A 122,681-nucleotide genomic window follows, 5' to 3' on the forward strand; every position below is an offset into this window, starting at 1 on the left:
AACTTGAGAAGATTCCAGTCCTGAAAGGTAACCAAGAGGTAAGCCAAGAAAAGTGACTGACTTAATACAAGCAGTTGAAAAGGCCTTAATTGACCTCACAGAGCTTGGAAATGCTGGAGCTATTAGAAACCCCCTGGTCACTTAGTCCACTGAGAGTAAACTCCCTGATGCTTTAAAGAGAGACTGGTTGGTCTTCTTGGTCAATCCTGCAAATGGGGTTACTCCAGACAATCATTTCGACAGTCTACTCAAGTTTCTGAAAACACAAGAGGAAATACTGGAGAGACCAGAGCAGCTTGGAGTAAATGACAAACAGGACAGGACCGAAAAGAAATTGGAAAGGAAACAGGCCTTCACTCGCACTACAAGGAAAAACCAAGGGTGTATTGTCTGCGGAGATACAAAGCATAAAGAGAAAGTGTTCTTTTGCAGACAGTTCAAAGCCATGAGAGTATCAGAGAAGCTTGATGTTTTAAAGAAGTTAGGAGCATGCACAAGGTGTTTAAGACGTCATGATGAGGATGATGGATGTATCAATACCTACCTGTGTAGGAATAAAGACTGTAAAAAAGGAAGCTCCTCAGATCATCATTACTTCCTCTGTCCAAAAGGAGAATCCAGGAGGAATGATATGGATAAAAACAGGAGAAAATCCAAGTTTACAGAGGAACAAGAGAGATTTGTCGCTGAGCTTTCTCCAGAAATGGCAGAAAAATGCAGAAGAGCATTCTCAAATTTGGCTGCATCCACAAACAACTCCAGAAGTGAAATCCCTGGGCTTATGGAGGTTTATGGACTAAAAGAACCCCCTGTTATCCTGATGTTGTTGGAGGTCACTGCTAATGCAGGCCAAAGAATTGGAACTCTAATTGATTTGGCTTCAGACACTAACTATATTACTCACGACGCTGCCAGCAGGTTAAATCTCGAAGGTGAGAAGATAACATTAATTGTCCATGGAGTTGGAGGAATGGCAATAAAAGTCAAAACAAAAAGGTACTTTTTAAAAGTGAGAGTTAAAACTACAGCAGGAACAGAAAAAGCACACCAGCTCATCTGCTATGGTCTCAATGAGATCGCAAAAGTGCACAGAGTTATCCAGCCACAACAGCTAAAGACGTTCTTCCCAGAAATTGACTTGGAGGATTTAAAAAGACCAGACACTGTTGAACTGCTCATCAGCCACAGAGAAGGCCAACTCACCCCACAAAGAATCAAGGTAGTGGGAAACCTTGTGTTATGGGACAGCCCTCTTGGGAAAACTGAAGGGAGGAGCTCACCCTGATCTCTGTGAAGAAGTGATGTAGCAGCACAAAGGTCAAAAACACACTTTGCTTACTCCATGCAAACAGCTGCGGTGAGATATGAAGAAGTCAGCCCTGAAAGTAAAAGTGCAGTCGCGAAAGGAGAATTCTTTGATTGGTGGAAATGGGAGAGCATAGGAGCAGCCTGTGAACCGAAGTGTGGTGAATGTCGCTGTGGCAATTGTCAGCCTGGATGAAAAGGAGATGACATTAATGGAGGAGAAAGAACTTGAGATTATAAACAAGACCTAACCTATGTAAAAGCTGATGCCCACAATAATGCTCCACATTGGGATACAAAATATCCATGGGTTGCAGACCCTGTCTCTCTTCCCAATAACAGATGTGGCGTGGAAGCCACTTTTCTGAGAACAGAAAGGCAGCTAAACAAAGAGCCTGACTGGAAGATGGCCTACACAGCTCAAGTGCATGAAATGGTGCAGAGAGGAGCAGCAAAGAAACTCACGGAGGAAATGCTGGACAGCTGGAGCGGACCAGTGTGGTATGTAAGCCACTTAGTAGCACCAAATCCCCACTCTGTAACCACTCCTGTGCGTCTCGTTTGGAACAGTAGCCAAAAATGTAAAGGCTTAAGCATGAACGACCTTTTGTTGAAGGGGCCTGACGTCCTGAATCCAATCCGTGCAGTTTTACTGAGGTTCAGAAGAGGTGTGTATGCTGCATTGGGAGACATAAAAAAAAAAAAGTATAATTCTGTGTGGCTTGAAGACCAAGAAATGCATGTCCACAGATTTCTTTGGAGGGACAGTGAGTATGCTATAACCCGAGTGAATATTGGAGACCGACCAGCAGGATGCATAGCCCAATTAGCAATGCGTGAAATAGCAGAGCTCCCAATGTTTGCTCACTTGGAAGAGGAGCGGAGAATTCTGGAAAAGGATAGCTACGTTGACGACATTTTGACCTCTGACAATGACCCAAGAAGGTTGGAAAAGAATGAAAGTAAAGTTGAGGAGATTTTGCAGGCTGGAGGATTCTTTCTGAAACCACGGGTTCTATCAGGCCAAAGTGGGAGACAGGAGGATCGTCCAGAAATACCTTTTCTGTCACCTGAGAAGAAGGTTCTGATACTCCCTAACCAGATGAGAGAGGAGGATAATAAGGCCTTGGGAGTTGGATATTTGGTAAAGGAAGATAAACTATATGTGATGACCTCAATCAACTTCTCAAAAAGAAGAAAGAAAATGCAAATAGGCCAAGATTTGTGTGAAGAGAATGCGAAAGAAAACACCCCAAATCCCCTCACTAGAAGAAAGCTCCTCAGCTAGGTAGCCGGCCTCTATGATCCTATTGGCCTAGTCACACCCACCAAGCAGAAAGGAGCCATTCTTGTCAGGAGAGCTTTTCAAGAAGCTAGAAGTGAAGGGAAATTGGGTGACACTTGGGATCAACCGCTTTCTGATGGTCTGAGAGAGGAAGCAGTCCAACAGGAGTATGTGCGCCTTGGCCGGATTACGTTCCACAGAAGCCTGACCCTACCTGGGTGGATTGGAAAACCTCTAGGAATTACCTTTTCTGATGGAAGTGACAAAAGTTATGGTGCTATAGTGTACTTCAGATGGGAGCCAGAGCAAGGAGTCCAGGTAAGACTTGTAGAATCCAAAGTAAAACTTACCCCACTAGACCAAAAAGGAGACCCAGTCAAAGCTGAAATATGTGGAGCAGTCTTTGCAGCTCGACTAAGAAAATACATTGAAAAGCACAGCAGGATGGAAATTCATGGATTGTACCACCTACTGGACAGCCAAACTGTGCTGGGAGCAATTCAACGTGACAGTTATGGGTACCAGACATTTTTTGAAAACAGAGTTGGGGAAATTCAAAAGACTAGACCTGTCACAGATTGGAGGTGGATACCAGGAGACCTCAACATAGCAGATAGTATTACAAGAGGAGCGGCTCCTGAGGACCTTCAAGAAGAATCAGAGTGGCAAAATGGACCTAAATTTCTCTACAACCTGTTGAAGAGTGGCCAGTAAAATCTGCCAAAGAGATTGGCTACACTTTCTTTAGCACGTAATGCAAACTCCAGAGAAAATCATTTTCAGCAGTGATGACCAGAGCTCAATCCAAGCAAGTAAAAGATGGGGAGGAAGCCAACAAAGAGGATTCCCTAAAAGACACGGATGCATTCAAAGACAAAATCAGTCAAGTTCAAAGGCTTACAGGTAATTTGATTGCTAAACAACTAATTCAAGACAAAAGATACAGTTGCCTGGTTAAATTAATCAGAGTTCTTGCATGGGTTAGAAGAGCTGTTGTAAAATGGAAACTTATACTGGAGAGCTGGGATCTGCGTAGAGGTAAAGTGAAAGTAAAACTCTCAAAGGAAGAAGCTAAACAAGAAGCACGGAGCGTGCTGCACATATCAGTGTGCATCCCACGTCTGAATGCATAGAGGATATATGAGTGAGAATGTACCAAAACACTTTGTCAGCCAAGCAGCCTCCAAGAGGATCAAACAGGAGTCTCCCGTAGGTTCAGGCAGGACTGCTTAATAGTGCACCTCAGCTTGACATGCTCAGGTGTGCTGCATCTGAAATTGGGTGGGCTCCACCCAGTAGTTACCTCAGAAAGGTAGACACCAGCAATAAGAAAACAAGGCCAGCCCAGTGGCCCTCTCAGTTGTTTTTCATTATTCCAACATTTTTTCAGTTTGCATTTTATTATGTGTATTGTGTGTTTTTGTAAAGCATTTTTAACACTGATTTTTGTGATGTAAAAACAAACCTGATTACTGTAATTCATATTTTGAGCTGTCTCATGAGTAAGGTTAACTTACCTCTGGGGCTGATCTGGCTGCTAAATCAAACTAACCATGACTGGATTCATGAAGTGTAGATAATTTACAGCTAGCTGGTTGACCTTAGCCTGTTTGCTTGAAAACATTATTGCAGGCAAAAAGCCGTCTGAGTGGATGCTTTGGGTATCCAAACTGGAGGGACTAGCAGCCTGTCGCCAAAAAACTCTACAATCTGTCCCCAAACTTTTAGCTTAATGTATGAAGATAATGGAGTTTGACAGGAATAACATTGTATTTTTGCCACAACAAGATGATTCCCAAAACTTGGGATATCTCAGCATGGTGTCCAGTGCCTTCTTAAAAAAATGAGGAAACTGGACAAGTGGAGGAGGAACGAGGAAGTGTCAGGGCTAAAAAACAGTATCTGAAAGTCCTACTTTTAAGAAATAGAACAAATTCCAGCAAAGGCACAGCAAACCTTGCATTTTATCAAATTATTTTTAAGCCTAGCATTTGCTTATTTTCTTCCACTTTTTAACTGACTGAACACAAACTGGAACACATGAAAACACACTGTTTTGCTGCCTATCTTTTGATTCTTTTAAATATGCTGACAGCCGCCTGCCGCCTGTTGCGCTCTATATGGACATCTTTACCTTTCTGCACTCATTCATGGCTGAAGAACTGTAAAATATTATTACTATGGATGAATCTTTGGTTCCACATATTTTAACAATGTTCCCAGGGGACAGTACACATCTTCAAACTTCTCTGTAACATTTAAAAAAAACTATCAGCATAATATCATGCAAAGAGCTGTTGGCTGGCTGAAGGAGGCGGCACATCGGACAGGCTCCGCTGGCAGGCTCCGATGTGTCATTCCAGATTTTGCCACTGGAAAATCAAATTTTGGAACAAAAGAACAGCAAAAACTTTAAAATCAGGTTGGGAGTTACTTTATGCACATAGAGGCTTTGCTCAAGCCAAGTAGTAGGCTATAAAAATAAATACATTTACTTGAATATTGAACTAAAATAATGATTTAAATTTTATGGCTCTTTCCCACTTCCTCAGACTGAAATGGTGCACTCATTAGTACTTGTATGACAGCTTCAGTTCCTGCTTTTCAGTTGAACTTTTCTTAATTTCCTTTCTGTGAATTTTAAACAAAGTTTCTCCAATTGTGATTTTTTTTTTTTTTGATGATTATAAAGGTTGAAGTGTTCTGCTGTATGCTGAGAAATTCTGCTTCCTCAGTGATTTTCTCTTCAATGCATCAAAGAGACAAAAAGAGGATATTTTCCTGATCTCTTTGTTTCCACTTTTTAGAGATGCACTCTTCTTAGTAGTAATAGGTAGGTGGCCCTGCACCCCCACCCCCTGTATACCTGGTGGCCCTTGGTTTTTCTATAAAAACCACAAAACTCCCGAATGGATTCAAAATATCAGACTGTGCTCAAACTATGCAGCCCTCATGAACAGCCCTACATCAACTATTCTCCTCTGCTGAAGGCAAAAACAGAATTTCATGGTTATCATAACCTTCTGCATAAGCTTAGTGAGACGAGCAGTACAATGTTTTTCCATGTTAAAGAATGGAGTGTCGGCAGGGTGATCAGCTGACATGGAGTTTTTGTTTGTTTGGAATCATTGTTACAAACCTGACTATTTAGAATATGGCTTATATGCTACAGTTTTTGAGGTGGGCGACTGAATGTATCCTGACCTTAGTAGTATAAAGGTGGTGTGTCAGCAGGAGTAATGTAATGCTAATTTGATGTAAAAGCTTAAAAGAATGTCTTCCATGAATTAAGCAGGCTTGAATATCATAGTAATCATTTCACATATTTCCAGGTCAGTCTGCTGATGCTCTTGCTGATTTTGTAGGGTTCCTAAAAGCAAACGTCTTTGCCTCATTGTGGTAATGTTAACAGAAGTTATGTCTTACTTTACTAATTTTTAGCTTTCCATTTCAAAGTCTCATTGGTGCAGTGCTTTTGTATTGAACTTTAAGAAACTGCCAGATCAATTTCCTTAGTGAGTTAGACCTTAGCTACATAGTTTTCACTGATGACGTAGTCGGTGCTCGGTGTTTGACAAACAGGTATCTTGCGACTTCACCTCAGCAATCTTCAGCGCCACCTTGTTGCCGCACCACCGAGATGTCACCGAATCCAACACGCTTGCTGAGTGACCGGGAGGAGTAGCGAGAGTCGAAAGTGGATATTATGTTTATCAGGGATGTGCGCGACTACTCGAATAATTGTCGTTATTGTCACTAATCAGTACTAGTTAGCCTAATTGTTAAGATTTTAAATGCTCCCCGGTGCCATAACTGTTTGTCCTAAACGTTACGCAGTTGTCTGCCACCACACGGAGCTGCAGCCCTGACATAGTTATAGAAAAATGTCATAACTCTGTTAATCTTGGGCTTTATTAGGTCTAATATTGTTAGTTATTTTTTAATGTAACCTGAAGTGTACCTCCCAAGAAACAGTCATTCCATACATTTCCGACTTCTTCCCCCAAATTTGTACAAAGAAGCAAAAACCTTGAGGGACAAATGTGTTTGCACCTTAAAAACTGACCACAGCAAAGAGTAAGAGCCAGGAGGTGAAAAAGTCCCAGCATTTAATGTTTCTGTCGCCGACACCGCATGCAAGGCACCGGGACACGACCGAAAGGTAATTAGCACATGCAATGCACCTGCGCAGGCAGAAACGCGGCAACAACATCGCTCACTTACGTAGGTTACGTCATAGCGCTACAAAGACCCAGCGCTGAAGTCTGAATCAGGCGTTTTTGGACATTTGCTTTTCCGTTTTGAAAACGGATACTGAAAAACAAATAACCAATCTGTTTTTTGCTTTCAAAACGGATATTAAAAATGAAAAATGGATCGTTTTTTTATTTTCATTTCATACTCCATATCCATGTAATGTAAAACGAATTATATATATTTCCCCTTTGAAATCAAAACATAAATTCACAAAGAACAGGAAACAGAAAAACGGGCCTTCCTTTGGAACAGGTTGGAACATGAACTGGTGAGTGTTCATCTTTAAAAGAAATGCTGTGTATTCTTAATGCACTCATTCATACTGACGTTTCATTTGTTAACATCTCAGTAAATCACTGGTCTTTAGCAGTTTTCATCCTGTAAACTTGTGTTTTATGTCTTCCATTTTTCTTTTACTGCACTTATAACTTGTTTATAAAACATCTTGTCTTGTAACCAGGGCTGTGAATAAAGCTCCAATGAAGGTGAAGACACTATTGCCTCTGGATTTACTCAACAACTAAAAACCCTCATGGAGCTTTGAAAGGAGGCAGCTGAGTTATGATCATATTGGCACACCCTGTGCTGGCATTTCATTTTCATTGACACATACAAGAGGAGTCTGAGGAAATGGTTTGTGTGCTCTGAAAAAAAACCCACCCCTAATAATAAATAATAAAATCAAATTCGTTCTGGGATTTTACCATCAAAACCCCTCCTGTGCTTTTTTTTTTTTTTTTTTTTTAAATCATACCCTTCTTGGAGTGACCAGATTGTCACAGGGCTACAAACTCAAACTTTTGAGTGAAAACTTTAATAATTACGTGGTTCTCAGCTGAAAGATCTTTGCAATAAAAATGATTAGTGCTGGATTTTTCTTCAATTTGTTCTTCAGGCTTGGTTTCCTGGCATGCTACAAACTACAAACACCGAATCCAACATTTTAGATTTGATAAAAACACGTGCACTCACTGTAGGCCTGAAATCCTGCTTCCAAAAGGTGAGGATGTTGTATAAGCTGCAAATAAAATTTGCAAATTAGTTGAAAATACTACCAAGACAACATATCTGATGTTGAAAATGAGTGGTTGCTTTTGTTTGTTTTTTTGTTTTCTGTTTTTTGTTTTTTTGTTTGTTTTTTTTTTTTTTGGGGGGGGGGGGGGGGGGTGGGGGGGCAGCTTTTTTAGGCAGTTTATTCAACTATTCAAGTAGCAGCCAGGTCCAAAAGAACCCATTTTGAATGTGATGGTCACAAAAAGTCTCAGAAAAAGTTAGGATGGGGGCAACAAAAAGCTGGAAAACTGGTCCTAAAAAGAAACAGTTGGAGGAACATTTTGCACCTAATTAGGTTAATTGCAACAGGTCAGTAACGTGATTGGTTGTATAAAAAAAAAAAAAAAAAAAGAGCATTTGAAAGGGACCATCCAGCTTGTTATCAGCGCTCAGTTCAAAAGCCTGCATCTCTGATGGTATGGAACAGCTTGAACATCTGGAAAGGCACCATCAATGAAAGGTATATACAGGTTTTAGAGCAGCATATGTGCCCATCGTGATGACGTCTGTTTCAGGGAAGACCCTGCATATTTCATCAAGACAAAGATATACCACATACTGCATCATCTTTATGGCAGCATGGCTTTGTAGGAGAAGAGCCTTAGTGCTGAACTGGCCTGCTTGCAGTTCAGACTTTTCACTAACTGAAAACATTTGGATCATCATGAAATAAAAAAATACACCTGGACTGTCGAGCAGCTAGAGTCCCATCAGCCAAGAAAGGGAAAACATTCCTCTCCCAAAAATTCGGCAGCTGCTCACAGATGTTTACGGACTGTTGTTAAAAGAGGGGATGCTACACATCTGTAAACATAATTTGTTCCCATTTCTTTAGTTGAATCGACACCAACCAGGTGATTCCCAAAGAGCTATTAGCTGATACAAAATTTTATAAAAGCTCCGGAGGTTTACTTTGATACTCCTATCTGTGAAAATCACTCCTTTGCACCAGGTCTCAGTGACGCCGTTTTTCGGACATGGAGAATGAAGGGCATTGGTGTGATTGGCGACCTATACGTTGGTGGAACCTTTGCATCCTTTGCGGAGTTATGTTCTGAGTATAATCTAGTTTTTTCCGTTATCTGCAGGTTCGGGACTATGTTAGGAAAAATGTATCGGATTTTGGAACTCTAACGAGACATGAAACCCTGGAGGAAATAAATAAATTTGATCCTGTCAATCGGGGGGCAGTGTCATACTTTTATAAGATCTTTAATAGTATACGTGTAGACACATCCAGGATAAAGAGGGCATGGGAGGATGAGTTGGGGCAACAGCTATCCGATGAACTGTGGGAGGAGGCTTTGAAAAGTATACAGGACTGTTCAGTCAGTGTCAGACACAATCTCATACAGTTCAAAACATAGACTCAATTATTCAAGGGAGAAGCCGAGCACTTTCTTTACTAGCGTGTCTCCAATTTGTAATTGTTGTCAGGCTGCTATTGGTAACTTGACACACTCCTTATGGTCATGTGCTCAGCTTCACGCATTTTGGAAGAAAATTTTTCTTTTTTTTTCGACAGCTTTTGGAAAGAAATGGGACCCAGAACCACTTATTGCCATCATCGGGGTCTCCAGTGCTATGCGACCAGCCACTAAAAATGAGAAAATGGCTGTTTTGTTTGGTACGGTGATTGCTAAAAGGTTGATTTTGAGATTTTGGAAAATGGACTCTGTGCCCACATTTGATCTGTGGTTGGGGGAACTAGCAAATACTCTGCATCTGGAAAGACTGAGATAATACAATGAAGATAAAGTCAATGTGCTTGAGAAAATGTGGGACCCTGTACTAAAATTCCTTCAATGAAAAACTGTTAGTGACAGACCCGCCACTGCTTACTATCTTGTATATCAATTTGTGATGTATTGACCATGTTGTCTTGACTGTGTAAGAGTTTTATGATGTGCCGATTTGTGTGGGTAAGGGCTGGGCGGGAATTTGATTTGTTATGTTAATTTATGTATGTCAATTTGGAAACATTTAATAAATAAAATAATCTTTAAAAAAAAAAAAAAAAAAAAAAAGAGCTATTAGCTGAAAGCACATCTCAGCATGGTGTGAAGTGTCTTTAAAGACTCATCATCTGTTGTGTTCATCTTTAAAACAAATGCAGTGTATTCCAAATGCTTATGCATGCACTCACATTCATTTGTCTCAAGTGAAGAGGCGCTACAGTTTATTTTTTACATGTTTTATTTTATTTTTTTTATTTGACCAAGCTTGTAATTTGTTCACAAAACATCTTGTTTTGTAACCAGATGTGCGACTAAAGCTACACGACGAAGGTGAAGATACTGCTGCCTCTGGATTTACTCACCAACAAACAAGTGTGGCTCTTGGAAAGGAGACAGCTGTCATGGTTATACTGTCACAACTTTTCATTTTCTACAAATACAAGAAGAGTCTTTCACATCTTTCACAGAATTGTGTTTTTGTTGTGGTTTATTTGTTTTTGTGTTTCCATCTCAAAAACAATTATTCAGACCTAGTTGTATTATTCAGGCTCGCACGAGGCTTAAAGCTCTCACACTCACCTATTGTAAGATTATAAAAGTACATCAACTTTAAAAAAAAAAAAAAAAAAAACATTGTGCTTGTTTGTGACAAATTGCACACAAATCATATACTGCAGCAGTTTACATTTACAATACTTTTTACAATACTAACCAGAGTTAATTCTTAGAAGTCTGAAGCAGCAAATGCCAAAATAAATCACGATTTGTCTGTTAAAACATGTCATTATTAAAAATTACTGACCATGCAAATAAAAACCGATATGAAACCATAAACACCTGATAGGAAACTTCAGTAACACCAAAAGTTCAAAGTTGCCAAGACTCAACATTGTTGAAGTAATGCTAAAATAAAACTTAATACAAAAATGTCTTTTTTTAAGTTTTAGTTAAATTGACTGCTTTCTTCTTGCATCTAAATTGGTGAAGGATCGGTGTGACGGGCAGATTTCCAGAGCAAAAAGTTAATCACGTGGATTTTTTTGTCTGAAGTTTAGATTTTACAGCAGTCTGTAAGTTCCCTCCATGTTGAAATACAAACACTGCAGAGGGGACTTTTGCTCTCCCTACACTTTCTGTGCCAAGTCTGTTGAACTGTGCCTTTAAGATTCTGTTGGCTGAGCAGCATCAGTGAGTGTGATCAGAGTTGGAGATGTTCTGTACAGAGGAAGATGAATCGAGTCCGAGCAGCGTTCCTAGATAGGACTGCTCTCGATGGTCCAGCATGTGATCCTGCCTCACAGGGTGGACAATGTTGCCTGGTTGGGGGGTGAGGGTGTACTTCTCTAAGAAGGCCATGTCTGTAGCCTGATAGCCAGAGTTCTGCTGCTGTCCTTGAGTCTGCATGCTAATGACGCTGTGAGTCTGCGAGGAGTGAGATGGGGGTCTGTGAGCAGTCAGGTCACCCTGCGCTCCTCCTGTCATCTGGACAGGAACTAAAGTGACGGGTACGCACACATTTGCACCAGCAGGGCTGCTCTGGTGGCTCGACTTCGGTTCGGTGTGGTATGTCTTTGAAGTTTCCTCAAAAGTAACTGAGACTATTTTGTTCTCGCCGAGCGTGCCGAGAGGCTGCTCGTTAAAGCGGGCGCTGTGCACGTGGTCGACATGGTACTTGAGCTTGTCTTTTCTTTTAAAGGTGGCGCTGCAGTGGGGACAGTTAAAAGGACGGACGTCTGAGTGAATCACCATGTGCTTTGTTAAAGTCTTCTTGATCCGAAATGTCTGATGACACTCAGGACATCTGTGCGGTTTCTCACCTGTTACACAGAAAGACAGATATTCACGTCTACTGCACTTTTGCTTTTAGTAATAATCATTTTCTGTTTTGATGTCCCCTGCACCACAACACTGTTTATAGAAGTTTCTTTTGTCATCACTTTCCCAAACCAAAAACAAACAGTGGTCGTGTTATAGTTTCCGCATTAAGGAATCTGCTAGGATCATGATGGAGTGACTTAAAATTCCACATCAGACGCTGAGCGTGGAGCTCCGTGCAGATGTACCTGCCAGTTTTTTGATACCGCACAGACACGTTGACGGGATTTGGAGCAGGATTCAGGGGAGAATGACAAGAATGTCTGCAGCCGTCTGTGTCTGCATCCACAGCTCAGTATAATCTCCACTTGAGAAGTTACTCGTGTTTAAAGGATTGAGTTTAAAAAAAAAAAATTAGCCTAAAAACACTTTCAAGGATCCATTTAAAAAAAAAAAAAAAAGTATTCTAACTACTTCTTTTCTGATTTCTGTGCTTCCTTACCTGAGTGAGTCCTGAAGTGCATTTCTAGACTTGACTTCCCTTTAAATTCTTTCTTGCAGACCTCACACTGATGTACAGCAGTTTTATACCTGAGAGGAAAAAAAATCACCATTAACACTGAAGAAGAAAAAAAAAAAAAAAAAACACTTGCCAAACTCTCTGGCTAAACTGGAAAGGCAATGTAGAGAAAACCTGTTGGCAGTAACACCACCACTATTCCCACACTAGTACTACACTAGAGAACAAGCCTGTGGTTTGAGTAACATACTTCTGCCAAACTTTCTCCCCCAAATGAACACTTCTGTAGTGGACTGTCAGGTGATCGTGGCGCCTGAAGCACTTGCCACATTCCTCACACTGGTGTGCTTTCTCACCTGTAATAGAAATGGGCAAAATTAAATATTAATATTGATTTTTCACTGTACTGTGTGATTGTGTGGAGACAAAAATCAAACATTTTTATGCTCACCAGAGTGTATTTTCTGATGTTTGGTCAGGTGATCGTGGCGTATGAAGGTTTTCCCACATACATCACACTCATAGCGCTTGTCATCATGGTGGACTCTCAGGTGAAGCCTGTCCAAGAAACAGTTTGCTCATTATAGACAAATCTATCTATGACAAAACCATTTTAATAGAGTTTAAAACTTTTGCAAATCAACAGCGGCCTCACTGGACCCACCTGTAGGAGCTGCCGTGACGGAAACTTTGGCCACAAATACTACAGAGGTGAGGTTTCTCTCCACTGTGGATCCTCAAGTGCTCCTTCAAGGTTGTCCTGTGACGAGAAAACTCAGACATGTTTATGTGTGACTGGGAATGTCAAAATTAAAGGTCCATTTTTTGATAATAACTAATAATTACTGCATTACATTGAGACACTCCTACATAGAAAATGTGAGAAACTCATTAACAGCCCACAGGCAGATGTACCTTTCCCTTACTGATTTCCCACAAACAAAGCAGGTCCATTTTCTTTTGCCTCCATGGGTGCACTCGATGTGCCTCTTTCTGTTACCAGTGTCATTAAACTGACGACCACAGATCTCACATGGAAAGGGACCTGAAAATGAAACAGGATGAAAGTTCTCATTATGTGATGTACAGTACACCATTGCTACATTAATATTGTTACAAAACTATGTACAGTACTGTGGAAAGGTCTTGGGCTTCAGCCAATCCCAGCTGTCATAGGGCTGTCGCAGGCCTAACATATACAGACAACCAGTCACGATCACATTCACACCTGCAGTCAATTTAGAATCACTAATCTAACCCCCTTACATGTCTTGTTTGGACTGTGGAAAGAAGTCAGTGCACCTGAAGATAACCCACACTGACACAGGGAGAATCTCCACACAGAAAGGCCCCAGCTTGGATTTGAACTCAGTGCCTTCTTGCCATGAAGTGACCGTGCTAAGCACTGCACTACCAACTTAGTAAAGAACCAATTTTGCATTGTATCTTTAGGCACTTTGTTACTAGCAGCCACAAAAACATATATTGTTCCAATTTCTTTTGTTGAATGTACACACAATGCCAAAGATAACAGTGTTTGCAGGCATAAAAATAATATTTTTGTACCAATAAGGTGATTCCTAAAGAGCTATTAGCTGAAAACTTGGCATATCTCAGCATGGTGTGCATTGTGTCCTTAAAATTTTTGAGGAAACTGGACAAGTTAAATTTGAAATCTTTGGTTCAAATCACTGTCATTATGCACAGAGGAGGTCAGGAGAGAGGTCCAACAGTGAGTGTCTACAGCCATCTGTAAAACACGGTGGAGGCTCTGTCATTGTTTGGGGCTTCATTTCAGCCAGTGGTGTTGGAGATCTTGTCAAAATTGAATTATGAACGCAGGAAAGCACCAACAGAGTTTCATCCAGAATGTAACACCATCTGGAAAGCATGTGATTGGCAACAGCTTCAGCATGACAATGATCCCAATACACTGGCAATACAATAAAAGCCTACCTGGGTAGAAAAACACACAATGGAACACTATCAGTCATGGATCAGCTTTCCCAGAGCCCGGACCTCAACATTACTGAAGCAGTGTGGGATCATCTTGACTGAGAACAGAACAAAAGGCAGCCAACATCCAAAGAAGAGCTTTGAATGTCCTTCAAGAAGCCTGGAGAACTATCCCTGAAGACTGCTTAAAGAAATGAGAAGAAAGCTGCCTGAGAGAGTTCAGGCTGTGCTGAAGAATAAAGGTGCTCACGCCAAACACTGACTTTCAGACTTGCTAGAATTGTACAAATAGTGTTTTTGCCTTATATACTACATTTCAATGTGTTTTTGCACATGTTTCAATGACTCACTAAAACCATTTCCTATTCTCCAAACAAACAATAAAGAAATGAATAGTGGTTTGAGACCTTTACCCAGCACTGCACAAGCCTTAGCAGCGCTACAATTACAGCAAATAATGATTTCATTAAAGGTTAAAACCAAAAACTAGATCTTATCTTCTGAATATTCTCTATTTAAATACATTCAAAAGCTGTTTATAATGTTGAAAAATATAAATGACAAAAATGTGTTGATGTGCTCACCTAAGTGGAACTTTTCTTGGTGCTTCAGTCTCGCAAACCTGGATTTGAAGTATTCATCACAGAAGGAGCATTTAAAAGGCCGGTCCTGGCTGTGCAGAATCATGTGCTCCTCCAGATGAGGCTTACGGGTGAAGGTCTTCAGACAGATCTGGTACAGAGAGTTCAAAGGTTACAGGTAGGATTCATTTATCATTATCATCATATAAAACCTGTGGGTGTAATCAGGAGTATTTCACAGTTATACTAGTATAAAGATTTTATAAATATCAAATTTGGACACTGATGCTACAGAGAATCAAACTTAAATTCAAAGCGACAGCTGCAGCCTTTGACCTCTCCTAGCACAGACCGTGGAGTCTGCAGCATTGTGGTAAAGTTACAGTTATGGACTGTTTTGGACTGACAAACTAACAAGGTTTAGCCTGCACTTGTCATCTTGAAAATAATGTCATCTTCCTTTCCCATCCTCTTTTTCTTACAAATGTTTCCTCTTCAAAACACAACAACTACATGAGTAGCAAGCAAGACAGATTGTGTGGCAAACTGCACAGAAACACTGTGTGTTTGATGACACCTGTTGAGCTCTCTGAAAAGCTGCATTAGAAAGTGCCTGCCGCTTCAATAAAGTCCAGCTTTCTTTATCCTCCCTCCCCCTCTGTAGGCCTAACACAGTCACTGTAAATAAGTGCTGTATCTTTACTGAGATTTGCATCCATGAATGTTTGACAGAGGTGAGAAAGACTCAAGCATGTGTGAAGAGTAAGCAGTTGGAACCACTGTGGGGAATTCTGGATTGCTGAGTATCTTTAAAGGAACACAGACTGCAGCACATAAAAAATAAACTCGCTCAGTATTATTATGTATTAAATTGCAGTTTAATACATAAAGAATTTAGAAAGCACTTCATTTGGATCTTTAATATTATAGTCATGTAATATATTGTATAAAAATATTGCAAAAGATTTTTGCCAATAACGTGTAAATAATTTTTTTAAAATTCCTCACAGCGCATTTCCAGCCTTCACTCTTCCTCTTCCTCTTGGTAAGGAACTCTTGGACGTGGTCTGGATGAAACCTGACAGGAAAGAGAAGAGACGGGATTATACAGAGCGGCAGCTCAGCTGATGTCTTCTTAGAGATCCAGTAGAGAGAATGAGTGCTGCGCAGATGACATATTTTACCTAAATTCTAACTAGAACTTCCGAAGCACAGCAGAGGCAGCATTTTTCCCAAATGTCAGCAAAATACTGTTAATACTGTTTGATGACACAGTTTCAATCATTTTAATTGTATGTTTAATTTAATCACCGGCCATTCAACATGTAAAATGGTAGATTTCTAATCGCACGCTTCATGACTCTCGTCACCATGAGGCTGATCTTTCTGTTTATTTTTAGCTATTACTGTATATGAATTATCATTAATTGTGGTACACACCATATACACTGTATGTACAATGGATGTTGTGGTATAACTCCTTTCTTTGTACAAAGCGAAGCCAGAATACTTCAGACACAGATGCTACCATATTATGCTGGTGATGTCTGCTTACACATTTACATTTGTTTACCCCGGCACAAATCCTTCTGTGAACATTATGTAAACTTATCACAGAAAGTCAAATTGTCGTGTCTCACCTCCTGACGTGCTTGGCCAGGGTTTTCTTGCTGGCATGGAGTTTGTTGCAGAAGGGACATTTGTGCTCCTTCTTCTGGAAGGGGACATCGCTGGCGTGCTTCTTCTTGTGTACGGTCAGGTTGGACTTGGTGGAGTAGCGCTGAAGACAGATGTCACACTGGAAGGGTTTCTCACCTGTGTGCACTCGGGTGTGGCTCTCGTATTTCCCTGAGAATTTTAGGAAGAGTGCATCAAATAATATACTATAGTGGGAACACATCTGGGTCATAAGATAAACAAACAATAAACATACGCTTACTATGACTACTGACTTTTACACTGAGTGTCCATCAGGTTGAAGGAAATCTGCTGTGTTTCTAAACACAGAAAGGGCCTCAGAAAAAAAATAATAATAATAATTGCATGGCTCCAATAAATACACTAAATTTATTACAAAAAGAAAATCAGCTTATTTTAAATGGGTCAGGTGGGAACTTTTTGGATTTGAGTGAGCTTATATGAAAGGACCCTCAATATCTTGGGCTGCGATGAGCATTTATATCTATATTATGACTGCATGGGCCAAGAACTGAATGACATCATAAAAATATTTCTTAGTTCTAGTCCTATCCTGTTTTCCTGTAAGACAGTACCGTTTTAACAAGAGTAAATAGTTCCCACCTGCACGGTCAAACGTCTTGTCGCATTTGGGGCACTTGAGAGTCTTCTTGCTGGAGGTCTGGATTATGACTGGAGCCAGGCCTTCAGGATACACTGGACTCTGGTTTGAACTTCCTGCTGCTGCTGCATGCAGTTCCACCCCTCCAGCAGTCTGCTGTTCTGTCCTTTGTACATCTGAGCTCTGCAGATCTGCGCTCCTCTCTGCCTCACAAACCTCATCAACTGTCTTCTGAGCAATAATGTCTGCATTCACGTCTCCTCTTTCTTCCTCCTCCTCGTCCACATCCATTACATCATCACCCTGAACTGGTTTAGATGCCTTGTTCACATCCAGTTTGGCTGTCACATCCACTTCCCCTTTTCCTTCCGCTCTGTTTTTGTTGTGCTGCCTTGATGATGCAGGGCTTTGTTTCTCTTTCGGAGTGCTGCTGCAGTACTCTCCATCATCTCTTTTATACTTGGTGGGTGTTCTCCTCCTACGAGCTGATCTCCGGGTGATAGCACTCCTCTGACCTGCCGTCCTCTCTTCTTCAGTTGAGGCCTCCTGATCTAAATCAGTGTGACTCTCAGCTAAGTGGCCCTGATTGGAGTTTTCATGATCGAACAGGGTTCCTTGAACATCGGCTGAGCTTTGGAGATCTGTATCAGCTCCTGACAAGTTACTGCAGGTAGTTTCCACTTTAAATGACCCTCTTGTCTCAGCCTGGGTTTGGATTACACTTACAGGGTGCACTTCACCTTCTTTACATAACAGCTTTAATATATCCATCATGTCCAGGAATCGGGCCGCTTCAGTTAGAGCCGGGACCTCTGTCTCTGCAACAACACACTCAGCGGTGTACAAAAACCCAAGCAGGTGCTGGAAGACAGAGTCCTCCACGTGCTCCAGAGTCACATGAGTTGTTGCAGAAGGGTTTTTGGACAACTCAGCGTGGAAATAGCTGCTCCCGTAGGCCAACACCGCCTTGTGGGCAGTGTAGGTCTTCCCACCCACAGACACTGACACGTCGCAGAACTTCTGCCGGCTCCGGTCCTCATTCAAGAACTTAAGGAGGTTGTGACTGTGCTGTGACATAGTCAGGTGTCTGATTTGTGGGGCTGATTCCTGTAATGTTTCAGAGTTTGCTGGGGCGGTGGAGGGGGGTACACAGTCACCATTGGCATTGACCTGCCTGCCCCGTCTGGGACGCAGCATGGGACTAGGCTTTTTCTTCATTGATGTGTCTGCAGGTCTACGAGGAATCCCTGCTGAAAACAAGAGGACTGTCAACAGCGCTGGGACTGAACATGCATAGCTGCTGACTGCTGGGTTTAGATCCACATTTAAAAAGAGGCTGCACAAATTACATGGTATGTAACTGCAACACAGTCATTAAAAAGAAAGCTGACATTAAAGGGATCCTGTTGTCAGTATTTATCATAAATATGCATAAAAAGATGCTCAATAACACCATATTGCTAAGATATTCCTAACGCTAATGCGAAACAGAAAGCTGCCATCGGTTATAAACACTACACTCAACACAACAGAGGGCTCACCAAATGTGAGCTTAGTAACTCTATTGCGCTCCTAAATTCCTAACTGTCAGGGCAAAGGGGCATTTACATATTCGCTCCCCACCTCAAGGACCCCTAACACGGTCTTATCAGTGTGACGGGCGGGCCCCCCTCCGAGGAGAGTGTTGACAAACGACCTCTAACGTTACCCTGGAAGATAACATTTGTACAGACACTTGTTTTAACCAGACCTCTTACCTAAGAGTTACCGGAGACGTAAAGAAAGCACCTCGGACCCTCCAGCTGCAATAAGGAACGTGAGAAATAAACGAAGGAATAATAATTTCCTGACTATCTGCAACGCCCCACCAGACACCGAAACAAGCCGTTTGCTCATTGGCTGTCTCGGCTTTTGTCCTCTAATGGTGCTTTTTATGCGCGTAAACACAACTTACGTTGAAATAAATCTAACAAATACACCAGACGATACCCTTATTGGTTAGCTTTGTATGTAACACGTGGAAAATCAGACACGAAATAAACGAAGAGAGGGGGTGTTTGGTCCCGATTATTATTATGAGCTCATGACGCGACAGCATCATGGGTAATGTAGTCCAAACGCTAATTGCGTACTCATTCGGTTTTTGTTTTATTTATTTTAATCTACTACATTTATTTGATAGATAAATTTCAAGGTTACTTTAAAATTAAGATTCTAACAAAAAAGAAAAATTTGTTGATCATATATAACACATTTTTGTTCAATCACAACAACAGTAGGATTCCATTTCTAAAATGCAAAAGGTTAATGCAAAACTAATAACAATTCAGTGATGAAGATACATAACATGACATAATATGGACAGCGTGATGATGTAGTGGTTAGCACTGCTGCAGCACAACAAGAAGGTCCTAGGTTTGAATCCAGGTGTTGGGTGGATGGATTAGCAACATCTCCAAGGTGTACCCCCACCTGCTGGGATCCAACCAAACCACTGAAATTAGAGGGAAAAATAGGACGGATGGATGATAAAATAATGTAATACTGATAGTGAAAAATGTAATAAAGTAATGCTAGAAGGGCATTTTGGCTGCAGAGTACATTTAAACTTGAAGTATATTGATTAGCAATGACTAAGTTTTCTGGGTTCAAAACCTTCATGAGAGGATGGAGTTCAAGTCTATCAGCTATGGTAGGAGGCTCCATCCACAAACCGTATGGGTGCAAGAAACAGACTAATAAAATATTAGTTTGTAGCACCTCTCAACAATTTGAGAATCACTTCCCAATTGTTACAGTTGTTACAGTTCATCACAGATCAGACACTTTACCTTAGCATTTATAATTGCAGCTTTTTGTGAGAGAAAAATAACTGTATTCAAGTATGGAAAAAATATAGACATGTTATATGTGTGTGGCTACACCAGCCATATTTACTCCCTGTATGACTGCTCTAATGCGATGAAATAAACCTTTACTTTACACGTTCAGTCACAGAACCTAAAAACACTGAGTGCCAGCACAAAGCCTGAGTCAGACCAATGGTAAAATAAGACACACTTCAAGCCCATTAGTCTCACCAAGTACCAAAGTGAATGTCCTCAGGGCTAAATGAATGGTGGTTACGTCAGAGAGATTTTAATGACAAAGATGTTTCCCAGATTAGAAACACTGGTCTCGGTTTGCTTCATTCAAGGACTGGAGCCTCGGTCCAGCCCGCTGCAGCCCGTAGTGCTTCTATGTGCACGTGCATACATGCATTTGTGTTCATGTCCATGTTTCAGGGTATGTATAAATGAACTGAAGGACTTTTTTTTACCTTTATGTGAATTTCAGTTCCCAAACTGAAATTCAGCTGTGCCAAAACTCTGGCATCCCATTGCCATCATTTACATAAGAGTACATCAGAGTTCTGTCTAGGGAACATGTGTGAAGTTGCTCAGATTAGCCTCCTGGATGCACCCCTCCCCTCCCCAACACGTTTAACGTGTAAGACATTTTAAGTGCATTAGCTTAATCCCTCCTATCTGGCATGCAGTGATCCATGCATTTCAGTGAACACATACAAACAGTGAGGACGGACAGTGAAGATGGAGCTGCACATCCAACTATTCTCACCTGTCTTTGACCAAAAATGAAGATCTTGCCAAATATTTAATAGTTTGGAGGATTATAAAGGACAATGTTGAGATTCGGCATGCAGTTGTGGATGCTGTGGTTGCTTTATGCAGGTAAACTTAATACAGTGTGTGTGCTGTAATCACAGATTAATATTATCTGCAGAGTGGTCATTAGTATATTTTGTTATGTTTCTCTATCTTGTTTGCCTCTCTGTTTTATTTTGAACATACACAAACACATGCATAAAAAGTTATAATGAACTGTAATCTCCTCTCCAGACACCGTGTTTACTGAGGACATCAGTGGATGTGAACAGCAGCCATGCCAAAATGGTGGCATATGTGAGAGCCACAGTGGAGGCTTCAGATGCCTTTGCTCCCTTCAGAGTCAAAACGGGCGACTGTACGGTGGGGAGAACTGTGCAATTGCACTTACAGGCTGTGATGAGAACCAGTGTGAGAATGGAGGAGTATGTTCTCCCTTATTTGTGAATGATCAGCACAGTTACACATGCATCTGCCCCGCTGGCTACACGGGCCCTAAATGCCAGACTCCCACTGTTTTCTCATTCGAGTCCAGGGGCTACATGTACATAGAGACACAGCTGCTAGACCAAGAAGCTCCTCTTAATGTCACCTTCAGCTTCAGGACGGGACAACCAGTTGGCACTCTCTTACAGCGTAGGGTGGACAATCTGCTCCTCAGCATCGAGCTGATGCGCGGGCACCTCTGCCTCCTCAGCCTGAGAGGCCAGGGCTCCAGCACGCTGGTTCAAGAGCTTCCAGGGCATTTGTCTGACAGTAAGTGGCACACAGTGGAGGCATCTCTGGGCGGCGTGGTCAGTCTCATCAGGCTGCTATGCACTGAAGGAAGCTGCACCAGAGAGTCCAACGCTGAAGTCCAGCTGCTCGAACAAGCCTCTGCTCTCCCCGAGCCAGGAGCAGTTCATCAGAGCCTCTTCATCGGAGCAGTCAGTGGGAAGTGGACACTGGGCAGGGACGTGGATGAAGCAGGCTACCCTCCTGCTTTTCTGGGCTGCTTCAGAGATGTGTTTGTGGACTCACGGCTGGTGTTGCCGGTTATAGCGCCAGAAGGTTCAGGCATCCAGGCAAACATCACCGTGGGGTGCAGTGACAAAGACAAGTGTGACGACAGCCCGTGTCAGAACCGAGGTCGCTGTGTTAGCCAGGGATGGAGGAGCTACCTTTGTGAATGCCAAAGGCCATATGAGGGAAACAACTGTGCAGAGGGTAAGGCTTGCAAACTATGTAAATTATTTAATTAGATTACATTTCTCAAATAAACTACTTCAGCTCTGTAGCCATCATGTTTCACACAGTGAAACATAACATTGGAGGTCATCTTTAAGGGAGGATTGTCTCAGTCTGAGGCAAAAGGTTATATCCTTTAAGAAGATATAAGTTTCCTCAGTTAAAAGCCCATTTTGGGCTTTTTTTGCATCTTTTTTGTTTAATGGATGAGGTGCAATATAGTGAGATAATGATGCTCTACGGGGGAATCATAATTTAGCTGACGAGAAAATTCGTTTTAAATACTGCGTGCATGCGTGCGTGTGTAAATGCATGCATAAACACAGGTTGATTCAAGTTCAGCCTCGGTTGTCTCTCTGCTCAAGTGTTAGTGGTGAGCTGTTAAGAGAGCCACCCTGCAGGATAAAATTAGTTGGCAGACGTTAAAGGAGCTTACAGAGCCGGCAGGAATAGCAGAGAGTCGAGCCAAACAGCCATGCAGTTAGAAGGTACTCAGCAACACCTGCAGCAAGGATTAAAAAAACGTGGTATTCAGTAATTGACCGGGAATGCCTTCAATTTGCCAGATCAGGGAGTCTTATGGACTTGCGCCATGCTGACGCATTTTCTTTGGCCACCAACTTCAGCTGCTTCTTTCAGTGACCTGTGAGCTCTCGTCATTGTAAAAACAACTGTCAACCTTTGATTGAAGAAATAACTAATGCACAAAACATTGATAACTGTACAACAATCATGTTTTTTTTTTTTTTGCTTAAAAAGCAGGTTAGAGACTATTTGGTGTTAGAGAAGATACTTCCTTTATCTCTAATCTTTTATAAAGACTGGAGAAACTGAATATTTAATCTGCTTTTACTGGGAGATTTTACTGTTCAAAAAAAAAAATTAATTGGCTTCAAACAGAACTGCTGTTCAACTTGCTCTTTCCCTTGTTAAAGTGAAGCTATCTTAAATTTCATGTCATATATTTAACTCTTGGTGAGAAGGTGTAACTAATATTTATAATTTTTTTGTTTGTTTGTTTTTTTACCAAGTTTTGTTTTAGTTTGACTTTCTTGAATATGTCTCTCTCTCTCTTCCCTGTACCCATACAGAATATATCACAGCAAGGTTTGGAAACAAAGACCTGGAGAGTTATGCTGTATTCTCATTAGATGACGAACCAGCTGATACTCTGATTATATCTATGTTCATCCGCACCAAACAGTCCAGTGGCCTCCTCCTTATCATGACTAACAGTACGAGCCAGTACCTCCGCCTGTGGCTGGAAGAGGGCAGGATCAAAGTTCAGGTTAACAACTTTGAGACCCTGGTCGGTCGGGCTGCGGTCAATGACGGTCATTTCCACCCGGTGACTCTGAAGCTGGAAGGAATGGCAGCCACCTTGTTCCAGTCAGCCCAAAACCAGGGCTCTATGCCCATCAGGCTCATCCAAGTCGGTCCTGGGGATATGGTTTATGTTGGAGGGCTACCAGACTCTAGGGCCTCGGCTTCTTTTGGCGGGTACTTTAAGGGATGCATCCAGGATCCCAGGATCAACAGCAAAAGACTGCAGTTCTATCCAATAGCAACTCCAGTAGAATCGTTCAACCTAGAGCAGCTAATCAGTGTTGCAGAAGGATGCAGCAGCGACAACACCTGTGATGTGAGTTATGCATGTGCCATGTTGGTAACACTGCAGTAGAAGACCTACTACTCACTGTGATATCCTGTCTGCACCAATACTGACAGAACTCACTGCGGGGGCACTCTTTAACTGATTGATACTGTCTTCTCTGCATCAGGTCAACCCCTGTCTTAATGGGGGAGTGTGTTACTCCATGTGGGATGATTTCGTTTGCAACTGCCCCCCCAATACTGCCGGGCATCGCTGTGAGGAGGTGAAATGGTGTGAGCTGTTTCCCTGCCCTGCTGCTGCCACTTGTCAGCCCCTTTCTCAGGGTTTTGAATGTAAGTATCCTGGCATCACGATCTGTTGATGCACGATGCCTGTCCTGGAAAAACACAATCAGGGAGTCATAAGACTCTAAGAATGACTATTTATGGCACATACAGGCATTTAAGGAAAAGAATGTGTAAGTCCTTCCTGTAGCACATATCTGCTCCTCGTTTGCATCCACAGAAGAGATCATCTGCATTGCACGTTCCCTTCAGGGCACGCAGTGGTGCAGACACTGTTTTAATTACAGCACCACTGATTACAGGAGGGAACATAGTAGAGGCAGGGATCCTGCATGGGATTCCTCTAAGGCGTGGTAATCCCCGGTCAGATTAACTCTGCTGCCACATGGCTGCGGTAGTTTATGATGATGTGTCTTCTTGGCGATGTCACATGTTCACAGAGGAATTAAAAAAAAGGGGGAAGCAGGTGAAAAGCCGGCACTCCAGCTGTAGAAGGTCACATTGTTTTCAGGTTGCTGTGTGTTGTACAAACAACAGTAACTGTAATTTTTTTCTTCCTAATTGATTTTTGAGTTAATGTGTCATTTAAATAAAAACACACAGTAAGGACAGTTTGGTTACTTCATACTTGATATTTCTGTAATTATGTTTTTCAAATACTTCCATGTACCAGTACAAATTAAGGGGAGTTTATATTGAGGCTGTGCAGCTATTTTTATTACTTTTTTATATTTTTGCAATCAAGTGCTGGATTTCGTGTAACAGATATGAAACTTTCGACCAGAGAGGAGGAAGAACCATGTGGTGGCAGGTTACTCTCCAAGATCTGAAAACAAGAGGCTTTAATGTTCGTGAGGGATGGTGTGTCATATCTTGAGACTGTAATAAGATCACTGAACTTGATCGATGATCTTCCATTTCTCTGCTACAGGCTTGTCTAATGTGACATTTCGGCTTGGAAGCAGCATTTTACACTACCGGAGCAATGGAAAGATCACTCGCAGCCTCACCAGTGTCTCCCTCAGTTTCCGCTCAAGACAGTCTGCTGCTACGCTACTGCATGCACACAAGGACTCAAACTACCTCACGCTCTCTCTCCTAAACTCTCATTTGGTCATGGAGCTCCAGGTTGGGGATGACAAGTACAAGATGTCCATTCAAAGCCAGAGTCAGGTCAGTGATGGAGAGTGGCACAGTGTGAAGCTCAGCATGGCGACCGGGGCATCAACCTCCAGCTGGATCATGGCTGTGGATGGAGGACAGGAGGGAATAAGCACGGCCCAAACAGCTGTGAGGGACCTGGAGTTTCTTAGCAAGGAAGCAGATATCTTCCTGGGTGGTCTAAACCTGGACACTGGAGTGGATCTGTCTGGCTGTCTGGGTCCTGTTGCGATTGGGGGGCTTCTTCTCCCTTTCCTCTTGGACACAGAGCTGAACCTCCCCAGACCTCAGGAGGAGCAGTTTGTGAGGATAAACAACAATGTTGCTCCACAGTATGGCTGCTGGGGAGCCAGCGTTTGCACGCCTAACCCTTGCAGGAACGAGGGTGTCTGCAAGGACCTGTTCGACCTGCATCGGTGCACGTGTTCCTCCGAGTGGACGGGCCCCTTGTGTCAAGACCCGACAGACCCCTGCACCTCCAGCCCCTGTGTCTACGGCCACTGCATCAACCTAACTGGAGGGTATAAGTGTGTGTGTGAGCAGGGGTACAGTGGTGAACAATGTAACGTAGAAGTCAATATGTGTGAAAAGAGCAACTGCAGCCACGGCGCCACGTGCCTTAAAGGCTTCCACACCTACTCCTGTCTCTGCCCTCAAAATATGACCGGCCAGTACTGCGAGTGAGTTCTACAAGAGTTGATTTCAATGGCACCAAAGATAGCACACACCTAAAAAAAAAAAAAACGCCAAAAAGCTTTAGAAATTGTACTGATTTATAAACTTCTCTCTTACAGCGAGAAACTCCCTGAAATCCCATGGTACATTGAGACCAATCCGTGAGTGTTTTTAAATCAAATTTAACTCACTTCACCAAACCAAGTAAACAACAAATCAGCCATTTATGAATAAAACAGCATTTACTTTCTCTTTTCTGTTGTCCATTCAGACTCCCTCAGTTGCCTGTGTCTACATGCACGGGTACAAGGTGGAACTACAGCTGCTTTAATGGAGGAAACTGCTCCAAGGCTGAAGATGCTTGTTACTGCCTGCCTGGTTTCACAGGACAGTGGTACGACATGAATAATGATGTTCAGTTTATGCACACTTAACCACTCCATGCGGTCTTACAAATCCATGTTAGGGTAGCTGCTGCCCCCAAGTGGCCACAAAAACCAAAACAGTTATTACCCAGTTATATTATAAGTTTGCCAATCGTATCACTGCATTTCTTTTCTCTTTTTTATCAATTTTCCTTTCAGGTGTGAGAAGGATGTGGATGAATGTGCTTCAGACCCGTGTATGAACGGAGGCTTCTGTGTCAACTATGTGAACAGCTTTGAGTGTGTGTGCGATATAAATTACTCAGGGATACACTGCCAAATAGATGTCAGCGACTTCTACTTGTATCTCTTCTTGGGCCTGTGGCAGAACCTCTTCCAGCTCGTGTCCTACCTTGTGATTCGCCTCGACGATGAGCCGGAAATTGAGTGGGGATTCCAGATCAATGATTAGGCCGTCTTTATGACGAACAAAATCGGACCTACAGTAGCTCGATGTAGAGGGTCCCAGGAGTACCTGCATTAATCCACATAACACCTGCAGGTTTTGCATGATCCATGTTGCAGATACACAGCTGTTGGTTTCAGTGTGCACTCCTAAACATGACACTTTCATGACCATTTAAAGATTTTAATGACAAAGTTTTTTTTTAATCTCAGCTTTACAGCAAGCTGTCAACACAAGGAGTGAGTCCTCAAGACCAGAAGAAAGGTGGAACGGTGGCAGTTTATATACAATGTGTGTGTAATTTATTTCATTTAGTATGCTGACAGGGTCAGGGATAGAGATGTGTCTGTTGCGAACAGGTGTATTTGGTTATGTGGTATTGAATATTAGCATTGCACCATGTTTATGAGGGTATATGTATCTGGTTCTCATACTGAAAACCACACACTAGAGAGCTCTTTGTGTGCCTTAAAGATCCACTTTCTGATCTGTGACAGCTTTTCTATCAGTGTTTTTTTTTTGTTCAGGGATTCATTTTCATTCAGTTATAATCGAGTGGGTATTGGTGAAATTCCAATATATGTAACTAGGACATATTTATAAATATTTATGTAAACTGAACTAAAATAAGTTGCTCTGCACGCAGTGCATACAGTACCTGTTATTTAAAGTTGTTCTGTTATATATACAGTGGTGGATGTTCATGTCAAATATGGATAAAGACAAATGATGTTGTCAGCAAATGTAAAACTGTCAAAACACCCACACTGAGTGTTTTCTACTCTTGGCACCGTGTGATGTCAGAGAGTGGATATTCCTAATATGACCATCAGGCACACAGCCCGCCCAAGAATTGAACTGATGGGCTGCAAAACTCCAATATAATCTGCATCATACTGAACTATGAATAATCCAAATCTACTCTGGTAGAGTCCAAAAAACAGAGATGGAATGAGATGGAAAATGAGCATTAAAGGTCACTTTATGGGAAAAAAAAATGAAATAAATGTGAAGTGTTTGGAAAACAGCTGTTTTTATTTAAACCTTTTATATACATACTTCTCTTTTGAAACAGACACATTCAAGAAAACACTATTTCATTTCAGTCACCTGGCGATAACAGCTCAATTATCATGTCAATAATGGTGCTGATAAGATGTAGACATTTAAACAGAAAATTAAAACCGCAAGAGGTGATATCGGGCCCTCGCACTCCCCACGCATCGACCTGTGGTGTTCGTCGACCCGTGCCGCACTCGGAGGTCTTGTGATCGTGATGGTGTACAGAAGGTCTGTAGAAAGTTGAATTCTTTTATAGGAAAAGATATCTTTTGCTCTCCACATAGACACAATGGAATATTTGGGGGTGTGGTCACGGCTCCAGCATGCAAAATAGGGCATGGGTCTGATTGACTTTTTTGATCAGGATGATGTCAAGAATGTTGAAACAAATTTTCATACATTTCCGAGAAACTAAGTTTGTGGATGCTATACAAAATTTCATTTGCTTCTGTAGGGGGTGCTCTTGCAGATATAGCCTTGAATCCACAGTTATGGGTTCAGAGTGGCTGTGTACATGAGTGTTTACATTTTCAGGCAGATCGGGCAAAGCATGTACGAACACGTGCCCAAACAATTTTGGTCGTGATTGAGAAAAATGAAGGCTAACTTCAATGGCCTGGTGTGACAATACTGTAATATTTTGTCAAGATTTCCACAATATTTGATGGGCTCCTCGTCTAGATGATGTGGAGCCATTTTGGTCTCACTGGGTAAAATGCCCTAGGAGGAGTTCGTTCAAATACCAGGCATGGAAATGGCAAAAATTGACACCTTCAATTGAAGATGGCTGACTTCCTGTAGGGTTTCGGGTATGGGTCCAAGAGACTTTTTTGTACGTCTTAGGATGTTACATGAGTGTGCACAATTTCAGAGCTGTAGATAAAATGTAGCTCTGGGGCTAGCTAAAAAACATGCTATTTTATGATATTTCAAGCTGCCACTAGGTGGCGCTGTAACGTTTATGGACTTTATGCATATCAATGTGTTCAGGGCAGGAGGCTTATTAAACTGATGAGGATTTTCTAAGGAATGGTGAAAGATATTTTCATGTATTTCAGAGCAAACCTAATTCTGTGGACGGTCATACAAATTTTCGTTTTCTTCTGTAGGGGGCGCTATTGCACCTACAGTCTTGAATCTGTAGTTATGGATTCAGTGTCATTGTGTACATGAGTGATTCAAATTTCAGGCTGATTGGACAAAGCATGTGCGAACGAGGGCACAAACACTTTTGGTGGCAACAGAGAAAAACGAAGGCCAAATTCAATAGCCTGATGTGACAAGGCCGTTTAATATTTCAAAAAGATTTCCACAATATTTGATGGGCTCCTTGTCTAGATGATGTGGAGCAAATTTGGTCTCACTGGGTAACATGCCCTAGGAGGAGTTCGTTCAAATACCAGGCATGGAAATGGCAAAAAGTGACACCTTCAATTGAAGATGGCCAACTTCCTGTAGGGTTTCTGGTATGGGTCCAAGAGACTTTTTTGTACGTCTTAGGATGTTACATGAGTCTGCAAAATTTCAGAGCTGTAGATAAAATGTAGCTCCGGGGCTACTCAAAAAACCAGCCATTTTCTGATATTTCGAGCTGCCACTAGGTGGCGCTGTAATGTTTATGAACTTTATACATATCAATGTGTTCAGGGCAGGAGGCTTATTAAACCACTGAAGTTTGAGGCAGATTGGGTAATGTGTCTTTGAGTTACAGCCCTTTATGTCTTGATGGTGAAACATCAAACTTTGCCCTCCCGCCAGGGTCACGCCTTTTGGCAAAAGCTCACAGTTTTTAAAACAGTGTAAGCCCAACTCCTTAAGGCTTTCCAGGGCAAATTTGAGATGATTCTGCTCTATCACTGTGGAGCTGGACCTCAAAGTGTAAAACATGAAATTTCCTGTTACCACTAGGTGGCGCTGCGACTGTTATTAAATATTGTCATATGTATGTATTCAGGACCGGATGCGTATCCTACTGAGAAAGTTTGATCCAGATTGGATTATGTAGGTATGAATTAGAGCCAATCAAAATTTCATGGCGAATGATCAAAATTCAGGGGGGCATAAGGGCCACGCCCCCTGGTCAAAAACTCACCATTTTTTAAACGTAGATTCCCCTTTGTGTGTAGATGAAACACACCAAATCTGAAGTTGATAAGTTCTAAAACCTTTGAGTTATTAGAGAAAGTCTGAAGGGTGCAAATCGCCAAATTTCATGTTTGAGTCAAAATGGCCGACTTCCTGTTGGGTTTAGAGCATGGCTCCAAGAGGATTTTTTGTTGCTTATGGATGTGATACATATGTGTACATCGCCAAATTTGCATGTTTGAGTCAAAATGGCCGACTTCCTGTTGGGTTTAGAGCATGGCTCCAAGAGGATTTTTTGTGCGTATGGATGTGATACATATGTGTAGCAAGTTTCATAAATGTATGTGAAACACAGTGGTGGGGCTGGACTTTAGGGGGCGCTACTGAGGCATTTTGGCTGGCCCTTGCCCGAGGCCATTAAAATACGTAAATTTTCACCAGGTGTGATGCATGTGCAAAGTTTCATGAGTTTTTGAATATGATAAAGCCCCCAAAAAGGCACGTCTTTTGCCTGAATAAAAAATAAAATAAAATAAAATAAACGGAGCAAATACAATAGGGCCTTCGCACAGTTCGTGCTCGGGCCCTAATGAGTAGCATCTGTACGAACACAGGCCAGGACAGATTTAGTAAGGCTCTTCTGGTGGCTCCGGGTAAAACCACTTTCCTTCCTTTAAAAACATGCCTGATTAAATATTTATCATATACAGTAGTTACAAAAAGAACCATAGTTTAACCTGACCAGTGGATAATATTTTGCAGCAGGGATCATGTATTCATATTATATGTACAAGATGTAAGGCTGCTGTGGAGCTGCTAACACAATGACACCATACACAACGGACAAACTGCTTTCTTCATAATTAGAAGCTGCATTTATCATCACCAATACATACATCCCACGAGTTAATGACTCATCAGTCCTGTTCATGCAGCTTACAATCACAGAGCTCTTTGTAGATCCTCTTTCGTATCTTTGGTATGTCCTTTTGTGAGAAGTGGAGGGGTCTTGTCAGAGCAAGGCATCGAGAATACTGTCAAAGAGAGATTTTATGTAGTGAGGAAACAGCGGAAGCATATCTGAAACAATAATGCAGGCAAGCAAAGTTGCATATACCTCCAAAACAAAAACTCCACAGTCATTCTCGTTGGTCTGCTGGGGGATTTCCTGTGAAGGACAGCAGGGGGAGACAACGCATCACATCAGTTCAAACGGGTAACGGTTTAAGCTTCCACGTGGCGTCATTTCAGGACAGCATACCTCATCAAATGCCACCGTCCACCCACTTTCAAAAGCAGTTTGCTTCTTTTCTTTTGCTTCTGACATCAAGTATTTCAGGATGTTCTGTTGAGAGGAAAACATTCAGAAAAAAAACTCCACATATTTTGTTCAAGTAAATGCATGCATATGAGGTTTAAAATTACCCTTGCAACTTTCTGGAGTGCGTTCCCTTGAGAGTCGTAAAGACAGATTTTCTTATTGACAATGTCGGCTATCACCAGACACCAGTGAACCTCCAGATGGATGGGCACCAAAAGAAGGCTCTTAGAAAACAAATCCACCTGGACGAGAGACACAAGGTTACAGCCGCTCAGTCTGCCTCCTCTTTATTTCTCAAGTGAGACACTTTAAAGAAACAAAAGTTATATTGGTTCTTTTTCTTCTGGGAAAAAAAATGACAACAAATCAGACAGGCTATCATATCACTTCCATCTAAGACCTCACCTGCTTCGTCCATCGCTTAACACCATCATATCCTTTGGTCATGAGCTGCCGGTGGAAGAAGCTGTTAAGAAAATGGACCTGAAAGTGGAGACAAATGGACGTCATCAGATTATCAGAAACACTCAGAGTGAAAAGGTCTTGGATCAAAGATCACTTACAATGTACTGTTGAAGAAACTGGATAAATATTGTGACACAGTCTACATCAGATCAATTTCTCATAGTATCCATAGAGGTAGTGTACAGCACTGTGGGGGCCATATTTTTCCATTAATTAAAAAAAAAAATAACAGCAGCTTTGAGTTCACAAGTCTAATAAAACTTTGCAGAAGCGAAAACAGTCATCACGTCCACTGAGTACAAAGTCTATTTCAGATATTTGCTAAAATAAAGCAAATAGATCGATGGTTGAAACGTAGCAGCAATACAGCATTTTTTTTTTTTTTTTTTTTTTGCGAGGTCTCCTTCCTGTAACGACTGATCAAAACAAAAACTGTACCTGGAACAGAGTTTGATCCCTGCAGTTACCTCTGTGCTAATTAAAATATAATCACTGAAACACAAGCGCCCGTTTCACACCAAATGTTAAGTACCTTATCAGAAAGATTCAGTTGAGTAGAAGTGCCTTAAATTTAGCAGTAGGTTTTTAAATGTAGCATTTCTGTATTTTTTAGTTACAAGTTTGCTGTTTAACAGATACTGCTCAAAAAAATTAAGGGAACACGTAAACCCTGCACTGTTATTTGAATAAAATATTAAAGCTATTTGTTGAGACAACGATCAAATCAGTCAGCGGAAACCACAATTATCAGTCCTTCAATTCAAAATCAGGCTGATCCACCTTGCATCATGAAGTGGATCTGCAATGTTTATGTCCCCACATGCTTGCATGCACTCCCAACCAGGAATGGGCATGCTCCTCATGAGACAGCTGCTGTGATCTCCTGGATAGTCCGGGTGTGTTGGAGACACTGACAGATAATGTTCCAAAAGGATCAAAGTAGATTCAGGCTCAACTCAATTCAATTTTGTTTCTATAGCACCAAATCACAACAGTCACCTCAATGTGCTTTAAACTGTAAGGTAAAGACCCCACAATAATTACAGGTGTGGAGAATGTGAGGGGCCAGTCAATGGCATCAGTGTCTTCATCATCCAGAACACCCACCACACTCTGGCTACATAAGGCCAGGCATCGTCCTGGACAAGGAGGAACCCAGGGCCCGCTGCACCAGCAAAAGGTCTGACAATTGATCTGAGGATTTCATCCCCCTTCTGGTGTTCTCTGGCAGCAAATGCCAATCATGCTGCTTGAGCACGGGTCCAGCTAAAGGACATCAGGTACTCATGCCACCCTCATAGAGAGTAGCTTCCTGGGGGTCATTCTGTGGGGCTCTGGCAGTGCTCCTCTTTTTCCTCCTAGTACAAAGGAGCAAACACTGGCCTGTAACTGGGTTGATGCCCTGTCCAGCTCTCCTCATGTAACAGCATGTCTCCTGATATTTCCTCCACACTCCTAAAACAGTGCTGGGAGACAAAGCCAGCCTTCTTGCAACGGCATATATGGATGTACCATCCTGGAGGAGCTGGACTACCCGTGCCACCTGAATAGACTGCAGTTCAATTCAATTCAATTTTATTTATATAGCGCCAAATCACAACAAACAGTCGCCTCAAGGCGCTGCGGGTGCTGTTTCATGTCAGCAGCAGAGATGAGAACACTAACAAAAAGCCAAACGAGACAAAAACCAGTCAGGAAGGATCAGGAGAGAGCAACGGTGTATGGCCCCACCTGCAAAACCATTCCTTTTTTGTTTTGTTTTTTTGCATGATTTCAAGTTCATAATAATCCTCATTATCTTATACTAGGCTTTATTGCAGCCCTACAGTCGCTGCTCGGTCTGAAACTAGCTATTTTTCATCATTTTAACAGTAGATAAATGATAGGAAATACAGAAAAGTGTTAATGTATTATAAAACATTCCAGCCCCTCTAATTAATAACTCTGGTATTTAGAATTCTCCTCTCCTTTGGTGTTCCAAACAGATGTTGGAATATACAGAATTCCAACATCTTTAGAACTTCATTTATTCAGTTGTTTAATTACCTTGTGATGGGAAGACTCCATGATCAGTTCCCCATACATGTTCATGACCTTCATCAGAAACAACAAATGAATACATCCATCTGTTACATTCACACTCGTGTAAATCTTTCCATTCAAAAATCAGCATCGAATGCTTGCTGTGATGATAATAACCTGGTCGTTGAGCCAGTTCTGATCAGCCAGTGTCAACAAATCGTCCAGAGTCAATGTGTGTTTCTTGTAGAGCACCTGAAAGCGTAGGACAGGCTTCTGAAGGATCACAGCTCGGTATCTGATAACTTCAGAGAAGATTATGTTTTTCCTGTACAGAAACAAAAAAAATCTTTACAGATCCCACTTAGAAATCTCCCACCCAGTCTTTAAACCCAGGTAGAATGAAAACAGGACTGCTTCTAAGTCAGGTTTTAATCGTGCACAGTCACACCATATGAAGACAACAGAATTCTGACTTCGGATTTACCTGTCACTAAAATCAGTGTTAAATTTCCCCTTAAGATGTCTCAACAAGTCACTCTTATGTAGTGGGATGAAACTTCCATATTTCCTGTAGAAGTCCTCAAGAAATTCTAGAGAAACACAGAGACACTGTCATCCCAGCAGCCCCGTGAAAAAAGAAGAACACCAAAAGTTAACAATGTACATACCATGGATGTCCTTTGTCAGCGCATTCAGGCTGACATCAACCTCAGGGGATATTGACTTTTTATTGCAGACTCTCTCATAGTCCTGACCTGGAGTCACAGTAGTCTGTTGTGATTGGCCGTCAACCTCGAGCCTCTGTGCTGGTATTGTCCTGTTCGGTCTAATCCCTTTGTATGTGTTACTGTCTGTATTCAGTAGGGGTTTGGCAGAGTGACAATGTCTTAAAGGGTCTATAATTTCACAAAACTGTACCAATGATTCTCTAGGTATGGTCTGACCATCGGTCCCTGCAGCAAAATTTGTTTCCTTATCCCGGTTCTGCAAGCAGTTGGATGAAATAACGGCTTCTGGCAGAGTGTCAGATTCATTCAGCTTCTGCAGACAATTCTGCTTTCTAATGGCATCCTCTGATCCTCCAGTATCACACCCAAGAGATGACAAAAAGGTAGATGTTTTTGTTAGGGAATTTTCTGCATTTAGCGTGTGGTAGGCTGAACCTTTCCTTTTATTTTTCCGCCTCTTTGAACTGAGATTCTGGCCTGAGCCACGGCTGAAGCGTTTTTTAGCTCTGAACATCGCCAAATGGCACTTTTCTCTCCACTTCCTCCACATCCAAAGCTGTAATTTACAATACAAGCGCCTCTTGTCTCGCCTGGACATATGAGAGACCCCATTGCTTAAAGACCTGGATCTCTTCCTCCCCTTCTGCTGGTTCTGTGCTCGGTGCATCTGTCAGAGAGTGAACGTCTTCTGGAGAGCCAAGGAAGAGCCAGACGGCTCAAATGCAACAGCAGCAAATCTGGATTTTATTTTTGCTTTTCTGCATCAAGGACATACATGGTTTCCGAGCCATGATCTGATGTCACACATATGAGACAGACACTACAGCGGCTACCAGACTGGGCAGTTTCTCCTTTAAGTGGAAAGGTGAAGTAACATAGGATGATGAGGTCTGAAGAACCCACAATTTGACAGAATTTTCACAGCTTACTCGGGGGTCCTTGCCTTGGCTTTGGAGTCCGAGCATCTGCTGCAATACAGAACAAATGGTAAATGGACTAGCTCTTAAATAGCGCTTTTCTACTCAGTCAGAGCACTCAAAGCGCTTACACAACACGTTTTACATTTACCCATGCACTCACATTCATACAAGCACTTCCATGTTTCTACTAAGCTAAGTGCTTTTTTTAATTAACTAACATTCACACACATTCATACTCCGACAGGACGGTCGGAGAGCAACTTGGGGTTAAGTATCTTGCCCAAGGATACATTGGCATGTAGCCTGGAGTAGCGAGGAATCGAACCGCTGACCTTCCGATCAGTAGGTGACCTGCTCTACCTACTGAGCTACAGCCACCCCAACAAGTGTTTATTACACATTAGTCTCACTGTGATCAAAATGTTTTAATAACAGATCTGATTACACAAATTCCCAAAACAACAATAAACCAATCATTGGCTGAATTCTGCTAAGTGAAACTACTCTGCTGCGTTGTATGTACAGTGAAGCGCAAACTGCTGATTGAATGTGAACTTAAAGTAAAAGTTTGGATGCAAGACCCTGCAGGTGCGTTACAGACCTGCCTGAAGGCGTGCATGCGTAGCACATGTCCCACGTACAAAGGCGTGCTACCAAACACACATTCTACTAACAGTAACATCTAATTACCTCCGGGCTGTCAGACCGGGCAGGGCTCGCTGTTTCGCCCGCCTCGACTTGCTTTCTTCTAGACACGTGTTTCCAAGCACTGAGCCTTGTTAAAAAAAAACGCTAACTAGCTCGGTTTGAAGACACACAACAACTGGCTGCAACAAATGGTGAGCAGCTAGCCACACACTCCCGCAGCCGCACCGTTTCTGCCTCGTTTGGTTCAATGAAACCCCCGAAGCAGAAAGAGTTTTTACCGGACACCTTTTGTCTACGCGTAGCTTCTAAAAAATTACAGTTTTTTAATTTCAAGACACGATGTTCGGAGCTAATTACCTACAGCATACTTAGCATCCAGGGTAGCCGATGGAAGATTGGATCATGCAGACGGACGCAACGTGAGGGACGCCTTGCTGTGATTGGTTGTTAGAGTTTGGGTGGATCCAATCAGTTGACCTTTAATAGTCACGTGTAGCATGCGTCACTCTCAGCTTGACCAATGAAAAATAGCTTTTCTTCTTTGTTATACGTCAGTTTAGACGCACGCAGGTATTACTACCCTCTGCAGGCAGCTGATCATATTCTTGGGTATAACCCAGCGGCATGTGTTGTTGGCTCTCATGTTGACAGAACATTTTACTCATAGAAAAACAACCTGACAGTCTTTTCAGCGTTTTTAATGTCATACATATTGAATCTTTTAGGAGGACACTCACATAACCCGGCTAGATACATCCTCAGCTGTCTGCATGCATTGCTCTAAACAGTAGATAAAAGACTAGAAGTTCTTCTTTCCTTTTTTCTATCGCTCTGACCACTTTTAATTAATGCTGTCTTTTATTTTGCTTCTCAGTTTTACCATCCACCATCCATTTGTGATTTTTTTCTTCTTGTCTTTAAAGTTGATCTTGTTATATTATTAAACCACTGAATGCAGAGGAGCTCAGAAGAGTCCAGTTTCACAGCCTGACATTTCAACTCTAATCATCTCTCATTAATAAGGACAAAGCTGCAGCGGCATCAGAATAAATTACATCTTTGTGATTATTTGCCATTTGTTTGGCTTCCCATCTTCTGCAGCCATCGACTATGAAATGATCACCAGAATCCCCGACTAAAACTAAAATAAACATAAAAATGAGAAGCCAGACAAAACTGTACAGTTACTCACGGTCATGTCAGATAGCACTCCACAACCACCTCTTATTCCTCCACTTTTTACTCTCTTCCATATCATTTCATTTGTTTTAAAAGTAGGTGGGAAAATTTTAAACTATTTGCAGTTTCAGGAGAAGTCAGCATTGCAGCAAATAGCCAATATTCTGAGTACCTCTAAAAATCATCAACACTGCTGAGAGTTTTTGCTCTCTTTTCAATCAATGTTTTTAACGCTCCTGAAAAAGTTGCCATGTTAAATATACATGCAGTATTTAAACTTTAATGTAGATGCAGTTTTAACATTTGTTTTACATAAACTATTATATATAAAACATGTCTTATATGTCACCCTAACCCCCCCAACCCTAACCCTAGCCCCTAACCCCTAACCCCCACCCTCCACACCTCTTTTCTTTATACTGTGCTTGGAAAGTAGGAAATAGGTGCAGCAATGTATTCAAACATGCAAACATACATGGAAGTACAGCATTTAAGGCAAAAACAGAGTTTGTACAGTTCTAACAAGCTTGAAAGTCAATATTTGGTGTGGCCACCTTTATTCTTCAGCACAGCCTGAACTCTCTCAGGCAGCTTTCGCTCATTTCTTTCAGTGGCCTTTAGGAATAGTTCTCCAGGCTTCTTGAAGGACATTCAAAGCTCTTCTTTGGATGTTGGCTGCATTTTGTTCTGTTCTCCGTCAGGATGATCCCACACTGCTTCAATAATGTTGGGGTCCGGGCTCTGGGGAGGCCAATCCATGACTGATAGTGTTCCATTGTGTGTTTTTCTATCCAGGTACACTTTGACTGCATTGGAAAATGAAGTTGTTGCTAATCTGATGCTTTCCAGATGGTATTTCATGGTGGATCAAAATCTGATGGTTCATAATTCCATAAATTTTGACAACATCTCCAACACCACTGGCTGAAATGCAGCCACAAACCATGGCAGAGCCTCCACCATGTCGTTTTACAGATGGCTCTCTTGACCTCATCCCCACATATTGTCAGTGATTTGAACCAAAAATTTGGGTATTTGGATTCATCACTCCATCAGATCTGTTGCCACTGATTTTCAGTCCAGTTCTTGAGTAATTTGGCATAGTTCAGCCTTTTCTCCCTGTTTTGTAGACGCTGCTTCATCCCTTGAGTTCGGTGCCTTTTTCACAGCCAATGTCCAAAGAAAACCTTTGACAGATTTTCAGAGAGCTGGAGAACCGCTGCTCAAGACCACTTTGAAAACTTTACAAGGCCTGTCTCCTTGGTGGTAAACTATAAAGAAATGAGGGGTGGTTCGAGACTTTAGCACAGTACTATAAAGTAACTGTGATTCAATGCTGAATGGAAGTGAGTGGGATCCATTTCTTTACATGTTATCCTACATTAAAGATGGTTATTTAGATTCAAACCTCTGCAGAAACATGCAGCACTCATAACAAAAATGTCCTCATCAAAATCAGTGCTAAACTTCACAGCTACGTCTCTGTGTGTCACTCTTTTCTGAAGTTATTTAACCTCTGCACACTCTCAAAGCTTCGTGAAGTATTTTAGAGTGAAGCACTGCCATAGCCCTTGCTCTGCACTTTTTTGCTAACTTGAGAAGACACTTGAAATCCTCTCCTCAGTATCTCTGTGTGTCTCCTGCTCCTGACCCCGAGTGGCACTGGTGTAATGTGCAGATGGTCTAATACAGAACAAATATGTGTTCCTGTCCCTCGACTATGACGCCCCCACCGTTTGGCAAACATCCTCTTTTTTAGAAGTGTCATTGAGCAAGTCCCCGGATCCCTGCTGACAGTGGGGCCCAGCTCTGTGGATGACCAGTATGACCCCAGAGGCAGACAGCTGGTTATACAATCCGAGTGAACCCAAAGCTCGATCTCACATTTGATATTTAATATCCATTCATGGCAGACATGGGGACAGCTATCAACATAGGGCTGTAGAAGTCTCACACAAAAACTGATTTAAACTGGAGGCTGCTCATCCCACGCTAGACTTTGTCAGTTCCCATTTGCTTTGGCAGGAATCCTTTGTATAAAAAAAAAAAAAAAGGGGGGGGGGGGGCACCACATGACGCAAGAGTCAGGAGGGATGAACATGATGTTTAACTTGGCTCTGCTTTTATGTTTAAAGTACAAGATATATAAGCAGCAGTACTCCTCTCATCTTTACCAAGATCTGCTCATCTGTGACGCCTGCTCTGTTTCACACAGAAATGAATCTCCTGAGCTTCACTGTGGTTCTGGGGCTTCTGGTTGGGGTATGGGCTCAACTCAACGTGCGAAGGCCTCTGTGTGATTCCCCTGAGGCAGAGGAGGCTGCTCTGGTGGCTCAGGATTACCTCAACGCTCAACACCAGCATGGCTACAAGTACATACTGAACAGGATCGAAGACATCAAGGTCCACACCAAGGTAAGTCAGGGGGGGGAGGTGTAATTTAGTTAAAGAGAAAGACATACAGACAGTTTTCACACTGGGAGGAAAGAGGAGGGGGGGGGGGCTAAATATAAAGTGTAGCGAGGAGCACGGCATCATTTTAGAGACTCTTGTTTCTGTCTTAAAAGCATCTATGTGCTCTATTTTAATACATGTAGAATTCAGCTGTATATTTTTAAATAGTAACTAAATAATATAGATTATTCATATATATTTCATATATATTTTTACCTTTTTAGCCAGACAGAGATGAATATTCTGCTGCTAAAGGTGGTTCTACAAGCTACTGAATCAAAAGGTGTACTTAATTTTTCACACTATTTCTGTATTTTTGTCACTGTAATATTTCCTGTTAATCCAGAAAGCATCCTTCTGGGTACTTCTCCACATGCTTTAGTAATGTAATATACACTAGAATTCATTCTAATAACTATTTGATGAAGTAAATATCTTTTCTCATCTTTAGCCAGATGGAGATGAGTATGACCTGGAAGTTGACCTGCTGGAGACAGACTGTCACGTGTTGGACCCGACTCCTCTTGCCAACTGCACAGTCAGGCCCAAAGTACTGACGGTGAGACACAGAAGCTTCAGCTGTTTCAGCTGCAGTAATTTAACCAATATCAGTGCTGACCAACCAAGTTAGAAATATGAAATATAAAAGATTTGACATTTTCATCACTGATTGCTGCTATTTGATTCTTTTGCCCCATCCAGGCGGTGGAAGGAGACTGTGACGTGGTGCTGAAGAAGGTCGGCGATGCTCTGAAGGTCATCGCGTTCAAGTGTAAAACAGAAGGTAAAACTCAGATCATGTTCTCCTCCAAATGATGACACAGAACAAACCACACACGTGTGACCTCCTCCTTTCTTGACTTAAAGAATCCACAGAGGATTTTTGCCTGGGCTGTCCCACCCTGCTTCCCCTCAATGACACCACAGCGCTGGATTTTGTTCGTGTCTCTCTGGAAACCTTCAACAACATCACTGTGAATACCACACACGTTCTTCTGGAGGTTGGAAGGATGTCGTCACAGGTAGGACAGTCAAGTTACTTTTTACCTGATGTAACACCTGCATGCTCTAACCTGCAGCTGTCAGTTCATCAGTGCTTTTTAATACTTCCAGATTGTGTCTGGTGGGCCAATCTTCATAGCAGAATACGTCGTGGTCGAGGGCAATTGTACCGAGGATGTCTGTGTGCCCCTGGCTGATGCCATGGCTGTGAGTACATAAAGACACTTTAGAAAAAGTTTCATAAAATGTAAAATTGTTTTTTCGGTCCTGCTGAACTGATCTAAGATGGAGAAATGTTCAACCAGGTCAGCAGCTGTTGGAGATTAACAGAACTGAGAAATGTGTTTCTCTTCCAGGCTCGTGGGATTTGTACTGCCAAAGGTACAATCGCCCAGCACACTGTGGACTGCAAGACCTTTTCCACTCTGGTAAAATACTGCATTTCACTTATAACACTGATAACTAAAGATGATCCACAACAGTCACCATCTTACACTTATATAGAAATCTCATTAAGATGTGTTTTTCTTCTTGATGCATCATTTTCAGATACCTATTGTAGATGCCAACAGCACTGCACCTGCAGACCCTGTCTTACCACCAGTGGTTCATGTGCACACACACAAGCACGGTCTGAGGCTCCACAAACTGACAGCTCACCACAACCCTCATCTTAACAGCCTTTTGTCTGCAGAATCAGCTGAGTCAGCTGAAGTTGTGCCTGTAGTTCCTGCTGTTGTTGTACCTGTACCTGCTGCAGATCCTGCTCCTGCTGCAGATCCTGTTCTTGTTGCTGATCCTGCTCCTGTTGCTGATCCTGGTCTTGTTGCTGATCCTGTTCTTGTTGCTGATTCTGACTCAGCTGGAGATTCTTTAACCAGTAAGGATATAGGTATTCTCTTAAAAAAGAGAGACCTATCTGCTGCAGCTGCTGTCATGGTTGATGGTCCTGCTGCTCAAACAGGTCCAGTTCCTCTTGTGCCAGTGTGCCCAGGAAAAGTGAGATTCTTTGATACATGAGCCATGTTAAATAAATGTAACAATACACCAACAAATGATTGTTTCAAACTGTCAAATCAGAGAACCATCTCTGTAAAACTGCATGTGATGCTGTTGAATAAATCTGGAGTGAATTTTTGTCTTTTTACTGAGAACAGTGGAGTACTTCAGTGCATGCACAGGCCTAATGAGGACACACTGATAATGTGTACCATAATGAATTCAGTCATTCGTGCAAAGTCTTTAAGAATGATTGCAAAAGTGCACAGTGCTGTTTGTCTGTTGTGTTGACTCATGCCAATGACCCTCCTACAAACCCGCTGACATTTCTGATACAGCCATGAAAGCAACACTATTTTGTCCTGCACACTTCCACATTCAACACAGCTCAACAATTCAAACATGACTGTTTACAGACTGATATATGCAACAGTCAGTACGGAAGAGTTCACACTTCATACTCAGAAGAGTCATCATTCACTATAACAGTGCTGCCATCCCACTGTATAACACATCTAGTATAAAAATGAGTGGATAACAGTAGAACTGCCGGAGAATGTTGATGTACGTACACATGTACACTCACGCACGCACGCACGCACGCACACACAGGGAGTCTAGTAAGTGTTTTTACATGAATGGATCAATGTTCAGGAAGCAGCGTTCATGGTAAAACAAAGCAGGGTAGATAGGTTCAGAAATACAGTTTACCTTCTGAGTCTAAACAGCAGATATGTTTCCACCACTGTGTAAACTGATAACAGAAGCAGTCAAATAAAAAGGTTGCCCTTGACTGTCCACGTCAGAAGCGATAAAACGATTTCCATACCCATCTGCTCTTACACCCACTTTCCAGATGTTTTTAAAAAGTTCCCAGCACAGCTTTTCTGCTTCTGATTTTGACGCTCCATCTGATGGAGTTGATTCAGCCCAGAAAGAGACGTGCACATGAGTCCAAACAATAAGGCGTGGATCCGGATCCTCTGGGCCTTCGTTTGGTTTCCTCTTTGGCATCCTTGAGTTCTGAGGAAAACCTGAAGGTGTGGAGCAGCCTTTGCTGAGTTCTCAGTGGATTCAGGCTGAGTTTGTAATTGATGGACAGGAAATTGTTGCCTCTCCATCTCCAGCTCCTTCCAGAGTGTGCATCCCAACCTGAACACAACTGTAAGTTATCTTTCCCTTAAAAGGGAGAGAATGAAATAAATATGCACACCTTACCTTTTCTGTACAGGCAGGGTGCACACTGAGCAGAGATGATCACACCTTCATGATGTTCAACTCTGCTGAACCCACATCTGTTTGAGGCTAAAGGTAACAGCGTCCAGTTACCATTCACTGTAAACTTTACACTATCAAAGGCAACTTGGGAGGTCTTAAAGTCACTCTTATCCCAATTAAAATGAATTAGATGCAAAAGTAAGTTATCATTGGGATAATGCAGAAAGACTTCTCTGCTCGTCAAAGCAGAGTCCACAGCCAATGATAGAATAACTTGTTAGACTGAATATGTGCGCTTTCCAAAATAGTTTCTTTACCTTTTATGCAGAGCACTGTCACCAACTGATACAGTCTCATTTTAATCACTGCAACAGTTAAAGATTAAAAACAAATTCAGGTTTATGCTGTTATTTACATGTAAGGGGGTTAAATCCATGAGCTTCAAATGAAGGCTAAAGACAGAGCAGACAGGTGACCAGACTAAAGCAAACTTACACCAGATCATAAGAAAAACTGTAACAGAAAATGGCCCAGCAGTAGGTTTGCTTCCTACCCTGCAAATATCTTCTTGCATTACCACTCAGGTTGGTCTTAAGGGTTTCAGACTTTTAATTGCATGAATTTTGACATAATATACACTATTTTGCCAAAAGTATTCATTCATCTGCTCATTCGTTCAATTTGAGGGCAGCCCACCCTTTGCAGCTATAACAGCTTCAACTCTTCTGGAAAGGCTTTCACCAAACTTTACACTTGGCAGTCAGACAAGTATTGTTCTCCTGCAACCACCAAACCCAGACTTGTTAATCAGATTGCCAGAGAAGTGCGATTCATCCCAGCAGAGAACACGTCTCCACTGCTCTAGAGCCCAGTGGTGGCGTGCTTTACACCACTGCCTCTGCCAATTTGCATTGCGCTTGATGATGCAGCTGCTCAGCCAAATAAACCCATTCCATGAAGCTCTCTACACACTGTTCTTGAGCTAATCTGAAGGCCACATGAAGTTTGGAGGTCTGCAGTGATTGACTCTGCAGAAAGTTGGTGACCACTGCGTACTATGCTGCTCAGCATCTGCTGATCCCACTCTGTGATTTTACACGGCCTACCACTTTGTGACTGAACTGCTGTTGTTCCCAATCACTTCCAGTTTGTTGCTGACAGTCAAATATTTACTGGACTTGTTGCACAGGTGGCATCCTATCCCGGTACTACGCTGGAATTCATTGAGCTGCTGAGAGCGACCCATTCTTTCACAAATGTTTGTAGAAGCAGTCTGCATGCCTAGGTGCTTGGTTTATACACCTGAATTAAAGGATTTGGATGGATGAGTGAATACTTTTGGGAATGTAGTGCATCAAGAAAGGCACAAGATTCATTTGATGAGAGTAAGTTGAGAGCAAACATGCACAACACAAGAGTCTAACATAACTGAGTGGCTGTGACGGTCATACAGAGTTTGAAAATGGATTTGCACGACAGTCCAGCCAACATTTTGTTTTTAGTGCTGGTCTTGAACATAAATGGGGACACAAGTTAAGAAGGGGGGGGGGGGGGGGTCATCATGTGACGCAAGAGTCAGGAGGGATGAACATGGTGTTTAACTTGGCTCTGCTTTTATGTTTAAAGTACACAATATATAAAGAGCAGTACTCCTCTCATCTTTACAAAGATCTGCTCATCTGTGATACCTGCTCTGTTTCACACAGAAATGAATCTCCTGAGCTTCACTGTGGTTCTGGGGCTCCTGGTTGGGGTATGGGCTCAACTCAACATACGAAGGCCTCTGTGTGATTCCCCTGAGGCAGAGCAGGCTGCTCTGGTGGCTCAGGATTACCTCAATGCTCAACACCAGCATGGCTACAAGTACATACTGAACAGGATCGAAGACATCAAGGTCTACACGAAAGTAAGTAGGGGGGGGGGGGGGGGGGGGGGTGTAATTTAATTAAAGACAAAGACATACAGACAGTTTTCATATTAGGGTGCTCTGAGGAGAAGGGGGGAAAAACAGACCAAAATAAATATTTATTGTGAAGAGAAGAATGCTAAATATATATATATATATATATATATATATGTATATATATATATATATATATATATATGTATGTATGTATGTATGTATGTATGTATGTGTGTGTGTTGTGTGTGTGTAATCTTAATCTTAAGTGTCCTAGGAACCACAAGACAGCAGTCTGAGAGCGAAGTGCTCTATTTGGGTGATATGGTGCTATAACGCCTGATTATTCAAGACCTTGTATGTGAGAAGAAGTATTTTAAATTCTATTCTAGATTTAACATGGAGCCAATGAAGAGAAGCCAATATGGGAGAAATCTGCTCTCTCTTTCTAGTCCCTGTCAGTACTCTAGCTGCAGTATTGTGGATCAGATGAAGGCTTTTCAGGGAGCTTTTAAGACAATCTGATAGCAATGAATTACAATAGTCCAGCATAGAAGTAATAAATGCATGAATTAGCTTTTCAGCATCACTCTGAGACAGGATGTTTCTAATTTTAGAAATATTGCACAAACGCAACAAAGCGGTCCTACATATTTGTTTAATATGTGCACTGAAGGACATATCCTGGTCAAAAATGACTCCCAGATTTCTCACAGTGTTACTGGAGGCCAAAGTAATGCCATCCAGAGTAAGTATCTGGCTTGACATCATGTTTCTGCAGGTGCAGGTGGAGCATCATTCAATAGCAGAAAAATCCCAGAAACTGTCATTGAACTCACCAGCGTTAAATGCTGCATACCGCTTCGTTTGCAAACCCGTACTTACAACCATGACCTCCCACAGAGCTGGGAAGCGTGTGGTGCAGGGCTCCGTTTGTGAGCCCTGCTGTAAGTGTAAACTCAGATGAACAACAACACATGGCATATTACACGTTGTCATTGTTTATTTAACAAAAGACAAAATACAGAAGTTGTGTCTGAAAAACTAAATATACCCTTACCGCTTTCATACGAATTAAGAGGGTAAGTAGCAGCAAAGTAGTGCTTATCAAATGTACTTGATTAACTGATCATCAGCAGGTGTGAGCATCTCTATAAAAACAGATCTTTACCAGTTTGCTGGTCTGGAACATCCAGGTGTGTTTTAACACAATACCAAGGAGGAACGACAGTCTGGGAAGTAACCCTTACAAACAATTTGAAGTCCATCTTTCTGGAGTGAGGAAGATTTTTTACAAGAGGAAAGCATTCAAGACAGCTGCCAAGCTTCAAAGGAGTGGCTGTCTCAGCAAATTCATGCTAAGATTAGACTGTGCAACTTTGTAAAGAGTGGACCAAAATTACTACGGGTACTTCTCCACATGCTTTAGTAATGTAATATACACTAGAATTCATTCTAATAACTATTTGATGAAGTAAATATCTTTTCTCATTTTTAGCCAGATGGAGATGAGTATGACCTGGAAGTTGACCTGCTGGAGACAGACTGTCACGTGTTGGACCCGACTCCTCTTGCCAACTGCACAGTCAGGCCCAAAGTACTGACGGTGAGACACAGAAGCTTCAGCTGTTTCAGCTGCAGTAATTTAACCAATATCAGTGCTGACCAACCAATTTAGGAATATGAAATATAAAAGATTTGACATTTTCATCACTGATTGCTGCTATTTGACTCTTTTGCCCCATCCAGGCGGTGGAAGGAGACTGTGACGTGGTGCTGAAGAAGGTCGGCGATGCTCTGAAGGTCATCGCGTTCAAGTGTAAAACAGAAGGTAAAACTCAGATCATGTTCTCCTCCAAATGATGACACAGAACAAACCACACACGTGTGACCTCCTCCTTTCTTGACTTAAAGAATCCACAGAGGATTTTTGCCTGGGCTGTCCCACCCTGCTTCCCCTCAATGACACCACAGCGCTGGATTTTGTTCGTGTCTCTCTGGAAACCTTCAACAACATCACTGTGAATACCACACACGTTCTTCTGGAGGTTGGAAGGATGTCGTCACAGGTAGGACAGTCAAGTTACTTTTTACCTGATGTAACACCTGCATGCTCTAACCTGCAGCTGTCAGTTCATCAGTGCTTTTTAATACTTCCAGATTGTGTCTGGTGGGCCAATCTTCATAGCAGAATACGTCGTGGTCGAGGGCAATTGTACCGAGGATGTCTGTGTGCCCCTGGCTGATGCCATGGCTGTGAGTACATAAAGACACTTTAGAAAAAGTTTCATAAAATGTAAAATAGTTTTTTCGGTCCTGCTGAACTGATCTAAGATGGAGAAATGTTCAACCAGGTCAGCAGCTGTTGGAGATTAACAGAACTGAGAAATGTTTTTCTCTTCCAGGCTCGTGGGATTTGTACTGCCAAAGGTACAATCGCCCAGCACACTGTGGACTGCAAGACCTTTTCCACTCTGGTAAAATACTGCATTTCACTTATAACACTGATAACTAAAGATGATCCACAACAGTCACCATCTTACACTTATATAGAAATCTCATTAAGATGTGTTTTTCTTCTTGATGCATCATTTTCAGATACCAACTGTAGATGCCAACAGCACTGCACCTGCAGACCCTGTCTTACCACCAGTGGTTCATGTGCACACACACAAGCACGGTCTGAGGCTCCACAAACTGACAGCTCACCACAACCCTCATCTAAGCGGCCTTTTGTCTGCAGAGTCAGCTGAAGTTGTGCCTGTAGTCCCTGCTGTTACAGGTGCTGCTCCTGTACCCGCTGCAGATCCTGCTTCTGCTGCAGATCCTGCTCCTGCTGCTGATTACGACTCAGCTGGAGATGCTTTATGGAGTAGAGAACGTCCTCCCAACTTTAAGAAGAGAGATGTATCTGCTGCAGCTTCCCTCATAGTGGCTGACGCCCCTGCAGTTATGGCAGTGTGTCCAGGAAGAGTCAGATTCTTTTAAGTGTTCAAGTCCTACAAACTATACTTCCTTTCACTAGAGAATCAGTAACTTTGATGCATGAGATTTGTTAGGTGAATGTAACAATACACCTGCAAATAAAATATTTAAAATTATCAAATCCGAGAAGCATCTCTGAAGTAATGTTGAATAAAATCAAGACAAATCTTTTTAACTTTCTGATAACACTTCCATCCATCCATTCGCTTCCGCACATCCTGTTAAGGGTGGCGGGGGGGCTGGAGCCTATCCCAGCTGTCATAGGGCGAGAGGCAGGGTACACCCTGAACAGGTCGCCAGCCTGTTGCAGGGCCAACACAGAGGGACAGACGACCTTTCACACTCACATTCATGCTCTCATTCACACCTATGGGCAATATAGCCAATTAACCTAACCCCAGTAAGTGCATGTTTTTGGAATGTGGGAGGAAACCGGAGTACCCGGAGGAAACCCACGCAAGCACGGGGAGAACATGCAAACTCCACACAGAGAGAGGGAGAGGCCTGGGCCAAGGTGGAATCGAACCCAGGCCTTCCAGATGGTATTCTAACTGTGAGGCAGCAGTGCTAACCACTACGCCACCACTTCATTATATTCAAATGGTGAACTACTTGAGTATGTTTAATATTGTGGCATTTACAGGCTTAATGAGAACACACTGATGTGTACCATAATAAATTCAGTGCACAGTGCCATTTGTCTGTTGTGCTCACTCATGCCAATGACCCTGCTATGAACCCACTGACATTTCTGATACAGCCATGAAAACACCACTTTGTCCTGAACACTCCCACATTCAACACAGCTCAATATTTTAAATATGAACATTTACAAACTGGGAGTCTGAATTATTTGACAAGTCAGTGTGAAAGTTCACACTTCATACTCATAAGATATTCAAGACTTCATTAGATATTCAACATGACAGTGCCAATAAAAGAAAAACACTAAAACGAGGAACTGAAATTTGAGCATACAGTGCGTGTGCGCGCGCACACACACACACACACGACCACTATTGATAAAAATGGGCAAATTCTATATGTCCATTTACAAGAATGGATCGATGCATATCCTGTTAAAGCAAAACTAAGCTAGACCAGCAGGTTCAAACAGCAGTGTACCTTCTGACTCTAAAAAGTGGATGTTGTGCCTCACTGTGTAAACTGATAACAGCAGCAAATAAAAAGGTTACCCTTGACTACCCATGTCACAAGAAATGATTTCTATACCCATCTACTCTTACACACGTTTTCCAGATATTTTGCACACTTGTTTCCAAACCAATGTGCAGCCCTCAGCTAAATAAGAATAAGGAATTAAAAAAAAAAAAAAAAAAAAAGTTCAGAGCGCAAGTTTTGGGTAGTTTGTTTCAACTGTTTATTCACATTGTTAGCCACTGCCCTTATTTCTGCTTCCAGATTGATGCTCCATCTGAAGGTGTTAGTTCAGTCCTGAAAGAGAGCATGAGTCCAAACAATGAGGCTGAAGAGTTCAACACTCAAACCTCCATCAACCACAACCTGCCGCTTAGTGGTCAGCTTCTGAGCTCCAAGCTTGAAACATCTTCTGATGAAAACTGGGTGGAATCCTGTCTCTGGAGCCTAAAGGAGTCAAGGACCTCCCGAGGTCTTTAAAGGATTTGTGGAATTTAGGATTTAAATGTGCTGCACCTACAGCTGATTTGTAGGGGGGAAACATAAGCGATGGGCCAGAATGCAACAGTAAACCTGAACTGCCATCATCATGGTTATCATTACTGTCACCATAGCTGACCGCACCAGACGAGGGACTGGGAATTCCTTCCTTCGACCATTTAGAGAGTTGATTCTTTTCCTGCAGGGGCTTTAAATTCAGAGGAGATTGACCTTTGCTGTTCTGATGTCTTGCAGGATTTTGTGTAACAAAATTTGCATCTAGATTCATGCCTCTGAAAAGCACTGAAGAATCAATGAAACTGTTGGGCTCCCTGCCTGGTGGGCCGTACTGCAGCAGCACATGATTTCCTGGCTCAGAATAGGAGTTTAGAAGCTGTTCGTGTTTGGAGTTCTTTGAGTTGCTCATAAATGGTTTAGAGTTTTTAGGGACAGCAGAGTTGTTGAAAGTAGGTACGAGAGCACGCTGAAGCCTGTAGAAAGGAACCATAAAATCATTAAGTTCCTTTCCAGGTTTATTTTGGTGCTGCTGTGAATTTTGACTGTTAGACATAAAATTAGGCCATGAGGGATTTTTTAAGTTCCCAGTCAGAAGCTGACTGTTTACCTGCATTGGGGACTCACTGTTATTCGGCTCATATTGCACCACTGGATTTACAGGGTCAGTACCTGTAGCTGGAGGTTTAGAGGGGTCTCTGTTGTATGCTTGGGGTTGGCTGTGTGGCAGATCCTTTTTTTGTTGTAAATATGGCCAGTGTGAATGTAGTGAATTAGGTGCAAGGCTACGGTAGAGCGGTGGTGCATGATGTGCAGTCCAGCTTGGATTACTGCCTTGCAGTGTAGCAGGGTTGCCATCTGCTGGCTGCAGATATGGTTGCTCTAAACTTCCAGATGAAAAGGGCTGCAGTGAAATAGGTGCAGAGGTATAAGATGTGGCAGACTGTGCTGTTGCTGCTTCTGATGGCTTTTGAGAAAGTCTCGCGGAGCCCACAGCAAACTCAAAATATGCAGCTGGAGGTAGAAATGACAGATCTGGATATAAGTGAGGCACACCCTTACTGCCAGGTTCAGCAGGAGTAATTTGGAGATGCTGATAAAAAGTAATCTGTGGGCAGCAGTCAGACAATCCAGAGGGGCAAAACTGTGGGCAGCACACAGGCTGCATATATGCAGAGCTGAGCTGAGGGCCTGTATCGTCATTATTAGTTTGTGGAATTGTAGAGTCAGGATATTTTTGGTCACTGTGTTTAGCTGTAACCTGTTGCTGCATATAGGTAGTAGAGGGAAATGTCACAGGCTGGAGCTGCTGTGGGTAGTAGAGCTGGTTAGAAAGGTGATCCATCTGGCCCTGCGGATGTCTGTGAGGAGGCTGTGTGCTTTGTTTTTCAATTGCATCAGTTTCATCATTTGTTCCAGTAGTTTTCTCAGATGGTTGACAAAGTTTGTACACTTCTTCCAAAAGAGTTTCAGTTCCTAATGCCAGAGCAGCATTTGGATCCATGGCCATCTGACTTTCAGGACACAAGTACATTTGTTGCTGTAGCTGGTACGGAGGGGCTTCAGGCTGTGGTGGCTGAGGAACAGTCGAGGGTTTTGTATCCAGCTGAATTTCAGGCTTTAGTTGGGGATAGAAGAAGAGTGGATGGGAAACTTGAACCTGGGCTTCAGGCTGTGGTGCCTCTGGCTTTTCAGGTAATTTTTGATATGCTGGGTGAGCTTCATTTATCTGTGGAAAAAAAGAAAATTGATGCAGGGGTTTCTTTTCTACGCTCTCAGGCTGGCTTGCAGGAGGAAATACAGGTTTCTGAAACAGACTGGGAAGCATATGTTCTTCAAACTCAGTTCCTGGTGGTTTAGTCGGTGGCTGTGTAGGGACAGTTTTAGGCGCAGGTGGTTGAGAATAAAAAGGGAAGAAATTTTGCCATCTTTTGTCTTTAGCAGTTTGGATAACTGAAGATGAAGCACGTCTAGGATTCACTGCAGGTACAGCAGGTGTATTGACTGGATTTGCAGAGTAAGGGTAAAAGAAAGTAGGGTAGAAGGGATGATCAGGACCCTCTGGCTCCTTATTTGGTATATTTGAGTTCTGAGGAAGACCTGGAAGTTGTGGGGCCTCCACCTTGGCAGGTTTTAAAGCTTGATGAGGATCACGCAGAAAACTGGGTGGATACACACCTTCACTTGGTGTTTCACTTTGCCATTCTGGGTTCTTTGCTGGGTTTTCTGTGTATTCAGGCTGAGCTGGTACCTCTGAGGGACAGGAAATTGCTGTCTCTCCATCTCCAGCTACTTCCAGAGTGTACAACCCATCCTGAACACAAATGCAAGTTATTCTTCCTCTTTAAAGGGAGAGAATGAAATAAATATGCACAACACACCTTTTTCTCCATGCAGGGTGTATAACGAGCAGAGATGACCACACCTTCAGGATGCTCCACCGTGCTGAACCCACATCTGTTTGAGGCCGTACTCAGTGGCTGCCAGTTACCATTCACTGTAAAATAAATTACAGGTGGGATCTCACCTCAAGGTTACCACTCTTAGTCATTTTAATTCCCTCCAATTAAAAAATTAGATGCCAAATCATTAAAGGTTAAAGGGAATTAAACTAGCCTTAAATGATGGTCAGAGGTAGGAGAGACAAGTAACTTAATTTGTGATTATTTGCTTTAAAAAAATAAAATTAAAAAGTACAAACATACATTTGACTTTAATATTCGAGACCGGCAGGGTCCACTCTGTTTTTATGAGCATGCCCTCAGTATTGCAGGTGACCACTGGAGGATTCAGTGACAGCGGGCTCATTAAAGGGCACGTCATCCTCACTGGCAGCCCCCACCAAAGCAGTGGGAGAACATAACTGCCCTCCTGAAACCAGCAAGAAAAACATTACAACTGAGTACGTGGTTAAAACGTGCAGTGCTGTCAGAACAAGGTGACCCACCTCAAGAGCAACAAAGCAACCATCATAAGGTGCAACTAAGACCAGATCTCTCTGTGTTGACCTGATGGTGTAACCACAGCTTGAAGGTAACTTGGACAGAGGCAAAGGAGACAAGTGGCTTCCTGGGAAAGAAGTTCATCAGAAGGGGTGAGGGTGTCAAAATAGTTACATGGAACTACGACACACTACTACACGAAATGTAACATAACTGCTTACCCCTGTCCACAAAAAGGAGAGATCCAGGGGTAGAAGCAGCATCATGAATCTGAAGCTTCATGGAGTCCAGCGTACATTCAACCTTTGGTTCCATCTTAAGGAGTCGCTCCATTGCTGCCAGGTCTGGCCCATCGTGCTGTCCATCTGGTTGGGTAGCCTCCCCCCAGGCTTCCAGAAATAAGGTTTGACATTAGTTCTAAAAAGGTATGCAGCTGTTTACTAGTGGCTCTAAACACTATGAACACAAAATCCTTTAAAAGCACAAGAGATCAAATGATATACATACATGCAAGGCACTAGATGTTGGAGTTTAATGCTTTTAAAATCTACGATTCATTTTAATTTGAACATACCCGTGTCTGCCTGGTAATCTGTTTCAACACCCGTGATGTTGTTCACAGTCTTGGTTCCACTGGGTTTAGGGCCTTGCAGCAGCTTTTGCCCAACTGAAATTCTCCCGTGATGCTGATGATCTTTAGCTCGACTTTGGATGAGCAGTGAGTTTCCATCTAATTTATCCAGTGTCTGCCTTGTCAGTCTTGCACAGTGACAAAACAAAAAAAGCCCAAAGAACAGTAAAACCTTAACGCCCCTGCTCTCTCTACACGCCATTGGAACAGAGGAAAAAGTACTGCACTCAGGCAAACTGCTCCAGGACTGTACCACAAAAACTGATTGGTCCTCTTAGCGTGTGGTGCTAAACCTGATCCCAATTTTGACTAATCAAAAGGCTAACCACAACAGGTGGTGCCAATGGTGCAGTTAAGGGCGAGAGGTCAGTCTGTGGCCCTGATAGCAGTGTAGAACAAACCAATATTAACAACCAGCCTGCTGCCATTTTTCTAGCAGGACTTTCTTCCTGGTTAGTTTCCCTTTGGCTGTTGATGCCACTCACATTTTAACCTTCAAATCAGGTTTATCGACAACTAGAATCTTTAGCACACATCCCAGGTTTGTTTGTTTTAGTTGAGAGTCCTACATCAGAGTCATACCTGATGAGTGACTGACCAAAAAAGATGACTTGGCTTAAGGTGAACAAAAAATAAGTAATGTTTTATACAATCCCACTGTAAATAATGGTTTCATCTTGACTACCCTGATTAAAATGATTCGGCTTTGCTGCTGTGCACTAAATATGGAAGACTAAAAGGCTGAAAGGTAGCCTTAAGTAATGGTATTCAAGTGGCAGTATAATTTATGGTAATATTACTCTTCTACAGCCCGTTTGACAGCCAATTTTCTCAAGATTAATAATTGCTTTCAGACTTTTAGTCACTTCATTTGAATTTGTTTAAAACATTTTTGATGCTTTCACTGAGCCTGTATACTTTAAATCTACAAGAAATGCCTTTAAAATTCAAAACTCCACTGCAATAATAAATTACACATGCATTATGTTGGTGTCCCTTTCTACTTTATTCTTGTCCAAGAATAAAGCTTCTCTGGTAGTGGTCGTCCTGTTTCCAAATAAGTCTGAGAAAATATGCTTCACATGTTGCATATGAAATCTATTCTATATCACAGCCTTAAGAACATGTATGTAGTTTTAATTGCTCAGAACAAACTGATGATGTGAGACAGAAGATGAGAAACTGGGTTAAGAAATGATGGGGTTTTTACAGGGTTTAATGGAGCTGTGGTGCCCAGTTTATCCTTTGGCTCCATCACTTCTTCTTTCCTTTGGTGAGATTTGAAAGCAATTCAATCCGATCAGCACCCATATCCTACTGAGATTGTTAAAGTTTTCTGATTATGTTTTTGTTTTTACCTTTAAAAGTTTTTTCTGGGCCAAGCACAATCAAAGCAATTTCCCCTTAATGGCAGCCTGTAGTATATTGTATTTCCTTTAGATTTCAGCAGCTAAACACCTCAGTGAGCTTATTTCTAGGATTCAGCACATGCTCCCATTAAAGAGTGGGATGTGATAGTTCACACATGAAGTCTTGAAGTAGTGCTTTCCTGTTTGATCATAAGATCTAGGTCAGTGTTTCCCCAATCCAAGTATATACTGTTGCTAATTCAGTGTATCATTAGCACAATAAATTCAAAGTGACCCAATTACAGCTATAATTGCTAAATCTCTTGATTTAGTCCACGTAAACTCGAACTGATGAGGCAGCAGACCGAACATACCAGCTTCCCCTCTGGTTGGAATAATGTTTATTTGATGTCTGTAAACAAGACGTCTCATCGATCCATGGCATTTGAAACAGATGATTTTGTGGGAGTAGGAATTTCCAACTCAAAGAAAAAGGGACAAAATATTCCAAACTTATTTTTCCTGTTGTTTTAATTCTGTACATATTCCACAAAGTCTGGAGATTACTGATGCCAAAATATCCCTTAGGAAAGTGCCATTAAAAGTTACTTCTTGCTGGGGCAGCAGTTAAAAATCCAACTTGTAGTAGCAACAGATCATCAGATATTGATTTTTATGGCACAGAATACACAGTTATTCTCAGAAAATTTTTCACAAGACAACTTACAAATGTTCTTATTCCAACCAACACCATTTTCAATATGTTTAGTGTACACAGCATCTTTTTTTTTTTCTTTTAAATATACTTCTACGTACCGTACTATGACAATTTGTGAATACACCTTTGATGACTAAAGCACAAGGCAAATAATTCCAAGGCGCTGGAGCCCAACGGCCTCGGTTTACAGTCAAAATGCATTCATACTGTAGTACAATGACATTTCAGTTTCATCGGTTAATGAACAAGAAGTTAGCAACAAATCAATTAGTGATGAGAAGTTTAAGTAGTGTTGAAGTCTAAAGAAGCAGTTACATGTTTTACAGTCTTCTCAAGTAGGCGTCTTAATGATTTACAGTCAACAGGTGATGCCAACAATCATCCATCAGAATAAGCTGAAGTAATTCTGAGAACCCTTTTATACTGACAATTGGTCCAAAGGGGGGGGGGGGGGGGGGTACTTCACACGTGTGTGTATGTAGTGATTTTACAGCAAAAATTTACAAATAGCAGGAGATGACTAACGTCTCAGAGGTCACAGAGGTGGAATGTCCGCCGAGCCTCAGATGTAGTGAAGTATGACGACAACCTCGGTAATGGTGACCTTACACAACAGCCCAACACCACATCATTAACTTTTAAGACCACATTCAGGTACAACAGCAAAAAGCATGTGATGGAGGGGTGAAGAAGCTGTGGTAGAGGGCGGCGAATTGGTACACACATACAGGACTTTGTCAGAGGAAGTTTGTCATTTCTTTAATGGAGGCAGATGAGAAGATGGTTTTGGCTGGAATACTGCATTAGGACAGAGAGGGAGTGGGGCTGGGATCTGAGTGTTAAAGAGTATGCATGCAACTTTTAAATGCCCACATGCTGATAAAAATAAAATAACCCAGCATCTTTTAGTAATGCTCAAAAAAAAAAAAAAAAAAAAAAAAAAAAAAAAGAAAGAAAAGAAAAAGAAAAAAAAAAGCATAACTATACAAACTGTCACCACCATTACATATGTACTTCCTTTTTAATATTAGCCACTTGCTGCAGTGAATGTTATACAAGGCGAGTCCAAATTTGTTGAACAATTTTATTACACTTTGCAATCTTTTTTTGCACATTTGTGGTTAATAAACATTTCAATGAACATGCCATTACTGTAGTGTCAGAAACTGAAGTACAATGTTAAAGTGGGGAACATTTAAAAAAAATATATATAAGGGAGGGGGAGTTAAGCAAACAAAAGGTTGTGTATAAAAGTAGACTGGATAGGAAGTAACACTGTATGCCACCTAATCCTGGAAGTAGTGTCAACACAATATGGTGAGTGGTAGTGAGCTGCTAAGGTGACGAACGGGTGGAGAGGTTGCTCAATATCCAGACTTCCTCAGGTACTCAGCCATTGCATGTGCTTTCTTGTTAAGATTTCCACCATGGACCGCCTCCTTTCCCATGACTATAACCAATACTGGAGCACACAAGGAAAAAAAAGAGAAATGAACAGAATTGAAGAGTCTTCCCCCCCCCCTACAGGATGGATGGGGGGGGGAAACAAAGGTGATACAGCATCTTACCACTCTTCATTGCTATTAAAAGTTTCCAAGACATTTGACTGCTTTCAGGAGAAATCTTAACAGCAATATTTCTTTTCTCTTCTTTTTGTCCCTCAATTTTATCTAAGTGAGCTTGAAAACATTAAAACCCTGAATCCCTCAAGTATTTTGCCATTGAGTAAGCCTTCTTATTCAAGCCGCCTCCATGGACCCCCTCCTTGCCCATTACAAGAACCAAAACTGGAAGAGAAAGAGATAGAAAAGAGACAGTTAAGAAAAGAGGTAAAAGAAAAGCAGTAAAAGTGTTTCCCACACACAGGTTTTAGTCAGGCGAGCCATTCAGTTATATTAACAGCTGCCTAAATATATTTGATAAGTGTTTTAAGCATTTTTATTTGCTTTTCTTTATCAGTCGACACCATCTCTAATCAATACTAAAAAGTTTATGTGCTCTTATTTTGAGAGTTCAGTTGCTGATAACCAGCAAGCAGCCATTCACCTACAGCTGGGAGCTGCAGGCCCTGCTCTGAGCTGAAGGGTCACGCCTACCAGAACCTGCAGCAGGTGGAGATCTGGTTTATGTGCTGCTACACCGAGCTCACTGAGGTTGCAGAGAACAACGTGGACTAACAGCTACAGGTCCAAACAAAAAAATTAAAAAAAAAACTTAAAAAAAAAAAAAAAACTATGGCGTTCATCCCCAGAGCTGAAGATACAGCTGATAATATTGTGCAATGATTTACAGCAAAAAAGTTCATTTAAATATCTGCTGCAATTTAAATATTTGCAGAGTGGAGACAGTCACTTAAGACAGCACATCCTACTTTTACCATGGCTGTGCACACACATACTTATCCCCCACTATAAATTGAATATAACTCTGTGGAAAACTGTGAGAAATGTGACATTAAGGATATTCAACTGCGACGCTCACAGGGCTGTGTGCAGGTTTATTACCATTATACATGTTGCCAACTGGCACAGTACAGCCTCGACACATTTCCTGAACCACTGAACCCTGGATTCTAACCTGCCAAATTCAGTAACCAAATATTCTAGTTTATCACATGCTTTGTTAGCGAGCGAACGCTCGATGGATGAGTGAGCCATTTCCTGCACAGTCCTGGTCTTCCAGTGCACATTTGAATATCAGTGATCTTTTTTTTTTTTGGTGCTGTGACAACTCACTGCAGGAATATCAGTGCACTTGATAAGTCCAGGCAGCTTCTGCTGACCTCCGCTTTCACCAACAAACCAGATGTACCTCATTAAAGGTGCCAGGGGATTTAGGATTGAACTGTTCTTTTGAGAGTATTGGCCCTTTGTACTAAAGAAAACTATTACTGGAAAATAAAGACACTAAAGTGCACTGTACCTTCCATACAGTTAAGTCTGTAGTATCTCAATGCATGTGTTGGAATTAAATGTGTGCATCTGTTCTTTGACTCCTCAAGTGGGGTACAACATGCAGAGCAGTAGAGTAACAGGTGGAAAAAAGAAGTGTGGAAAACAGTAAATTAAGATACTCTGGTTTTCATTGCAAATCAGTGTTTCTCACCTCAACATTTGGCAGCACACTAAAGTCATTTTTAAAAACAAGTGATTCTCACATGAGAAGTGATTTAAAAGTATTCAAGTTAGTTGTAAGATATAGGTGTGTACAATGCCAGACTGCAGCCAATTAATCATAGGTGTCAGATCCCAGCTTCAGTGAGAAACACTGAACAATACCAGACACTGAGGACCACAAAGGCAACCAGTAAGGAGTAGGCAAACCCTGGCTTACATAAACGTACTAATCTTGTTTTAAGTGTCCAAAATCTGTAACTTGAGTCAAAGATGCTAAAGAGCATGATTTTTTTTTTAGGAGACAAAAGATTTTATCATCAAATAACTATTTCAAAAGTTATGTATCAGTTTCTGACTTTTATATAATCAGACAACTAATTAAGAAAATAAACTTAATTAAATATTGCAAGAAATTGTCCCTTTAGTACTGCAGATAAGTTTGTACATCCTACAGATCCTATTCTTGCTCACGTATGGATCACTGCATAACTGTGAGGAAAGGAAGTGATCATATGCTGAAAGAGAATGAGCCTGACAAATCTAATTTGAGGTATCTCATAAGCAGCAGTCTGATCACTGCAGGAAGGTAAACCGTAATATGCCTTTACCTTTGCCAGCTCTTCCCACAGAGATATTGTATGTAGGTTCTCCTCCTTGGCTCTTTGTCCTGATGTCCATTGTCCAGTCCCCCTCATCCTGGAGGCTGTCTCTGAGGACTGAACACTTCTTTGAGCCCAGAGTGAGACCGCTGGTATAAAAGGTCTCCCTGTCCTTACCGATAAGGACGTCTATTTCCTGAGACTGAAAGAGTGCAGAAAGCCACAAGATTGGGTTCATGTTAGCACATTTTTTAAATCTGGAGGATATGACTAACAGTTACATTGCAAGCATAAATCCCATTTCAAATAATGCAATATTAAATAGTAGATTAGCTTTAATAAAGGACTTAAATACACAACAATTGAATTTTTTTGTGAACTGCACATCTTAATTTCCTTCTTTATAAACACCACCTATTCATGCATCAGAAGCACCTGCTTATTAATAAAATAAATAACATGACAATTTGGTGCTTCTCCTTGTAAATTCTTCATCTAATTCTGTTCTGGTAGAGAAAATTATATAGGCCTCAAGTATCTAATTTTTAGAAAGCTACTGAGCAAAGTAAGAATTAGATCATCCTGGCACCTGTCGTGCGTGATAAAACCGCGGGATTAGGCATTAGAAAAAAAAGAAGTTAAAGCCATCCTAACACACCCTATCCCCAAACCAGGCAATAATATGATCGGGCATCCTCTGTCTGCAGTCACTAGCGGAAGTAAAGCAGCGCCTATGCGCCGGTCCACCTCTCATGCCATCCCTCTGAATGAATTAAAACCGCGCACTCCCATTAAAAGACGAGCATTTATAAAAGCACTTCTTTCTGGCTCGCATTGATAACACTGCGGGCTGAACCAAACGCCACACATTAGCCTTTTTCCAGCACAGGTAGCCGGTACAGCAGCAGCTTAAAGTTAGCTAATCAATGCAAGCGTGTACACAAAAGCATGCACGCTCCCTTCAATCAGACACCGTCTACTCACTAGTCTGAAATAAGCCAGGGTTGGTTCTTTTCTCCTTATTTTTGATTACTGACAGAGAGTACGACATAATTATATATTTGTACGTGCAAGCCATAATATGAGAAGTCCTCTCCGATCCACACGAGGTCTAATCCCAACGTTTCCTCAGCAAGAAAAAGCCGACACAGGCCACTGATGAGCAGGCTAGCTAGCCCAGGAGCTAGCTCGGTACGGTTAGCTCGTTAGTCGCTCAGAGGTAACGGTTTCTGCGCCTCTCAGTGCGGTGCGCGTCTGCGGGACACATACCCATTACTGTCAAACGAAACCACACTCTCGCCCCCCAGCTAGCTCATTTTGCCTTCTTACCGTGATATTGTTGAAAGTACCGCCGGCATGTGCTGCCCAAACATATTTGGCGTCCGTATACCCAACAATGGCGCTATCCTGACAGCTGCCATCGGCCATCAGGTTTTCCACGTAGCTTTGCCAAGACATTTTCAAGAAACTGATGCTATAAGTATTTTTAATTTTTTTTTTTTTAAACTACAGCTTTCAGAGTATGGTCGCCAAATAAGAGGCAAGACAAAAAATGAAAGAAACCCCCCGCAGGCCAATTTAGAGTCTCCAATCTAACCCACACTTCGACGTTGAGCAACGCGAAGGCTGGGGCAGCAAAGAAAGCCAGGGCAGTGAGGCAGCGGCTGGGTGTAGTCCGTATCAGATCACTCCGCACAATGAGCTCCCTGGCGCTTTTAAGGCAGCAGGCGGCGGAATAAAGAGGGACTTATCAGCTCAGCCAAGAGTCAAGTCTGAGGGAATGCCGGGATGGAGATTTACTGATTCTTTCATTAACTTAAAGTGTTTCCCCTGTTGTAGGGGTGAGATGACAAAGACCGGTACAGCAGACACTGTGTGGGGCTTTTACCCGCAGTGCACACACAAAAACAGCATTTGCTCAGATGCACGTGTCTGATGGATTTCACAGTTGTTTTCACACCTAACGCTAATCCTTTATAATATTAGTACTTATAATCTACACTGACACCCACTGTGTTAGGTACACCTGTTCAGCTGCACGTTATTGCAGATATCTAATCAGCCAATCACATGGCAGCAATTCAGTGCATTGTGGTCGAAATGACCTGCTGAAGTTCAACCCGAGCATCAGCTTTGAGGAAGAAAGGTGATCTTAAGTGACTTTGAGTGGCATGGTTGTGTCTGTATTTCAGAAACTGCTGATCTACTGAGCTTCTCCCACACAACCATCTCTGGGGTTTATAGTAAATGAAGAAAATATCCAGTGTGCAGCAGCCTTGCTGATGCCAGAGGGCAGATAAGGATGGCCAGACTGCTTTGAGCTGATAGGAAAGGAACAGTAACTCAAATAGCCAGTCATTACAACCGAAGTGTGCAGAAGAGCATTTCTGAAGACAACACATTGAACCTTGAAGTAGATGAGCTACAGCAGCAGAAGACCACACCAGGTGCCACTCCTGTCAACTAAGAAGAGAAAGCTGAGGCTACGGTTCACAATGACTCACTAAAATTAGACAACAAAAGATTGGAAAAACATTGCCTGGTCTGATGAGTCTTGATTTCTGCTAGAACATTCAGATGGTAGGGTCAGAATTTGTGGAGGATATTTTCCAAGCATAATATGGGCCGATTAGTACCAACTGAGCATTGTTTAAATGCCACAGCCTATTTGGGTATTGTTGCTGATTATGTCCATCCCTTTATGGCCACAGTGTGTCCATCTTCTGATGGTTGCTTCCAGCAGGATAACACATCATGTCAAATAATCTCAGACTGGTTTCTTGAACATGACAGTGAGTTTATCGCACTCAAATGGCCTCCACAGTCACCAGATCTCAATCCAAATAGAGCACCTTTGGGAGTTCGTGGAACAGGAGATTCACATCATCATGGATGTGCAGCTGACAAATCTGCAGCAACTGTGTGATGCTATCACGTCAATATGAACCAAAATCAGAGAAATTTATATATATATATATATATATATATATATATATATATATATATATATGTGGCACACACGCATTACCATATTGAGATTACGAGATTAGGACTATTTTCCATTTACACTGTTAAGCGTGAACCCTAACCCTAACCCCAGCCCTATTCCTGAATCCCATGTTTTGCAGAAAAGGAAAAAAATATATAATAAAATAAAAATAATAACTTGATTTAATCTTTGGTTTTTGCCTTTTAACTTTTTCTGATAGCACAGGATTAGTTTATTTAGTTAAGTATTTATTTAAGCTACTTAGGGCCTTTGCAATAATCTTTATTGAATGTTTTTAGAGTTATTGAATGTTTTTATTGGGTTTAGGCACCTTAAGGATTGCTGCTCAGTTTCGTTGCACTCCAGTACAATGACAATAAAAGCTATCTATCTATCTAGTCACAAACAAATACTTAAACCTAACATTAATTGTTTAATTATATTACTTATTATTATATTATTTAAGCTTAGAGAGCAATAAGACTCTGGAATAATCTTCTACTTGATATTTGTACTGCAAAGTCTATACAGTCACTTAAAACTCACCTTTTTATTTTGGCTTTTAATTCAAGCTCAGTTTGAGTCCCATCAGGTTTTATGTTGTGGTGTCTTTTGCTTTAGTTTGTAATTAGTCATATCTTTTTCATTTGTTTTTATGTTTAACTCTATTTATTTATTGATCTGTGGATCTATCTCACTAATTTTGTAACTAACTTGTAAAGCATTTTGGTCAAACTTGTTGTTTTCAGATGTGCAATAGAAATAAAAAAAGGGCAACATGAATGTCCAAAAAACAAAAACATATTTAATCTTAAATACTTTTTATTGGATCCCCATCCTATTTTTTTTTTTGGGGGGGGGGGGGGTATAATTATTATTGGCATTATGATTATTTTTTAAATAAAACTAACCAGTATTTAACCACAACAAATAAATGTACCTGGTTTAAAGCACATTGTAGAAGAAGCCCATTCCCTCTTGTAAAAGAAAAACATAAATGGCTGCACCATATCTTCTATTCAAAGTGATTAAAAACACACACACAAGCATCTCTCAGTATACCAGCCCAACAGGAAGTGCCACAGAGTCAGAGGATGCAGAGCCTAATGCACATCAGCATATGTTATTCTGTTAGTCCAATCCTTAGGACCTAGTTACACTGTTTTAATAACAGACAGGTTTTCATTACTACACTGTTATTACTACATCTGTCATAAAACAGCCATTACTTCATATAAGCCAAGTGAGACGGTGAAGGGTTCAAGGTTCACGCAAAATCACCAAAAAAGGAAAGAGAAGGGCCTCTTTGAATTCAAAACTCACTCCTTGGCCGCCAGGGGCAGTGTTCTCTATGATTTGGGCTCGTGGCCGGTCCAAAGACTGAAACACAGTTATTTTGCCTATTTGAGAAATGTAAAGTTTCATATGAAGTAAACACACAAAAACTGAAACAGGAAGCATTCTGATTAGTTCTTGATTATATAGTTTTTATATAATATTTTAACTTTTTTAAATTTACACATATAGCTTATGAGTATGCATATTTTCCCTATTACTTTATAACACAACAAAAAAGAACACAGTCTTTTTTTTACTTTTTAATGGTTTTAATTTTTTTGATTCAGCTGATCATCAAATAAGGCATATTCTGACTCATGCAGGCTGCTGTAACACCCCACAAACAGCAAACTAAGGCCAGATGTAATTGAAAAACCTTTACAGTATAAGAAAAAAGGTTAAATATTATAAATGCATCTATCTATTGTGTTTTATATTTATCTGTCTTAGTCAACTAGGCTAATAATAAGATAAAATGCATTTCGCAGGTTCCCATAATCCAAAGTAATCAATGAAATTGCTCTTTTCCCCTGGATAGTGACAAATAGAACCTAAATAGTTAATCAATCAACTTGTTGTGCTAGCACTACTAGTAGAGTAGTACTACCGAGACAATGACATCGGCAGTCTCAGAAAATATACTATCCAAGGTCTTTTTTACTCTGCCTATGCGTGAAGCATGATTATATTTTTTCGGGGGCGCAGTGAAGGCACCATCAGGAGCGATTCTCAAAGGCCCCGTACGCACACGTCTTTTGCGCGCAACTACCTACCCACGATGCAGCGCGGTAGCACACAACATAGCCATCTTGTCAAGAGTGACTGAGTGAGGGAGGCAACTGTAGACGCTGTTTAGATTATCATTTGTTTTTGTTTTTACGCGTCAAATTTAAGAGCTCCTTTCTCCCTCGACTGTAGTTAACGTCGAAGTGAGTGTCGCCAGCGAATGACTTTGAGCTTGTGAAGTGAGAGGCTACGCAGCGCTGGTTTTGGGAGGATGTCTCACATACTTGTTCCGACGTAGGGGGAGTGTGCAGCAGCCAGTTGGCTTGAATTGTTAGCTAGCTCGGTGAGTGGAGGGCTACGGGCCCTCCTCAGCTTAAAGTAGCCCCTGCAGCAGGGCGACCCACTCTGCGACAACGGCCGTTAGTCAACTGGACAACCAGGACGTTAGCGGGCCGAGAGCTGCGGATCAGACGTCGTACGGGCTGCTGATAACCGCGTCTGAAGCCTTTCTGCTGGACAAGACGACACGAAGTGTTGCATTACGTTATGAGCTCTTGAAACGCAACAGGAGTCCGAGAGAGGAAGAGGATGGCGCAGATACATCTTGATTACAGTTAGGTAGGCTAAAAGAAAATAGCTCCGGGTTTGCTGTTTATTATGCTCTAAGCTTTTTAAAAGCTCCAGTCAGCTCGCCCCTTTTTGACTGAGGATAAACATAGCCATACGGGACTTGGATTCAGGCTGTCAATATGTCGAAAATGCCGGCCAAGAAAAGGAGCTGCTTTCAGATCACAAGTGTGACTCAGGCCCAGGTGGCGGCTGTAGGTACCGCCGACGACGCGGAGAGTCTGGACGATCCAGACGAGTCACGGACTGAGGATGTGTCGTCGGAAATCTACGACATGTCACGGGCAGATTATGAACCTGCGTGTGACAGAAGTTCATCCGAGGAAGCCCTGAATAATGTTGTAGAGCCAGAGGCGGTCAGTGCAATGCCACCATCAAGCGTACCTCATGGCAGTCAGCTGTCAGCGCTGTCGAGCAATCCCTCTGTGGACTTTCGAAAAGTGGGAGTGTCTGGTTCAAGTCAAGGTGGTCAGCAAGTATCGGGGATTGGCCTTGGAACTGGTTTACCCCTTATCACCCAGGCTGGGCCAGTACAGCAGCAGCAGCCTGCTTCTGCAGTCAGCGCTGGGCCAGCCAGTGCGTCAGTGAACACATCCCAACCTGCTGCAGTGACCAGTTCGGCTCCTCCTCCTTCCACCTCCACGGTGAGTTGCTCTTCACGGTTCAGGGTCATTAAACTTGATCATGGTACTGGAGAACCGTTTCGACGAGGCAGGTGGACATGTACAGAGTTTTATGAGAAAGACTCTGAGAGCTCTGTTGGTCGGACTGGGGATAGCATGAGACATGCCAATGCAACACTGGACCCTGCTGCAGACAGAGACAGTGGGCTCGGACTTACAGGAGGATCTGTGGCAACATCTGCAACACACTCAAGTCATGGCTTGGGCTCCATGGCAGACGCTTCTCTCTCTTCTAGTCGTGTGCATTCAGTGGAGGTACAACCACCACAGCAGCAGCAAATCCACCATCAAAACTACAGTGCCCACCAACAAGCTGTGAGTGGGTCGGCCACACACAGTACTTTCTCCAGGACTGCGGCTGTCCCAGCTCAGCCGGCAGTGGGAGGTCTGCAGCCTCTTGCTGCCCAGAACCTGCTTCCTGTCGAGCAAAACGGCCCGCCTCAATCTGGGATCCACATACAGAAGTCCCCCATCATGCCTCCCTCTGCCCAGCCAACTCCTTACCCTCCTCAGCAGCAGCAGCAACAGCTTCCTTTGGGCCAACACCTGACCAGCCAATCACCTGGACTGATGCAGAATCAGACTGAGTACTATCAACAGCAACAGCCTGCATCCCTGCCACCAGGGCTTGCCTCAGGCCAGTCCCTCCAAGTGTCCAGCCAGGGACAAGGACCTATTTCGGTTATGCCTACAGCCTCTGGAGGGGCATCTGTGCCAAGTCAGGTTGGAGATGTTACTGGAGCAGGAGGAGGACCTGCATCTGCTGGACAGCCAGCTCCAGCTGTCTTGCAGCAGCAGACTGTAGGGATGGGAGCTGCTGGAGGCTCCATATTGATTGGTGGATCCACTCTGAAGCAGCAGACTGTGAATCCTTATGCCAGCGCTGGACAGCCTCAAGCCCATGGCCATCCTCCGTCCTCTGGTGTACAAAACGTGCCTGCCATTGCAGTGAGTTCCAGTGTGCCCCCCACTCTTCCCACTGCTATGCCCAGTGCCTCCAGTGCAGCAAAGCCAAATGTGACAACCCCGAGTTTGCCTCCTGGTCAGATACCCCACAGCAAGACTACAGTGGCTTTGGGGCCACAGGGCCTCCCAGGGACTGGATTTGGTCAGGTGGAGGCTGGTGGTGGAAGGAAGTCAGAGGGAATGATCAATGCACAGTCTCCAATTATCTCCGTGAAGGAACCGGCGAAGCCCTTCATGCCTGAGAGCCTGCAGCTCACCACTCCGACTGTCAACAGCATATTTGCAATCCACATACCTGTCGACGGGGAGGAGGACAGGTAATATATTCCCAGTCTTTGTTAGTATACCTATCCCTGTTAGGCTTCACATTATCACTGCTGATCCTCTGAAAAACTACCCATAAAGCACATAGCTCAGTCACAAGGCCCATGCAAGGTCCAAACATGCTTAATTTAGTTCACAGCTAGGGAGACATTTGCTATCTGTTTAGCCATTTGCAGGAAGGTGAAAAGCCATAACAAACAACAGCGCTGTGTTGTAGTACTGGTCATTAAGCTTGTTAAACAGACAGGGTTTTCCCCGTAGTTTCAGGGAGGTATGGAGGGAGGGGAATGTGACAAGGAAGAGAGTAGTGATGCACAGGAAGGAAATGTAATGTTTGTTTTATTACTGGAGCCTAAAGCAGTAAATGGAGCATAGCACACTTCCCCAGCACAAGCAACAACTTGTTAAACATATACACGGCTCTTGTATTACTCTGATTATGTGTGTGTGTGTCTCCAGTTTTTACTCCACCTTTAGCTGTCACCCTCTAGGACAGTGTGTGAGGTGATGGCCTTGGCTGCAAACCTCACAGATGTTTTGCTGGTTGCTACTGTGCTTAAGGTTAGCTCAGTGTCCGGTTAGCCTCAGGCTAGCTGTGGCTGCTCAGTAAATGTGCAGTATGCCTGACCTTTTAAGAAGTCAGGTCCTGCCTCTGGAAATGCTTTCTAACACAAACATAATGAAGAGTATTTGTTTTGTTTTTGTTTTTTTTTGCATTGCCACATTTAGCCCATTTAGTACTCATATGATGTTGCATGATGCTGCATGATGTTGCATTTGTAAGTGAATGTCATCCACAGCAGATATCATGATTGCGCATTATTTAGTCTGTAAAGCTAAAAAGTTGGGTTGCATGAAGTTTGCATCCCTTCCAGAAATGATCTTTCTCTCAGTAGTAGATGGCACACATGAGCGGAAATGATTCAAAGCCTGAAATCTCTCAGTGGTTTCCATTTACAGTCTTAGAGATGTACAAGAGTGTAGACCAGACAGGATACGCAGCCTGCAGAGCACTGGCACCACTACTTTTTTTTTTTTTTTTCTCTCCTCTCAAACTGTATGTTGCAGTGTTAGTTAAGCTTCCCTGAAGTGCACATTATAAACTGCGTTGATCACTTCTGTCCTTTCTGTTTTTTTTTATTTTGTTACTTCACTTTGGCACTTGTATTATTGTTTTCATTAATTCCTCTAGTTCCCATCATGCTTTGGTTGCAGTAATTTAAAAATATAATGTAAACTACAATCTTGGTCCCAGATTTATTTATTTATTTGAATCCTGTATTTGTTTATATTTTGGCACACTGGCACCATTAAAAGTTGGTTTATGGATGTTATTTTTTTCACTGGGCATTGGAGATAGTAATATCTTAGATACTGATGTCACTCATTAGTATTAATATCAGACTCAAAGGGTTTCAGATGCTTTAATTGCCATTGTGAGGAGTGTGTTACAGCTGTTGACTGATGTATGCGCAGTCAACAAGTCAGCTAATATAACTAAAACCAGCATGCATTTATTTTAGTAATCTCATGCAATATCTTTGCTGTTTGGCTCTCCCTTTGTTTCCCTTTTTCATACCCTAACGAGGAGATGACCTTCACAGGTTTATATTCAGCTCCTCACTTGATCTGATAAGTTGTAATAACCAGACGCCAGTTACTTTGGGTATTTTTTTTTTTTAATGGCAGGTGACATTTTAAACACTGTTTGTAACAATTCCACTTTCTGCAGGCAGTGCATTTTTTGGAGCACCTATGGTTTGCTTGTGAGAAGACCAAGCTCTCAGGCTGATAAGAACAGGGTTCTCTTACGACAGCCAAGCACTATCAGACATTGAGCAGTAGTCTTTCCACTGTGCCCCTGTTTTGCTGATAAGAGAACTCAGAGTGGGGCGTGTTAACCAACAGTGCGTTGTCACATCATGGTCCTTTTTCTTTTGCAATGCAAGCTTATGCTAAATTACTCTGTTCTGTTTAGAGCCTTTGGACATGGGTAAACATGCGCTGCATATTGTAGTAAGCATCCACACTCCCTCTGTAATTCATTCAAAACACCAGCTAGTGTTTCCGGGTACTGCTGTCATTATTGCAGTTGTAACTTCGTCTGTCCCACTGATTGACCGACAGACAGGGCATAACAGCTGTTCACGTACAGATGAAGTGCTGAATGGCCTTCATCTGCTGCAGCAGCTGTGGTATGCTCAGAAGAGGAGGAGGAAGCTGCATAGTGAAACCTGTTGTGCCTCTCTTCAGTAGGCATTTTAGCTATGCTTGACACACCTCCCTCCCCCAGCTTTTTTTTTTTTGTTTCCGTGCTTAATTTCTACATTTCCACTGCACTGTTTCTTACTGAGCCCACACAATGCAAAAATCCATTCTCATTAAATGTGCTGTTTTGCTTTTTTTTTTTGTAGACACAAGTTAGGCTTTTTATTGCCTGAACAGATTGTAACATCAGTTAAAAAAGTGAGACCTTCACTGACTCTCTTGGTTGACTCAGACTGTCGAATGCTTGGTTTGAGATATATTGGACAGATTTTTGCACAAAACTTGCACCTGAGTGCCTAGTCTCAATGCTTCTCTTACAGGCAGCAGCAACCAAAGCAATCAGTTCAATTCAATTCACTTCATTCTTATTTATATAGTGCCAAATCACAGCAGTTGCCCCAAGGCAGATGATATTGTAAGTAAAGACCCTACAATAATACAGAGAAAACCCCAGCAATCAGACCATCGTCAACTTAACATTTCAGGTCCTAGGAATCTTTTTTTTGTCATTATACTGATATTCAGATAGTTGTACTAGATACACGAGGCACAACTATATAAATAGTTGCCATAATTGAGCAGGAGAGTCTTAAGTTTTTTATTATGTATGCAGTTCACTTAATGGCTGCAGATGTCATTAACAGCAGTGGTTTTCTGGACGTTAAGCTGAGTGTTAATATGGAGCGTCTATATAACACTGCCTGGTAAAACCTGTATTATATAGTGTTTACTGCATCTTTAAGAAGGTTGTAGACTTTGTGGAACATAAACTGGAAAAACTCTCTTGAGGGGCTCTCATATTTGGATTTAGCTTCCCATGTAATTTTGCCCACACGTAATTAAAGGAAAACAATAGAGATATATATACACTAAAGACTGAAGTTGCTGCTCTCATTCTTAGAATATGGTTTTCTCAGCTTAATGTTTCCCAGATGGCTTCAACAACCAAAGGCATAAAACAACATTGCTGGATTGCCATAATGTCTTTGCCGTGCTCACAGAGGGGGGGGTGTTTGCTGCTATTTTGCAAGCTCATCATAAATGCATCGCAACTGTAGTGTGTATGTAATTGAGCTCATGCTGGGGAGGTATTGGTTTATTGACCTCACGTAACGGGAGCTTATGTAAGATCAGACTCCTTAGGAGGGGGGAGTGGAGTCCAGGTCTGCGATATAGTTACTGCCACTGTGAATTGAGAGTCTGTACTTGTGTGGGTGGATAAGAGGTGTGTCTTTAAGGGCATGGCTTGACTCCATGTGTGCTTGTTTGTGTGTGTGTGTGTGTACACACGTATCCATGTTGGGGGTGGGGGATGTGGATATTAACTGCTTATTCATTTTATTTCTTTATTTTTTTTTGCTCACGGTGGAAGTGGTGACTGTGTGTGTGTGTGTGTGTGTGTGTGTGTGTGTGTGTGTGTGTGTGTGTGTGTGTGTGTGTGTGTGTGAGAGAGTGTGACACGGAGACAGCATAGGGTCTTTCCCTCCCTTCAGTGACCTCTCCTCTAACTGCTGTATCCTGTTTTCAGTCAGAGTCCCTCACACTGCTCTCCACCTTCTATTCATTTAATATTCCTTAGCTGACTCCCTGCTTCCGCACTGGGGCTCCCTGGTCATATCATATGACATTTGGTGGGCACATTTTATCCACAGTTCCTCACAGAGGTACAAGTCAACACATTTTTTTTGTTAGATGTCTTTGGCTTGAATAATAATGAAAGTTTTTAATCTGGCTTCCACCTTTTCTACTGTAATACTTTTTGAGCTGTACTGCAGCACACAGTGCATCTAGACATGATCTGTAATTGCATTTAACAGCAGTGCAGTAGTTTCTTCTTCTGACCTTAAGTATTTAATCAGAGGCTTAAATTTAGGTATGTGTTTCTGTGTATACTAGTCAAGTTGTTCCTTCTCTGTGACCCCAACCTCCTCTCAGCCTTTGAGCTATTTTAAAGGAAGAGTGTATTGTTCTAGTTTGACCGGCACTACTAGTCAGTGTATGTCTGTAGGCTTTGCTGCAGTCACCCACCTGTCCACCCTAGGTGTAGCGGCTCAGGATCCATATTGACAAGGTTTATTTTATTTTATTTTTTTTTAGACAAGTGCCATTATCTGCAGCAATGCAATTGTTTTCTTGTGTCATTCTGATCAGTGTAGAAAAAATGCTGTGTGTGTGTGTGTGTGTGTGTGTGTGTGTGTGTGTGTGTGTGTGTGTGTGTGTGTGTGTGTGTGTGTGTGTGTGTGTGTGTGTGTGTGTGTCTAGTATGTGCAGCTGGCAGAAAAGTTTGCATTCATCGATGAAAAGAATTGATAAGCCTGGAGGTATCCAGTGCCGATGGATTGGACAGTTTTTGGTATCCGTTTTCAGCTTTAATCCCTAATCGAGGCCCTTCATTGTTCTGACAAGCAGAACAACTTGACCAACCAGTCCAGTGTTTAACTGGGGGATGTGCTGTGTACTGTGTTATAGATAAGCTTAGCACACAATGTGCTTTTTATCTTGCTTTTGGAAAGCAGAACATTAACAAGACTGTCAGACCAGAAATGAAAGTTTTTCATCAGATTTGTTCTTTGGTCATACCAGCTTCTTTTAGCCTAAGTCTTCTAGTCTACAGGCAAATGTAGTCAGTGCTGCCAGTTATTTTCTGCTACATGCTATATAGTTTTCATGTTTTCCTGTGCCTGCATGGGTTTCCTCTGGGTGCTCTGGTTTCCTTCCACAGTACATTCTTGTTAGGTTAATTGGTGGTTCTGAAGTTGGGCTGCAACAATTTGAGTAACTCGATTATTTAAAAAAAAAAAAAAAAAAATCTAAGGCACAAATTTTTTTGCTTTTTTTGCTGTTTAATGTACAACTCTGTAGCGCTCAGGTGTCACCATGTAAGCGTGAGCATTTCATCCCACATTTGCCACTAAAAACAGACCTGCAATAGAAACATATTTAGGAGCGTGTGAATAAAATGCATTACAACATTAAGCCCGTGTAGGCCCCAGTCTTTCAACAAAAGGACTGCAGCGGCGACGATGCTGTCAACAGTTTAACCTGGAGCCTCAGTCTGTCTACACACATATGGCGAAGTGCAAAGAGGCGGAGCCACCACTGAGACGGTGAACTCAGGTGGAGTGAATCCAAAACAGCAGCGCTTGTTCCTGTAACCACCATCAAAACCTTTACTGGGAATCATCTGGAGGAGTCCTTCATCAAAGCACCTGATCAGCAAGCTCCAACGGGAAGAAAAGTGAACTTTGTAGCTGCTCCATCCACCGCTGTTTGTTTTAAACAGCGAAAATCTGCAGTAAATCTGCAGAAGTTAAAATAAAATATGCAGATGAACTGTTAACTTATTCTGACATGTTTAAATCAGGCAGCTGACTGAAGGCTGATGGCAGCCGCCCTGCTTTATTTGGCAGCAAAACCTGCAGCAAGCAGGGGTGAGTCTGAAGGGGGGACAGGGGGCAAGAGGTGTATGAGACCATCTTTATTTTAAGGATTTAGAAACATTATTTTGAGCGTTTAGATTCATATAAAATATTAAAATTAATATTTAAAAATATAAAAATAAATAGGTCAGTAAAAATACACGTGGGCCAGTGCTGCTGGGTTGGACACTGAATTACTATTATCATTAATTTTTAATGTTCATTTTTGACATCTGTTTTCTGCAGCAGCAAATGTTGCATCAGTGACAGGACAAAGCTCAGTTCTGAGAATGTTGATGTGCTCGCTTTTCTTCATGCTCCTTTAAAGGCTTACAGTAACACATACTGACTCATTCACTGGAACAGTTAAACATGCAGACACACACACAGGTACAAAAACACATACACATTAATACACACCAAATGACCTCATCCAGGAGATTCAACACTGTCAGAACCTGTTTTAGTTTATGGGTTAGTTTAGATTGTATATGTACCTCATTGTGTTTGGCATCACTGTACTTGCTGATTACTGTATTTAGTTTTGCATTTTGCATTGTTTTCTTTAAAGTATCTGATTTTAATATGGCACATAAATACACGGAAAGGGGTTCATTTTTTTGACAAATTTGTGCAGTTAAACTATTAAAAACACTGCAGTTTCTAAAATGGAAACCAACATGCAGTTTATTTTAAAAGACCTGCATTTTTTCTCTTGAATATTTATTATCGCTAACTAATAAGATAAAAGTATTTCTCATCCGATTACTTGATGGAATAATTAATACTCGATTACTAAAATAATCCATAGTTGTAGCCCTGTTGTAAAGCAAGTGTGCGCTTGTCTCTCTTTTTGTGTGCGCCCTGCGATAGATGGGCATCCTGTCCGGGGTGCATCTCACCTCTCGCTTAATGACAGCTGGGATAGCTCTCCTCTGAACCCAAGTCGAATAAGTGGTTAAGAAAAATGGATACGTGAGCTGTGAACTCCACTCTAAGATCAGTGCATGTTGGACATATTTAGATACTCGGAGAACTAGGAGATACTAGAGGGCTTCATGCAATACCAGGAACTAGACTCATGAACGAAATGTTCTTTTAGTATTGTTGTTTCCTGGCATCTCTAAAAGTAGCCAGGAAAAAAAGCAGATTTGAAAGTGATCTATTACGGTTGGACATAATTGAAGATGCATTTTGATTAGTTTCCATCCTAATACAGTTTTTGGCAGTGCCTCAAAAGGAGCAAAGTTTTGGGGAACTATGGTCCAAGATGAAAAAATGTAACCACCTAGGTTTGCTATGCTAATCATGGGGATAACATTCCTGAGTTTTCTGCTTTTGTGATGATTGAAAGCAAAAATCCGAGTTTCCAGTCTCCTCTGGTAGCTCTGCTGTAATCGTGCAGCTGCTCTGGGTCCTTCCTGCTCTCCATCTCCCTTGACTACAACCTAAAACCTGCTGAAAGAAACTCCTGTGGGGCTACTGAAATCTAAATAGTTTTGACCTACTTCTGCTCTGGCAGATATATGGATTTTGCTGAGAACCTGATTCCTCATATGCACCAACAATGAGAGCTTTCAACACCCCCTTATAGCTTCTCCCTCTTCTTTGTGCACACCTTGCCTCCAGATTACTCTACCTGTACATTTACTACCTCAACCATGTTGGTAGTAATCCCTCAGCTCTCTTTTCTAAACCTAAACTGGAGAGTAGAATAGGATGATTTGCACTGCAAACATAATGGCAAATCTCCTCACCTTTAGCTTTGCAGCTCATGTGGCCCCTGTCTGAAGTTCAAGTACGCCTGCTCTGAGGGGGACGGGGACCTTGAGTGCACCATGCCACCTCAGCAACACCTTGACTTGAGAGCCGAGTATCTATTTTGACACCTTTTGTAGTCTCTGTGCTTCCCTCTCACACTTTTGCTCTTTGATATTTTCTCCTCTTGTCTACTTGCTCATGCTCTCCAACTCGAACTTCCTACCCACTCCCCCCTTTGCTTCATCACTTAAGGCTGTTGTGGGTTTTTCACATGCTCAGTGAATTAGCAAGGTTATTAAGAGGTTCAACACTGTGACCCAAACTTGTGGTGGGCCACTGATTTGCAGAAAAGAGGGGGGGGGGGGGTCTGTGTGTCATGCTCAGCTTAATGTGTGACATCAAGCAGCAAAAATGCATCCAAAGGTTATTTTCATCTGCTGCCTGGTCACACATTCCCTTTAGGGTTGTCTCTAGCAAAGCCTGACCATGTGCAACCTTCATTTTTTCTCTTTTTCAGGTAAGCTTATGTGATCTCAGAGAGTGGTTTAAAAAGAGGGGGTTTTCCTTGTGTGTCCACATCTGTTGGGTTATGTGTTCCCTCCTTCTGTCCCCCTCACACTCTGGATTTTGGGGCTTATGGAGAAGGCTGTATGTTCACAACTGCTGAACATGGTGACTGTCTGGTTTACAAAGAGCAGCTTTCATAAAGGGATATTGACATGTTGCATTTTAGACTTACAAAGACAGCCTTTGAGATTTGAGTGTTTGCTACTTGAAAACAGAGAGTGATGACTCTTCTGGTTCTTACCTCATTCATGAAGAGCCTGCCGAACTCAGTCATCTGACCTTGTTGATTTCAGTCGATAGAGGACTTATACAGCGCTTTAGCCCTGAAAAACAGAGGTTTTCTGTGGAGGCGTGCCTGGCACACGTGTGGGTGTGTGTGTGTGTGCGCAGAGATTTGCAGGCCACAAAATAATATTAAGTAGAGCCAGAGCTAGTGAGAGTGTTAAGTCATGAGGTAATGTGACAAAGGCAGTTTGTGCCAGAAATTTCTAGGAAAAGAGCCTTGGCTGCAATAATATCCACACACATTCTGTAAATCAACACTACACTGTGTGTATGTGCTCACGTCACTGTGCATTTACATTGGTGTGAATGTGGGGAAGAAGCAGTTAGTAGAAAAGCACAAACTGTGTGTGTGTGTGTGTGTGTGTGTGTGTGTGTGTGTGTGTGTGTGTGTGTGTGTGTGTGTGTGTGTTAGGGGTTAGCCTGGGGATTTTTTTTTTGCCTTCCCCACATGCGTGTGTTGTTAGAACACAGTGTACTTGTAGTCAGTCAGCAGTCATATGGGGGTAATGTGGAATTCTGTAATTGATGGTATTTGATCCAAAGTTTTCACTACAATTAACCAAACATTTCTCAATACATGAAAAAGATTACTTAAATTTGCATTCACACAAGTTTGTGTGTGTGTGTGTGTGTGTGTGTGTGTGTGTGTGTTGGGTGTGTATTGGGTGTAATTAAAGACTAATACTGATATTTGATCATTTAAAAATGCAGTATTCTGCTATATCAGCCAACACCCCCCCTACACTTTGCCCACCTCTGTTTATTATGTCATCAAGCACCTCTTTAAAAAAAAAATTTATAGCAAGAAATGGTTACAAATCATCAAATATTATTTAAAAATATTCCAATATTTGAAATATCCAGACCATCATTAGACTGCACATGTAGAATTCTGCAGTAATACAAATATCCAAGACAAATGATATTTGTGAAAATTAGGGGTGTGCGATATATATCGTCTGTGATAATAATTGTTAACGATGCGTGAGCTGATGTTATCGAGTATGCTACTGACTGGGGGAAAAATACAACAGTCAAAACGCCTCGACTCCACGGCTTCACTGCTTCATGCTTTAGTACAGGCTGCTGAGCGTGCGCATTGAGAGCGTCCATACTGTGTGCTAGCATAGCTGCCTAAACAACACACCTAAAGCTGGAAATGAGTGAACACACTGCATCAGGGGAAGAAGGTCAGACATTGCCAGCCTCGTGTGCATTTCTTCCGGGTACTCCGGTTTCCTCCCACAGTCCAAAGACATGCATGTTAGGTTGATTGGTCAGTCTAAATTGGCCATAGGTGTGAATGTGTGCGTGAGTGTGTGTTGGCCATGCGATGGACTGGTGACCTGTCCATGGTGTACCCCGCCTTCACCCGATGACGCTGACTCGCGGGATGAAGCAGAAGATAATGGATGGATGGATGTTACTATCTTTTGTCTTAAAAGTCTTATATTTTTCTAGCTTTTTATAAGCACATTTTCAAATAATGCAACATTAATTATCGTTATCAACAAAAGAGTTTAGGGAGGCCCTTAAAGCTTATGAAGCTGTTCCTACCTTTGAACATTGTTGTGTTTAAATGAAGGCCCCCTTCCCTCAGCCTTTTCATTTACTCTCTGAATATTCTGTATTTCACATTAAAAGGCTAAGAGCTTTATTTCCAGTCAGGTTAAATGCTAAATTCAGGTAGAGAAGATTAATTTTTTTCCTTTTGATGAGTTATGAATCGTGAGAAAGCCTTTCTAGGAGTCAAACTTGGGTCTGTTTTCACTGTTTCAGCTCTTTACTGTCTCTGTCTCTTCTCTCTTCCCTGAATGCGGTTGACACAGGAATCCCTCCAAGGCTTTCTACCAGGCCTTCCAGTCTGGCAGCAGATTAAGAGACTCAAAGGCGCACATTGATAGGTACAGTACTGGACTGGTCCAGCCAGGCCTGCAAGAGTGTAACATTGTGTGTGCAGTGTTCAGTACCAGCGAGCTTTGCTTTCTCTACATGCATGGATTGAGTTTGGAAACAAAGCCTGGCAGCAAGCGCAGGATTGGCCAATAGAGTTCTCAACCAACATCTCTTCGCTCTCTTATTTTCCCTCTGCCTCTCACTGGTGCACAGACACAGTCTCTTTCTAGGATGTTATGTTGTCTGTGTCACTTAAATATTTTATTTTGTTGACTGCCTGAGTGTTACTTTCATAGGTTTGGCCACCACCAGCAATAGAACAGAGTCCAAAAGGGCAAGCAAGGGATCCGTTAATCAGATGGATAAACAAGTTTAACCCGGTTAGGGTTGTGACTATTTTTTTAATCAAGCCAATATTTCCAAACTTATTCACTTACTGAAATTTTATTTAGTTAGAAAGATAATTATAATAAACAGAGCTACACCGATGAGTCATTTGAGCCCATATTGACCATTATAAGGTATCCAAAGGGAATGTTAAATTTTTCCAGTCGGCCACTGTTAGTCCAACAACTGACCGTGGCTGATGGAAAAGCTAACAGCGAGTGAGACTAGCTTCTTAGGGTGAACTCGAGGATAGTTTGGTAGTGCAAACATTTGTTGATCATTTGAATGAAGACTTTCCACATTGCAGGCTTCCTCTGTGGTGCTTAACAGCAATATTTTACTCTCAGATATTAATACGTTTAACTGCATTTGAAGCTCTAAATGTCATCCAGTCTAAAAAGAACATGAAACAACATGAGAGCAGATCTCCAGCCTAATAGGATTTTTAAACTGGTGATTTGTTCATAAATTAAATGCACACATAAAACTCCCTACTCAGAGATCTGCAGTTATATTAGAAAGGTTTTTTTGGGGTTTTTTTGGGGGGTTTTTTTTGTTTTGTTTTTTTTTTGTATAAGTGGCTCAAACTATGAAAATAATACTATTAAAAAAAAATACCGTGAAAATTTTTGTTGTTTCAGCTTTAAAGTGGATGAAAGGGGCTGAAGAGTGTTTGCATGCAGTCTAAAACACTGGATATAAATGAGAACGAGTAAAGCCAGGTTTCTTGTGCACTCTTTCCTGTCAAATATATTTTGAATGCTCGGTTGCATTTTTAAATTAATTGTGAAATTGTTCATTTCATAAGTGGCAGCGAGGTAAGTAGATGTGTTGCAAGGCCTTCAAAGGGGCCAACTTTTTTTTTTAATGCCACTTACAAAAATGAAAAGAGAAGCACATGAAACCATATGAGTGACAGGAAATGAAACTGTTTTAGAGAAATATACAGCTGACACACCACCAGCCACTGAGGAACTACAAACACACTCTCTCTCTTACATGCACTCACAAACACAATCCATTTTGGCGCCTTAATTGCTTTAGCTTAAATGCAAAAAGGTACATTAACGTTGTGTTGAGCTACTTCACTCCTAGCTGAAGGCAGCAGCAGTGTAAGATGGCACAAACGGTGAGCCCCATGCACCACTTCTCTTTCTTTTTCCTTTTTTTTTTTTTTTTTTAAAGAGTTGTTGTGGATACATTGTTCACTCAAGGGCTGCTTTTGTTTCCATGGATGCAAAGATAACCAAGGATTTGTTTGAGACTGTGTTTCGTAGATCCTGGTGATGGCCTTTGCAGTTGACACATAATCAGCCTCTTATATGGGTTTGTTTGGGATGAGGTCTGAGGGAACAAGATGAAGTCTGAGAGAGTGAAAAAATAATATCCTGAAGGTCCTTTTTACCAGCGCGTTGTTGGAAATGATGTTCTGGATGAGACTCTTCTGTTAGCTATATAATAGCATCTTTGCTGCCTTTATTTTTCTATAGAAGTGAAACTGATATACTTGTTTGCTTGGAGAACTGTTCCTCATGTATACTTCTCTAACACATGTACCCTTACCATACCTCTGCTTTATACTTTAAAGGGACATCCACATATGAAGCAACTAGCAGCCACGTGGTGACTACAGATCATAGAAAGTCCACAACGTAAATCGGGCAGGTCTCAAGTTAAACATTTCTCATCTTTGAGGGAAGTGATTGAAGCGACTACCAATGAGAGCAAGGAATACCACTATTAGACACACGTGGGAGTGGTAAATACATTAGTGTTCACCCAGGCAGGCAGAGTCTAGAAAGTCTGCTGCTGACCAACCGTCAACGACAAAGCGACGGGCACTGAGAAAAACGCTTCCTGTGTGGATGTCCATTTAGCCTGGAAAACTGCCCCCAAAGTAGATCTATATCAGATGTACTGGAAAAGCCCCCATTGGGTCAGCTTCATGCTGGCACATGTTCCTGACAGAGGTCTTTTTGTAGTGTTGCCTGCCTTTTTTTTTTTTTTTTGTTTTGTTTTGAGAGACAAAAACCTTTATGATTTAACTTATAAGTTGTGAACTTAGATTTTTTTATATATGTTCATATTTCCTGGGTGTTGTGTGCATGAACGATTAGAAGAATCAGTTTTGGATCAGACTTGTGTGTATTATACAGATATTAGGGTAAATGCACTGATACCAATGTTGGCCTTGTTGAATTGATATGAGTTATCAGCAAATAGTGTGACATTCACAGAGAAAGTGGAGAATGAATAACAGCAAAAACCTAACAGTCACCAAGGAAAACATAGCCACTGGCTGTCAGCCAGTTGGATATTTTAAATATCAGAATTGATTCAGAAATTCACACTTCCTGTTATCCATTCATGACCCATTTGGGAAAAAGAATCTCAGATTTGTATCTTTACATGCTGCCTAAATCAGTTCACACTGCCTAAAACATTTCACTAACCACCAGCCCAAATAAAGACCATAGACTCTCTTGGGTAATACATATATACTGGTGCTTTATAATTACTGCTGGAGGTTGAAGCTTGCTGTTTGGTTACAATTATAACACTTCCTCATTTTGTTCTCTGTTGGCAGACTGCCTTCCTGCACAGCTGTCTAATATAACTGGAAGCTCACTGGCCTCTGATAAAATGAAAGTAGTAACTATGCACTCATGAGTGTGACAGGGACATGCTCTATATATGCTTGGTGTTCTTTTTCTTATATGCTTGTAATACCAAGCTGCTTAACCACGTAGAAAAAGAGACCAGAAATCCCCCCTTTTTAAATTAGAGGTACATATGCAGCACGAGGTTGAAGCGAAGATTGCCTTGTGCACCTGTTGTCCTTGGGCATATGATCAGGCCTCGCCTCCTAAGCTCTAAACTTGTGTGATCATGTCTCAGACAGGGAATGGACAGCCTTGTTGTTACAGTGCTGGTGAAGGAAACTTACTGGTGTTAAATATACCATCAGTTCTGCCCAGAGGCAAGGAATGACAAGTATTTGATGCGCAGATGACTTATAATGCCCACTGCTCCACTTGCCCTGGTGCTAGTGTAAACCTCTCTAGCTCTAATGGACTTTTTATTGACATTCCTATTTTACAGGACGCACTGTAAGGGAAACACAAACCTCTATAAACTTATAACTTACAAACTTCAGTCTTGTTGGTGTAGAAGGTGAAGATTACAGGAGTGATTGGTTGCATAATCGGTGGCAGAGTAAGTTCAGACCCTCATTAGCATTGTTTCATGCCTTTAGGCCTCCGGGATTTGACCTCACATACATCAGCGGTTGTACACTGCTTGCTTTGTAATGCTGTCGAAACAGAGGAGGTGGCTCGACTGACCATTTAACATGATTTGGTTCAAAGTCAGGCACTCAGACTGGTTCTTGGCTTTGACATGAGGTCTAGAGGCTTAAACAAGATCATGTGTGTCAGGGGCAGAGCTCTAACCAGCGATCCAAAACACTACTCACTGATGTTGTGGTTTCAAAAAAATCCCCCCCCCCACAGTGCCAGTTGTTCGTAGAAGTCTTACTTGGAATACCAGATGGTGTCCTAATATGGTTTTGACTTTTTTTTTTCTTCAACATTCCTGCTTCAGTGTACATTTTCAGCCTTAGTTAAGAGGAGCCACCCAAACCATCATGACAGAATCTTCTTACCCACTTTGAGTCCAGGAAGCAGAACTACAGTCTTGGCTCTTAATAAAGGTTGATTGTTTTATTGATGTTTTCCAGTCTCCATAGTTACAGATCCATTGCTGGCTTGTCACATGTCTCCCCTGACAGTACACATGGGTTTTTAGAGTTTCTCCAGCCCGTTTATTTGCTGATTTGATTACAATAGTCTCACCCCACCTCCCTGAAACCAGCTGGAGGAAAACCCCAAGAGAAAATGCTTCATACCCCCTGCTTTAATTGCGTTGAGGTCATTTGGCGGCACTACAGCAGACTCACATTTAACCCTGGATGACAGTAGAGCTGAAACCAGGCTGAAAGTGAATCTGCAGCAATTTAGATATAATTTGCACAATATGTCTCTCTTTGTTTAATATTGCTCAGCCATGTGAGTTTTCCTCCCCTAAATGTAGATTTATCCAGAAAATATGAATATTTACTGCTTCCTCTGTCATCCATGGAGCATCTGGCCTTAGCTGTGAACATCTGCCATCATTTTTCCTGTCACATTTACAGTTTTATCATCTTCATGAAACCTTATAATTTGGTACCAGTTTTATCAACTTGCTTTGCTTTTGAGAGATTATATTGGATTCAACTCATTTGATCTAAAGATGTCAAATCCTGCAGTTTGTTTCTCAAAAGCAGAACTTTGTGTATCTGGAAGTGGGTATAAGTAAACTCTGGGCTCCAACAGATCAAAACAGGCCTGTATTTATACATGTCCTGCTGCAGAGTGTGATAGTGTTATTAGTAGAGCATATTTTTGTTTGCTGTACTATCTTAAAGCCACTGGTGAAGCAACAAGGGTGTAACCCAAGGAGTCCATTAAGGCTCAGTATTTTATAGACTGAGATTCCTCTAGGCACAGGCCTATTGAAAACTCCAGTTAGGGAGGAAGACTATAGGAGGGCCTGTGTGCGACGCCTCGTCTAAATTAAAGACACATTTGGTACTGGGTGAAGTTTATGTTCTTTTTCTTTTTAAAGCATTTTGGTTGTGTAAGCACTCGTAGTGGGGGGTCACATCACGTCTGAGGGAAAAACAGAAAGAAGTGTGAGAGCCGACTGCTAAAACTTGTTTATTTCATGAGGTGATGGGCGTGGATCTGCCTCTCGAGCTTGGATGGCACATCTTTGTGCATCTTGTTCATATAATCATATCTGGCAGTGATCAGAGGTAGGAGTGGAGGACGGGGGGTGTAATAAGGGACAGTGTTTCCCAGCAGTAGGGGTATGGGGAACATTCCTTCTCCGGTACAGCCTGCTGATAAGTCATCTGAGTCTTTCCACCGGCCTCACACACAAGTTGGATGTAGAGGAACAGAACATCTTGTCTGCAGTAGGAGTCTACATGTACTTGAAGGCACCTTCCTACCTCGCACTGTCACTGATTTTCAACTCTATGAAACGAGCCGATGATGTTTCCATCGCATTTTGCTGCAGATGTAAATCTGCATCTTATTACAGCTCAGCTGATAGTTTTCATTTTCAGAGACCAATAATATTATTAAGACAGTTGATACTTTAATAGTTCAAATACTGCTGTTGTGGTAAAGATTTTTTAGGTTAGATTATTGAAATCTTTTCATGAAAGTATCCACTGAATTAGAAGTTATACAGCTGGGAAGATAAGCTCATCGTGGCCTCCTGGTGGAGAAAGTATGCAATGATGATACATCTTATAAATTACTTCAAGTTGAACCCTGTTATGCCACTTTCCAGTTCCATATTTGTATTTGGGCTCTGCTAGAGGGGCTTTGCATAAATCACAGTTCTGTCTTAAAAAAGCCACTTTTAGCTCCTCTCTACATACGGCCAGCTTTCCTCTGATTGGCTCCCCCTCACAAACAGAAGGTTTTTGTGCTCACAGCCAGATCTGTGTATGCCTGGGATGACTATATTCAGTATATCACCCCCCTTTTCTGACATCACACAGAGCCTAGAGCAAAGATTTTAGTTCATATGGTCTGTTTGTACAAACACTTACTTCATTATTAGAAACTATAAACTTCTCTGTTATGAACATTTATCATTTTAACACATTTAAATTTCTTATTAGGCTACTTATTCTTATCAGTGATCACCATGGATAACTTTGGTGATCGTCTGTCAATCCATCCACAGTTCAGTATTTCATTGATTGATTTTTTTTTTTCTATGTTCTCATTAAACAAGTGTATGTTTACTCACATGTGCTAAATAACAGATATTAGAAGGTTACAAACTTAGATGGGGGGGAAATGAGGTAAACTGGGTCACTGTGCAGCTGTTACACGTACTCTGCAGACACAGCATATGCTTGCTAATAGCTGCTTCTGTAACACTTGGATATAACAAAAATGGTTTGATGATCAAATATCCAAAGTGTGTGTGTGTATATATATATATATATATATATATAATTTGCAGAGAAAGAAACTTTTTTTTTTTCCTGCCCTGCTGTTTAACTTGTACCCCACATCCCTGCCGAGTACAGTCACTACACTTATCAGTCACTATGAAGCCGTCAGAGCCAGAAATAATTTCAGACATGTGTCTCCACCCCCTTCAGCTCCTCACACTTCTCCACCCATCAGTTCGTGTTTCATTATTCTAAATGCGGTCACACTTGCCCAGCTAAACCGCCTCTGGTCAGCTGCAGTGACCTTCTGTCCACCGCTCCAGCGTCAGCAGCCGTTGTGAGCGACATGCCGTGCACGTTTTCCTACAAACCGCCAGGCTGCCCCGGGGACCCGACCCGGCTCACGAGCTGTGATCCCCTGCCCTCTTATCGCACACGCCGCAAGTAAGGGCCGACCGGCGCTTGTCCTGTCCACGTCGCTGTAGCTGTGTGTGTGTGTGTGTGGAGCGGACGTGTGGATTGTGATGGATTTACAGAAGTCACACCAGAGAGCATCAGGGGTTAATAGCTGCACATTGATGTGATGTCAGTGAATGTGTGTAGTATTTGTTTTTGGCAGCTGCCTTTGGAGATTTGTCCACTCAGTACAGTGGATATGGCTGCTAAACAAACTCGCACATTTTTTGCACAAACCTGAGCCTGTTGTGTTCCCTGTGGTCAGTCTTCTCTCATTTCTCCCTGAGGTTGTCTGGCCTGTATGCGAGCTATAATACACACAACCACGATCAAGAGTGATGACTGGTGATTTTGTATTGTTTGACCTGGATACCTGAGGCACCTTGTTTGACTGACTGAGCACCAGTGTGTCATCTGGGGTTCTGATTTATTTCAAGTTGCATCTTCAGCTAAGATTGTTGTCCATTGTAATACAATTCTGTATTTTCTGTGTTTCCTGCCTGTTTGGGAACAGTCAAGAAAGCAGGAAAACGATGAATACAGAAAGTAATTATGATGGGATTATTACTGTGTGTGATTAACAATACTTTATCTGTCTTTTCTTGGTTTTGCAGTGCCTCTGGAACCAATGTTGTTGCCATTGATAATAAAATTGAACAGGCGATGGTGAGTAATCATATATGCCTCTCATGTCTTTGTGTGCTACATATAAAAAGACTGTACGACCCTGTTACGTGACTCCTGCCACTGGTTAGTTCCCATTTCATGTTTCCCTCTGCTCTCCTTCAGGACCTGGTGAAAAGCCATCTGATGTATGCAGTGCGTGAAGAGGTGGAGGTCTTAAAGGAGCAGATCAAAGAGCTGTTCGAGAGGAACTCTGTGTTGGAGAGGGAGAACGCCGTGCTGAAATCTCTGGCCAACAGCGAGCAGCTGTCTCAGCTGTCCACCCAGTCGGCCAGCAGCTCGGGCACCACGGCTTCCCAGCAAGGGCTCAGCCAGCCTCAGCAGCCAGCCCTGCCGCCGCTTCAAGTTCAGCCTCAGCCTCAGTCGCACCCCCAGCTTCAGCACAACCCCAAACCCCAGCAGCTCCAGACTCAGCCGCAGCTCGATCCTGGTCAACAACTGCAACCCAACGTCACCTCTGCTTGAAAGTGCATCAAAAGAACAAAACACACACAAAAAAAAAAAAAAACAGCATCTTCTCTACAACTTATTACAATTAGTGTATGTGAAATTAAAAAGAAGCAAAAGAACTTCTTAGCCACCAGCTTGACCACAAAGAGTACAGTGCTTCTGTGTGAGTGAGTGTGTGTGTGTGTGTGTGCGCGCGCGCCTGTGTCAGGGTGAGGAAGCAAGACTGTGAATTGGTGTTAGAATGTGTGTGTGTGTGTGTATGCATCTGTACTGTGGGCCTTTCCAGTGTTAATGCAATCATCAAGAGCGCACCAGAAGGACTGAGACAAAGTGTTGAGAGTAGGGAGTTGGGGAAGGTTGAGGGTTATATTTTTTTTTTTGTTCTTTCCATCTTGGCTGTATTCCCAAATTGGTTAACAGCTGGGTGTGTAGAGAGGATGTCTTTTCTTGGACCGGGCCTGAGCCAAACCAATCTGTGACCTGACCCGAAACCAGCTGTTGTTGTGGAAAGCGAGGGGTTTGCCGGACAGACGGGGAGTGATTGTCAAAAAGAGAGCGATTATTTTTTTAAATGAGATAATTGGGAGGGTGGGGGGGTATTTTTTAGCCTTGTTGTTTCATGTTGTAAAGAAAGAACTGGGAGAGTGTTTTTTTTTGTTTGTTTTTTTCTCCCATCAGCGCCACACCGCTGCCGTTACTAAGTCCAACTCTTGCATCAATCTTTTGAGTTCTATTAAGTGTTTTTATTTATTACAGGGCTGCTATTTTCATAAATGAACAACTTCACAAAACATACTTAACAGGAGCCCGATGACTCTTCTCCTCTCTTGGTTTTGTAAGAGTGTTTCAAAAGATTGGCCTCACGTCCCAGACAAAGCTTTATATATTTGTTAAATGCGGGCAGACAGAAAAAGAAAAGAAATTCTGACAAATGTTTAACACTAACTGAGATTTTACGCTGCAACTGCCAATTCATATAGCTTGAGTCAAGATCCAGTTTGAGTGTATATTTTTGTATAGTATTAATGGACTCACTGACATCAATTCCCAAGGTCCCTGATGAAAAATTTGATAGGGAAAGGTGAATTAGTATTGCCACATCTCCTTCCTCACTCACATTTTGTTTCCATAATTTTTCCTGAGGGGATGGAAGGGGGGGGGGGCTGTGAAATCATTCAACATACTTTGTAACCAAAGATGCAAAGCTGTGTAAATTGATTTTGAAATGCACACTTTTTTTTGTTACTTCCTCCTTCACAGAATATTTTTGTTGCTGTTCAGCATGTTCTGCATGATCTGTAATCTTCAAACCACTTTCTTACCTCATTTTTATTCAGCACTCTTATTGTAAGATAGTCTGTGAACAGTGTAAATGGGAAGGGGGTGGGGGTGCGCAACAGCGAGTGGAGAAAAATAACCTAGTGTTACTGACACTAGTCACAGAAATATGAAGTGAGCCATGTTTTGTTCGTTTAAATGGTGTTTGAATTTCATATGCCAATAGTTTTGTTACATTGCAAAATTTTAATGTATTTAAATAAAAGCAATATTCAGATTCCAACATGTCACCTTTGTTAAAAAGTTTATTCATACAAAGATATGAAATATTTCTGGCTCTCTTTCACTGCTTTCTTTACAAATCAATGATTTTATTTTTTTTTACTCAATGATGCATAAACCCAACGCCACATTCAAGATACATGAAGAGCATCGTGAAAACCATCAGACCAGATTGCTGAGAGTTGTTTACAAAATGCTCTGGGCCATATTTGCAACTGACCAATCATTTTGTGGAGTCATAGCTTTGCAACTTGATGAAAATGACTTGCACCAGCAGACTATTTTTTTTCTTGGGGCTTTTGAAAAGGTTTCACAATGGAGTAAATGTTGTGAAAGGGATTCTGTCATCCCCACTGGTTACATTTTTCAAACTGCTAAAAAATAAACATGAAACTAATAAGTCAGTTACCCATTTTCCTGTGCCCTTGCATGTCCACCACATAAATAAGAAGTTGGTGCCCAAAAACATGTTGCATGCAGAACTCCACAGAATCCTTGGACCCAAAGTTGGAACATGAGTGGTAATGGTCTGTACTCTCCCCCCTCATCCACCAGCTGGTCACAGCAGATGGCTGCTACTATGAGCCTGGATCTGCTGGAGGTTTCTTACTGTTTAAAAGGGAGTTCTTCCTTCCCACTGTTGCCAAGCACCTGCTCACCTGATTGTTGGGGTTTCCTCTCTGATATTGTCTTACAGTATTTGCATTATATAAATAAAATTGAAATAAATTAACTGGAGGGCAACTGCAAAGAAATCAAATAGTGATTCACAGATGCAGACCACAGATTCTGTTCTCCCAGGCTTTCTTTGACCCACTTCTGCCAGCAAAGCTGTGTAATAGTTCCCAAGTCTGTCCAAATGCAAGCTGGTTCTCAAATGGGCACCTAGACAGAACAGGGTCTGCACCACCACCAGCACTGTGTTGGTGAAAAGAGGGGAAAAAAAAAAAAGTTAAATGACTCACATGGGACGTGAACCCCAGTTGTACGCTGAATCATTCACAGTTGCCTTTTCCTCTCTATAGTATTTTCTGGTCTTTTGCCATGAGGTGCAAAGCTTTGGCCTCACAACATCACTGATCAGTTGTAATGATGGTCGTGGAATGACAGTAATCAGGATTTTTGTAGGAACAATGCTAGCAAGATATCAGGGAGACGTGTACATTTGAACTTGTTTGGTATCTTTGTGCTACACGCCAATCGGAAGAAGTAAAAGTATTAAAAAATCTTTAAAGAGAAACCGATTTATTTAAAGAAATATTACAAAACAACTCTCAAAAATGTCAAAAAGGGTGTAGAGGACATACGTGCCATCCTAACAAATGCATAGAGGTCCTCTGAAAAGAAATACTCTAAAGCCAACTTTGATAATAGTGTTAACAGTCCCAAGAGCAAAAGGGGAACAGGACTCATTCTTTCCCAGTACAGAATGTCCACAATACAAACAGCTGAGGACGATGATATGGACAATGAATAGGGGCTTATTTTAAACAGACTCTTTCATAAACGCTTGAACGCTCAAGTTCTCACAGCTGTGCACATCGTACTTGTTTGTCCTGTGGTTTATTGCCTTCTCTTCCAATTAGTAGAGCCAGGCAATGGAGTCAGCACTATCCCATCCATCAGAAGGGTGAGTTTCACCGTGTGAGTCTGAGCAGGACAGAGGAGTGCCCGAGTATTACCAGTGTCTTTCTTCTTGTCGGCTAACCGACGGTGACAAATCTGCTGCCTTTACTGCTCTGAGCTGTGGCAGTGCGCCGATCTTTTAGGATGCGGAATCGCTCGTTCAAAGTCATCGACGTTTGCTGTGGGAAGAGAGGTCCGAGGACAACGTGTTACAACAGTCCATGAATGGAATGAAAACCGTCCTGCATCTATAAATTATACACCACAGAAACACACCCTCACCGGTTTCCCAACACTGTTGATGTCAAACTGCAGAGGCACTCCTTTTGGTATCTTCTTCTCCACCGTTTCCACCTTCATAGGAGCAACACTGGCAGCTGGGGGATGCAGAGTCCAAGCAGTAGGAGGCCTAAGAACAAGTCAGAAAAGCTGTTGTCAGGAAGGATTACTATATCTATGTTTTTAAAAGGTAAACAGGTAAAGTTTTTCAGCCTGGCACAGCACTGAACAATCAACTGCTGGCTAGAACACTGAATTTATATAGTGCCAGTTCACAGCAACAGTCATCTTATGGCACTTTTTATTATACGGCAAAAATCTGACAATTCCCACTAAGCAGGTAAGGAGGAACTTCATCTTGACAGGAAGATGAGTGGGGGAGAGGGAATCGAAGACAAAAAGAAAAAAAACAGGACGAAACAAACTACAGGAGAGTGGGCAAAATTTAATGAATAATTATAACATAAATATGTAGGGAGGGAAAAGGAGGGAGGTGGAGTGGAGGAGAAAGGCTCAGTGCATCATGGGAAGTCTCCTGGCAGCACCTGATCAATCCTATAAGTTTTACCCAAATCCAAACTGGCTCCCAAATCCAGACTGGGAGCCAGTTCCACAGCAGAGGTGATAGACGAAGGCTCTGCCTCCCATTCTACTTTTGGAAACCACAAGTGAGCCAGAAGGGAAGGATTTTATACTCAGTCTTGAATAAAACAGGAAGCCAATAGCGAGAAGCCATTACCCATAAGTACTCATGCTGCAGCGTTTTGGATCAACTGAAGGTTTTTCAGTGAGCAAAAATCCTCATTTCATTCATAGTGAGGTCCCAAACCAGTGTGTATTGTAGGGGTCCTGCTGAGTACTTACTCAGGCTGAGTCCTGGCTGTGGGGTTGTCTATTGAAACAGTCAAGATTCCACTGTTGGCTGTCGATGTGCGCCACCTGTTGGACAAACAGAAAAGGTGTCTCATATTACACAGACCCTAAAATGGACAACAATGGTGCTTTCCCTTCCAAATGATTCACATCCTCAGTGTGAGTTCCTCTTCCTCACATACAATACAATGTATACATACAATGCAGGTCATTAGGATAATGAACAGCTAGAGTAGAACTAGACAGTGAGAAGTATACTCACTGGCGTGTTCTGACTGGAGGCATCCGGGGATTTGACTTCTGCACTTGGGTTTGTACCTGTGAAGGAAATGAAGAATGAGATCAATGAAAAGTGTCCAAGTGTCCACATAAGCAGGTTTCACTGCCAGTTTGATTTAAACGACAAACACACTACGTAACCTCTCGGGTACCTTAAGTCCCCTGCGAAAAAGAAACGTGGCCTGGCGTGCTTCCCTCTGAGTCTGCTGGATAGGCGGCAGTGGTCTGCAGCAACAGAGCACAAAAAACCCAGCTGTGTAAACTGTGTAGTTGTATCAAGGTTGATTTAGACTGGTCTCTCCTCTAGAGTTGTCTGAAATCAAACTAAACATAATGTGTATTAAAAACAAACATTCTCACCTTCGCCGCAGCTGAAAAGGCCTTCTGACTGATGGGGCATTCGGGCCTCTCTGTGGATCGGGCTGCCTGTACAGCCACCTCTGTACCTCCGGCTTCCTGTACTGGGCTTCAGTGCGCTGAAAGAAGGGCCTTGTTTTCGGTCTTGTTTTCTGAGGAGAGACGAGAAGGGGATGAACTTTCAAGTATAGCAGATTTCCCAAATGAAGAATTATTTACAGCAAGAAACTAGTGGTTAGTTAATGATTCTATGTAATATTAGGTAAAAAGGTTAGTTAAAATATGAGACTGCTTTTTCACTTCAGAAGTATGCTATGCTGAATATACAATGACTGTGTAGCGTGATTAAAAAAATAAAACTTCAAGGTCCTGGAAGAAAATTGCTTCATTGTAAACTTGTGAGCTCAGTGGAAAACAGTGCTATGAAAAAGTATTTGCTTACATGTTTCAGATCAAACTAATTTTATTAGTCAAAGATAATGCAAAATGCAATTTTTAAATGATGATTTCACTTATTAAAGGGAAAAAAAAAAAGCTATCCAAACCTACCCGGCCCTGTGTGAAAAAGTAATTGCCCTCTTGTTAAATCATGAATTAACTGTAATTAACCACAGTTTTTTGGAAAGCTGAGTTTAATTTCATTAGCCACATCCAAGCCTGATCACTGGCAGACCTGTTGAAATCACTTAAATAGAACCTGTCTGACAAAGTGAAGCTAAAAGATCTCAAAAAGATACACATGATGCCACGATCTAAAGAAACAGCTGAGAAGCAAATTCACTGACATCAGTGTAGAAGCGTCTAGGCCTATTGCAGTATAACTAAGGGATGGTTCAGGGTCACCTGATCCAGCCCTGACTATAAGCTTTATCAAAAAGGAAAGTTTTAAGCCTAATCTTAACAGACAGGGTGTCTGTCTCCCGAATCCAAGCTGGGAGCTGGTTCCACAGAAGAGGGGCCTGAAAGCTGAAGGCTCTGCCTCCCATTCTACTCTTAAGTATCCTAGGAACCACAAGTAAGCCAGCAGTCTGAGAGCGAAGTGCTCTGTTAGGGTGATATGGTACTATGAGGTCTTTAAGATAAGATGGGGCCTAATTATTCAAGACCTTGTATGTGAGGAGGAGTTTAAATTCAGTCATGTTACATTAAATTCAAATTTTGCAAGAGTAGATTGCAGAGACCCTGCAGACACTGCACAATGTGTCGTAACCCTAAATCCAGAAACTCATCCAGTCCATTCACAGAACTCCCACCATGACCAAACAAGAACATTATTTAGACACAGTACAGGAATAGAGGCCGTCTTGTACTTGGCAACACTGGCTCAAAAGGAAAATTTCTTCCTCCACTTGATCTTATTGTAAGCATTCTGTTTGCGAACTTTGCTGTCATTAGCAATTAATGTTCTTTCATAATTAGCTCCCAGTTAGTTTAAAAATATATTGTACTGGAGCTCCAAGAGATCGTCCTATCCCACTGTTAGCAAGCTAAGCATCTGTCTTTACCATTTTCACCAAGCCAGGCAACAGCATACTATAAGAAAGACCGCCCACTGTTAACCAAACACTTTCATTAACCACACTATAAGAACTGCAGGGGACACACCTAACGGAAAAAGTTTGCTGTTCCTGGACACCAGACCACAGATGCTGATGTCTGTTACCAGGTGACAAGATGTGGAGAAATAGCTGCCTCTGGTTGTGATGAAGGTGAGGTAAAACCAGGTCCCTAAAGTGGGCCTACCTGTACATTCAGCAAGCAAGCACTGGCTTTGGAAAAACATGCTGAAGAGAACAAAATTATATGAGCTTTACATATTTTTGTCTTCTTTAGAAGAGACAAAGAGGTGCCGGCTGATCCATCTGATCTAAATATATAATCCAAAGCACTACTTTGTTTAATGTTCCCCCTGCCTTTAAAAAAATGTATTTCAGAGCTTTCATTTTAGAAGGAGAAAGTAGTGCTTTTGGGGGGAAAAAAATCTCCCACCACTACTTTAAATAAAACTTACATAGTACATTTTAAGTACTATTTAAATGTAACTATTCAAACTGAAAAACATGCCTACGTTGATGAGGAACTCCAACATTGCTTTATTAAGGTGTAGCAGCATTTTTCAGCATGTCTCAAATTCTGCACAGCTGTAAGGCTGCATGTTCCATGTCTGGGTTCTCAGTGGTTTTCTCTGATAGACAGCTTCAAAGGAAGGAATTATTCTCATGTTCTGAGCAAATGCTTTCATTAAACCACAACATGATCTGTGCTCAGATACCAGTGGTGCCAGACAGGATGTCAGGCTAGTATTACAGCCTATAGTTACTGTCTACTTTAATGTGTACACACTACCTGATTGATTGCTGCCCTGTTGAGTGTGCCGGCTCGTTTCAGCAGAGCTGTTGGCCTCCTGGCTGCCAGTCCCGTAATGACCCCCTGACCCCGTCGTCTAGCCGCTACTGGAGGTACCTTTCTGTTTCGCAGTTTGGGAGCTCCACCTCGGGGTACGCCACCTACTGGTAAGTATTGTAATAGCGACATTTAATACGTACAGCTGTTTGAACTGTTAGGAAAACAGCTAAGCTTACCAGTGAAGTTAATAACAGATAAAACGTCAGCGCGCACACCTCTCTGGGCTGGTCCTGCAGTCCTCTGTGAAACTCCCTTTCCTTGGATTAAGCGGCCTTTCTTCTTCACTGGTCGGCGGTTTACATTGGCCTGTCTTCTTTTTAATTGTTGCTCCTTTTTGTTCAGCCGAATAATGTCATCTGTTAAAATCATCACACGCCCAGTGATCAACAACAGCGAGCGCCCTGCTGAGAGCTTTTTTATCTAGCTTAGCTAGCCTCTGGCGACCTCCCAGCAGTTAGCAGCTAGTATTATTAGCTTGTAGTCTATTTTAGTAACGTTGCTCATAGCTGTTGAGGACCTTACCCAAGGACATGTCGACTTTATCCGGAACAGCTGTCCTTTTCCCCCGGCCTGCTGTGAAATCCCCTTTGTTCATACTTCAAACCACAGCAAACAACTCTAATGGAAGCCGAAATATAGGTAGCAGCCGTGATAGCCCTCCGCTCCTTTTCACTGTACGGTACATGAACCGCCTCCAAACGTAAACAGCACCGCGCATGCCCTGTTAAGGCGTCACAGATGTGCATTGTGGGAAGTGTATTTCAATTCAACGAAAACACGGCGTTACAAAACCTGAACCGACGCACTCATGTAACTTGTTGTATAAGAGAAAACTGCGCGGGCTGCTGCCACAGTAGCTATCTGATGTGTTGTTTATTCGGTTACGTTCACGTTTTGTTCTCCATTCGGGCCGAGGCTGCATTGTTTATGGCTTTACACCCTGTATGCTGCGCTGCGTTTGGAGGTATGTTTCTGTAGGAGGCATCACCAAAAACGCGTTTATTCGAACGAGGAACTTCCTCGTGGACACCGTGCTTGTAGTTTGGTTTCTTTCTCTTGATGTCTGACTTCTATCTTTTTTTCTTCATATGCAGTTTTCGAGTCTGTAACAGTTTTGTTCACAATGAATTTTCTCTCACAGTTTCTATACGATTTCCTGCAGCACATCATCTTTCTCTGCACCAGGGCGCTTCGTAAAGCTTGCCATTCATCATCACCAGAGGCCCAGCAGCCCCAGACTCTTCTTCTTGACTAGTTTATTCACTTGCCAGCCCACCATGTCGGACAAGAAACGCAAGGCATCTTGTCCATCTGCTGGTAAGGAACCCCGTGCCAAGCAGCAGAAGCTGGCTCCCGTCAAGGAGGAGAAGAAGGAGAGAGTCGCGGGATGGCTGCAGAGTTTGGTGCAGCAGCAGAGGACAGAGAAGGACATAAAGTTCAACAAAAAGCGCCTGCGTTTCATATCTGATACTCAGAAGATAAGGCAGGGCTCAGAGGGTGTCCTGTACTGGATGTTAAGAGATCAGAGAGTGCAAGGTAACCATCAAGCACAGCCAGCAGTAAAGCAATAAGACACCCTCTTTTTGGTTTGCATTTTCTCATGACGTATCCCTCTGTGTGTTTAGATAACTGGGCACTGATCCATGCCCAGCTGCTCGCTGCGGAGGAGAACCTCCCTCTGCATATTTGCTTCTGTTTGGAAGTCCCCAAATCAGAGCTGTCTACTCAGAGACATTACAGCTTTATGCTGAAGGGGCTCAAAGAAGTTGCAAAGGTATGAACGTCACGATTTTCCAGTTATACTCACCACAGCCATCCACTTTCATTTGTTAAACAAAAGAAAAGTCATAGATCACAGTACACATAGGCTCACTTTGCTGGACAGGTATTAAGCTTAATCCTAGACTAAAAACTTTTTCTAGTCATTAATAAATGATCAGTAAATTATTAATAAATGATCATGTAATACCACCTTTACAAACACAGGGTCCAAAATTTACATTTCTTTCTCATGTTTGTTTAACATAGAGGAAAAAAAAGGTTTTTCATTGAAAAATATTTACGTGTGAGCACTAACTGGATTCATATTTGATTTGTTTGATGTGCTCTCTGGATGGCATAAACTCCAAAGTGTCTTTCTTTAATAAACAAGTAAAAATGCCTTTATTCTCAGGGTTTTTTTCTTTTCCTTTAGGGTGAAACATGGCCATGCCATGATAATTAAATAACAGTTGTTATTTAAAAGAGAGTCCTTATCCTGTTCAGGGTCGCAGGGGGGTTGGAGCATATCCGAGTCGGCAATACTGCTAATGTCTCCCAGTCTTTTTTGCTTAAATAGTGCATCATTAGGGAATCTTAACTAACAGCCAAGCCTGTGAGCCTTAACTTTGCTCCTCTGCCCGTCTAACAGGAATGTAAACACTTAAACATCCAGTTCCACCTGCTGCACGGTGCTCCGGGGAACGTTCTCCCCGGCTTTGCGTCAGACCACAGCCTTGGGGCCGTGGTGACAGACTTCTCTCCTCTCAGAGAGCCACTGCAGTGGTTGGAGGACGTCAAAAAGAAACTTCCCCAGGACATCCCCTTCATACAGGTTAAAAAAAAAAAAAAAAATCCTCACTTTCTGAGATGTAACTTGCAGGAAGTGTGTGATGATAGGATTCTCTGTATCCTGGTTATTTTCTGTCCCCGTGCTATTTTCTTTCTTTATTGTTCCCCTGATTCTAAAGTAATAGGTATGAACACTGACGCCACAGAGCTCATTTCTTCTCATTTCACTGTATTGACTTTGTTTTTCCTATCATTATTTCTCAAACACTCCAATCTCCTTTTATAGGTTGATGCCCACAATATTGTTCCCTGCTGGGTAGCTTCACCTAAACTCGAGTACTCCGCTCGGACGATCAGAGGAAAAATTACCAATCTTTTATCAGAGTTCCTCACTGATTTCCCTCTGGTAGAGAAACACCCCTACACTGCTGCAGGAACGGCCAAAGTAAGTGCTGGAGAAACAGTGAAGTGAATAAATGTTAAATGGAAGGAGAAAAAGAAGACGTATTCATAATTTATAGTGAGTTCAAAGACTCTTGGATCGGTTGAGAAACAATTACAATTTATCTTCTGAGGGTCATGAAATTATTCATTGCTTTGGGGTTGTTTTTCTAAAATCAATTGCGAGGCAAGTAAGCTGTCAGTGAGCTCATCGATGGGGAGTCTGCTGCCAGAAAGCACATACTTTTACCCTTCAACTCTACCCTCACTTCTGCACATTATTTATTGATGAGTCAGTATAAACTAGATTTTTTTTTTTAACTGTCCAAAAGTTAAAAAATCTCTTTTCCCCTTGCACTAGTTATTAAATCTGCAGGGGTATGTGTTTTTGCTTCAGGGTTGTGATTTATATGCTATACACGGTTTGACCCCCCTTGATACTGTGAGCTGAGTAAAAAAGCTCAAAACTTTCTTCTTTGCTTTTGAAGTCGTCAGATCTCTGCAGCACTACAGTGTATATTTTAACTCTGTTGCTGTCGGCCTTGACCTCTACTGAGCTTTTCTCCTCTCGCACTTTCTTACCTCACAGGAAGTAGACTGGGACAAAACCCTAGCCTCCCTGGAGGTTGACAGAACTGTAGAAGAGACGGAGTGGGCCAAGCCGGGCACCAAAGCAGGGATGGACATGTTGGAGTCTTTCATTGATGTACGACTTAAACTGTTTGGCAGCCAACGCAACGACCCAAACGCTCCCGCCCTGAGCCAGCTTTCCCCGTGGCTCCGCTTTGGTCAGTAGTCTACGGAAAGCACAATGTTGATCCAGCAGCTGTAAATCAAATCAGAGCTTTTCTGGATGTCTAGCTTTTGAATTACTGTTTAACTAATTTCTTTATAAATACAGCATATGAGGCAAAATCCGAGTTTGTACAATTTCGATAAGCCTGAAAGTCAATATTTGGTGTAACCGCCTTTATTCTTCAACACAGCCTGAACTCTCTTCAGTCCAGTTCTTGTGTAATGTGGCATACCTCAGTCTTTTTTTCCCTGTTTCCCCTCCTTAAGAATGGCTTCTTGACAGCCACCCTTACACTGAGACCATTTCTGACGAGGCTTCAGTGAACAGTAGATGGATCTCTCAGGTCCATGTGTCAGGTCTTTGCTAGATTATCTTTTTCCTATTTCTTAAGGACATGACTTTCAGATACTGTTCACCTGCTGTATAGTTTTCTATCTGTGAGTGAGTTCAGTGTTGCTTATAGATGATTTAAAATCCCAACAATTAGGTCCATAAAGGATAAAGCTGATAAGTATTAACACTCTGCTAAAGCTTTGCTATTATAGATAAAGTCCATTTATGCTTATATATACCATTAGTCATAGTTTTCTGTTTACTGATCACCCTCAGACCTGCTAATAGAATTAATGTATGAGCTAAGCTTCAATAATGCAATATCAGGTACAAAAGCATAAAAGTAAAAAAATAGCTGATTTAAATGTGGCCAGTCTCCTCTTACAGTTTACCTCCTTGAACATTGTTTGTAGAAGTCCCGTTCTGGCCACTTATTATTGTCTGTCTGTGCTGGATCTACTCCACCTTGTCAAAACACCCAACCTTCAACTTGAATTTCCTTTTTGGGAAGGGAATGGAAGTCACAAGGAGCCTGATGCAGCATGTAGGCTCAATAGTGAGCGAAATCAGCGCAGACACATGCCACAGTTCAGTCCACTTTAAAAGGCTGATCCTGCTGGAGGGATTCACAGAATTTGTGTCCCAGCGGTCGCCCTCATTTAAAAACGATGGTGATCGCGCTCCTGACCAGATGCATCACTTTTGAGCTTGGATGCTGCAGACTGTTCCACATATGGATGATAAGATAAGAAATCCCTTTATTAGTCCCACAATGGGGAAATTCAGTTGATGTTTGGTCTCTGGGTTGTAGCTGGAGACTCAGCACTCCTCAGTGATGACGATCCTCGATGTGAACATTGTGTCAGTTTGAAACAAAAGTTGATGTTTGTTCTCCGCACCACTTGGAGAACCTGCGTATGTAAGCGGCATTGTGGTCAGAACAAGGCTTGTTTTGGGGGAGATCTAAAAATAGCTGCTGCACTGGAAGCAGGGCAGAGGGGCACGAGGAGTCAACCGAAAGGGGGAGGTTAGCTAAATTTATATTTAATACGACAAACTGTAAATTAAGATTGGATACTCTACTGCCACTACCAGTAAGCCACTTCCAATGTGACCTTCCCATTGAGTTCACTCCTTAAGACAGCAGTTTTACTCACAACTTTTATTGGTCCGGTTATCTCTGACATCCAGAAGGCATCAGCATGCCTGTGTTTTGAATATTAATGTCTTCCCTTCACGGCTCCACAGACACGGAACATCTATACGAGTTCAAAGTGAACAACCATGGCACAACATCACAGAACAGTTTAGCTCTAAAACATTCCCGTACCTTCTCTGAACTGGGAAAGACATTTTAATTGCCTCTCCTCTCCACATCTGCCTTTTTCTCCTCCTGACCAATCACGTCTTTTAGGCCAGCTTTCGGCCCAACGCGTGGCTCTGCAGGTTCAGCGCAGCGGCAAGAACGCAGGACAGTCCATACCCGCCTTCATCGAGGAGCTGGTGGTGCGTCGGGAGCTGACTGACAACTTCTGTTTTTACAACAAGAAATACGACAGCGTGGAGGGTCAGTGGAGATCTCGTTAAAACTGCATCCTGTTGACTGTTGTGACGTCAGTCACATGAATCACAGGCTAATTTAGGGGATTGAATGGAAATGATTCAGCTTCATAAGTTGTTTGTATCTATATTTTTTTTATATGTGTGTCCATGATTCATAGGTGCGTATGAGTGGGCTCAGAAGACCTTAAAAGATCATGCCAAAGACAAAAGGCCGTATCTCTACACTCGCGAGCAGCTGGAGAAAGCAAAGACACACGACAAGCTGTGGAACGCAGCTCAGGTTAGACTTCACTTAGTCTACAGTTCAGTTTCATTCAGAGTGTTTTAGCACATTTAGTCCATGTTGTGCTTTTTCTAACTGATCTTTATTGCATCACCCCCGTTAGTACCAGATGGTTACAGAGGGGAAGATGCATGGTTTCTTGAGGATGTACTGGGCCAAAAAGATCCTGGAGTGGACTTCTTCACCACAGGAGGCGCTCTCCATCGCTCTGTACTTAAATGATCGCTATGAGCTGGATGGTCAAGACCCTAATGGCTTTGTTGGTAATAACATTGATTTACTTCTATTCATTTAATCAAATATGTGCTGCTTTTCTCCCGTACTCATGCCCCCCCTCCTCCTCTCGGTCTCGTAGGTTGCATGTGGTCTATTTGCGGCATCCATGACCAAGGCTGGGCAGAGAGACCTGTATTTGGAAAAATCCGCTACATGAACTACAAAGGCTGCCTTCGGAAGTTTAACGTTGCTCAGTTTGAGAAAACGTACTGTCCTAAAAACCTCTGAAGCTTGACATGTTTGGAAGGATGCATAGAAAGTGCTTGACAGCGTGCGTCTCCTACACCGCGGCCTCAGGGAGCTTTGTTTGGGGGTTTTTTAACAACCTTTCTTTTTCTCTTTGTTCTTCACAGCTTGTTTTGTTCAAAACAGTCGGCCTATTCTTGCTGGCATCGACGCTTTTACTAAATATTCAAACATGTTCATGCATAATAAAACTGTAAGCTGTTTGTGGCATTTTGAAGTGAGCTTTTAGAGAAAGCACTTTGGGCTTTGTTTTTTATGGTGCCTTTTATATTCATAATCATATTACTGCTGTTCTTTTTTTTTTTTTTTTAATATATACAAGTTTTAAGCCATTTTTCTGTCCACTTGTATCACATTTTGAATTTGTTTCCAACTCTTCCACTGTAATTTCTTTAAATTTGAAATAAAGCATGTTTCTTTAACAGACTGAACTATTCTTTACTCAGAAGCACACTCCCACCCACAGTGAGTGAGGCTTAATTTCATTTGAGCTGAACTCTCACCATTTAGCCAAGGTTTTAAGTATTGCTGCCTACAGCCACTGTGTGATGAGAGGCTTCCCCCATAATCTAATCGAATCAGCACATAGATGTTTTTTTAACACATCTAGCATAAACTGTCAGCAAACAGATGGAAAACAAAATAATTTAGACTAGAAAACCTCATGTGATCCTTAATCCAAAGTGAATTAAAATGGAAAAAAGTGTACAGTATTATATATGTTTGCAGCCACCGGGTTTCATCACAGCCCTAAATGTGCTTTTATTGAGCTCAGATGTAATTAAACAGAAACAAAACCCATTCTATCCAACCTAATTAACTACTCCCCTCAGTAGTGGATAAAAACAATCCCTATAGGTAATGTGCTTCACACCAAGTCACGAATTGGCATATGAAAGCTTGTCCTTGCAATGGCCTCTTTTGTTGTGTTCGGTTCATTTTGGGGGGGAGAGATATTTCTCCTTTTTTCTCCATTTAATTAAAACAAGTTAAGAGAAATACCCTTTTTTTCAGTCATTTAATGGTTTATTCCCTAAGCACTTAGAAGTTTCAGGCACGCATGATATACTCTCACTGACTCCTTCATTAGGCATGACTGTTCAACTGCTCGTTAATGCAAATATCTAATCAGCCAATCACATGGCAGCAGCTCAACATATTTAGGCATGGTCAGGATGACCTGCTGAAGTTCAAAGTGAGCATCATAATGGGGGAGAAAGGTGATTTAAGTGGCTTTGAACATGGCGTGGTTGTTGGTGCCAGATGGACTGGTCTGAGTATTTCGGATCCTGCTGATCTTCTGGGCTTCTCCTACACAGCCATCTCTAAGATTTACAGAGAATGCTCCAAAAAATAGAAAACATCCAGGTTCTCTGGCTGAAAATGCCTCGTTGATGTCAGAGGTCAGAGGAGATTGGCCTGACTGCCTCGAGCTGATTGAAAGGCAACCGTAACGCAAACAACTATTTGTTACATCAAACGTATGCAGAAAAGCATCTCTGGACGCACAGCACTTGAAATCTTGAAGCAGATGAGCTACAGCAGCAGAAGACCACACCCATGGGTACCACCACTGTCAGCTAAGAACAGGAAATTGAAGCTACAGTTCACACAGGCCCACCAAAACTGGACAATAAATGACTGGAAAAACATTCTCTGGTCTGACGAGTCTCAGTTTCTGCTGAGAGATTCGGGCAGTAGGGTCACAACTTGGCATAACCAACATGAAAGCCTCCACAGTCACCAGATCTCAATCCAACAGAGCACCCTCGTGATGTGGTGCAACAGGAGATTCTCATCGTGGATGAGCTGTCATGTCGGTGTGGACCAGAATCTCTGAGGAATGTTTCCAGCACCTTGTTGAATTTGGCAGTTCTGAAGGCAAAAGAGGGTCCAACCCAGTCCTAGCAAGGTGTACCTAACAAAGAGGCCGGTGAGCGTGTGCTTGAAGAAGGTAATATTGCAGACAGCAGGACTGTAAGTAACATTAACAGCTGTAGAGACTTCAAACACGAGTTATTTTCCTAGAGGAAATGGGCTGATTGATCTAAACAATTTCATCAGTATATAATTATCTCCTAACTGACCTCGTCTAAGATACTGGCAGCAATACTGCAGCTGATATTTGATTTGCTGTAGAAAAATATACAGCTGGCTATTACAGAATGATAAGAAAACATTTTGAAAAATGTTAACCACCCACATTTCTTGTGCAACCCTTCTGACCTTCAGTATCTTGTTCACATAATCACTTCAAACATGCCAGACAAGTTGTTGAAAAGCCCATTTAACCTTTTAATGAGGTTTAAGAGTCGCAGCAACCCTCTGCACTGATTCTCCAAGTCTCTACTGCTCTGCTGGAGCTCTGAATCCAAAATCTTCCATAGGTGTTCAACTTAGTTAAAATCTTGTGCGTGCACAGGCCATGGCATACAATCCACACACATTTTTTACATTTAAGCATACATGTGGGCAGTGTCATGGTTGAACTGGTCCAAGGAGCCAAATGGACCTGAATCATGCCAGACACATGCCGCCAAAAAGCAAAGCCATGCCACTCACTGTAAGGGCAACCTTTCAAGGCTTCACTGTACTAGTTAAATCCTATGCTAACATTTACTGAACACAATAAGGGTTTTTTTTTTTTTTTTTTTGGGGGGGGGGGGGGGGGTGCTAATGGATTAACTGGTAATTTGTCATAAACTGGAGTATTGGACAATGCAGATGTCCACATGAAAATTAAAGGGAATTGCAAACAAAATGTTATACAATCCATATGTGTAGAAAATTTCAATAAAAAACACAAGCTTGAATCTTATTTTGGCCTTCAAGGAAAAGTCTGGGGGATACAAAGTCTTCAGGATTTATCTGCTAGGGCCCATAAGTATCCTTTCATTTTCACTAATTTGATAACTGTTACAATAAATCAGCTTTTACCAGCTCAAATTTAGAATGTGGCAAAAAATAAATAAATAAAGATGAGACACTGGATTCACTTCCTTCTGCTCTCCCTCAGACTTTGTCTTGACTTAACAAGTGTATCAGCTGTAACTCATATAGTGGTGAAAGCAATGATTCAGTCATGATTTATCTTCACCATTAATTAATATTCATTTTTAAAGTGTTACTTTAGCAGACTGATTACGTATAGACTATATTCAGAAATTCAAATAATGCACTGCTCCAAAAAAATTAAAGGAACACTGAAAACACATCAGATCTCAATGGGAAAAAAAATCATGTTGATATCTATACTGATATGGGCCAGGTAATGTGTTAGGAATGAAAGGATTCCACATCATTTGATGGAAATGAAAATGATCAATCTACAGAGGACTGAATTCAAACTCACCCCAAAAATCAAAGTGAAATAATGTTACAGCAGGTTAGTCCATTTTGCTAAAAATTTCATTGCAGCAACTCAAAATGGTACTCAGTAGTTTGTATGGCCCCCACATGCGTGTCCTGGGGGATCTCCTCCCAGATCTGGACCAGGGCATCACTGAGCTCCTGGACAGTCTGAGGTGCAACCTGGTGGCATCAGATGGCCCGAGACATAATGTCCCAGAGGTGTTCTGTTGGATTTAGGTCAGGCGAGTGCGGGGGGCCAATCATTGCTATCAGTTCCATCATCCTGCAGAAACTGCCTGCATACTCTCGCCACATGAGGCCGGGCATTGTCATGCATCAGGAGGAACCCAGGACCCACTGCACCAGCATAGGGCCCGACAGTGGGACCAAGGAGCTCATCCTAATCGTACCTAATAGCTGTCAGGGTGCTGTTGCCTAGCCTGTAGAGATCTGGGCGTCCCTCCATGGATATGCCTCCCAGACCATCACTGACTCACCACCAAACCAGTTATGCTGAACAATGTTGCAGGCAGCATAATGTTCTGCACAGCTTCTCCAGACCCTTTCATGTCTGTCACACATGCTCAGGGTGAACCTGCTCTCATCTGTGAAAAGCACAGGGCACCAGTGGTGGACCTGCCAGTTCTGGTTTTCTATGGTAAATGCCAATTAGGCTGCCAGGCAGTGGGCACAGGGTCCATTGGTCCCTCAGGCCACCCTCATGAAGTCTGTTTCTGATTGTTTGGTCAGAGACTTTCACACCAGTGGCCTCCTGGAGCTCATTTTATAGGGTTCTGAAAGTGCTCATCAAAGGAGCAGATACCAGTCCTGCTGATGGGTTAAGGGCCCTATGGCCTTGTCCAGCTCTCCTAGAGTAACTGCCTGTCTGCTGGAATCTCCTCCATCCTCTTGAGACTGTGCTGGGAGACACAGAAAACCTTCTGGCAATGGCACGTATTCATGTGCCATCCTGGAGGAGTTGGACTGCCTGTGCAAACTCTGTAGGAATCCGGATATCACCTGATGCTACCAGTAGTGACACTGACCCTAGCCAAAAACAAAAGTAGTGAAAAAAACAGTCAGAAAAGATGAGGAGGGAAAAAATATCAGGTCTCCAACAAAACCCAGTTTCAAAACACGTGAACAACTGGCAAAGGCGCGTTTTGTTGTGTTTACTAATTAACAGTGGAAAGCAAAATCACAGTCATTTGGTGGTCATTAAAATATTGATGATGCTTTCACCTCATAAATCATGACACACTGCTGTCCTCTACATAAGCTGCCTTTGTAAGTTACCGGCATTGGTCAGCGGTACTGGCGACTGGACCTGAGTTTCCTTGGTGTTGGATCCATACCAAATTCTGCAATATCACACACCACTATTGTGAAGTGGTGCTACAGTGGGTCATCAGTATCCTTTTTGTCCAAGCCATTTTTGGAAGCCTATTCATTGTTGGTACATTTGGTACATTTTTGAAAGGATGCTGAACCACTTGACTGTGACTAACAACCTTGACAAGCAATTTACTGGAGGTTTCTTTGTAAGGAAATGAATTTCTCACAGGCTGAAGTTTGGGCAGGTATATAGTGCATATTCCAGTTATAGCATCTGCATCCATGTTTCTTGTTCAGGGTCTCAGGTGAAGGAGGTAATAGGATTCACTGGGTTAGATGAGTCATGCAGAACCCTGTGAATGCTGTAGGTGCTGGGCTGGTAATGTGTGGTGATTTATCACTGTCTTTGCTGTAAATAACAGTGTTGCCTGCTGAAGCTAAAAAGAAGTGAGCATGAAGTGAATGCTAACGCTAGCATTTCAGCATGTTCACAATGACTAAGCTGTCTTGAAAATGTTTAGCTGTCAACATTTACTATGTTGTCTTTTGTTGCATGTTAGCTAACCTGTACCAAGTAGCACTAAATGCAAAGTATTAAACCAAAAGATGTTTTATCCAGTTTTTTTTTTCTCTATGCACAAGTCATATAAAGCAGTTCCTCAAGATTCACAGTGTTGTTCCCGTTAGCCAATTCTTTATACTTTTCTCTACTTGAAATATGTGAAGTTGTCATAAATGCAAATGAAAGTGTTTAAATAATTATTAAAAAAAGAAAGACCAGCTACACCAAAGTACTTACCAAATAGAAAAAACCTGACCTGATGATCGTGCTAGAGGAAAACTGAGAGGATCCTTAATGTTGATTTAATATTTCTTGAGAGTATCTGGGCCAAAATTCATGCCAATTCCTATGATGACAAGATATTTCAATCAATACAGAAAATGTCAGCCGCATGGTGATCACCAAGTGGGACATTGCTTGTCTACCCAAAACTTCACCTTCAGTGAATTGTTGACAAAACTCAGATTTAAAAGATTGAAATGCTGATGTGGGTTATGGCACTGCTATCCCTACTACAAGTATTGGTATGTGGTGATGGGTAGGATATTGATTGGCAGTTGGACAGATGCACCAGATATCAGGAGTAGGTTCAGTCAATCATGATTGTTGGACTGACAGAGGCCTGTGGCACAATCTTAAATCTTAGAGCTATCTTGCATCATTCTACTCCTGAGCATTATGATTTGGGGTTCAATATCCTCCTTCAGCTGCCTGCTGCTGCTTTAACTGAAATCCAACCTGGTGCTGCTGTATGAGGCTGTGCTCTGCTTGACACACCAGGTCAATGACATTTTGATGTCACGTCTTCTTCTCAACTGTGACTAATGTTAGAGAGACCTTTGAGTTTGAGTCATCTCATCCATGTCAGTCCCCATTCTCACAATATACTTAACCTCATCTCATTATGAAGCACTTCACATCATCCTCTTGGCAGGAACTCATATCTCCACTTTCATATCCTTCTTGCCTCCGATACTCTTTTGCACCTTGACATTATCTTCTGCTCTAGTACATTTCCAATTATCTCTTTGCTATTAAAAGAGCACTGAATGAGCACTGTGGCTTTTAGGTTCCCATTTCTTATCACCTACTACTCTAACAGAAGTAGCCTTTAAGTTTATCGCTGTTGCAGAGCCAATTAAATGCCTAAACTCAAACTTGTAACCCTCCACCTTTCATTATTTTGGGAGTCACAGCTCTTGTCATGTCAGGATGATGGATATGAATTGCCTTTTCAAATCTCCATGTCGGTTGAGTTTGATCAGATGAAATCATGCAGCGAGAGATTAGCGGCACTTGCCAGTCATCCCTCCCAGAACTTCGACTGAACATCATATAAACTTTTTATTGCTTCCAGTTCTCGGGTTTCAGGACTTTCAGCATGAAAGAGATTCCACATTTCTGCGAGTGAAAATGAAACACATCAAATTTCTCCTTTGGGCTGATTTGTCCTTTAATTTCACAGCACCAGCATTCTGCTCACACAGTTCTTCAAAGGTAAATGATGCTTCCTGCCTCACTGTGTCATATTAAAGTCCTGTGGGAGTTAATCATGGTGGTCTTGAGTGAATGTTATTATTTGGGCGACGCTGTGATGCACCCCTTTTTAATGGGCCAATTTGCATAGGCAGTGTGTAAACAGTGTATTTTGTTATGGTGATGGAAGCTGTGGGTAGACGGCCCTTCATCTGTACTGGTGTGGCACACTGATAACGCTGTTTCATTACAAAGTGATTTGTCAGTATTGAACAGCTGGCTCATCTTTGTCTGCTTTCACATCCTGCTTCATCTAATCATTCATTAATTCTTTGTTCCATATTATTGACCCGATGACATCATCTTTCCTCCTAGCTTCTACGCCTCATAATCAACTTCTTCATGTGTACAAATTATTTTTTTTCCTCCGCACTGTGCGTCACCCAAAGTTGAGATGAGACATCCTGGCACAAATCGTTACTCAAATTGTTCGCCTGGCACTTACTGGGATGTATACACAGAAGACCTTTGCCTCCTGGGGCTGGCTGCACTATAGGAATCTGAGCAAGATACGACTGTTTGTGCTCATATCTTTTGGGGTTAATCTAAGAAGAGCAGTCCTGCTGACACATTTTACCAGCAGCACGAATATTCAAAAGCAGGTCTATTTTAATGGTACACACTATGAAAAATAAAATGATATTGTAAACATATCGTATGTGCACATTGTGCGCAAAGATAAAGTAATTAAAGCAACGCATAAACAACAGCACTTATACCAGGAAAACAGAAAATCAATATGATCCTTCAAACTGGGCAGTAACCATAAATAAAATTACGCTGCATATTTTCTTTATAAAGATTCAAACAATATGTAGATTTACTAGTAATGTACATTGTATAGATATACAGGCGTATAATACACATATGAATATGTGTGGAACCTGTGTGGCAAATGGAATATAATATCAATGAAGCCAATTAAGTTCACTTAATTGACTTTTATTCACAGACAAATATATTTAATGTTTAATAATAGAGCTGGTCAGCACTAAATAGGCAAGCCTGGAAATGTATACAATAAATACCTTCACCTCCATCTCATATATAAATCATTTACTGTTGAGGCAGTTGATGGGTTATGCCGCCTGTGCGTAAAACTGCTGCCTTATCATTTGATATGATAGTACAATAACCTCAATATGTGGTCTTGTTGGTCTTTACTCAGCCTGAATTGAGTTATTATAGTTGTTCCTACACTCTGGAGCACTTACTAATAAAAATTGTTATACAGGAAGAGAGCCCACAGCATGGAGATATGCTTTTTTTTTTCTCAAATGTCTCGCTGTTAGGGTAAAGTGTGAGATAAGTTGTCAAGCCAGACAAGATTTGTTACTCCTCCTGAAGTATTTGTCAGATTTTAAATAAACAAATTTTAGTGCTTTAAAAAAAACAAACATTTGTAGTTTTATTGGCAATAACCTGTAAATTATGAGGATTGTGAGTCAGATGAACATTCAGATTTCTCAAGTGTTCGAGATCCACTGGAGGGCAGGAACATCGTTCTCCATGAAGTTTGTAGTTGTTGGTGCAGAACTCTTTGTGTTACTTTGGTTGAGATTCACGAACGAGCCCCATATTCTGCACTTACTATATTTTTTCATTTGTTTATTCACTTTTTTCTGTTCCTTCCTTTGTCTCTGACTGGCTCAGAAGGGTCTAAGTCAGTTTACTCATGTTGGGTATTTTGTCGCTCATGGTGCTTCGTCGGGCCATCTGCAAGGTCCGCGAGTGTCCCTGCCAGCTGTCAGAGTAGCAGGTGATGTGACTGAACATTTCTCTGAACCTGGTGGACATGAGGTTATAGAGGATGGGGTTGACGGCAGAGCTCAGGTAGAAGAAGACGCCAGAGATGACGTGGACATGCTCGAAGATTTTGCGATGCTGCTCGAACGACACGTTGATGTAGCTCCACATCAAGCGGTCGACATGAAAGGGAGCCCAACAAAGGCCAAAGACAACCACCAACACACCTGGACCAGATGGAACAATTAATGTCACAGTCAACCAGACATATAAATATAGATGTAGGATGCCAGTTAAATCTCTAGTGACAGATGACTAGTTAAGTAAAATAGTGTAAAAATAGTCAATATAAGTACAAAGGTTGTTATGTACATGCATGAGTACATGTTTCCATCATTTCACAGGACATTAAATCAGTATTATTTTCCCTCACTCACAGCTTCACTGATTGTGGGGACTTGCTTTTTGAGAGGAGTACAGAAAATTAAATTTAGATTAAAAATGTACCAAAATATCACCTACATAGCATTTTGGTTACTTGCACGTTACGTCTGCTCAGCCTCTGCTTGTTTGAGCTGGAGATACTTTCAGGTCCGAAGCTACAATTAGTATCCACCACAGTCATCACCCGCTCCCTGCGCAGCCTCAAGCCAATGAGCAGGTAGAGAATGCTAATGATCAGCATGGGGAGCAGGAAGAAGACCAGCGTGGAGATCAGGATGATCAAGTTGTACATCCAGGTAGGTTTGACCACATCTGAGGATGGATGTGCAACAGAACAGAAGAGCAACACAAAGGAGCAGAATAAATTTGAGACATTACCTGATGGAGGTGCAAATTAAAATATCTGTCACAGACTTTAACCTGCCAGCTCTTTTGAGGTTTCTCATGTGACATCACGCGTACATTGCTCGAGGTTTGTCCATCATATTGGACGTAATACAACCATTGGTTGCTGGGGAAAAATGTGTATTCCCTGACTAGTTGGAAGTGGTTCCTTGAGGTTGCTGGCTCTTGCTGGGTGAAATCGGCTACAAAGCAGCTGCTGCACCAAAAAAGCCTCAGAGTGATTGCTTTGGTTTTCAGCAGATTTCCCAGTCGGTTTTCACTGCAGCTTCGCTAAGTACTGACCAAGCTATTGTTAAACTTGTAGTGTGGTTAAAACCAGAAATGGAAATTCTTCACCATGAAATTAACAGGTGTGCCTCAGTGCTGCAGTCAACATGCTTCAAAAGGCACAACTTTTATGTTGAAGGCAAATGGTCTCCATTTCCAGATTGAGTCACCTCGAGGTGTTTGTAGACAAGTCTATCACATCCATGCAAACTGCGGGCAACCACAGCAAAATGACAGCAACTAAAGGAACCACAAGGAGGTTTTTGTCAGCAGGTCCAGGAATACGTATTTTTCCCCAGCAACAGGTGGATTGCCAGGAAAAAATGGGGGTCAGTGACTGGTCTGCAGTCCTGTGTGATTGGGGCCTTATCCGCTTGATCCCACATTGTCACCATGATTGTCACATCCAAAATAACCAACAAGTTGATGTCACATGATTAGCAGTCATGAGTCTGTAAAATGTCATTAACACAAAGTTCTCTCCAGGGTACCCTCACCTAAGCCAAACTAAGAATACTGAGCAGAGAGAAAACATCTAAAGCAAACTGTTATCTCTCTGCTGCACATTCAAAAGGGCAACGTATGCCCCTAATATTATCTCAAGAGCATACCTGAAAATGATTATAGATGACAAATCCATGTATACCATTAGTTTTACATGTTATTATGCCCCTGCAGTCAGTTTTTTTTAACCTCTACTAGAGGCATGAAAATACATGGTAATGCCCTGTCAGAGTGAAATATCACAAGAGCTATAACATGGATTGTCAATGCTCTTTCCTGTTGCACCATTAAAGCTACTTTTGGCTTCTCCCTTTGTCATAAAGGGTAACCATAGCAGGTATTATTGCATATTTGATTTAGCAGAGTTATATGCCAGATGCTCTACCTGAAACAACCCGCAAGGGATTTGAATCTCTTGTTGGGATCAAACCATGGCAAGATGTGTAATCCACAATACTGTGGAGCCACATTATTATTGCCAACAATACCCTTATGCCTGCTTTATACCAGCATGTTAAAATGCTTAAATTACCATCAATGTATCCACCTATTAATTTACCGGCCTTCCAGCATGACTGCAGCCTATATAGCATAAAAATAAAATATAAATTCTGTACATACGGCAGATAGCAGATTGGGGAAACTCTCGCCCAAACCTTGGTGGCAGCACCTCAATCCCATGCAGACTGGTGTTTGGCACAGCACACACCATCGACAGCCCCCACAACATGAAGATGACCCTTTTGACGTGAGCTCGCGTGGTCAAGTGCTTGACTTTGAGGGGGTGCACCACCGCCACGTAGCGTTCCATGCTGAGTGCTGTGACGTTGAGGATGGAGGCAAAGCAGACAGTTTCAAACAGGAAGGTTTTAAAATAGCATCCCCCCTCTCCCAGCAGGAAGGGGTAGTTTTGCCACATCTCGTAGATCTCTAATGGCATGCCCAGAAGCAGCACCAGCAGGTCGGATACAGCCAGGCTCAGCAAGTAGTAATTGGTGGGCGTCTGCATCACCCTGTAGCGTAAAATGACCGCACAGGTCAGAGAATTTCCCAGGACACCCACAATGAAGATGGTGAGGTAAGTGACACAGACAGGGAGAAACACAGGGGATCTCGATTCCCCCAGGTGTCTCATGAGGTACTCATCCTCGGTCAAGCAAATTTCTTCCAGGTCTGGTTTAGTGGCAGTAGCCAACACCCAGGAGATATTCATCCCACACACCACAGCAGCCTTAGAGCATCCTAAGTCACTGAGCATTATGTCACCAGTTAAAATGGCTGCAAGAAAGTTGAAGGTGCAGTTAAGCACCGGCATCGTGGTGACTGGAGAGTAGGTTCCTCAACTACTATAAACCTGGTGGAAAAGAAAGGACAGAGGATGAATTTTAAAGGGGTTAGCCTCTGATTTTAATGATTAAAGAACTCAAACATCAGAAAATGATGAAGGGTCATTCAGCTGCATCCTTATGAAGATAGCACAGCACATAGAGCTGCATATTTGACTTGCCAGATTTTCCTCCTGGCAGCGGTTATATGTTAGGTTAGTATATTAACCCCTACATTATGGAGCCTCTCAGGCAGCCAAAAAAGTAGAAGGTGAAAGTAGGAAGGTTAATATTTGACCTTTGCTGTGATTGTGGTTAATTGGTCTTGCAATTTTTTTTAACAGAATTAAAGTGTGATAATTTGAAAAAGTTGATAATTAAAGCTTTTGGAAGTTAAATAACATATGCATCTAACATACAGGAAGGATGTAACTGGAGATGCTAACCCTTTGTATCATGAGAGGTACAGGGTGCCGCTGTTTGGAGCCTAGCCATAAGCTTCATATATGACAGACACAGCTATCTTGATTTCACCTGTTGGTTGGTGGGCTGCCGTACGGAGTTTGACATTTTGGCTGTTGCCTTTTGTTGGGAACTAGAATAGACCGTTTCTGGACAAGAAGGATAAGTCATCAGCTAATATTAGCTAGTTGCATTCATAGACTGTATGGCTAAATGGCTCATTAGTAACATAGTAAACAGAATAATTGAACTCCCCGTTGAAGTAGATGGAGTACAGACTTTCATTGACTGCCTCTTTGAGAGTAGCCTATTATTTGTCAGTGGCTTCAATTAACTGAGGTGTCACCGATCAGACAGCTAGACTATAGCTGCCTGTCACTCATTAATGCATAATCACATATAATTTTAGTCCTCAGTATAATTAGGACTTTTAATTAAAAAAAAAAAAAAGTAAAAATCCCCCCATAGTCTTGTATATTTATATTCTAAAACCTTTTGTTTTTCATACTTCATGCTTGCTTGCCTGAAGTGGCCATTTGATCCTTTGCCTTCATTTTTTCAGCACAGGAGGTTGGTGCTTGAGAATATTTGTAGGTATACCTTGCCCTTGGCTACTGCAACATCAGGCTTTTATATGCTAAAATGCTAAAAAAAAAGAAGATCAATTCTTCTTATTATTATTAAATAACATTGTCTTTTCAAGTACAGAAGAAAGAAGAAGGGTCAATGACTTTTTACTGTTAACTCTACATATGAAAGTAATATGGCACGACTTTGACTGACTGCATATTTGCATCCTTTGTATATCTACAGGGAAACCTGAGTTTCAGTCAGATACAGCAGGCTGTTGTTCAGCAGCTGGAACTGTTCTTTTTAATGGAAGCATCGCGTTGGCAAAGAGCAGCCCATTAAGTTCACTAAATCAGAGATATAATAAAAATGTTCGACACATGTATCTCTGCTGGAAAGAACATGCTTTCTAATTTTCTCTAATACGTTTATTATCCTCTCCGCTCCTCTTGCCAAAAATTGATTTTACAATTAACAGTGCTGTCACAATATTGTCTCTTCAGAAAAGTATGTTTGGCAGAATACAGACACCAGGGAGGCTTGTGTTTAGATTCCCCCAGGGGATTCGTGTATCCATTCAACAAGCAGCAGAGTTGTTAAGATAACTTCAAATGAGGTACAAACACAAAGGAAAAACACTCACCTGCAGTTTGTGGTCTCTTTCCTCTTCTTATTTACAGGATATACAAGAGCTGACGAAATGAGAGAAGATGAGTAATTGTCATGTTTCTCTGCATCCCGGACTTTTTTCTGACACTTTATCTTGACCGCTTTGGTGCCTTAGTGCGTCACCACTGGCTCGGCTTCCCGTATTTGATGGCTGGTGCTCAGCCCACCTCTCGCTCTTTCTCTCTCCCTCTCTCTCTCTCTCTGTCCCCGGAGTATCTTTTCACATCCTCCATCACTACATCCTTTATCTTTCTCCTCCAAATCAACTGGTTTTCATCTTTTCTTCTCATCTTACTCTTGACACCCCAATATACACTTTCATGAACTTACCCTGCAGAGACACTATACCTTGTGATCCTACATTATATTACTTTCAAAGATGTTGCGCCAGTGAGAAAATTAAAGGTGAGATTGCTTTGACCCCAAAGCCTCTGAGCTCAATGCAGGTATGTGTGGTATATATGTGTGGATGTGCTCCCATTTCCATTCAGTTCAAGCCAAAGATAAAACAAATACTGCTTTTCATTTGTTTGAATAGGCAGCCACTGTGTAATAAGAAAAATAAGAAAAAGGCTATAAAAATATAAGCTTTTGTTTTAATATGTGCCAGATATTCTTCTTTTTCTTTTTTTTTCTTTTTGCAAAAAAAAAAAAAAAAACCTAAGCATTCATGGTCTGCAGAAGATAAATCTGGATGACTCTGATGATCCTCTGAGGTTGATAATTAATTTACTATCAGCTATAAAAGGCTCCTTTCAGCTGTTCCCTTATGCTTGCTTTATGCTCCCTCAGTTGTGTCCATTTGCGTAGGTATTTGCCTGCAGAGAACCTGCAGAGAGGAGTTTTCAACTTACAGTCCCAGTCAAAAGTTTGGACACACCTTCTCATTCAATGTTTTCATTTAAATTTTTTTCCTACATTGTAAATTAATACTGAAGTCATCCAGACTATGAAGGAATACAAAGGAATCATGTAGTAAATGTTAAAGTGTTAAACAAACCAAAATATGATTTAGATTTTAGATTCTTCAAAGTCAGCACCTTTTGCTTTGATTAAAGTTTTGCACACTCTTGGCATTTTCTAAATCAGCTTCATGGGGTGATCACCTGAAATGGTTTTCCAACAGTCTTGAAGGAGTCCCCAGAGGTGCTGAGCACTTGTTGGCTGCTTTGCCTTCACTCTGCAGTCCAACTCATCCCAAAACATCTCAGTTGGGTTTAGATCAGCTGATTGTGGAGGCCAGGTCATCTGACGCAGCACTCCATCAGCCTCTTTCTTGGTCAAATAGCCCTTACAGAGCCTGGAGGTGTGTTTGGGGTCATTGTCCTGTTGAAAAACAAATGATGGTCCCACTAAGCACAAACCAGATAGGATGGCATGTCGCTGCAGAATGCTGTTGTAGGCATGCTGGTTAAGTGTGCCTTGGATTTTGAATAAATCGCCATCTGTGTCACCAGCAAAGCACCCCCATACCATCACACTTCCTCCTCCATACTTCATGGTGGGAACTACACATGTAGGAACCATCTGCTCACCTTTTCTGTGTCTTACAAAGACATGATGGTGTTTGAAACCAAAAATCTCAAATTTGGACTCATCAGACCAAAGGACAGATTTCCACTGGTCTAATGTCCATTCCTTGTGTTCCTTGGCCCAAACCATTCTCGTCCTGTCATTGTTCTTCCTTAGCTCAACGGTGCGTTGGTCGAATTGGTTGACAAGTGGGCTGAAAGAGGGAAGAAACAACAGTAAAGATCACCGGGAACAGGAGAAGCACAAAAAACTCCACCAAAGATAAAAAAAAAAAAAAATAGCATGAAAAGTACAGACGGTGGCTACAGTGGATACTTTCCATTGTTTTTAACATTTGGTTTCACTTTAGCTCTTTGTATGTTATAACTTCACTCTTCTACTTGGCTAGCTGATAGGTCAACAACAGCACAAGCAAGAGTGGTCCATTAGCTGTACCACATACTTTGGTCACTACCTCTTTCTGGCAACAGAAACTCTCTGGAGGTGGATCTGCTTCTGTCGTGATCCAACACACATATTACAGACAGCTTTGGAGTTATCTACATGTTGTAGCTATTTACTGTCACCAGGGGGCAGAGTCACAAACAACCTATCTGTGGGCTACTCTTGCTTGTGCTGTTGTTGGTCCATCAGCTATCCACGGAGAGCAATAATACAACAATAATTCATGCTGTATTATTGATTGTTAAAAGTTTTGTTGTTGTTTTTTGTTTTTCGCAGCTTTGCAACTTTGCACTTTTTTGTATTTGTGGTGAACTCCGAAACAAGTTTGTGTAGGATGAAAACCCCTCTCTGTAGGCAAATGCCTTCACAAATAAAGACACGAATTAAATATTATTCACAAGGGGTTGTCATAGTGAATGGATCCACAATTTTGATTTGGCACAGGTTTTTTTAACACTAGGTGCCCTTACTGACACAAGTCTCCCTGGGATTTACAGGATGGATGCAAACAGGTGAGAAGCTTTAGAAGACCATTTGAGATGCAAAGAGGGAAATTGCTTTAACTTCTGTACTTCTGTACAAGCACTGCTTGCCTTGCTTGCCCTGATAGTGTACGGCTGTTATAAAGTAAAAACTATAATGATCACATAACTTTTGTCTTTAATGCAGTCCTGTAAAACATCATTGCTTCCACATTACAGTTACCAATAAAACATTAATGTGCCCGTTCTTCCATAGCTTGATTGAAGAAAATAATCAAATAAGCCTTTTCATGCTTGCATAACAATCAGCTACATAAGCGGGAAATAGGAAAGAAATTACAGAAACTTCTACGACTTAGAGGTGGAGATATGCACTTTACTTTGAATTACTGTGCAGAAAGGCAAGAATGTGATGATGAAGTGCGAACTCTGCCTGAGAAAGAAAAGAAAAGGCTAGGCTATCACCATGTGTGCCAACACAACATTGAATCTCTCCAAGCAAAGGCAACATGAGAGCCTGACCAAGAGTGGCACACAAGCTGAGTGCATGATGATGTTAACCAAGAAGGAAAAGCTTGATTTTTAGAAGCATAGATGAGCAAAGACGTTGTACATCTGAATCACTGTTGTGAGATTTTTCTCTGAAGTTATCTTTGGTCTTTTTTTACTAACTCTGCTGTTAGTTTTGCCTTAAATCTTATATACAAAAACAACAGAGATGACCTCCTAATTAGGAATTAATTAGGAATAAAACCACAATGAGGACCCTTAAGCAAATGGTCAGCGAGTAGTTTTGTCCCCAGGGATTCAGAACAAAAACCAGCAGCACAGCCATCTTTTAAGCAACCAGTTCTATAATGAATTACAGGAGACAAACCTTTAAAGGCAAACCACTCCACTTCTTTCATCATGTACAGTTAATTGCAAGATAAACCGTAGTAGTACAAAGTAGTTGTTGGATGATATTGCATTGTGTTGCAGCAGCTCCATACACCCACTACTTTGGTACCCCCCCCCCCCTTCTCCCACTGGCTCCGTTCCAGGAAATGAGAGCTGTGTGTTTTCTCTTGCAGTGCTACTTTCAGTCTCAATGTGTCCTCTCTGAACTAAGCAGTTAGCAAGTTGGTACATCTGCTGCAAGTAGTGACAACGAATAAAACCACCAACACTAAATCTCTTTCTGCCAGACCAACAATAAGACCAGTAGTCTGTACTGTACTATTAATATGTAGTACAGTATGTTTTATAACATTTCAAACATAATTATATCAAGCTTAATCTAAGCACTGCTTGATCAGCACAGTCTTGTTACATCTTATTTCATCACACCTGATGTCACTCGTTGCCAGTCCAGTATGCAAAATAGGGCAACAAAATATCTTCATGTGTGTCCCTGATTTTAAGAGACTCGTGTTTTTTTAGAGTTTTGTCTTCCTGCATTAAGCTGAGAGTATGTGAGTCATCAAGCGTTTTCTCGTGCTATCTCGGGAAGTGAAGTTCTCCAATTCTAAAGGAGCAGATGAGTGCTTTTCTTGCTGCAAACCAAAAGCCTCATTAGTAAGAAATACACGTCTCAAGAGTATTTTTGCATTTGTACAAAGAAGAGGAACTATTCCATACGTGAGGACTGCCTAGCTAATGTGGCAGCTCACTGAGAAACATCCTACACAATACATTTACAGATAAGCAGGGACAGGAACAGAGAAGTCTGAGTAATAAATCATCAGCGATGCTTCTGTCAGAGAGCAGAAAATTTTGCCAGTTGTGCACGGTCATATAACTGCGTCTTGCACCCCCCCCCCCCTATAACCCTGCCTCCCTCTGCGGTGCTGACTAATTCAATTATTGCTTTTAATCCTGATGCTGGAGCTCCAATACTTTCACAGCAGGAAAATGATATGCTCCCATTGGTGCTTCCATTTAGCCAAGTGTTAATTTGAATTCTGTGACAGGGGGCCAGCGACAAAAGGTTTTGATTATGAGTAGACTAAACTGTGACCCCAAAACTGAATGTCAAAATGTCATCTGGTGTGGTAAAAGGTCATTTCACCAACATTAAAGCTCCCATTTCCCCAGGTCCCTTTGATAGTTTCTGTTATTTTGGACAATCCACACTCTGGTGGATGTAGCTTTTGGGTCTGAAAATTGAAGCCAGCACAGAAGTGCCTCAAATTTACATTCTTTTACATGCAAACATGTCCAATTTATAGGAACGTCCTATAGGAAAATAGCCCTGACCTTTGTTTACAGAGGTCAGATTAAAAAAATATATAGATATATATATATACTGTATGAGAAGTGCAGGCAGTGCCTGCAATGGACACTTCAGCTCTTTGTATGTTAGAACTTCGCTCTTCACTGCTGCTAGCTGTTGGACCAACAACAGCACAAGCAAGAGTAGCCCACAGACGGCTGTACCACATATTTCTGACGCTGTCACCATCTGACAACAGACATTTTCTGCAGGTAATAATTTCCCCTTGAGTTTCCTGCAGCTCACCTGTTTACCATTTCTTCATCAGACTTGCTGTGTACAGCTACAGCTGTCGTTACCAGCTACTGTGGTACACTGTAAACCCGGATATTGATTCCACTTAAAAATATTGAGTTCATATTACTTAAAATTGCCTAGAATGTGTACATTACTTGTTAATGCTGAGTAGACTGTACTTTTTGATGGTCTATCTTATTGTAATCATGCGTTTGAGTTCAAACAACTTAATATCAAGTTCTGCACCTGCTAAAAATCTAGTTTATACCAGTTTTAACAGACTGGCTTAATGTGCAGCTGCATGGTGGCATGATGGTTAGCAGCGCTACCTCACAGGTAGAATGCTTTCTAGAAGGTCTGGGTTCAATTCCAGCTTGGCCCAGGCCTCTCACTTTTTGTTCACAACGTTCTCTCGTATAGTTTTTTTTATTGTTCCATGGACAAATGTTATTTGTAAATGTTAATGTATCAGCATTCAGCAGGGCTGTTTTATCATGTTTATTTACCAAATTTAAACAGACACAGTTCAACACTGTAAAAAATAACTGTGTTACTGGGCAGCATGGTGGCGTGGTGGTTAGCACTGCTGCCTCACAGCTAGAATAGCTATCTGATAGTCTGGGTTCAATTCCACCTTAGCCTGGGACTCTTGCTGTGTGGACTCATGTATGTTCTCCTGTGTCTGTGTGGGTTTCCTCCCACAATCTGCAGACATGCAGTTACTGGGGTTAATTGGTCTCTCTAAATTGCCCACAGGTGTGAATGGTTGTCTGTGTCAGCCCTGCAACAGGCTGGTGACCAGTACGGGGTGTACCCTGCATCTTACTGCCTTGTCAGCTGGAATAGGCTCCAGCCCCCACCACCCCCACACAACCATGAAAAGGATAGGGGGGATTGATTGATCAAAAGACATTTTATTTTTTCATGAACTATAAAAAATAAGTTTGGTCAATTAGAACATACAATTTAGTTCAATTGGAAATGGAGTAGTGCTTATTTAACAGGCTGAGTTAAATGAACTGTTTCATTACTTAAAAAATTTAAGGCAACGAGTTACCTTGGTTTTTTTTAAGTAGATTCAACTTATCCAGGTTTACAGTGTAATGACATCCTCTATTTTACTGATTTGCTTATTCCACACTAATTACTTTATTTTCATCTCCTCTCCTACTTTTCCCTCAGTACATTGCTGGATTCCCTGAACTGGTTTGGAGTGTTTGAGCCTTTTGGATTTGCCCTGTAAGGAAAGAGACTGTTTCCAATACCCCGCCTCACTGCCCATTCTCCACCGTCTCCCCGCTCCCCACTCCCCACTCCCCACTCTCCCGGCCACTCAGCAAGTTTCCCTCTTTGCAGCTATCCTCTGTGTTCTTTTTATTAAACACTTTGAGCATTTGCCAGCCTCTGGGCCTGCTTCTAAGTCTGCATAATTGCTTAATTATCGCACACTCGTTACATCTGATTTCAAAATGCCAATATGAGGAAGTGGACTGTCAGCACAGAGAGAGGGAGTGCAGCATTCTCAGGGGGCCGGTTTGATAAAGCCTTTTCGAAATGTTCAAGTGTAGGTACATTTTTCTGATGCTTCACATGTGAAAAACTACAAAGATTACACAGAAAAAGATGGTACATTAAAAGGCTTGAAGTGAAAGTATTAGCTATAAGTAAATATAGAAAATATAAACAGAAAACTAGAAGTACTGAAGTACTGACTGCAGGATAATGGGTCCTGTGAGTCTTAAATCATTTTTTTTACTCATACTTTAAAATCAGCATTTTTTTTTGTAACTGATGAAGATGGAGTCCATCTGTTGGATGTCAGACTACAATTATCAATATCTTTAATTACAGATTAATGTGTTTTTGTAAAGTCTTTGATAATAAAGTGAAACCATTGCAGTGATGTTTTGTCCAACCTGCAGCCCAAATCTCTAAGTTATCAAAACTGTATAAAAATAGGAAAATTTCCTTTGAAATGGAGCAGAAGTGCAAGGTCTCAGAAACTGCAAATACTTCAGTGCAGAAGTGAAACAGTTTACTTGGTTCCAGATGCCACCTTTCATATCTCATCTATAAACAGAAACTGTTCCTTAGTGATCCAAGCATTTTGTCAGGTCTGAATGTTCAGAAGAACTCAAAGTTAGAAAGGGAGCAAGTGCAGTTCAAATGTTTCAGTGCCGAGGGAAGCTCTGTGTGTGTCAGTTAACTTGTGTTTCAGCACCTCTGCACACAGACAGCTACAGCCAGGTGCAAAAGGTGAATCAATCATTGCCTTTCTTACAGGAGAAACACATAAGCATAAAATAGACACAGAGGCAAAACATTATAAGGCCTATTTAAACATGAAACAGTCTGCCACAATGTAGGCAGTGACAGAGATGGGTGCAGTAAACAAAACATTAAAGACATTTATATTTTTAATCATGATGATGATTATTATTATTATGGACTTTCAGTCACAGATTACTGTCTGTGCTGCTCAGCCTGCTGTATTTAGGAGTTAAAAAGAAGGGCAGGGAAGAGCCGCGCAAAATGAAATTCAACTATTTTTACTTGCACTTCTCATTTAAATCTCACCAGCTGCGTGATTGCTCCCACTTTGCGTTTACTGTCAGTCTGCTGAAGCGGTGCAGCTAAAGAGGAGAGCGCCCCTGCTCAGAGTGGACCCCTTATGTCGCCAAGGCAGCAAGGGCGGAAACGCTCAGCATGCCTCCCAAACGGGCAGCATCGCAGTGGCTAAAACAAGAAGAGACCAAACAGACTGACATCCTCACTAACATCGCTGAGAGGTGTTAGCTCTTTAGCTTTAATGTTAAGGTGCTCTTTTATTTCCCAAGAGGTCCCCACAGCAGGTAGATCTGCATGTTTGATTTGGCACAAGTTTTTTTTTTTACACCAGATGCCATTCTTGACACAACCCTCCCATTTATCCAGGAGCGGCACTGGAAGCACACTTAGTTTGTGACCCCCTCAGGCTGCGTTTTGTATCCCCTTCTGGACCTTTTGGGTGTAGGGTCAGTGTGTTAACCACTACACCATGGAGCCACTAGCTTCAGGCAAATGTTAGCATGCTATCATTGTTAATGTTATCATTGTCGGTGTTATTTGTGTAGCAGGATAATTAAGGAATAAACTTTGCTGTATTAGGTTAGCATATGCGCATGTTTGTACTTTATAGGTTTATAGAATGGGCCTGCAGAAAATCAGGTCATTTCATTAAAAACAAATATGCAACAGGTTTGCTGCAGTGGTGACGCCAGCTGGAGTGTTAAAAGCTCAGCAAAGTTGCTGCTGATCAGCAGTTCCAGATGAGTTGCCTTTATATTCCAAGTCACTGCCCTCTGAAAAATAAACGAATAAATAAATAAAATTTAATTACACAAGTTCCCAGAAACCCTGTCCAAGTGACGACAGTCATTGTAATCTGTTCAGCTTTAACGTCAGTTGTGAGCAAAAGCTTGGAAAAATAAATTTTTCTGTATTTAAGGCTGTGTTAATTCTGTTGTTAGATCCTTTCCAATGTGCTTACAGATGCAGGAAGGCACTGATGGGGCTGTTAACAGCATTAGCCATCTGAGCCTTAAGTATTTCAAAGACACAAAGCATATGTGGGCCTGCTTTTGCTTCAGCCTCACCTGTTGCCTTTTAGAATTAAACACAATCATTTCCAGTGTCTTTATTTTTAAATTGTATCTCTCCAAATGACAGATCCTATACACACTGCCCACAGCCCTGACAGTTTCAGCTCTCCAGTACTTTATAGAAATTAGCATGTGAACATACCTGAACATTACATGATTCTACATCACTCTTCTGCTCTGAGGTTGAGAGCTTTGTAAACTGTTGTAATGATAACCACCTCATTTTGGATGTAAAAAAAAAAAGGCTGTAGGTATCTTGGTGCTCATAGTGATAACATATTTAAGTTGCAAGCCCCTGCTGGCAGCCTGTGCTTCAGGCTAAAGCAGAGCTCTAACCTTTTTGAGGCTTGCGGTGTATACGATTGAACAGAAATGATTGCGTCTGTTCTGGCAGGCTGTCTGGGAGGGCCTAATCAGGTATGTGAAACATGCCTGGTATCATAACCTCTCTGCACAGTTTAAATCTAGTCTTCCCCATACTGTCCAGACCACTGTGAAGGTCATAGGGGAACCAGAATACCAATCCTTTAGATCCACATTATATACAAGCAGTCTGGGCTCAGAGGAGCACAGAAAACACTGGCTGATCCATCCCACTTCCTCCATTCTGAGTGTGAACTTTTACCCTCTGCGAGACAAAGCAGACCAAACTGAAATCGTGCTTCAGGTTTTTTTTTCAAAGTGTATTTGTACCTTCTTCTATTAACTCGTTAAGCATTATAAGATCATTAAATTTTTGTAATTTAACTCAAAAGGGTAAACTTTGATATTTTATTTATTAAATGTAATACAAAAATATTCTTAAGTCCTTTTTTGGTTTTTATTGAGATGATTATGGCTTATAGATTATAAAAATCAGGACTCCAGTACCTCAAATTATTTGATTTCATTTTATGTTTGAGTAAATTACAGTTCAAACAATATAAATTCGTGTATCTCTCAGTCTAGTTCAATACATGTGACCACAATCAGAAGACTGCTGACTTGACAGTTTGCTTAGATGATGATCATCAAAATTGTTCACAAGGACAGTAAGAAGAAGGTCCCTGGTGATCTATTGAAGCACATTAATGGAAAGTTGACTGGAAAGGGAAAGTGTGGTAGGAAAAGGTGCAGAAGCAACAGGGATGATTGCAGCCTTGAGAGGACAGTCGAGAGAAGTCAAAACTAGAACTCAGGAGAGCTTCACACGGTGTGGACCGAGGCTGGTGTCAGTGCATCTAAAGCCACCACACACAGATGTCTTTAGGAAAGGAGCTGCAACTGTTGCAGTCTTAATATCAAACCACTGCTAAACCAGAGACAACATCTGCAGCGTCTTACCTCAGCTAAGGAGAAAAAGAGCTGGACCTTTGCTCAGTGGTCCAAAGTCCTCTTATTGGATGAAAGTAAATTTTGCATTTAATTTGAGAATCAGAGTCCTAGAGTCTGGAGGAGGAGTGGAGAGTCAAGGAGCCAAGAGTCCAAGGTGTTTGAAGTCTAGCATGATGTTTCTGCAGTCTGTGATGATTTCAGGTGCCGTGTCATCTGTTGGTGTTAATTGGTCCACTGTGTTTTAACACATCTAAAGTCAACACAGCCGTCTACCAGATTTTAGAGCAGTTCATACCTCCATCTGCTGACAAGCTTTATGGAGATTCGGATTTCCTTTTCCCAGCAGGAGTTTGCACCTGCCCGCAGTGCCAAAACTGCAACCATATGGTTTACTGACCATGTTATTATTGTGCTTGACTGACCCGCCAACTCACCTGATCTGAACCCCACTGAGATTCTATGGAGCACTGTTAAGAGGAAGATGAGAAACACCCAACCCAAAAATACAAACAAGCTGCTGTCAGGGTCTTACCCTGTGACTGCTGGGAGACACTCCAGTTCCTCCTGGATTGGATGAGGATTTAAGAAAGTGGATGGATGGATATGGACCACAGAGACTACAGTACACAAAGGCATCATTCAGGATTCATGTAATATGCAAAATCTTGTCTGATTACACACTAGTGTAAAATGTAAAGTCATTTTTAAATGTAAAGACAAAAATGTTTCTTGAGAGGACAGTAAAGCCATGTGGAAGTGAACCATACTGTATATCACATCACACTATTGCACCATACTCTATCATATTATATTATATTGTATCACATGGCATTGCATCGTATCATTATCATATCACATTTTATTGAATTATTATGGTATTGTATGATATTGTATCATGTCATTATTTAATCATATCGTATATATTATATTGAAATGTATCGTATGACATAGTATTGGATCATATCCTGGTATCATTTTAACTTCTGTGAAGGCTCCCGAGCCATGCATTGTCACCACTGCTCCCTAACCTTTGTGTGCAAAAGGATGGGAATGAAGCATCAGTGTCAGCATGGATGAAAGTACTTTGAACTATGGTTTGCGATACCTTTTGTTTTACTAAACTATAACTCTCCTTAGGTAGCTTTGCTGTAGTTCAACGAAATTTGTTCTGTAAGACTACCAATTTAAAGTTGTTTCCTGCCTAAGATGGACACAAATTTCTGTTTCACTCAAGCTGATAACCAGTCAGCTTATTGGTGGCCCTATAGAAAAAGTTCTGGAGACTTATCAATCTTACTACAAAGCTGTGCCTATTCAGGAATAAATAAATGATGCAGTAAGAATATAGAATATTACTCTGCTGCTGGACTATTCAAAATTCATAGACATCTACAACCTGCA

General features: G+C 41.8%; 11 protein-coding genes across 19 annotated transcripts; 5 read left to right on the plus strand and 6 right to left on the minus strand.

Moving 5' to 3' along the window:
* Positions 1-10,556: 10,556 nt before the first annotated feature.
* On the minus strand, positions 10,557-18,908 carry zbtb41 (zinc finger and BTB domain containing 41). Of its 2 annotated transcripts, none has more exons than XM_030752222.1 (11): positions 18,787-18,908; positions 17,032-18,279; positions 16,371-16,578; positions 15,739-15,808; positions 14,734-14,881; positions 13,109-13,238; positions 12,858-12,953; positions 12,645-12,751; positions 12,444-12,549; positions 12,176-12,264; positions 10,557-11,675 (listed from the first exon to the last, which is right to left on the minus strand). In XM_030752222.1, the coding sequence occupies exons 2-11, from the start codon at positions 18,245-18,247 to the stop codon at positions 11,044-11,046; spliced, it is 2,802 nt and encodes a 933-aa protein (XP_030608082.1). In that variant the 5' UTR covers positions 18,248-18,279; positions 18,787-18,908; the 3' UTR covers positions 10,557-11,043. The 2 variants fall into 2 exon arrangements, with proteins under 2 accessions (XP_030608082.1, XP_030608081.1); XM_030752221.1 differs by having other exon boundaries at positions 17,032-18,276; positions 18,787-18,896.
* A 1,692-nt stretch (positions 18,909-20,600) lies between these two features.
* LOC115795311 (protein crumbs homolog 1-like) lies at positions 20,601-27,468 on the plus strand. The gene is made up of 8 exons (XM_030751133.1): positions 20,601-20,760; positions 20,929-21,900; positions 23,013-23,563; positions 23,703-23,868; positions 24,752-25,661; positions 25,776-25,817; positions 25,928-26,050; positions 26,241-27,468. The coding sequence occupies exons 1-8, from the start codon at positions 20,712-20,714 to the stop codon at positions 26,491-26,493; spliced, it is 3,066 nt and encodes a 1,021-aa protein (XP_030606993.1). The 5' UTR covers positions 20,601-20,711; the 3' UTR covers positions 26,494-27,468.
* A 1,683-nt stretch (positions 27,469-29,151) lies between these two features.
* LOC115796349 (sentrin-specific protease 5) lies at positions 29,152-36,169 on the minus strand. 2 transcript variants are annotated; one of them, XM_030752716.1, is made up of 10 exons: positions 36,100-36,169; positions 34,111-35,138; positions 33,927-34,032; positions 33,620-33,767; positions 33,467-33,514; positions 31,361-31,438; positions 31,060-31,197; positions 30,896-30,979; positions 30,752-30,802; positions 29,152-30,668 (listed from the first exon to the last, which is right to left on the minus strand). In XM_030752716.1, exons 2-10 carry the CDS (start codon positions 34,835-34,837, stop codon positions 30,552-30,554), a joined length of 1,497 nt encoding a protein of 498 aa, XP_030608576.1. In that variant the 5' UTR covers positions 34,838-35,138; positions 36,100-36,169; the 3' UTR covers positions 29,152-30,551. The 2 variants fall into 2 exon arrangements, with proteins under 2 accessions (XP_030608576.1, XP_030608577.1); XM_030752717.1 differs by having other exon boundaries at positions 36,096-36,151.
* A 2,906-nt stretch (positions 36,170-39,075) lies between these two features.
* On the plus strand, positions 39,076-41,514 carry LOC115796352 (alpha-2-HS-glycoprotein-like). The gene is made up of 7 exons (XM_030752725.1): positions 39,076-39,332; positions 39,823-39,930; positions 40,074-40,155; positions 40,239-40,393; positions 40,485-40,580; positions 40,730-40,801; positions 40,923-41,514. Exons 1-7 carry the CDS (start codon positions 39,135-39,137, stop codon positions 41,391-41,393), a joined length of 1,182 nt encoding a protein of 393 aa, XP_030608585.1. The 5' UTR covers positions 39,076-39,134; the 3' UTR covers positions 41,394-41,514.
* Positions 41,515-44,268: 2,754 nt separating this feature from the next.
* On the plus strand, positions 44,269-47,518 carry LOC115796355 (alpha-2-HS-glycoprotein-like). The gene is made up of 7 exons (XM_030752728.1): positions 44,269-44,496; positions 45,989-46,096; positions 46,240-46,321; positions 46,405-46,559; positions 46,651-46,746; positions 46,896-46,967; positions 47,089-47,518. Exons 1-7 carry the CDS (start codon positions 44,299-44,301, stop codon positions 47,476-47,478), a joined length of 1,101 nt encoding a protein of 366 aa, XP_030608588.1. The 5' UTR covers positions 44,269-44,298; the 3' UTR covers positions 47,479-47,518.
* Positions 47,519-48,924: 1,406 nt separating this feature from the next.
* LOC115795561 (titin-like) lies at positions 48,925-52,705 on the minus strand. The gene is made up of 7 exons (XM_030751537.1): positions 52,645-52,705; positions 52,292-52,459; positions 52,076-52,197; positions 51,834-51,999; positions 51,510-51,625; positions 50,390-51,442; positions 48,925-49,080 (listed from the first exon to the last, which is right to left on the minus strand). Exons 2-7 carry the CDS (start codon positions 52,401-52,403, stop codon positions 48,925-48,927), a joined length of 1,725 nt encoding a protein of 574 aa, XP_030607397.1. The 5' UTR covers positions 52,404-52,459; positions 52,645-52,705.
* Positions 52,706-55,726: 3,021 nt separating this feature from the next.
* On the minus strand, positions 55,727-60,171 carry LOC115796362 (profilin-2-like). Of its 2 annotated transcripts, none has more exons than XM_030752740.1 (3): positions 59,813-60,171; positions 58,493-58,685; positions 55,727-56,555 (listed from the first exon to the last, which is right to left on the minus strand). In XM_030752740.1, the coding sequence occupies exons 1-3, from the start codon at positions 59,939-59,941 to the stop codon at positions 56,458-56,460; spliced, it is 420 nt and encodes a 139-aa protein (XP_030608600.1). In that variant the 5' UTR covers positions 59,942-60,171; the 3' UTR covers positions 55,727-56,457. The 2 variants fall into 2 exon arrangements, with proteins under 2 accessions (XP_030608600.1, XP_030608599.1); XM_030752739.1 differs by having other exon boundaries at positions 55,732-56,230; positions 59,813-60,161.
* A 3,353-nt stretch (positions 60,172-63,524) lies between these two features.
* LOC115796345 (TSC22 domain family protein 2-like) lies at positions 63,525-84,432 on the plus strand. Its single transcript, XM_030752706.1, has 3 exons — positions 63,525-66,129; positions 83,812-83,863; positions 83,987-84,432. Exons 1-3 carry the CDS (start codon positions 64,286-64,288, stop codon positions 84,344-84,346), a joined length of 2,256 nt encoding a protein of 751 aa, XP_030608566.1. The 5' UTR covers positions 63,525-64,285; the 3' UTR covers positions 84,347-84,432.
* A 2,687-nt stretch (positions 84,433-87,119) lies between these two features.
* Positions 87,120-92,429, minus strand: LOC115796356 (UAP56-interacting factor). 3 transcript variants are annotated; one of them, XM_030752732.1, is made up of 9 exons: positions 92,234-92,429; positions 91,927-92,067; positions 91,652-91,812; positions 89,309-89,457; positions 89,101-89,173; positions 88,932-88,987; positions 88,661-88,735; positions 87,800-87,926; positions 87,120-87,696 (listed from the first exon to the last, which is right to left on the minus strand). In XM_030752732.1, exons 1-9 carry the CDS (start codon positions 92,304-92,306, stop codon positions 87,595-87,597), a joined length of 957 nt encoding a protein of 318 aa, XP_030608592.1. In that variant the 5' UTR covers positions 92,307-92,429; the 3' UTR covers positions 87,120-87,594. The 3 variants fall into 3 exon arrangements, with proteins under 3 accessions (XP_030608592.1, XP_030608590.1, XP_030608591.1); XM_030752730.1 differs by having other exon boundaries at positions 91,888-92,067; XM_030752731.1 differs by having other exon boundaries at positions 91,652-91,815; positions 92,234-92,428.
* A 37-nt stretch (positions 92,430-92,466) lies between these two features.
* On the plus strand, positions 92,467-98,567 carry cpdp (CPD photolyase). 4 transcript variants are annotated; one of them, XM_030752711.1, is made up of 10 exons: positions 92,467-92,675; positions 92,897-93,247; positions 93,337-93,485; positions 94,122-94,304; positions 94,548-94,706; positions 95,292-95,490; positions 97,246-97,398; positions 97,553-97,674; positions 97,781-97,936; positions 98,033-98,567. In XM_030752711.1, the coding sequence occupies exons 1-10, from the start codon at positions 92,576-92,578 to the stop codon at positions 98,108-98,110; spliced, it is 1,650 nt and encodes a 549-aa protein (XP_030608571.1). In that variant the 5' UTR covers positions 92,467-92,575; the 3' UTR covers positions 98,111-98,567. The 4 variants fall into 4 exon arrangements, with proteins under 4 accessions (XP_030608571.1, XP_030608569.1, XP_030608567.1 ...); XM_030752709.1 differs by having other exon boundaries at positions 92,853-93,247; positions 97,781-97,940; positions 98,033-98,565; XM_030752707.1 differs by having other exon boundaries at positions 97,781-97,940; positions 98,033-98,565.
* An 8,075-nt stretch (positions 98,568-106,642) lies between these two features.
* LOC115795562 (neuromedin-U receptor 1-like) lies at positions 106,643-111,473 on the minus strand. The gene is made up of 4 exons (XM_030751538.1): positions 111,350-111,473; positions 108,971-109,703; positions 107,252-107,485; positions 106,643-106,956 (listed from the first exon to the last, which is right to left on the minus strand). Exons 2-4 carry the CDS (start codon positions 109,662-109,664, stop codon positions 106,643-106,645), a joined length of 1,242 nt encoding a protein of 413 aa, XP_030607398.1. The 5' UTR covers positions 109,665-109,703; positions 111,350-111,473.
* Between the last annotated feature and the right edge of the window lie 11,208 nt (positions 111,474-122,681).

This window comes from Archocentrus centrarchus, chromosome 17 (assembly GCF_007364275.1).
Source record: "Archocentrus centrarchus isolate MPI-CPG fArcCen1 chromosome 17, fArcCen1, whole genome shotgun sequence".
Classification (NCBI taxonomy): Eukaryota; Metazoa; Chordata; class Actinopteri; order Cichliformes; family Cichlidae; genus Archocentrus; species Archocentrus centrarchus.

Excerpts from the sequence above, each read along its gene's own strand:
- LOC115796352 (XM_030752725.1), top strand. The coding sequence starts at position 39,135 with ATGAATCTCCTGAGCTTCACTGTGGTTCTGGGGCTTCTGGTTGGGGTA. Across the intron at positions 39,333-39,822 it reads ACATCAAGGTCCACACCAAG|CCAGATGGAGATGAGTATGA; the intron begins GTAAGTCAGGGG and ends TCTCATCTTTAG. Across the intron at positions 39,931-40,073 it reads TCAGGCCCAAAGTACTGACG|GCGGTGGAAGGAGACTGTGA; the intron begins GTGAGACACAGA and ends TGCCCCATCCAG.
- LOC115795562 (XM_030751538.1), bottom strand. The coding sequence starts at position 109,664 with ATGCCGGTGCTTAACTGCACCTTCAACTTTCTTGCAGCCATTTTAACT. Across the intron at positions 107,486-108,970 it reads TCCCCAATCTGCTATCTGCC|ATGTGGTCAAACCTACCTGG; the intron begins GTATGTACAGAA and ends ATCCATCCTCAG. Across the intron at positions 106,957-107,251 it reads GCAAGTAACCAAAATGCTAT|GTGTGTTGGTGGTTGTCTTT; the intron begins GTAGGTGATATT and ends CATCTGGTCCAG.
- LOC115796362 (XM_030752740.1), bottom strand. The coding sequence starts at position 59,941 with ATGTCTTGGCAAAGCTACGTGGAAAACCTGATGGCCGATGGCAGCTGT. Across the intron at positions 58,686-59,812 it reads GTACTTTCAACAATATCACG|TCTCAGGAAATAGACGTCCT; the intron begins GTAAGAAGGCAA and ends GCACTCTTTCAG. Across the intron at positions 56,556-58,492 it reads TGTGGGAAGAGCTGGCAAAG|TTTTGGTTCTTGTAATGGGC; the intron begins GTAAAGGCATAT and ends TTTCTCTTCCAG.
- LOC115796356 (XM_030752730.1), bottom strand. The coding sequence starts at position 92,306 with ATGAACAAAGGGGATTTCACAGCAGGCCGGGGGAAAAGGACAGCTGTT. Across the intron at positions 89,458-91,651 it reads ACAGGGCAGCAATCAATCAG|AAAACAAGACCGAAAACAAG; the intron begins GTAGTGTGTACA and ends GTCTCTCCTCAG. Across the intron at positions 87,697-87,799 it reads TCAACAGTGTTGGGAAACCG|CAAACGTCGATGACTTTGAA; the intron begins GTGAGGGTGTGT and ends CTCTTCCCACAG.
- LOC115796349 (XM_030752716.1), bottom strand. The coding sequence starts at position 34,837 with ATGCACCGAGCACAGAACCAGCAGAAGGGGAGGAAGAGATCCAGGTCT. Across the intron at positions 31,198-31,360 it reads TTAAGCGATGGACGAAGCAG|GTGGATTTGTTTTCTAAGAG; the intron begins GTGAGGTCTTAG and ends TCTCTCGTCCAG. Across the intron at positions 30,803-30,895 it reads GGACGGTGGCATTTGATGAG|GAAATCCCCCAGCAGACCAA; the intron begins GTATGCTGTCCT and ends TGTCCTTCACAG.
- LOC115796345 (XM_030752706.1), top strand. The coding sequence starts at position 64,286 with ATGTCGAAAATGCCGGCCAAGAAAAGGAGCTGCTTTCAGATCACAAGT. Across the intron at positions 66,130-83,811 it reads GTCGACGGGGAGGAGGACAG|TGCCTCTGGAACCAATGTTG; the intron begins GTAATATATTCC and ends TTGGTTTTGCAG. Across the intron at positions 83,864-83,986 it reads ATAAAATTGAACAGGCGATG|GACCTGGTGAAAAGCCATCT; the intron begins GTGAGTAATCAT and ends GCTCTCCTTCAG.
- LOC115795311 (XM_030751133.1), top strand. The coding sequence starts at position 20,712 with ATGTTGAGATTCGGCATGCAGTTGTGGATGCTGTGGTTGCTTTATGCA. Across the intron at positions 20,761-20,928 it reads GCTGTGGTTGCTTTATGCAG|ACACCGTGTTTACTGAGGAC; the intron begins GTAAACTTAATA and ends TCTCCTCTCCAG. Across the intron at positions 25,818-25,927 it reads TGGTACATTGAGACCAATCC|ACTCCCTCAGTTGCCTGTGT; the intron begins GTGAGTGTTTTT and ends TTGTCCATTCAG.
- LOC115795561 (XM_030751537.1), bottom strand. The coding sequence starts at position 52,403 with ATGGAGCGACTCCTTAAGATGGAACCAAAGGTTGAATGTACGCTGGAC. Across the intron at positions 51,626-51,833 it reads CTCGAATATTAAAGTCAAAT|TGAATGGTAACTGGCAGCCA; the intron begins GTATGTTTGTAC and ends TTTATTTTACAG. Across the intron at positions 49,081-50,389 it reads CTACCTATATGCAGCAACAG|GCTCCAGAGACAGGATTCCA; the intron begins GTTACAGCTAAA and ends TGACTCCTTTAG.
- zbtb41 (XM_030752222.1), bottom strand. The coding sequence starts at position 18,247 with ATGAAGAAAAAGCCTAGTCCCATGCTGCGTCCCAGACGGGGCAGGCAG. Across the intron at positions 15,809-16,370 it reads CTGGCCAAGCACGTCAGGAG|GTTTCATCCAGACCACGTCC; the intron begins GTGAGACACGAC and ends CTTTCCTGTCAG. Across the intron at positions 12,954-13,108 it reads GGGAAATCAGTAAGGGAAAG|GACAACCTTGAAGGAGCACT; the intron begins GTACATCTGCCT and ends TTCTCGTCACAG.
- cpdp (XM_030752707.1), top strand. The coding sequence starts at position 92,576 with ATGTGTTGTTTATTCGGTTACGTTCACGTTTTGTTCTCCATTCGGGCC. Across the intron at positions 93,486-94,121 it reads GGCTCAAAGAAGTTGCAAAG|GAATGTAAACACTTAAACAT; the intron begins GTATGAACGTCA and ends CCCGTCTAACAG. Across the intron at positions 97,941-98,032 it reads AGACCCTAATGGCTTTGTTG|GTTGCATGTGGTCTATTTGC; the intron begins GTAATAACATTG and ends TCGGTCTCGTAG.
- LOC115796355 (XM_030752728.1), top strand. The coding sequence starts at position 44,299 with ATGAATCTCCTGAGCTTCACTGTGGTTCTGGGGCTCCTGGTTGGGGTA. Across the intron at positions 46,322-46,404 it reads GTTCAAGTGTAAAACAGAAG|AATCCACAGAGGATTTTTGC; the intron begins GTAAAACTCAGA and ends CTTGACTTAAAG. Across the intron at positions 46,560-46,650 it reads TTGGAAGGATGTCGTCACAG|ATTGTGTCTGGTGGGCCAAT; the intron begins GTAGGACAGTCA and ends TAATACTTCCAG.